Raw genomic sequence first — 144,179 nt, 5'->3', positions numbered from 1 at the left:
AGACACTCCCCCCTGTTCCCAACGCAAACAAATTTAGAAATGTAGAACGGATTCTCATCACACAGCAAATAAGAGCAAGGTGCACACACAAGTTTTTAAACGGTACATCTCCTCAACGCAAACACACAGCGCACAAACTGACCAGCGCCCAAAGTTTGTGAGAAAGCTCACCTTATTTGCCGGCATCTTGAGCGGGAGTCACTTCGTAGCTCATGAATGGAATGCTGGAGAGACGCAACACGTCCCAAAGATCCTCGTCGCCATTCTGTGGTGTCGAGACAATGATGCTGATATGCTGTGATGACAAGAAATCCGCTGACACTGTCCTTGATTATAATGGTTTATTACATCAAAGATTACAGTATCAATTTACAGATTCCTGCAGACATCTGGAGAACAACTGACCCAATCTCTAATATGTTATTCTCTCCGTCCTTTGTTCAAAAACATGGTATTTATATCCTATGTAACATAATATGGGTGGTTTTAGATAGACCAATCCCTGGCCTTTACACATCCGAATCTCCTCTGTCTTAGGGGGCCCCTTTAGTAATGTTTTCCAGATGTTTCCGCAAGCAGAGCCAAATTCCTCTAACACACCATTTGCAAACGTCAGCAAAATCATAAACTGTTTAGATACTACAAAGACAACAGAGAGGAGGTGACAATAAGAGACCATGAAGTGATGTAGGGGAGACTAGACCTTTACAAGTCCAGCCATGCATTGATCCATTGATGTAGTGGAGACCTTTACAAGTCCAGCCATGCATTGATGTATTCTAGACCTGACAATAAGACACCATGAAGTGATGTAGTGGAGACTAGACCTTTAAAAGTCCAGTCATGCATTGATCCATTGATGTAGTGGAGACCTTTACAAGTCCAGCCATGCATTGTTCCATTACCAAAACTTTCATGTGATATGCTCCCCTCTTTCTGTCTGAACTTACTTCTCTCTCACACTTGCATGGAGAAGAGGTGATAACCAAATTCAATGGCAACATTAGTACTTGATACAGTACCTGAGGCTTTACACAGTCCACTGTGTACTTCAGGGTACCCAGACAGACTGCGGTAGTGATGGAATGTCTGGTCACACCCAGGACCTGATCTGAGTTTCTTTCACCTTTAAAGGTCAGCGTGGATCCCTAAACAAAAACACAGAGTTTCTCCTGATCAGTAACAACTTGTTCCCTAATAATGACATATGCACTAGTTTTCTGAAGAGGGTTGGGGTTTAAATCGAATTGAATTCAGTCAATTCAGGAAGTAAACTGAAATTCCAATTCAATCATTTAAAAATGGCATCTATTTTCAATGACTTCTCAATAAGTTGAAAAAGGAGAAGCTATTTATTTCAAACGTTTTTCAATTTTTCGATACAAAATTCAAACCACTTCATGCATTGATTGACTGCCCTGCTTCTGAATGATTGGGTGATTTCTGCTGTCACTCACATTTGGATACGCCCAGTCTGTCTCACAACTGATTGAAGGCGGGGGCTCTGAGAGGTGATAGGTTGTTGTACCGTTGGGATGTTGAGTAACGTTACAGCCTATGGACTGGGCGCTGGCACAGCTAATCAGCAGAAACACTGTGAAAGAAAGGCAACTCAGTTACAACTCTGGACATAGCATGGTTTATATGATCCTGTTCATAGAGTCTCTTTCGCAATAGCATGTCCTTCAGGCTTCTGGGCTTTTCTCCTGTGTACTTCTACTGGGACTTCCCACATTTCTGGTCGGGAATTGCTGATAAAAAAAAGTTATTTCTAACCAAATCCTTTATAGTCTGTAGACTATGTTAGAGGTAGTCCACAGTGGCTCATGAAGAACAACAGGAATTGTACCATTCAGATATCAGTAAATGTTAGGGCTGTTATCTCCTTTTGAACAAAGAAATGTAGACTAGACTACCACGTCCTGTTAGGAGCACAGCTGGTTGATCATTCTTCACAGTCAAATAGGCTGAATGTGGTATTAAAAAGCCAAGCAAAACATGGAAAACTGGCCTCACACACAGAAGCTAGGGATATGTGTTATACTAATGTGAGACCAGTGTGAGAGTTTTATTTTGGCAGTCAATAGGCTACACATGTATTGTGGGAAGTATTTTGACTGGCTCTTGTAGGAAGGTATTTTAGTCTCATTCAGGTTGTAAGGATGTACAGTGCCTTGCAAAAGTATTCATCCCCCTTGGCGTTTTTCCTATTTTGTTGCATTACAACCTGTAATTTAAATGTATTTTTATTTGGATTTCATGTAATGGACATACACAAAATGGTCCAAATTGGTTTAGTGAAATGAAAAAACTAACTTGTTTCAAAACATTCTACAAAATAAATAACAGAAGAGTGGTGCCTGTATATGATATGTATTCACCCCCTTTGCTATGAAGCCACTAAATAAGATCTGGTGCAACCAATTACCTTCAGAAGTCACATAATTAGTTAAATAAAGTCCACCTGTGTGCAATCTAAGTGTCACATGATCTGTCACATGATCTCAGTATATATACACACCTGTTCTGAAAGGCCCCAGAGTCTGCAACACCACTAAGCAAGGGGCACCACCAAGCAAGCGGCACCATGAAGACCAAGGAGCTCTCCAAACAGGTCAGGGACAAAGTTGTGGAGAAGTACAGATCAGGGTTGGGTTATAAAAATATATATTTGAACCTTCCACGGAGCACCATTAAATCCATTATAAAAAAATTGAAAGAATATGGCACCACAACAAACCTGCCAAGAGAGGGCTGCCCACCAAAACCCACAGACCAGGCAAGGAGGGCATTAATCAGAGAAGCAACAAAGAGACCAAAGATAACCCTGAAGGAGCTGCAAAGCTCCACAGCGGAGATTGGAGTATCTGTCCATAGGACCACTTTAAGCCGTACACTCCACAGAGCTGGCCTTTACGGAAGAGTGGCCAGAAAAAAGCCATTGCTTCCCAGAGACTGGGAAACTGGTCAGAATTGAAGGAATGATGGATGGCGCTAAATACAGAGAAATTCTTGAGGGAAACCTGTTCAAGCCTTCCAGAGATTTGAGACTGGGATGGAGGTTCACCTTCCAGCAGGACAATGACCCTAAGCATACTGCTAAAGCAACACTCAAGTGGTTTAAGGGGAAACATTTACATGTCTTGGAATGGCCTAGTCAAAGCCCAGACCTCAATCCAATTGAGAATCTGTGGTATGACTTAAAGATTGCTGTACACCAGCGGAACCCATCCAACTTGAAGGAGCTGGACCAGTTTTGCCTTGAAGAATGGGTAAAAATCCAAGTGGCTAAATGTGCCAAGCTTATAGAGACATACCACAAGAGACTTGCAGCTGTAACTGCAAAAGGCGGCTCTACAAAGTATTGACTTTGGGGGGGTGAATAGTTATGCACGCTCAAGTTTTTCTTGTCTTATTTCTTGTTTGTTTCACCCGAAAAAACATTTTGCATCTTCAAAGTGGTAGGCATGTTGTGTAAATCAAATGATACAAACCCCCCAAAAATCTATTTCAATTCCAGGTTGTAAGGCAACAAAATAGGAAAAATGCCAAGGGGGGTGAATACTTTCGCATATACCACAAACCCCTGAGGTGCCTTATTGTTATTATAAACTGGTTACCAACGTATTTAGAGCACTAAAAATAGAGCACATACCCCTGATATACAACGGCTGTCAGACAATCAGCATTCAGGGCTCGAACCACCCAGTTTATAAAGAGTGTTTATAACCACTGCATAGACTGAACTATGGGCAGCAAGGACTGACAGTCCATGAGATCAGTGAGCTTAGTAGGCTACAAGCTACAATTGTGTAACTCCATAATAGCCCAACATAGGTCAACACTGTCAGTTGTTTAAGGCTAGTTCATTAACACTGTAAATGAACAATGTAGGCATGTAGCTTCAAAATACGGTTTAAAAAAATCATAGATCATCTCATGTCACATATTTATGAATTTGAGTTACATTTATACAGTCCAATTCTTCAGCAAATCAAGTATTGAGGCTGATGTTTGCCTGAATAAAGGAATTTATTTGTCATTATTACAGCATTATGTATCGTTTTTATGCTAGCTGAGCGACATGGCAGAGAATTGCGAACATTGTTCATCTCTAATCAACATTAAAGAACTCTAAACTGAAGAACTGTCTCTCTCACTGTCTCTCTAATAGGAGTACAATCTCCATAACTTCACCTACTCAATCAGTGTATAAATTCCAGCGGCATCACCCTCTAATTCAGCAATGCTCCCATAGTCCAGCACTGAGCGGATCATCAGTCTGTAAATCATTTGCATGGTGCTTCTATCTGCTCCCCATGATATCCCGGACAGGCACCGCATTATATGAGTGACTTTATCGCACCTTTCAACTCTTTTTTCCACATGGGTCATTCTCTCTTCCAACCAAACCCTCAGGAATTTGAACACCTTGACCCGTTCCAGCAGTGAACCGTACATTTCGAGCCCTTGTTTGTTTCATATCCAAAAATTACAAATTTGGTCTTTGCATTACATTACATTTTAGTCATTTAGCAGACGCTCTTATCCAGAGCGACTTACAGGAGCAATTAGGGTTAAGTGCCTTGCTTAAGGGCACATCGACAGATTTTTCACCTAGTCGGCTCGGGGATTAGAATCAGCAACCTTTCGGTTACTGGCACAACGCTCTTAACCACTAAGCTACCTGCTGCCACTTTGCTGCTGAAATTCTAAATCCCCACTTATCCGCCCAATCCACCACCTTTCCCAATGACTCTTGCACCTTTCGGACCACAAACGGGATATTCCTTCCTCTTTTCCAGAGCGCCCCATCATCGGCAAACAGAAAAAGGCCAAAACCAGGCCCAACATCCTGGATCATGTCATAACCCATTAAGGTAAACAAAACTGTACTAATTACACTTCCCTGCGGTGACCCATTCACTATCCCCACTGACTCAGAATCACTATCCCCACTGACCCCACCAACTCTGATCTGGATATTCCGGTTCTTCAAGAAAATCTTGGATCCAATTAAACAGCCGACCCCTCACCCCAGCAGAATAAGGCTCCAGCAGCAGTCCCTTTTTCCAGAGCATGTCGTATGCATTTTCAATGTCCAGAAACACCGCCACCACTCCATGCTTGTTGGCCAGCGCCTTCTTTATATCACAGTCCAGTGCTAGCACTGAGTCCATAGTAGGCTCAGTCACTGGTATACTTTTATTTACAAAGCCATTTTGGGTTTACTACCTTTTTATTTGGGCATTTTTATTGTTCAGAAATGTGGTGGGTACTCTCTTCGTTCACTGGACTTTATCCTGCTAACTGTTCCAAATGTCCGAACTGAATTTGGTAAAAGGTCTTTTATGTACTCTGCGCCATCGTCTTGGAACACCTTACAAAATAATTTTAAACTGGAAGAACTTGTCCCGATTGGTGTTTTTAAATCTCTGATGAAGGATTTTGAGGCTGATTCCCTGACCTGTCAATGTCTTTAATTTGCTGTTTTTGATATTGTTATACTCTTGTGAATTCATGAATGGTTTTTACTAGATTACTTGTAGTTTTTCATGTTGTCTGTCTGTAATTTTTTGTAATGACTTGGTGCTGCCTATCTTGGCCAGGACGCTCTTGAAAAAGAGATTTTAAATCTCAATGAGCCCTTCCTGGTTAAATAAAGGTTAAATAAAAAAAATAAAAAAGTACACCGTCCTAACCTAAATCCGTTCTGGTACGGGGGGAAAATATCTTTACTCTCAAACATATGTACTAAACTGTATGTGACCATTCTTTACATTACTTTATACAGTACAGTGGTCAACGCTATGGATCTGTGATGGTTATTTTCCCGGTTTCACGATTGGCACCACTATGTCATGTTTCCACACTGCTGGTAATGCCCCCTCTTCCCATACTGTATCCATCAATGCCAGTACCTCTTCCAGTACCAAATCATCCAGATGTTTAAGTTGTTCATAACATAGCCCATCCTTGCCGGGGCCGTGTTTCCTACTCCTTGTATCGCCTGGCGCAGCTCATTCATTGTAAAAAACACTTTGCTCGGGTCAATATTGTCATAGTTGGGCTCAAGTTCATCTCTATCTGCCATCATTACTGTCTGTGTCCTAATTCCCTCCTCCCCAACATTATCTACATGTATAGCCTGAAATGTTTTAACACATAAATCAGCTTTTTCTTTGTCATTTATGGCAATCTCTTCTCCATCCTCCAACACTGGCACACCCACCCATCTATACCTTCCCCCGACATTAGCTGAATCACCCTCCACTCTTCTCCCACTGGTGTGTTGGCCCCTACTTTAGCTCCCTTAATGGTCCTCCTTGTTAGCTTTTTATACTCCACCGCTGAACCCTCCATTGGATATCGTCTCAGGGCCCTGTGTGCCAGATTTCTAGCCCGAACCGTCGCATCACAATCCTTGTTCCACCAGGGCACACTGATCCGCAACCTAGGGGGCCTTTTCTGTGGGATAGTAAGCGCAGAAGCTTGAATTATCACTGAACACAGGGATTCATTCCATTCTACAACGGATCCATCACTATTGACCTTACTCACTCCTTCTGGACATTTCTCTGCAAATTCCTCCCATCAAGCTTTTCCAAAGTCCAGGGGTCTAGGTCTTTCATCCACGTCCACCAACAGTTTTCAGCCAAACCATCTAAGAATGGGGAAATGGTCGCTCCCAATTGTATACTGGTCCATTAAATCCCAATTCCCCCCTTCTTGCCAAATCCCCTGATGCCAGCGTCAAGTCAATGCATGACATAGTTGCCCTCCCACATCTGAAATCTCGTTGGGCGTCCATCGTTTAAGCAGACTAATCCATAGTTATCGAGGACTTCTTCAATAACCTCCCCGTTTCGATCCATCTTTGAACTACCCCAAAACAGGTTGTGTACATTAAAATCCCCCACCCATATCACTGGGGCCTTCACCGCAACCATAATTTCATCAAGCGCCCCAATCTCCAGCGTGAGGCATTGGTTGTAAAAATGTATTACTGTAATTCTACTCTGGGCACTACACACTTCCACCGCTATACATTCTAACTAAATTCTCAACATTATCGTCGATACTGTACCCCTAATTTCAGAAACATCACACCCCCCCCCACTTGCTCCTCCCGATCAGCCCTTATGGACATACCCAGGCAAAACAGAATCCAAAAATGGTTTCAACCACATTTCCTGCACACAGACTTAGGCTAATCCTTAAATTCTTGTCCATTACATATTAAACTTCTCGCATTCCACTGAAGAATCATAAATGTAATTCATCCGATACTGACACATTCCCAACCCTACCGTCCTCCTGAGATCCACCTTTTCTACAGCCTGTATGTAGGAGTGCAAACTCACCGCTGATACACTATATATATACAAAAATGTGGACACCCCTTCAAATTAGTGGATTCGGCTATTTCAGCCGCACCCATTGCTGACAAGTGTATAAAATCAAGCACACAGACATGCAATCTCCATAAACAAACATTTGCAGTAGAATGGCCTTACTGAAGAGCTCAGTGACTTTCAAAGGTAACCCCTCTCCTGGTATTAGCTGGAACTGATGTGGTTGAATCTGAATATACTGTGGCTCGTGAGTTCCTGGTGAAGAAAATGACTGACACCCCGGTTCCCCCCGAATATGGAAAATGGACAATAGCCAACATCCTCAGCACATTCAACTGTGCACTCCAGGCTATGCCGACTGTTCTCACAGCCTACACACTTCCCTAACTTTAGGCGCTTCCACAGCAATGTGTGTGAACTCATTTTCCACGCTCAAAAGCGTATTCTCAGAGCATCAGCGCAGTATGCTGCACAGACGCAAGGCCCAGCTGATTCAGCTTGCTTTTGAAAAGGACCTCACTCACAAGTTTAAGTCCGAGTGGAAGGATACTTTGATGAGGAGGTTCTGCTCGGAGAAACGCCGCCTCCCGCAGTACTGACAGGAGGGACTGGAGAGAGGACAGCGCTGCCTCCACTCAAAGTACCGGTAGGTTCAAAGTCTCTGTGTGTGTGTATATATGCGTGCGTGTGTGTGTGTGTGTGTGTGTGTCTCATGGCAATGCATATCCCTCTGTTGACTGCTTTAAAATGCAATGTTTGAGAGATGCTTCTGGTGTTACATCTAATATGTTGTATAGTCAAGTGTTTTATGGATATTCATAACATTGCTTCTATGTAATGTGGTGTAGGCTATAGGCTACCTGGTCATATTGCTGTTGGTTATGTTTAATGTGATGATTATGTGCTGCACAAATAGTATACGATTATTATAAATATACTGTAATGACCCAGCTGGGTCATAAAGTAAAAGAGAGACGGGCACCAGGTGTACAGGCAGAACACAGGTTTACTCCTGAATGGGCTATTGTTCAGGCCACAGCCCACGCCGCTAAACCTCGAACATACACAAATATAACATGTCAAGTCAAGGGTCCCAAAACAGAAGAGAGAGAGATGAGACCGTAAACCCTATTTAAGCATTCCAAAACCCCGCGGGATTACCCATCATACCCCCCCACCCTTTCCATCTGTCCTGGCATATTTAACCCTTGCTAGCACCCATGAGAACGATAACACACCCACGAACACAGAACACAATACCGGGTCGTTACATAGCCCCCCCCTTTCTAAACCCTAGCCCCTAGGGTTACAAAACAAAATCCTTAAAACGACCCGGAGGTCACATCAGTCTCTTGTGCCTCCCCTTGACTCTCACTGGTGGACCCCCAGAACACTCATCTGCCCCAATATCATTTCCATCGCCCTCCGAAGAGGCAGCCCCCGTTCCAGGCTCAGGTTGCGCTAGAGTCTCCTCGCTAGACTGTCCCCGTGTGCTCACATCAGAGTCCTCACTTCCATTCCCTACCGTTTTCCTCCCTCTGTAGGGCGCCAATCGGTCCCGGTGGACCACCACCTTCCTGCTCCCGTGGGGGAACCTCCACCCGGTACGTCACCTCCCCACTCTCTCTATCACCAGGCACGGCCCCACCCAGGCACTGTCCAGCTTTGGGCAACGCCCCTTCTTGCGCGTGGGGTTGTGAAGCTACACGCGTTCTCCCGCTCCAAAGTGCCTCCCCCTAGCGCGTGAGTCATAGTGGCGCTTTTGGCGCATTCCTGCGTTCTCGAGTTGCTCTCTTGCGAAGGTGTGAGCCGCTTCTAACCGGTTCTGCAGACGACGAACATAGTTCGGGCCAGGCAAAACCCCGTCGTTGTTATCAGGAGGGTGGCCAAACGTCAGTTCGGCTGGGGTGCGCAACTCACGACCTAACATTAGTAGCGCTGGGGAGCACGCAGTCGATTCTTGAACAGCCGACCTACATGCCATAAGAATAAACGGTAAGTGGGTGTCCCAATCTCTCTGGTGTTTTGAGGTAACGATAGCCAGCTGTTGTGCTAATGTTCTGTTAAATCTTTCCACCAGCCCATCACTCTGGGGGTGAAGCGGAGTAGTGCGCGTCTTCTCCGCGCCTAACCGTCTACACAACTCTGAGAACACCCGTGACTCAAAGTTTCTCCCCTGGTCGCTGTGTATAGACTGTGGCACCCCAAACCGACTGATTATTCCCCCTACCAACGCATCAGCTACTGTTTCTGCCTCCTGGTCTGGGAGAGCGTAAGCCTCTGGCCACTTGGTGAAGTAGTCCATAGCAGTTAGAATCCACCTGTTACCGCTGTCTGTGGTTGGAAACGGTCCAACTATGTCTACCCCCAGTCTCTCCATGGGCTCCCCTACTGGGAATTGTTGTAGGAGGGCGTGTGACTGACCTGGAGGTCCTTTCTTAGCAGCACACTCGTCGCACTGCCTGCAAAAGTCCTCCACATCCCTCCTGTGCCTGGCCCAATAGAAGCCTTTACGTACGCGCTTTAACGTTTTGGAGACCCCAAAATGCCCTGCGCCTACTCCCCCGTGAAGATGCTGTAACACGCTCCCTTGCAGCCTTTTGGGAACCACTACCTGCCACGTAAATTCTCCAGTAGCTAGGCTTTTTCCACCCCCTCTGGAGCACTCCCTTTGGTGACTGGTGATAGAGGGGCTACTTCCCCCCACGGCGGTCGTCTTCTCTCTTCCACCCACCCCAGCACAGGACGCAGCTCTGCGTCCTCCTCCTGGCGACGCCTCCACTCCCCGACGTCCACAGCCTCAAGCTCCCGGTACTCTGTCACCCTCAGCTGACTCACCGTGGCGGTGACTCCCTCCTCCATGCACAGTTCCCTCTCTCGCTCCACCCGTTTGGCGCAGTACCCACAGCCGTCCTCAGCACACGGGCGGCGGGACAAGGCGTCTGCATTGCTGTGGCGAAGGCCGGCCCTGTGCTCCACCTGGAAGTCGTAGGGATGCAGCTCCTCCAACCAGCGGGCGATCTGACCCTCTGGCTCCTTGAAGGAGAGAAGCCACTGCAGGGCGGAGTGATCCGTCCGCACCACAAACGGCAGGCCACCCAGGTAGTACTTGAAATGGCGTACTGCTGCCACGACAGCCAAAAGCTCCCTACTTGTCACGCAGTAGCGTTTTTCAGCCTTATCAAAAGTTCTGCTGTAATAAGCTACTACGTGCTCCCCGTCAGAACCACGCTGAGCCAGCACAGCCCCCAAGCTGTGCTTGCGTCGGTGTCCAGGATAAACGGACGGTTCGGGTCTGGTGAGGACAGGACAGGGGCCTCCACCAGGGCACGTTTGAGGGCCTCAAACGCCCGCTGGTGCTCTTCGGTCCACTGCAAAACAGTGTCCTTCTTGAGAAGGTGGTTCAAAGGAGCTGCTATCCCCGCAAACCCTTTCACAAACCTACGATAGTAGGATGCCAGACCCAGGAAGCTCTTAACCTCTTTTTTCCCCCTTGGAATTGGCCACCCCCTCACAGCCTCCACTTTGTCTGGCATCGTGCTGATGCCCTCACCACCCAGCTGATGACCCAGGAACGCCACCTCCCTTTGCATGAAATGGCACTTTTCCGGGTATAATTTTAGCCCCGCCCCCGAGATCCTCTCCAGCACTCGCCTAAGTGCCCCCAGTGCCCCCTCAAACGATGTGCCGTGCACCAATATGTCGTCTAGGTACACGACACACTCGTCTCTCGGAACCCCCGCCAGCACTCTGTCCATGAGCCTCTCAAAGGTGGCAGGAGCATTACAAAGCCCGAAGCACAGCACCTTGAACTGCCAATGGCCCCTATCCGTGGAGAAGGCCGTTTTTTCACATGCCCCAGGCGAGAGGGGCACCTGCCAGTAGCCACTGCGCAGATCAAGGGAAGAGAACCACGAGGACCTTCTGACGTGGTCTAGCGACTCATCGATCCTCGGTATGGGGTAAGAGTCTTTAGTGGTGACAGAATTTAGGCCCCTGTAGTCCGCACAAAACCTAAGTTTACCCCCTTTCTTAGGCACCATGACGACCGGGCGCGGACCATGGGCTATCTGATGGCTCAATGAAATCAGCCCGCAACATGTCAGCAATAGCTGTGGCTGCTGCTTCCCTCTTGGCAAGGGGAATGCGACGGGGCCGAATTTTAATGGGTTGGTTGTCCCCAGTGTCAATGTCGTGCTGAACCAGGTGCGTTTGCCCTACCTCATCTTCCCCCCAAGCGAAGCTATCTTTAAAGTCAAACAGCAGCTGCTTTAATTGTCTCTGTTGTCTCTCATCCAGACCTTGACAGTTTTTCAGCCACACAGCCTCAACGGCGTCGATAACTTCCTCCTTCCCCCCGTCGGGCTGATGGGGTGAAGGAGCCAGTGTGTTTTGGGCTACTGGGCTGCCTGTGCTTGCACCATTATGGGGAGTGAAGGTCGTTGCCGCCGGAGACAGCTGCTGGGATGGCACAATGACCAAGGGAGCAGCCGGGACGACCAGTGGAGTTTCGGCAAGCTTGGAGGAAGACGGAGGGACAGCCCTGCCCCCTGCTGGCCCTCCCGAAGGCGACATTCCCACTGTGGGCCCCCCCGACAGCCTCAAAGTGCCCGAAGCTAAGTCCAACTGAGCCCCACAGTTTTTCAAAAAGTCCATTCCCAGTATACAGGGGTCCTGTACCGCTGCTACCCACACCGGACACCCCACAGTTCTCCCCCCCACAGTCACAGACAACTGACACTTCCCTAACATGGGGGCTAGCTCCCCCGTGACAGTCCGTAGCTGGACAAGGGTCGGCTCCACCCGCACCCCAACAGGTAGTATGTCTGGTCTCACCAAGGTTACTGTAGAGCCCGTGTCGACCAGGGCCAAACATTCCACCCCCTCTACCTTGACGATGACATTGCAGAAGTCCCCAATGGTGGTACGTCCCACCACAACTACCGGACTAGGAAACACGGTGGCAGCTACACCCTGAGGAAGCAGGTCCCCACCCTCTTGCCTGCGCTGCTGGGTACCTCTTCTGCTTACTGTGGGTTCGGGGCGGAGGGGTGGGCCGCGCTGCCCCCCTGCGCGAGAACCCGCTGTCGTTTCCCTGGTGACGTGAGAATCTGCCACACTCCCGCTGAATGTGGCCAGGCTGGCCACAACCCCAGCAGACAATGGGAGTTGAGCTGACACTGCGATGCTGTCTGGAGCCCCTCTCAATGACAAGCGAAGCGGTCTTGACTAACCCGCCCAACTCGTCGACCCACTCTGGTTTGGTGACCCCCGGCACCCCGGCCGCCGCTGCTCTCACCTCTGGTTGACTGGCAACCTCCACTCTCACTCCCTCACCCCAGATCAGCTCCCTCTTCCTGGCTATCTCCACTGCAGCCCGCAGAGATGCTGGGTCCGACATCTGAACATGCTTACCCAGTTCGGTGGGGGAGAGCGCTCTAATAAAACTATCCCGTGCCAGCTCGTCTTGCACCCCAATCGGCATAGTTGCATAAGCCCGCCTGGTCAGGCTCAGAATATCACTTGCCAACGCCTTTAATGATTCCCCCTGAAGTCTCTTTTTGTTACTCAGTTCAATCCGCAGCATGTTGGGCTGTGCATCACTGCCGAAACGGCCCCCCAATGCCTCCACTAGCGCACCGTAGTCGCCCCTCTCGTCCGGGGCTAGCGTTAGCAGGCATTCCGACGCCTCCTCTGCCAGGCTCAGGGCAAGCTGTAACCCTTTCGTCTCGTCAGACCACCTCCCGGCTCTAGCCAACAACTCGAATTGAATGAAAAAAACGTCCCATTTACCTTGTCCATTGAACTTTGGAAGTTTAGCCGCTACCGTGGCTAATGGCAATAGGGCGCTGCAATCTCTGTTTACATAAGGAGGCCCAGCAATTTCCGCACGCGGTGACGTCGATATCTCCGTCGCCGTGACGTCTGTTCTGGTCGAGCGGTTTGAAGGAAAACCCGCCCGTTCTGCCATCTTGCTGACTGACAATTTAACTTCCGCCATGTGGCTCTCCAGCTCTTCTACAGCCGTCGTCGCCTGACCCTCCCGACCGGGTACACCCGAGCCCACAACGGACACTTTGTCCGACTCTTCCTTAATTTTCCGCATCGCCCCGATCATCATGACCGTAGATGCGAGTCACGCTAAAGCTAACCACGGCCTATACTGAAACAGCTAACTCGCCTAATCTCGATCTATCCCGTCGTTCGAAAGCACTTCTAACACCAATGTAATGACCCAGCTGGGTCATAAAGTAAAAGAGAGACGGGCACCAGGTGTACAGGCAGAACACAGGTTTATTCCTGAATGGGCTATTGTTCAGGCCACAGCCCACGCCGCTAAACCTCGAACATACACAAATATAACATGTCAAGTCAAGGGTCCCAAAACAGAAGAGAGAGAGATGAGACCGTAAACCCTATTTAAGCATTCCAAAACCCCGCGGGATTACCCATCATCAGTGGCGGCTCCTGAAAAAATTCTCAGGGGGGGCAATTTTTCTGATGATTTAGGTGACCTACACACATTTTTTAAAAGATATGTCCAGCAACAACATGAAGACAGGGGCAGCATATAAGTCAATACCAGAAGCATTTATTGACTGATCTCAAAAGTGTTGGCTTACAAAATCAAAATAAGTTATCATTCCTTTCACATTCCTCAACACTGCATAAACAATATGCATTTCCATAAACAAATGAAATATCAGCTGAAAATACAGCATCTTGGTATTTGTTCAGATTGCAGGATCAACAAGAGCTTTTACCACATTTTTTGCCTCATGGTTGAATTGGAAATATGTGCACCTGAGCATAATTCACAACAAGTAAGCAGGAGCTTTTGATAGAGGCTACTGAAAACATTGATGCAAGTTATTGGTAATAAGACATTTTTATAGACTTCCATATTCTGCCCTCTTGTATAGATTTGTGAAAATGAACAGTGATAGACATTTTGCCTGAAAACAGAATTTGAAAGTAATTTCTAGAAATGGTAAACACAGCTATCTGTATGGCTTTGTAAAAATGAACAACCCTATTCTGGCCAATTGTATAGATTTGTAAATATGAACAACCATATTCTGGCCAATTGTATAGATTTGTAAAAATGAACATGAACAGATTATTTTTTAAAAACTTTTTTTTAAAATGAAAAATAACTATTTTAAACAACATCAACTGTGAACTGATTTGGGCGTGTGTGTGTTAAAGAGACAGACAGGGAGGGACAAAGAGAGAGAGAGGCTACATTACTTGTACTGAAACTGTTCTCTTCTCTGTTTCAATACAGCAAAGCGTTCAATGACTTGTGAAAATGAAAGATCGAATGATATTGTTTAATCTTACCTTATGGCCTGCACACTGCTTGTGAAGCTGTCGAGGGCACGTTTGATAAAGACAGCATCGATGTCCTTCTTCTGTAGCTTCTGGTACAGAATGTCGACGTGGGGCATGATTTTGTGAAAAAGCCGCAGGAAAAAAATTAAATCTTCATCATGTAGCATCCTCACGTAGCCAGATGCCTCTCTCACGGTGGGCTGGTAGCAGAAAACTGCATTAGCTACATCGCAGCCTGCTAGCCAGATTTTTCATTCATACCAATTTTTGGAAAATCCTCGGGTGTAGGACTTTCCCCCTTTAGTAGAAACCTGTTGAATTATTAAATTTGGTCTGGGAGGTCCTAATTGTTTCGTTGCCAATTTATCTTGATTTGTTCGCCGACAAAAAGGAACTTCTTTCAAAGAGACAATCGAGTTGCACTGCCATTTTGACAGTAGTAGTGAATTGATTGATGAGGCTACCCGCTCTTTTTTTAGTTACGTTCATGGTTATGTTACGTATGACGAAAGCGCGTAAGTGCAAGCCCTCAGAAACCCATAGAGATTGTATTGAAAGCTCTGATATTTGAAAAAAATTGATTTTACATTAGAGGCTATGAGAGACTTCTGGGCGATTTTCAACCTGACTGAAATCGCCCCAAAACGGACGGGGACATTTGAAGCACGACTTTAGCCTGATTGGACATTTAGTGGCAGATCAGACGTCTAGATTAGAACACTGATAACTACTGTTGCCGTGATATAATTGATTAGAAAAAAAATCCCTTTATTTTCCCGTTTGGCAGTGCGTCGCCCATATCGCCCTAATGAACACACCGCCCCTGCCCATCATACCCCCCCACCCTTTCCATCTGTCCTGGCATATTTAACCCCTGCTAGCACCCATGAGAACGATAACACACCCACGAACACAGAACACAATACCGGGTCGTTACAATACATACTGTAGGCTAATAATAATTGTGCCCTGCCCTCCCATGCATTTCATATGCCCCCCTTAAGACTGAGGTCTGGCGACGGGTCTGCTGTTAACTATTAAATTACAAACTTACTGCATGCTGCCCAGGTCAGGTTCCACATGCCATAAATCCTCGGAATGGTCATCCAACCCAGATGGAAAATCTAGCCTTTATATCCTGGTAGGCTATGCGTTCATGAAAATAATGTCGGTGTTGTGGAATTTTAAATGTTCGGAAATTGTTCTTATAATTTATAAATCCTACTTTTACATCATCAGGACACCGGAGAAGACACCGTGCAGGGGGCGGTCTGGATCTTGGTGGGGTGACTTCCGCTGGCATACAGTGCCTTCAGAAAGTATTCACACCCCTTGACTTTTTCCACATTTTGTTGTGTTACAGCCTTAATTTAAAATTGATTAAATATATATGTTTTTGTCACTGGTTACACACAATAGCCCATAATGTCAAAATTGAATTATGTTTTTCTAAATTTGTACAAATGAATAAAAAATGAAAAGCTGAAATGTCTTGAGTCAATAAGTATTCAACCCCTTTGTTATGGCAAGCCTAAATAAGTTAAGGAGTAAAATGTGCTTAACAAGTCACATAAGAAGTTGCATGAACTCACTCTGTGTGCAATAATGGTGTTTAACATGATTTTTGAATGATTACCTCATCTCTGTACCCCACACATACAATTATCTGTAAAGTCCCTCAGTCAAGCAGTGCATTTCAAACACAGACTCAACCACAAAGACCAGGGAGTTTTTCCAATGCCTCGCAAAGAAGGACACCTATTGGTAAATTGATGGGTAAAACAAAAAAAAGCCGACATTGAATATCCCTTTGAGCATGGTGAAGTTATTAATTACACTTTGGATGGTGTATCAATACACCCAGTCACTATAAAGATACAGACGTCCTTCCTAACTCAGTTGCCAGAGAGGAAGGAAACCATTCAGGGATTTCACCACGAGGCCAATGGTGACTTTAAAAAAGTTACATAGTTGAATGGCTGTGACAGGAGACAACTAAGGTTGGATCAACAACATTGTAGTTAATCCACAATACTAACCTAATTGATAGAGTGAAAAGAAGGAAGCCAGTAGAGAATAAAATATTCCAAAACATGCATCCTGTTTGTAACAAGGCACTAAAGTAATACTGCAAAAGATGTGGCAAAGCAATTCACTTTTTGTCCTGAATACAAAGTTTTACGTTTGGGGCAAATCCAATACAACACATTACTGAGTACCACTCTCCATATTTTCAAGCATAGTGGTGGCTGCATGATGTTATGGGTATGCTTGTCATTGTTATGGACTGGGGAGTTTTTCAGAATATATATAAAAGAAACAGAATGGAGCTAAGCACAGGCAAAATCGTACTGGAAAACCTGGTTCAGTCTGCTTTCCACCAGACACTGGGAGATGAATTCACCTTTCAGCAGGACAATAACCTAAAACACAAGGCCAAATCTACACTGGAGTTGCTTACCAAGAAGACAGTGAACATTCCTGAGTGGCCGAGTTACATTTTTGACTTAAATCTGCTTGAGAATCTATGGCAAGACATGAAAATGGTTGTCTAGCAATGATCAACAACCAATTTGACAGCGCTGGAAGAATTTTGAATTTGAATTGACTAGAGACACGGTTCTTATTTGTTTATTAGCTAAAGGGAAAAGGGGACCTGTGGCATGTGCTAAATCTGAACAAAAGTCACACAATTCACAAGAACTCTGAGCTGAAGTTTGTTTCCGCTGTGGGCTGCTGTGCTGACTTAGAATCCACTTTCACTTTACTACAGCAGAGAGGTTGGTATGGATGGTAACCATACCAACCTCTCTGTTGCAGTAAAGTGGAAGTGGATTCTGAGTCAGCACAGCAGCCCACAGAGAAAACAAACTTCAGACTCAGTTTTGCAGGCCCTGACAAACATCATGATGTGCACATACCCTCACTAGGTTGGGGATTGGCTTTTCTTTGGTCACATGTTTGTCACACCTCCCCTCCTGTGTAAAGCAGTTACTGTAAACGAACAATGAAGAACATGTGATTGTTGTTACGTCATCCCATGAGTTGGGTGTAGTGACGATGGTGGGCTGTTAGTTTTTGTCCACACCCCTTTCCTATTTATGGATGTCCATAAGAAAGGATCTATCAGATAAACATACGGTGAGGTCTTAACTCTGTAGCCAATAAACAGCAGTAGCATACAAAGCTTTGTGCTTTGGCAGGGTGGTTGGGCTGTGTGCTTTGGCAGGGTGGTTGGGCGGGGTTGTTGCAGTTTGTGACTCCAAGCTACTCACCTGGCCTGCTAATGGAGGCTGGTTTTAAACCCCGACCCCCCAAAAACCCAGTCCCTCAGCTCAGAGACAGAATTCCCCTTTACACTCACAGGCTGTAACCACTCTCAGTAGAATGGCAATTGAATGTACCTTAGACTTGATCCAAGGTCACTATGACCTTCTCCAAGTTCAGTGGAAAATGTAGGGCCTCGATTCAATCAGATCAAGTGTTAAATGGCGATATCTGACACCCACATAGATTATGTTTTGGCGGTGTAACTGTGTTGGAGCTGTCAAACCGGTGAGAAGCTGCTTTTGATCATTGTCAGGAACCACACCCCTCCCACTCGCAATATAATTTCAGAACGAGAAAGTGTAGGCTATGAAAAGAATTACGCTAAAATAAAAGACTATTCAACTAAATAAGGAGGATTTCTATCAGCCTAATCGAGGTGTAGATTACATCTCACATTCCAGTGTTCGAACTTGTAAACAAGGCTGTATGGAATTTATCTTAATGCGACTCCATGCAGCCAATGGCAATGTCCGCATTAGTTATAAGGCCAGGAGCCGCTTGTGGACTTGACAGCTCTAACACAGTTCCACCTCTGACACCGCCAAAACAACCGCTATGCAGATGTCGGCTAAAGCGGATCTGATTGAATAGAGCCCTAGATGTTGCTCATCAGGACTCTAACATAGAGGAGGGGGAGTGGGGCAGGAGAAGGTAGGAAGGTCAGGGCAGTAACTATAGAACAGGTCAAAGGCAGAGAGCTGAACGGGTGTTAACTTACAGCCAGGAAAGGGGTGAGCTTTGACAAACACACTATCACAGTTTACACTTTTTTTGTGTGCCCGTCATGAATTTCCGATAACCAATTAGTGTCTATTTCACAATAATCTGTGATACTGGGTTGGCTTTGACCTGTCTTCATGCCTGTTTCTAATGGTAACTAATGCTTGTGTTTCTGACAACGGAACAATTATATTCCTACACGATGTTAGGGAGAGATACAGTGAGACACCACAGCCCTTAAACAGCTCAATCCTGCCTGCCTTTATGGAACACCACCACTGGTCTCAGAGTGTGACCAGTGGGGCATGTGCCAGGATGTACCCATGCCATGGTTATGCTCATTTCTGACCTAATGTAGCTAGGGAGCAGTTCTTGACCCTAATGTAGCTAGAGGGGAAATGCAGTGGAAGGCTTAGTGGATGGGGCTGGCCAGAAGAAAGGTACAAACAGGAGTAGAACACAGAAGGCAGTAGTCAAGAGAATGGTGAAGGCAGGAGTACACAGGAGGCAGTAGTCTGGAGAATGGTGAAGGCAGGAGTACACAGGAGGCAGTAGTCAAGAGAATGGTGAAGGCAGGAGTACACAGGAGGCAGTAGTCAAGAGAATGGTGAAGGCAGGAGTACACAGGAGGCAGTAGTCAAGAGAATGGTGAAGGCAGGAGTACACAGGAGGCAGTAGTCAAGAGAATGGTGAAGGCAGGAGTACACAGGAGGCAGTAGTCAAGAGAATGGTGAAGGCAGGAGTACACAGGAGGCAGTAGTCAAGAGAATGGTGAAGGCAGGAGTACACAGGAGGCAGTAGTCAAGAGAATGGTGAAGGCAGGAGTATGGAGTATGCAGGTTAACAGGACTTTGTCCCTGAGGTCTGCTGGCATTGAGATGTGTCAACTGTGGCAGAGAGGTTACCAAACTAAAATAATGACTGATTACATTACTGTGTAATTACAGCTACAGTGGGGAAAAAAAGTATTTAGTCAGCCACCAATTGTGCAAGTTCTCCCACTTAAAAAGATGAGAGAGGCCTGTAATTTTCATCATAGGTACACGTCAACTATGACAGACAAATTGAGAAAAGAAAATCCAGAAAATCACATTGTAGGATTTTTTATGAATTTATTTGCAAATTATGGTGGAAAATAAGTATTTGGTCACCTACAAACAAGCAAGATTTCTGGCTCTCACAGACCTGTAATTTCTTCTTTAAGAGGCTCCTCTGTCCTCCACTCGTTACCTGTATTAATGGCACCTGTTTGAACTTGTTATCAGTATAAAAGACACCTGTCCACAACCTCAAACAGTCACACTCCAAACTCCACTATGGCCAAGACCAAAGAGCTGTCAAAGGACACCAGAAACAAAATTGTAGACCTGCACCAGGCTGGGAAGACTGAATCTGCAATAGGTAAGCAGCTCGGTTTGAAGAAATCAACTGTGGGAGCAATTATTAGGAAATGGAAGACATACAAGACCACTGATAATCTCCCTCGATCTGGGGCTCCACGCAAGATCTCACCCCGTGGGGTCAAAATGATCACAAGAACAGTGAGCAAAAATCCCAGAACCACACGGGGGGACCTAGTGAATGACCTGCAGAGAGCTGGGACCAAAGTAACAAAGCCTACCATCAGTAACACACTACGCCGCCAGGGACTCAAATCCTGCAGTGCTAGACGTGTCCCCCTGCTTAAGCCAGTACATGTCCAGGCCCGTCTGAAGTTTGCTAGAGTGCATCCAGAAGAGGATTGGGAGAATGTCATATGGTCAGATGAAACCAAAATATAACTTTTTGGTAAAAACTCAACTCGTCGTGTTTGGAGGACAAAGAATGCTGAGTTGCATCCAAAGAACACCATACCTACTGTGAAGCATGGGAGTGAAAACATCATACTTTGGGGCTGTTTTTTCTGCAAAGGGACCAGGACGACTGATCCGTGTAAAGGAAAGAATGAATGGGGCCATGTATCGTGAGATTTTGAGTGAAAACCTCCTTCCATCAGCAAGGGCATTGAAGATGAAACGTGGCTGGGTCTTTCAGCATGACAATGATCCCAAACACACCGCCCGGGCAATGAAGGAGTGGCTTCGTAAGAAGCATTTCAAGGTCCTGGAGTCTCCAGATCTCAACCCCATAGAAAATCTTTGGAGGGAGTTGAAAGTCTGTGTTGCCCAGCGACAGCCCCAAAACATCACTGCTCTAGAGGAGATCTGCATGGAGGAATGGGCCAAAATACCAGCAACAGTGTGTGAAAACCTTGTGAAGACTTACAGAAAACGTTTGACCTGTGTCATTGCCAACAAAGGGTATATAACAAAGTATTGAGAAACTTTTGTTATTGACCAAATACTTATTTTCCACCATAATTTGCAAATAAATTCATAAAAAATCATACAATGTGATTTTCTGGATTTTTTTTTCTCATTTTGTCTGTCATAGTTGACGTGCACCTATGATGAAAATTACAGGCCTCTCTCATCTTTTTAAGTGGGAGAACTTGCACAATTGGTGGCTGACTAAATACTTTTTTTCCCCACTGTATACATGGGTGTGAAACTGACTGAAGTGAATATGTGCCATCCCTACCACAACATAAATATGAGATTACTAATATCGGTAGACTGTAGTCCTCCCTACTGTTGTGACTTTCACTAACTGAGAGCAGAACCCTGAGTGTATTCTTCATACTCTACTGTACATGGCTCTGCCAGAACCCACAAACTCTTGTTTCTGTGGGTTTGAACTTGTAACTCACAATAAAGGTATAAAACCGCACATTCCCTGTCCTATCATGTACCTGAAGGACAAAAGAAAAACCCTTTCAGATTAGTAAGAACAAGACAATATAAACCCCTATTCAAACAAAAGCCTCTACACACTACTGTCAGTCAGTTGATCCCACTGTGTATCTTTATTGCACATGAGCAACAATTCTGATAGGCTAATCAAATAGCAAAGATAAACAGTCACATATATTGGCCATATCTAGTTTGTGCCCTGTAGTCTGGTGCTGTAGCATTTAGAGTGACAGGAAATCTGAGAAAATGTACAGCATCCCAACCTGCTGTCAGAGGGAGATCACATGAGGTGCTGGTAACACCCCCTGTCCTTCTTGGAGTCTGTCTTGCCATATAAGGAGTCTACACTGGGTGTTGGTACTCATGTCATAAAGCAGCCAAAGAATAGCACAAACAATGGAGACGTTGTCATGGAATTATGGCAATCTTTTTATCTAGCTGGCCCACCTCAAGCAAAATATTGTCTCTGGTTAAACATTACAATAATTTGAAATGAGGGTAAAATAGACCAATCCTAGATTATATGTATAAAGCATTGATAAAGTGTTGTTGTTGTTGTTTTATATTTTGCTCTGTCGCCATTCCCCTGGCCCATGTTCTGGGTAGCTTGTGGTTTTGCATGGGTACAATAATTATAAAATCGATACAGAGTAGAATTACCACACACTCTCTGCTTACATTTGTGATGTATATTAAAAGTGAAGATGATCAAGGGAGAAACTATCAAGGGAGAAACAGCAACCACAAAAAAACAAGAGAACTTAACACAGCATAAATGCTTTAATCCTTAAAAACGACCTCTTGAACAGTAGTAGGGCAAAGTAAAGACTGATATGAAGATGGATAACATGATGAGTTATTAACTGTATATCCTGACCTGTCATGGGTGAGTTCAAACACACACGAGAGAGAGAGAGCCTTCTCGGCACTCCCTCCCTCCCTTCCATCCAGCAGTCGAAATCAGAGGACCTTCCTAACAGGTTTGGCGGTAGGGCTGCTAAAATAATTATTGGGATGATGATTAGATGGGAGTGTTAAGACTGAGATAAGGGGCTCTATTCAATCCGTATCGCAGAAGTTCAGCTTTACAGCGCGATTGAAATTTAAAGGCAATGTTCCCGCGTTAGCAAAGACCGTAATCACTGTAAAAGTTGCATATGTCGGTTCAAACAGAAATTACCTTTAAAATGTATATTGCACAATCTGTAACGCTTCAGCGATACAGGTTGAATAGAGCCCAAGGTCTCTCATAAATGTATTTAACTCACCCAGATTTTTATTTCCACACAGTTGACAATGAATCACAACACATTGTTGATTAAATAAAATGCAACTGACTAAAATAATAAGTGCTTGAAGACAGTGAAAATACAGTGCATTCGGAAAGTATTCAGACCCCTTGACTTTTTCCATATTTTGTTACGTTACAGCCTTATTCTAAAATTGATTAAAGTAATGCTTTTCCTCATCAATCTACACACAATACCCCATAATGACAAAGTGAAAATAGGGTTTTAGAAATGTTTGCAAATGTATAAAATATAAAATATAAAAACATCAATACCTTATTTACATAAGTATTCAGACCCTTGCTATGAGACTCGAAATTTAGCTCAGGTGCATACTGTTTCCATTGATCATCCTTGAGATATTTCTACAACTTGATTGGAGTCCACCTGTGGTCAATTCAATTGATTGGACATGATTTGGAAAGGCACCCACCTGTCTATAAAGGTCCCACAGTTGACTGTGTATGTCAGAGCAAAAACCAAGCCATGAGGTCAAAATAATTGTCCATAGAACTCCGAGACAGGATTGTGTCGAGGCAAAGATCTGGGGAAGGGTACCAAAAAATTCTGCAGCAGATTAAGTCCCCAAGAACACAGTGGCCTCTATGACGTTTCAGGAGAAGACCCAGATGCAGACAGTGTCGAAGTAACAAAAGTTTATTACAAAAACAGGGGGCAGGAAAACGACAGGTCAAGGGCAGGCAGAGGTCAGTAATCCAGATTAGAGTCCAAAAGGTACAGAACGACAGGCAGGTATAAATACACTGGGGATAATGGGGAAGATTGGCGACACCTGGAGGGTGGTGGAGACAATCACAAAGACAGGTGAAACAGATCAGGGTGTGACAGTACCCCCCCTCTAGGGGTGCCACCTGGCGTCCTACCTGGGCGCATACCTGGATGACCGGGGTGCCGGCATTTAAACTCAGCGATGAGGCCTGGGTCCAGGATGTCCCTAGCGGGGACCCAGCACCTCTCCTCCGGGCCATAACCCTCCCAGTCAACCAGGCACTGGAATCCCCTGCCCCGAGGTCGAACCTTCAGGAGACGCCTCACCGTGTACGCCGGTTGGCCGTTGATGAGACGGGGGAAAGGGATGGGCCTGGAAACAGGAGACAAAGGGCTGTGAGACATGGGTTTGATCCTAGACACATGAAAAGTGGGATGTATATGCAGGGTACGGGGCAACAGAACACGAACAGCAGAGGGGCTAATGATCTTGGAGATGGAGAAAGGGCTGATAAACTGGGGGGAAAGTTAACGGGACTCCAACCGGAGGGGCAGATCTCAGGTGGACAGCCATACCTTCTGCCTGAGACGATACCGGGGAGCCGGGGTCTGGTGGCGGGCTTCTTGTCGTCGATACCTGGAAGTGACCTTGAGAAGAGCCAACGGGGATCTCCTCCAGGTACGACGACAGCGGCAGAAAAACATCTGGGCCAAGGGTATAACGACCTCTTCCTCTTGCTCCGGGAAGAGTGGGGGCTGATAACCCAGGGAACACTCAAAGGGCGAAAGACCCGTGGCAGAGCAGGGAAGGATGTTGTGGGCGTATTCGACCCACACTAGTTGCTGGCTCCAGGTGGTGTGGTTGGCGGAGACCAGGCAGCGCAGAGTCATCTCCAGGTCTTGGTTGGCTCGCTCCGACTGGCCGTTGGACTGAGGGTGGAAACCGGAGAACAGTCTGGCCGACGACCCAATGAGTGTGCAGAACGCCTTCCAGAACCGGGACGAGAACTGAGGACCCCGGTCGGAGACCATGTCCAAAGGGAGTCCATGGATCCAGAAGACGTGCTGCACCATCAGCTGGGCCATCTCTTTGGCGGAGGGTAGCTTGGAGAGAGGAATGAAGTGGGCAGCTTTGGAAAATCAGTCCACAACTGTCAGGATGGCGGTGTTGCCATCAGACGGGGCAAGAACCGTGAAAAAGTCCAGGGATATGTGAGACCAGGGACGGTGAGGAACAGGCAGAGGTTGGAGGAGACCAGCCAGAGCTTGCCAAGGAGTCTTGTTCTGCGCACAGATCGTGCAGGCGGCGATGAACGCAGAGATGTCAGGAACCATGGTAGGCTACCAAAAGCGTTGTCGCACAAAGGCCAGGGTCCGACGGGAGCCCGGGTGGCAGGCAAGCCTGAAGGAGTGGACCTGCTTCCCTATTCCTCAACTGAGTGCCGTCGCCAAGCACGAGGTGGGAAGGATGGTCTCGGATTCCGGGTGTGTAGCCGCGGGGCTATAGAGGCATGACCGCTTGACATTCTTGGATCCCAGTCGGTATGAGAGGGAGAAGTTGAACCGGGTGAAAAGCAGGGCCCACCTAGCTTGCCTGGAATTGACGCTTGGTGGTGCGGAGATATTCCAAGGTCTTGTGGTCTGTCCACACAATGAACGGATGTTCCGCTCCCTCCAGCCTGTGCCTCCACTCCTCTAACGCCATCTTCATCGCGAGAAGCTCACATTTCCCCACATCGTAATTCCTCTCCGTGGTGTTGAGGCGATGGGAAAAGAAGGCGCAGGGATGTAACTTGAGGTCCAGGGCCGAACGCTGGGACAGGACCGCCCCCACTCCGAAGCATCGGCCTCCACCATCAACTGGTGGGACGGGTCAGGATTAACCAAGGTGGGAGCAGTGGTGAAACGGTGTTTGAGGTTCCGGAATGCCCGGTCAGCAGCAGGGGACCATGTGAATGGAACCTTGGGAGAGGTGAGTGCAGACAGGGGGGAAGCCAGGGTGCTGTAACCCCAGATAAAGTGGTGATAAACGTTGGCAAATCCCAGGAAACGTTGCAGCTGCACTCTGGACGTAGGCTGGGGCCAATCGACCACCTCTCTCACCTTCCCGGGATCCATCTGTACACTCCCTGCAGCAATGATGTAGCCCAGGAAGGGGATGGTGGAGCGATGGAATTTGCATTTCTCAGTTTTCACAAAAAGCTGGTTCTCCAGGAGGCGTTGGAGGACCTGTCGGAAATGGAGCACGTGTTCTTGGGTGGAGCGGGAGAAAATTAGGATATCGTCGAGGTAGATGAAGACGAACCGGTTCAACATGTCGCGGAGAACATCATTAACAAGGGCCTGGAACACAGCTGGAGCATTGGTAAGGCCAACTGGCATGACCAGATACTCGTAGTGACTGCTGGCCGTGTTGAAGGCAGTCTTCCGCTCGTCTCCCTCCCGTATCCGCACCAGGTGGTAGGTGTTCTGTAGATCCAGCTTGGAGAACACGTTGGCCCCCTGGAGCGGCTCGAAGGCCGAGGAGATGAGTGGTAGCGGGTAGTGGTTCTTCACGCGATGTCGTTGAGGCCCCGGTAGTCGATGCACGGGCGCAGGGTTTTGACCTTCTTCTCCACAAAGAAGAACCCTGCGCCAGCGGGGGAGGCAGAAGGACGGATGAACCCGGCAGGTAGGGAGTCCTCAATGTAGGTCTCCATTGCCTTGGTCTCCGGACCCGACAGCGAGTACAGTCGTCCCCGGGGCAGAGTGGTGCCCGGGCCTTACTGAACACCTCCCAGAGGTCCTGGTACTCCGCGGGAATGGCGGAGAGGTCCGAGGCAACTTCCGAGCCCCCAGGAAGACGTCCCGGGGCAGGCTGCGCTGACTTCAGGCAATGAGCTTGGCAGAACGGGCTCCAGCCCATGATGGCACCAGTTCACCAGTCAATAAAGGGGTTGTGTCGCTGGAGCCAAGAGAAACCCAATAACACGGGAACCTGAGGAGACTTAATTAGCAGGAATTGGATTGTCTCGCTGTGGTTCCCTGATACTCGTAGGTTGATGGGGGTAGTATTGTGGGTGACATGGCCTATAGAGCGCCCGTCCAGCGCTCTAACGGAGATGGGCTGAGTGGGGATGCCCAACTCGGACGCCAGGGTAGCATCCATAAAGCTCTCATCTGCCCCAGAGTCGATGAGTACCTGGAGAGATTTCGACTGGTTCCCCCGCAGCAAGATGGCATGAAAGAGGGTGCGAGTAAGGGGAGAGGAAAAGTTATCCGTATGGTCCACCAGAGTACTCGCTCCTACCGGTGAGCCTGGTCTTTTAGTGGACAGGTGGATACAAGATGACCAGTAGTCCCGCAATACAGGTAACTCTTCGTATGAAGCTTGTATTGCCGTTCAGCTGGAGACAGCCTAGCTCTGCCTAGTTGCATCGGCTCGGGAAGAGGTGAATCGTCAGACTTCGTAGACTCTTGGGGGAACTCGGGTAGCCTCGGGTTATGCACTGTAATGTCCATAGCCTGTCAGTTTAAGTAACTGGATACAACATTGGCTTTTTCATGTTAGCAACATTATGAAGATATACTACAAGCAAAAATGTCTGAGTATATATTTAGCATGTAAGGACAGTAACCCATGGAATGATCACACAAATAAAATAACTCAACCTTTCATAGGTCTCCCTCAAATCCACAATGGTTTAAATCTCAAAACAATGTCTTACTCTATACTTACTCTTAACACATATGGTTAAGTCAGGGTTGGGGTCAATTCAATTTCAATTCAGAAGGTAAACTGAAATTCAAATTTGAGGAAAATTTGGAATTGGAATTTCTGTTTACTTCCTGAATTGACAGAATTGAAAAGGAAGTGACCCCAAACTGGGTGTAAGTTGCATTGTCTTCATCTGGCACAATTATTGTGCATAATATTAATATCACATGGTATATATACACTACCGGTCAAAAGTTTTGGAACACCTACACATTCAAGGGTTTATCATTATTTGGACTATTTTCTACAATGTAGAATAATAGGGAAGACATCTAAACTATGAAATAACACATATGAAATCATGTAGTAGCCAAAAAAGTGTTAAACAAATCAAAATATATTTTATATTTGAGATTCTTCAAACAGCCACCTTTTCTTTAATGACAACTTTGCACACTCTTGGCATTCTCTCAACCAGCTTCACCTGGAATGCTTTTCCAACATTCTTGAAGGAGTTCTGACATATGCTGAGCACCTGTTGGCTGCTTTTCCTTCACTCTGCCGTCCGACTCATCTGAAACCATTTCAATTTGCTTGAGGTCGGAGGATTGTGGAGGCCATGTCATCTGATGCAGCACTCCATCACTCTCCTTCTTGGTAAAATAGCCCTTACACAGCCTGGAGGTGTGTTGGGTCATTGTCCTGTTGAAAAACAAATGATAGTCCCACTAAGCCCAAACCAGATGGGGTGGCGTATCGCTGCAGAATGCTGTGGTAGCAATGCTGGTAAAGTGTGCCTTGAATTCTAAATGAATCACAGACAGTGTCACCAGCAAAGCAGCCCCACACCATAACAGCTCCTCCATGCCTTACGTTGGGAAGTACACATGCGGAGATCATCCATTCACCCACACCGCGTCTCACAAAGACACGGCAGTTGGAACCAAAAATCTCAAATTTGGACTCCAGACCAAAGGGCAAATTTCCACCGGTATAATGTCCATTGCTCGTGTTTCTTGGACCAAGCAAGTCTCTTCTTCTTATTGGTGTCCTTTAGTAGTGGTTTCTTTGCAGCAATTCGACCATGAAGGCCTGATTCACACAGTCTCCACTGAACAGTTCATGTTGAGATGTGTCTGTTACTTGAACTCCGTGAAGCATTTATTTGGGGTGCTATTTCTGAGGCTGGTAACTCTAATGAACTTATCCTCTGCAGCAGAGGTAACTCTGGGTCTTCCATTCCTGTGGGGGTCCTCTTGAGAGCCTGTTTCATCATAGCGCTTGATGGTTTTTGCGACTGCACTTAAAAAAACTTTCAAAGTTCTTGAAATGTTCCATGTTGACTGACCTTCATGTGTTAAAGTACTGATGGACTGTCTTTTCTCTTTGCTTATTTGAGCTATCTTCTGTATACCCCCCCCCCTACAGTGGCTTACGAAAGTATTCACCCCCTTGGCATTTTTCCTATTTTGTTGCCTTACAACCTGGAATTAAAATGGATTTTTGGGGGGTTTGTATCATTTGATTTACACAACATGCCTACCACTTTGAAGATGCAAAATATTTTTTATTTGCGAAACAAGCAAGAAATAAGACAAAAAAACAGAATTTGAGCATGCATGACTATTCACCCCCCCCCCTTCAAAGTCACTCTGTAAAGCCTTTTGCATCAATTACAGCTGCAGGGATGTAGCTCAGTAGATAGAGCATGGCGTTTGCAACGCCTGGGTTGTGGGTTCGTTTCCCACAGGGGGTATGAAAAAATAATAATAATATGTATGCACTAACTGTAAGTCGCTCTGGATAAGAGCGTCTGCTAAAATGACTAAAATGTAAAATGTAAATGTAAGTCACGGTATGTCTCTATAAGCTTGGCACATCTAGCCAATGGGATTTTTTCCCATTCTTCAAGGCAAAACTGCTCCAGCTCCTTCAAGTTGGATAGGTTCTGCTGGTGTGTACAGCAATCTTTAAGTCATACCACAGTTTCTCAATTGGATTGAGGTCTGGGCTTTGACTAGGCCATTCCAAGACATTTAAATGTTTCCCAGTCAACCAATCGAGTGTTGCTTTAGCAGTATGCTTAGGGTCATTGTCCTGCTGGAAGGTGAACATCCATCCCAGTCTCAAATCTCTGGAAGACTGAAACAGGTTTCCCTCAAGAATTTCTCTGTATTTAGCGCCATCCATCATTCTTTCAATTCTGACCAGTTTCCCACTCCCTAACGATGAAAAACAAACTGCAGTACTTAATGCAGCTAGTGGCCACACCAGATACTGACTGTTACTTTAGATTTTGACCCCCCCTTTGTTCAGGGACATTATTCCATTTCTGTTAGTCACATGTCTGTGGAACTTGTTCAATTTATGTCTCAGTTGTTGAATCTTATGTTCATACAAATATTTACACATGTTAAGTTTGCTGAAAATAAACAGTTGACAGCGAAAGGACGTTTCTTTTTTTTGCAGTTTATATATTATGTTACATACAGTGGGGAAAAAAAGTATTTAGTCAGCCACCAATTGTGCAAGTTCTCCCACTTAAAAAGATGAGAGAGGCCTGTAATTTTCATCATAGGTACCCGTCAACTATGACAGACAAAATGAGGGAAAAAAATCCAGAAAATCACATTGTAGGATTTTTAATGAATTTATTTGCAAATTATGGTGGAAAATAAGTATTTGGTCAATAACAAAAGTTTCTCAATACTTTGTTATATACCCTTTGTTGGCAATGACACAGGTCAAACGTTTTCTGTAAGTCTTCACAAGGTTTTCACACACTGTTGCTGGTATTTTGGCCCATTCCTCCATGCAGATCTCCTCTAGAGCAGTGATGTTTTGGGGCTGTCGCTGGGCAACACAGACTTTCAACTCCCTCCAAAGATTTTCTATGGGGTTGAGATCTGGAGACTGGCTAGGTCAATCCAGGACCTTGAAATGATTCTTACGAAGCCACTCCTTCGTTGCCCGGGCGGTGTGTTTGGGATCATTGTCATGCTGAAAGACCCAGCCACGTTTCATCTTCAATGCCCTTGCTGATGGAAGGAGGTTTTCACTCAAAATCTCACGATACATGGCCCCATTCATTCTTTCCTTTACACGGATCAGTCGTCCTGGTCCCTTTGCAGAAAAACAGCCCCAAAGCATGATGTTTCCACCCCCATGCTTCACAGTAGGTATAGTGTTCTTTGGATGCAACTCAGCATTCTTTGTCCTCCAAACACGACGAGTTGAGTTTTTACCAAAAAGTTCTATTTTGGTTTCATCTGACATTCTCCCAATCCTCTTCTGGATCATCAAAATGCACTCTAGCAAACTTCAGATGGGCCTGGACACGTCTGGCACTGCAGGATTTGAGTCCCTGGTGGCGTAGTGTGTTACTGATGGTAGGCTTTGTTACTTTGGTCCCAGCTCTCTGCAGGTCATTCACTAGGTCCCCCTGTGTGGTTCTGGGATTTTTGCTCACCGTTCTTGTAATCATTTTGACCCCACGGGGTGAGATCTTGCATGGAGCCCCAGATTGAGGGAGATTATCAGTGGTCTTGTATGTCTTCCATTTCCTAATAATTGCTCCCACAGTTGATTTCTTCAAACCAAGCTGCTTACCTATTGCAGATTTAGTCTTCCCAGCCTGGTGCAGGTCTACAATTTTGTTTCTGGTGTCCTTTGACAGCTCTTTGGTCTTGGCCATAGTGGAGTTTGGAGTGTGACTGTTTGAGGTTGTGGACAGGTGTCTTTTATACTGATAACAAGTTCAAACAGGTGCCATTAATACAGGTAACGAGTGGAGGACAGAGGAGCCTCTTAAAGAAGAAGTTACAGGTCTGTGAGAGCCAGAAATCTTGCTTGTTTGTAGGTGACCAAATACTTATTTTCCACCATAATTTGCAAATAAATTCATAAAAAATCCTACAATGTGATTTTCTGGATTTCTTTTCCTCAATTTGTCTGTCATAGTTGACGTGTACCTATGATGACAATTACAGGCCTCTCTCATCTTTTTAAGTGGGAGAACTTGCACAATTGGTGGCTGACTAAATACTTTTTCTCCCCACTGTATGATATATTATGACACATTATGCAATTCATTATGTAATGTAAAAAATATGAGTACAGCATTTATAATATTATAACAAATATCACTTTTAAATAGCTACATAAATATTATATTCTGATCAATAAGACAATATATGGTGAACAGAACAGTCATCTTTCAATGTAGTATCCATATATTGTGTATATATTAGGGGTTAGAGGTAGCAGTCTGAAGTATATCCCTGATCATATCATTGAGACAGTAATCATGTAATCCATACATGATTCTTCAAACCACAAGATATACTATTCTGAGTCATTATTTCCCAGAGTAGTACTATATAATAATAGTTTGTATAATTTCTAGTTACTCCTTGTGTACTCGCTGGTGCAGCTGAAGAGACTAGACTTCCACAGTCTAAAGCTGTCCAGAATGTAACATGTGCTATGTCATGCCACAGGGCCATTACAAAGGAGATAGGATAAAACAGAAAAACACCTTAAAAAACACTAAAACAGTTGCATTGCATTAACCCAACCACCAAACCAAAACATTCAGCCAGGCAGCTAGCATTCACACTGAAGAACATTGTTGGGTCGGGATCTTGATCCACGTCTTGCCGAAACATCTATAAAAATAATAGCAAACATATTGAGCAACACATTCACTCAACACATACACAGTCCTATGCATTTATCCAATCAGTATATCCATCCATCCATCCAATCCGTATATACAGCGCATTCGGCAAGAATTCAGACCACTTGACTTCTCCACATTTTGTTATGTTAAAAAACTCAAATATCACATTTACATAAGTATTCAGACCCTTTACTCAGTACTTTGTTGAAGGACCTTTGGCAGCGATTACAGCCTCGAGTCTTCTTGGGTATGACGCTACAAGCTTGGCACACCTGTATTTGGGGAGTTTCTCCCATTCTTCTCTGCAGATCCTCTCAAGCTCTGTCAGGTTGGATGGGGAGCCTTGCTGCACAGCTATTTTCAGGTCTCCCAGAGATGTTCGATTGGGTTAAAGTCCAGGCCCTGGCTGGGCCACTAAAGGACATTCAGAGACTTGTCCCGAAGCCACTCCTGCGTTGTCTTGGCTGTGTGTTTAGGGTCGTTGTCTTGTTGGAAGGTGAACCTTCGCCCCAGTCTGAGGTCCTGAGCAGGTTTTCATCAAGGATCTCTCTGTACTTTGCTCCGTTCATCTTTCCCTCGATCCTGACTAGTCTCCCAGTCCCTGCCCCTGAAAAACATCCCCACAGCATGATGCTGCCACCACCATGCTTCACCGTAGGGATGGTGCCAGGTTTCCTCCAGACGTGACGCTTGGCATTCAGGCCAAAGAGGTCAATCAGGATTTCATCAGACCAGAGAATCTTGTTTCTCATGGTCTGAGAGTCTTTAGGTGCCTTTTGGCAAACTCCAAGCGGGCTGTCATGTGCCTTTTACTGAAGAGTGGCTTCCATCTGGCCACTCTACCATAAAGGCCTGATTGGTGGAGTGCTTCAGAGAGGTTGTCCTTCTGGAAGGTTCTCCCATCTCCACAGAGGAACTCTAGAGCTCTGTCTGAGTGACCATTGGGTTCTTGGTCACCTCCCTGATTAAGGCCCTTCTCCCCCGATTGCTCAGTTTGGCCAGGCGGCCAGCTTTAGCAAGAGTCTTGTCCTTTCCAAACTTCTTCCATTGAAGAATGATGGAGGCCACTGTGTTCTTGAGGACCTTCAATGCTGCAGAAATGATTTGGTACCCTTCCCTAGATCTGTGCCTCGACACAATCCTGTCTCGGAGCTCTACGGACACTTCCTTCGACCTCATGGCTTGGTTTTTGCTCTGACATGCACTGTCGACTGTGGGACCTTATATAGACAGGTGTGTGCCTTTCCAAATCATGTCCAATCAATTGAATTTACCACAGGTGGACTCCAATCAAGTTGTAGAAACATCTCAAGGATGATAAATGGAAACAGAATGCACCTGTGCTCAATTTCGAGTCTCATAGCAAAGGGTTTGAATACTTACGTAAATAATGTATTCGTTTTTTTTATACATTTGCAAAAAAATCTAAAAACCTGTTTTCGCTTTGTCATTATGGGGTATTGTGTGTAGATTGCTGAGGATATTTTTTTTTTCATCCATTTTAGAATAAGGCTGTAACCTAACAAAATGTGAAAAAATTCAAGGGGTCTGAATACTTTCTGATGGCATCCATCCATTAACCCATCCATCCGAGCCATATATCCATCCAATCCATATATACATCCATCCAATCCGTATATACATCCACCCAATCCATATATACATCCATCCATCCTTTAAATCTATCCATCCAATCCATATCCATCTATCCGTCCATCCATACAATCCATGTATCCATACAATCCGTATATCCATCCATCCATTAATCCATACCTCTTCTTTAATACATATGCTGCCAGCACAGCCAGCAGTATCACAGTGATGACTCCAGCCACACCCATCAGAACCCAGGTACCTGTGTTGTTCCTAGCATCTGTGTATGTGAGAGGAGAGAGAGACTGAGCACACAGAAAACCTCCCCATATGTCTCAATCCAGCTACAGATCAGAGCCAGAGATCTGACTAACACTCAATCTGTGTTTGTTTAGCCTGAGTGCCTCTGCTCTGTCATTGCCCCACTCCATAGGCCGGGCAGCAGTGGAGTGTTTTTCATGTGTTTAATTGCAAGATAAAGATGTATTGAATTGAGTCAACTCATAGAGCTGATAATCTCTGGTTATCTCAGCTGTAACACTCCTTCTGAGCCTAGCTGAGCCTCTGAGGTTAAATAAGATCCTGTTAGAGTAGATAAACACACCTGAGGATAAGCTAATGTAAGATAATAAACAGTTGATCCATATCAAAGTGAACCTGGGTGTAAACACAGGGAGAGAAGGGAGAGTGGTAAAGTGACAACACACCAAGTTCTTGATGAGTCAGGTCAACTGTTATATCTTCCAGTTTTTCCCCAGGATAGTCAGGTCTTTTCTTTGAACCGGGTTCAATGTGCGCAGTCAGATTGGCTACAGTAAAGCAAGCAGTGTCAGATTGAAAAGGTGAAACGGTATTACTCTAACCTTGATTGATGGGGACATGGTCATTACTGAGGAGATTGGTGGCAGGTTTGTAAGGTCCATTACTGCAGTTAGCTGGAGAACACAAAATAAAAGAGATGAATCAGTCATTTGTCTGCCACACCACAGTAAAAGTATTGCTGCTATGCTGTCTGTCAACTGTGACAAACTTCCCCTGTCACTCATTCATACAACAGCCTCTAGCAGCATTGTTCTTAGTGTGTGTGTGTGTGTGTGTGTTTACTCACTGAGGCACTGCACCTCCCAAAATTGTGCCTGTAAGAGAGAGAAAAAACGGGTTGAAGAGGACAGAGAGAGAGAGAGAGAACATGCTAGTAGATATCCTGAACATGTCAGGACTTATACCATCACTCACATGACATACCCCTCCCACCCCTGTCCATCCTGATAAAGTAGGTAACAAGTTAAATACTGGAAGTGTAGACACACACTAAGACATAGACAGACACATGATCTTATTGGTGTATCTTAAACCATGTCCTTGCTTCATCAGATCCAACAGAAACACTAGAGTAACCACTACCTGTAACAGCAACATACCACAGGCTGTGTGCAGTCCACTGAGTAGGTCAGTCTGTCCAGGCAGCCTAAGATAGTGATGGAGTGACTGGTCTGAGCCAAAGTACGGTTTTCATCCATCTCTTTGTCATTGGCAAGAACAGTGCTCTAAATAAAGTAAAATAGACAACATAAGTAAGAGGTCTAACATAAAGTACTGTAGTTCAGTGTTTCCCAACTCCTGGTCCTAAACAACTCCTGGGTGCGCAGGCTTTTGTTCAAGCTCAGCACTAACACACTGCATTGCTCATCAAGACCATGATTAGTTGAACCATGTGGGCTATGTTTGTGCTGGGCTGGAGCAGAAGGCTGAAGCTCTTTAGAACCAGGCTTACAATTACTTGAACATTTTACCAACAGATGTAACTCCTTAATGAGTCGTCATATTGTTGGTATCTTCTGCTGTCACTCACGTTTTCATCCAACCACTGGGTCTCGCAATTGGCCAAAGGCAGAATTTCAGGGAGGTCATAGGTCGTTGTATGGTTAGGATGTTGGGTCACCTTACAGTTAATGTTGTGAGTGCCTACAACAGGCAGCAGACACCCCACTAGAACTGTGTGAAAAAGAGAGAACTCAGTTACAACTTTACTCCATGAATCACATTTCCTTTTGTCACTGTTGCATCAGTTAGGCTATTGCAGAAGCTAAATCAACCCAGTAAATCTCACCACACACAAGCACAATGTATCTATGCATTGTTGGAGAGATGTAGCATGTAAAAAAACTAAACAGCAGACTAAATTGTTTGTGGAATGCGAGTGTTATTGTGTTGGGAGAAGATTGGGGAAAGTGATCAAACATAACATCAATATGCTTGAACTGTGTCTGAGAGTTACTCTCATACGCTCCACTAGGCCTATATACTGTAACGGTCTCCACCCATAAAGGCGCACGCTGGCTTTTAAACCCGCTTATGCTTGACTGGACTGGCTGATGGGGATTCCCCCCATAGACTTGGATTCGCTTGCTTGGCACTAGCATGGTATCTGCTACTGTAATGTACAAATCAACCTACATGGAGAAGCCTATTTCGGCCCATTCAATGGCTCGGCGATCGGGTCTAGTATGCATGCGTTATCTATTGGTAGCTTTGTTTTGTATGTTTTTATTGGAATTAAAATGGAGTGAATGATCAGTTACAAAGTAAGCACGTTCCTCCTAATTTATGAAATACCGGTAGTCCTGAAAACACATTTTAAAACAAATGTACGGTGGTCTTAACAGACTTTAAAATCCATCTCATCACGTTTATACAAATACGTTGATAAAATCTGATACAATTAAATGTGTGTAATATACGCAGTTTAAAATGCGCACACACAATAACCTACAGATGCGGAGACAGCTGAGAAAGAAAACGCACTATTTTTTACAGTGACCGAGGTCACATTGTAACAAGTGTAAAAGTTGCATGCAAAAATGTATCGCCATGCTGTAAAATTACCACTTACTGTACGCGCAAGTCAGTTTCCACAACATGCCAGAACCAGAAGTTGTAGGAATAATCATTTTAAATAACCGAGACGGCGATACAGTTTAGGTATGTGGCGTCAGCCGTGAGAAATCTAGCCTAATAGCCCTTTGGTAGGCGGTGACGCATGGTGACAACGATATCATACGACTTCTCAGTATGGTCTGCCGCATGACGGAAATACAACTCATAGTAGGGTTGCATGCTCGTTGAGTCCACGAAAATTGGGATACTTTGAAAACAATGTCGCAGGTGAAAATGTATTGGTTGCAGATTGCGGGTTTTTGGGTTACTTCTAAATTGCACCGAGAACGCCATGGCATTTCTCTTAAAAATAAATAAAAAATAATAATTATATATCATTTATATATCACTGTGACCTGCTACTGCTGACTATCAGGCAGTGAGGCAGGCTGTTGCTCAGTGTTGGGGAGGGCCGGAGGGTGAGTGTTGATAGAGCACTGCAGCACGCAGCTTAGCCCACTATTGGCTGACATTAAATGTGGAGAATGATATATTTGCATCTGTTGGCCATCAAGTAGCCTATTAATTTACACTATATGCAAAATGATCTGGACAACGCTTCAAATTAGTGGATTCGGCTATTTCAGCCACACCCATTGATGACAGGTGTATAAAATTGAGCACACGGGTCATGCAATCTCCATAGACAGACATTGGCAGTAGAATGGCATTACTGAAGAGCTCAGTGACTTTACATTTGGCACCTTCATAGGATGCTACCTTTCCAACAAGTCAGTTTGTAAAAATGTCTGCCCTGCTAGAGCTGCCCCGGTCAAGTGCTATTATTGTGATGTAGAAACGTCTAGGACAGGACTGCCCAACCCTGTTCCTGGAGAGCTACTGTCCTGTAGGTTTTTGCTCCAACCCTAATCTAGCACACCTGATTCTAATAATTAGCAGGTTGATAAGATGAATCAGGTTAGTAATACCTGGGGTTGGAGCAAAAGCCTACAGGAGGGTAGCTCTCCGGGAACAGGGTTGGGCAACCCTGGTCTAGGAGCAACAATGCTGTGAAGTGGTAGGCCACACAAGCTCACAGAACGGGACCACCAAGGGCTGAAGTGTGTAGTGCGTTAAAATCGTCTGTCCTCGGTTGCAACACTCACTACAGAGTTCCAAACTGCCTCTGGAAGCAACATCAGCACAATAACTGTTCGTAGGAAGCTTCATGAAATGGGTTTCCATGGCCGAGCAGCCACACACAAGCCTAAGATCCCCATGCGCAATGCCAAGCATCGGCTGGAGTGGTGTAAAGCTTGCCGCCATTGAACTCTGGAGCAGTGGAACGTGTTTTCTGGAGTGATGACGCATCGTCATCTGGCAGTCCGGTGGACAAATCTGGGTTTGGCGGATGCCAGGAGAACGCTACTTGCCCCAATGCACAGTGCCAACTGTAAAGTTTGGTGGAGTAGGAATAATGGTCTGGGGCTATTTTTCATGGTTTGGGCTAGGCCCCTTAGTTCCAGTGAAGGGAAATCTTAACGATACAGCATACAATGACATTCTAGACGATTTTGTGCTTCCAACTTTGTGGCAACAGTTTGGGGAAGGCCCTTTCTTGTTTCAGCATGACAATGCCTCCGTGCACAAAGCGAGGTCCATACAGAAATGGTTTGTCGAGATCGGTGTGGAAGAACTTGACTGGCCTGTGCAGAGCCCTGACCTCAACCCCAACAAACACCTTTGGGATGAATTGGAACGCAGACTGTGAGACAGGCCTAAATGCCCAACATCAGTGCCTGACCTCACTAATGCTCTTGTGGCAAGTCCCTGCAGCAATGTTCCAACATCTAGTGGAAAGCCTTCCCAGAAGAGTGTAGGCTGTTGTATCAGCAAAGGAGGGACCAACTCCATATTAATGCCCATGATTTTGGACTGAAATGTTTGATGAGCAGGTGTCCACATAATTTTGGTCAGGTAGTGTTTATGCCATTGTAGGCTACTGTAGGCTGCCATTTGATACAATAAATATGTTGAAATGACTATATCACTGGAGTCATTGCAACTCAATTCATGCCACATGTGTATCATACCTGGAGCTGGCAAATTGATTTAATAAATAGCCTATAACTTCAGTGTATTGTTTTTGTAGCCTTGTGTTACTATGCAATTATTAATGGCCATGTTTAGTTCAATATATTGGAAGTTATCAAAATCAAAGCTTAGTCTGTTAATTTGAACTAAGCAAGCTGCTAAATCGTTCACTTTCCTACATTTTGCCTAGGCTACTGTAGACGATCTGAAGATGTAGGCCTATCAGGGGCGATAGGCTACCTGCTATAAGCTACCTGCATCTAAGCAAGCCATGGCAACATTTTCCTACAGTATGTCAGGACTATGGAACACCACCCAGAGTGTCAGAGCCCCAGACATCCTATTAAACATGTAACTCTATACTGAGAGCAGTGTTTTATATGGAAAGTTGTGCCCATGCCATGTCAATGCTCACTCCTTGACCCTAGTGTAGTAAGGCAGGGAAGACAGGAGAATGGTACTGGCAGGAGTAGGCCTGGAGCACAGCAGGCAGGAGTCAGGTGTCAAAGACTAGAGACAGTTGTTATATTTGTTTATTAGCTAAAGAAAACTGGAACCTGATGCATGTGATAAATCTGATACACAATGCACAATAAATATCTGAGCTGAAGTTAGCTTTTGTAAGTCCACATTCTCCTTACACAGCAGATGTATGGAGCAGTGATTAAAGTCACTGTTGCCTAGCAATGTGTATTTTTCTTTGGTTTCACATGTTCTTCATAAACAACACCTCCTTCCTGTGTAGAACAGTTACTGTGAACTAACAAAGAAGAACGTGATCAGTCTTACGTCATCCCAGGGCTGCCAACTCTCACGCATTCCATATGAGGATGTGGCTGCAGTGAGGATGGTTGGCTGTTTGTCATGTTCTGGCCAGAACCGATGAAGAATTCACAGAGTCCACACCCCTTCCTGTTCTTGGATGTCTTTAAGCAGGGGTCTTGCAGATAAATGTACGGTGAGGTCATAACTCTGTAGCAATCAAACAGCAGTACGAAGCTGAGTGGTTGGGCCTATAGACTGAGTGGTTGGGCCTATAGACTGAGTGGTTGGGTCTATAGACTGAGTGGTTGAGCCTATAGACTGAGTGGTTGAGCCTATAGACTGAGTGGTTGAGCCTATAGACTGAGTGGTTGAGCCTATAGACTGAGTGGTTGAGCCTATAGACTGAGTGGTTGAGCCTATAGACTGAGTGGTTGAGCCTATAGACTGAGTGGTTGGGCCTATAGACTGAGTGGTTGAGCCTATAGACTGAGTGATTGAGCCCAGGCATAAGCAACATAAACGGTCGCTTAGGGCACCAGGCTGCTAGGGGGCCCATTGATTTTGTTAGTCACTCTCACCCAGATATCATTAACATGGTATACATCATGGCAAAATGTGACTCTTGTAAATAGCTACTCATTTTTACATTTTAGTCATTTAGCAGACACTCTTATCCAGAGCGACTTACAGTTAGTGAGTGCATTCATTTTCATACTGCCCCCCGCGGGAAAACAAACCCACAACCCTGGCGTTGCAAGCGCCATGCTCTACCAACTGAGCTACAGGGGACTACTCCCCTGCCCAGCTACCGGGGATTGGTTCTAAACACCCAACCCCCAAAAAACAGTGCCTCAGCTCAGAGACAAAGTTCCCCTTCACTCACACACAGACATAATTCCCCTTCATTCATAACAACAGGCAGAGCAGGAGGAGTGCAAAAAGAGAAAAGGTCAAGCAGCTATGTACTCTGTCTCTGGGGCTTCCCGTGGTGCTAGCTGGCCCAGGCCATTCCTCTGCTCTCTGACACCACATGCCCCTGCAAGAATATACTTTATAGACATTTTTGTTGTGTTTAATAGCCAAATGGAAAATTAAACCATTTTAACAGAATAGAGGCCCAACTTATTTCACATATTTTCTTAGTGTAAAGACAGCCATAAGGACACATTCCAAATACCTAACATTGACTGTCATATTAACATTGACTCCATAATAGCCTTGACTGTCACACTGAGATTGACTGTCACACTGAGATTGACTGTTATGCTGACATTTACTGAACACGTAGACATTTCTTTCTATTAATGATTGTAACAAATGTAATGTCTTGAGTTTGATTGTGGATCTATCTTCCTCTGCCAGAAATGAAGTATTTCAGGTGTGTGTGTTTTAAATGAAATGGGCAACAATGAGTATCTCAAACATTCTTAAGAGGTACCATTGTTAGTCTACGACCATGTGAATCTTACACAGTTTGGACTACTCTACGTCTATGAGGATCAGTGCTACACATGCTGGCAATAAAGGGTATGTCATTCTCTGGGACTAATGTTGGTCTACCTACCATGATATGATATATTGGAGTGTACAAAACATTAGGAACACCTTCCTCATATTGAGCTGCACCCCCTCCTTTTGCCCTCAGAACAGCCTCAATTCATCGGGGCATGGAAAGCGTTCCACAGGGATGCTTGCCCATGTTGACTCCAATGCTTCCCACAGTTGTGTCAAGTTGGCTGGATGTTCTTTGGGTGGTGGACCATTCTAGATACACATGGGAAACTGTTGAGCGTGAAAAACTCAGCAGCGTGGCAGTTCTTGACACACTCAAACCGGTGCGCCTGGCACCTACTACCATACTCTGTTCAAAGGCACTTAAATCACCCTCTGAATGGCACACATACACAATCCATATCTCAATTAGCATACCTAGCCATGTCTCAATTAGCCTACCTAGCCATATCTCAATTAGCTTACCTAGCCATGTCTCAATTAGCCTACCTAGCCATGTCTCAATTAGCCTACCTAGCCATGTCTCAATTGTCTCAATACTTAAAAATCCTTCTTTAACCTGTCTCCTCCCCTTCATCTACCCTGATTGAAGTGGATTTAACAAGTGACATCAATAAGGGATCATAGCTTTCACCTGGATTCACATGGTCAGTCTATGTCATGGAAAGAGCAGGTGTGTTCCTAATGTTTTGTACATTTATTTTATATATTTTATTTTATTTCACCTTTATTTAACCAGGTAAGCCAGTTGAGAACAAGTTCTCATTTACAACTGCGACCTGGCCAAGATAAAGAAAAGCAGTGCGGAAAAAACAACAACGACACAGAGTTACATATGGAATAAACAAAACGTACAGTCAATAACACAATAGAAAATCTATATACAGTGTGTGCAAATGTAGTAAGTTATGGAGGTAAGGCAATAAATAGGCCATAGTGCAAAATAATTACATTTATAATTTAGTATTAACACTGGAGTGATAGATGTGCAGAAGATGATGTGCAAATAGAGATACTGGGGTGCAAATGAGCAACATAAATAACAATGTAAATAACAATATGGGGATGAGGTAGTTGGGTGGACTAATTACAGATGGGCTGTGTACAGGTGCAGTGATCGGTAAGCTGCTCTGACAACTGATGCTTAAAGATAGTGAGGGAGATAAGTGTCTCCAGCTTCAGAGGTTTTTGCAGTTCGTTCCAGTCATTTGCAGCAGAGAACTGGAAGGAATTGCGACCAAAGGAGGTGTTGGCTTTGGGGATGACCAGTGAGATATACCTGCTGGAACGCATACTACGGGTGGGTGTTGCTATGGTGACCAATGAGCTAAGATAAGGTGGGGATTTGCCTAGAAGGGATTTATAGATGACCTGGAGCCAGTGGGTTTGGCGACGAATATGTAGTGAGGGCCAGCCAACGAGAGCGTACAGGTCACAATGGTGGGTAGTATATGGGGCTTTGGTGACAAAATGGATGGCACTGTGAAAGACTACATCCAATTGGCTGAGTAGAGTGTTGGAAGCTATTTTGTAAATGACATCGCCGAAGTCAAGGATCGGTAGGGTAGTCCGTTTTATGAGGGTATGTTTAGCAGCATGAGTGAAGGAGGCTTTGTTGCGAAATAGGAAGCCGATTCTAGATTTAACTTTGGATTGGAGATGCTTAATGTGAGTCTGGAAGGAGAGTTTATAGTCTAACCAGACACCTACGTATTTGTAGTTGTCCACATATTCTAAGTCAGAGCCGCCGAGAGTAGTGATTCTAGTCGGGCAGGCGGGTGCAAGCAGCGTTCGATTGAAGAGCATGCATTTAGTTTTACTAGCATTTAAGGGCAGTTGGAGGCCACGGAAGGAGTGTTGTATGGCATTTAAGCTCGTTTGGAGGTTTGTTAACACAGTATCCAATGAAGGGCCAGATGTATACAAAATGGTGTCGTCTGTGTAGAGGTGGATCTGAGAGTCACCAGCAGCAAGAGCGACATCATTGATATACACAGTGAATAGAGTCGGCCCGAGAATTGAACCCTGTGGCACCCCCATAGAGACTGCCAGAGGTCCAGACAACAGGCCCTCTGATTTGACACATTGAACTCTATCTGAGAAGTAGTTGGTGAACCAGGCGAGGCAGTCATTTGAGAAACCAAGGCTATTTAGTCTGCCAATAAGAATGCGGTGATTGATAGAGTCAAAAGCCTTGGCCAGGTCAATGAAGACGGGGGCATGGGCAAGTTGCAGCGGAGGGTGCAGAGCTGGTGGCCGGGGTAGGGGTAGCCAGGTGGAAGGCATGGCCAGCCATAGCAAAATGCTTGTTGAAATGTTCGATTATCGTAGATTTATTGGTAGTGACAGTGTTTCCTAGCCTCAGTGCAGTTGGCAGCTGGGAGGAGGTGCGCTTATTCTCCATGGACTTTACAGTGTCCCAATTTTTTTTGGAGTTAGTGCTACAGGATGCACATTTCTGTTTGAAAAAGTTAGCCTTTGCTTTCCTAAATGATTGTGTATATTGGTTCCTGACTTCCCTGAAAAGTTGCATATCGCGGGGGCTGTTCGATGCTAATGCCGTACGCCACAGGATGTTTTTGTGCTGGTCAAGGGCATTCAAGTCTGAGGAGAACCAGGGGCTATGTCTATTCTTAGTTCTGAATTTTTTGAATGGGGCATGCTTATTTAAGATGGAGAGGAAAGCACTTTTAAAGAACAACCAGGCATCCTCTACTGACGGAATGAGGTCAATATTCATCCAGGATACCCGGGCCAGGTCAATTAGAAAGGCCTGGACCCATTAGGGACGCAGGCAATGAGGCAGTGATCGCTGAGATCCTGGTTGAAGACAGCGGAGGTGTATTTAGAGGGTAAATTAGTCAGGATGATATCTATGAGGGTGCCCATGTTAACGGATTTAGGGTTGTACCTGGTAGGTTCCTTGATAATTTGTGTGAGATTGAGGGCATCTAGTTTAGATTGTAGGATGGCCGGGGTGTTAAGCATATCCCAGTTTAGGTCACCAAGCAATACGAACTCTGAGGATAGATGGGGGCAATCAATTCACATATAGTGTTCAGGGCACAGCTGGGGGCTGAGGGGGGTCTGTAGCAAGCGGCAACAGTGAGAGACTTATTTCTGGACAGGTGGATTTTTAGAAGTAGAAGCTCAAACTGTTTGGGCACAGACCTGGATAGTATGATAGAGCTCTGCAGGCTATAATAATAATAATAATATGCCATTTAGCAGACGCTTTTATCCAAAGCGACTTAAAGTCATGCGTGCATACATGTTTTTTTTTTTTTGTGTATGGGTGGTCCCGGGGATCGAACCCACTACCTTGGCGTTACAAGCGCCGTGCTCTACCAGCTGAGCTACAGAGGACCACAGAGGACCACCACTATCTCTACAGTAGATTGCAACTCCGCCCCCTTTGGCAGTTCTATCTAGACGGAAAATGTTGTCGTTGGGAATGGAAATGTCAGAATCTTTGGTGGCCTTCCTAAGCCAGGATTCAGACACTGCTAGAACATCAGGGTTGGCTGAGTGTACTAACGCAGTAAATAACTCAAACTTAGGGAGGAGGCTTCTGATGTTAACATGCAAGAAACCAAGGCTTTTGCGATTACAGAAGTCAACAAATGATAGCGCCTGGGGAGCAGGAGTGATACTGGGGGCTACAGGGCCTGGGTTTACTTCTACATCACCAGAGGAACAGAGGAGGAGTAGAATAAGGATATGGCTAAAGGCTTTAAGAACTGGTCTTGGGTACAGAGAAAAAAAGGGGCCTATTTCCGGGCGTTGTAGAATAGATTCAGGGAATTATGTACAGACAAGGATATGTAAGGATATGAGTGCAGTGGAGGTAAACCTAAGCGTTGGGTAAAGATAAAAGAGATAGCATCACTGGAGGCACCGATTGAGCCAGTCTCCGTGTGTGTGGGGGGTGGGACAAAGGATCAATCTGAGACAGGTTGAGCAGGACTGGGGGCTCTACATTGAAAAAGTACAGTTAGAACTAACCGAAACAGCAATAGGCAAGGCATATTGACATGGGAGATAGGCATAAAGCAGTCACAGGTGTTATTCGAGAGATCTAAGGCAACAGCTGGTAATGGCGACGAAAGTTTGAGCTGAGGTTAAAAAGATCAACAGGATGGGGTACCGTAAAAAGGAACAGTCCAGCAGGCATCAGCTGTGTAGCTGAGTGATCATAAGGTCCAGTGAACAGCAGTAAGTAAGTCCGGGAGCAGTTCAGTGGCTGCTACGCTACAGTAGGAGGTCCCGCCCGGTTGACAGAGGTAGATAGCCGGGAGATGGGCCTGGCTCGAGGCTAGCTCAAGGCTAACTGGGGTTAGCTTCATGACAGTGGTGATTAGCCAACAACGACAACAGCCATTCGGTTGCAGCTAGTTAGTTGCGATGATCCGGTGTAAAGGTCCAGTGATTCAGTGATTCCGGCAGAAAATCCGATATGATCTGGCTCGATAGCGCGATGTGCAGACTGGCCGATAATTGTCAAAGGCTAGAGCTGGCTGGTAGGTAGTGCAGGCCACGGCCACGGACAATGGTGAAGACCGCTAACGGTGGCTATTAGCAAGTAGCTAGTTAGCTGGCTAGCTGGCTAGTTTCAGCCAGAGGTTCTGGATAAAAATGTATGAAGAAATAATAGAATCCGTTCCACATTGGGTGAGGCGGGTTGCAGGAAAGTATATTTAGTTAAAGGATGGAAAGTGAGATTGAGAAATATATACGAAAAATACAAAAAAACAAAAAATAGGCTATTTACATAAGGACACTACAGAAAACACAACCGCACTGCTATGCCATCTTGGAACACTCAGTATATATACCCGCTGATACATGAAACCAAAACTATCTTATGCCTGAAAAACATAGAGTAATATCATTAATAACCAACTACAAATAACGAGCTAACCAGGAGATTATTGATGCCCCATGTACCCAAATGACCTGTGCCAGTAACATACTACTCAGCAGAACTCACTGTAATAATGAATCTTTACCGCCACCTAGTGGAACGGTGAGATATTTTCATGCTGTGGTTCTCAACCTTTTTCGGTTACACTACTACCAACTACATTCTGCTCTGCTCGGAGTACCCCTGAAGTACCCCCTCATATGCATTTAGGCAGTAAGCCTATGGTCTCATGAGTCTTCTTAAGAACCCCCTGTGGATAGGCAATCACCCCTAGGGATCCTAGTACCCCTGGTTGAGAACCCCTGTTTTAGTGTGTATTGTGAACAACAAAACTATACACTGAGTGTACAAAACATTAGTCAAGTTACTTTGGTGTAGGTGTGTGTGATGTATGACGTGACTGACTCAAGTGAAAACATAACAAGCCTGAAGTTGTTAAGTAGGCTACTAAAGTTTAAAGCTACATATACTTTCCCCGCTCTCTGGAGGCATGATATTGTTTAGTCAGTGAAGCAGCTAGTGCGGGCGTGTGCCTCATGACAGTAAAAGCAGCCAAAACAAACATGTCTGGTTGTGGACCGCAGCTTAGAGAAATACTTCCCCTTCACACTCACACACAGGCTGTTTCTATATAAACAAACATCAGTAGAAATGGTTACTAAATGACCCTAAAATAAGACATGATCCAAGGTTAGTGTCCTCCTACAGTATGTCAGGACTATGGAACACCACCCAGAGTGTCAGAGCCCCAGACATCCTATTAACTCTATACTGAGAGCAGTGTTTTATATGGAAAGTTGTGCCCATGCCATGTCAATGCTCACTCCTTGACCCTAGTGTAGTAAGGCAGGGAAGACAGGAGAATGGTACTGGCAGGAGTAGGCCTGGAGCACAGCAGGCAGGAGTCAGGTGTCAAAGACTAGAGACAGTTGTTATATTTGTTTATTAGCTAAAGAAAACTGGAACCTGTTGCATGTGATAAATCTGATACACAATGCACAATAAATATCTGAGCTGAAGTTAGCTTTTGTAAGTCCACATTCTCCTTACACAGCAGATGTATGGAGCAGTGATTAAAGTCACTGTTGCCTAGCAATGTGTATTTTTCTTTGGTTTCACATGTTCTTCATAAACAACACCTCCTTCCTGTGTAGAACAGTTACTGTGAACTAACAAAGAAGAACGTGATCAGTCTTACGTCATCCCAGGGCTGCCAACTCTCACGCATTCTATATGAGGATGTGGCTGCAGTGAGGATGGTTGGCTGTTTGTCATGTTCTGGCCAGAACTGATGAAGAATTCACAGAGTCCACACCCCTTCCTGTTCTTGGATGTCTTTAAGCAGGGGTCTTGCAGATAAATGTACGGTGAGGTCATAACTCTGTAGCAATCAAACAGCAGTACGAAGCTGTGTGGTTGAGCCTATTGGCTGAGTGGTTGGGCCCAGGGTCGGCTCCAGGCATAAGTGACAAAAAACGTCGCTAGTCCCCCCCATTCACCCTCTGAATGGCACACATACACAATCCATGTCTCAATTGATTTGTTTAACACTTTTTTGGTTACTACATGATTCCATATGTGTTATTTAATAGTTGTGATGTCTTCACCATAATTCTACAATGTAGAAAATAGTAAAAATAAAGAAAATCCCTTGGATGAGTAGATGTGTCCAAACTTTGGACTGGTACTGTATGTATACCCCGATATAAGTTTCATAGTTGTTGTGTACTAACCAAATTATACCACAGCTGAGCTCATTTATAGACCACTACCATCACCTGCTGGTCACAAATACATTTCCTGCACTACAAATGTGAATATACACTCAGACCAGCATTTTCAAAATATAGTGTCTTTACACAAGTTTGTATAAAAAAATATTTATTTAATTCTGACAAAATTATTTACAAAAACCCAATACTTTTTATAGACACACAGCTGAAAATGAGAACAAAATACTGCACACATCCAAATAACAGTAAAATAACAGTCCAGGCTTCTCCAGCCTGACTAGGGGAACAGGGGGCTAGCAGTAAGGCCCTGGGGTAGTGGGTAAGAGATTTGTTTTAGGAGCAGGCATATCAGTTGCTCTGGACCAGAAAATAGCTTGTGTTGTTAAAGCGAATAACTTCCTCCTTCTCCTCCTCCTTCTCCTCTTCTTCCTCCTCTTCATCCTCCTCCTTCCTCTCTTCTTCCTGTGGGACAGGTTCCCCGTAGATTGGGTGGTCAAAGTTCACGAGGGCATGTCCTTCCTGGGTAGGCGGGGCTGTGACTGGGGGGGAGGGGCCAGAAGGAGAGGAGGAGATGGGTCTCAACCTCCACAGTTTAGACATGAACTTCTCCCTGTGTCTGAGAGCGAGAGAGAGAGAGAGAGAGAGGGCGGGTGGAGGATGGGGGGAGAGAGAGAGAGAGAGAGAGAGAGAGAGAGAGGGTGGAAAGAGAGAGGGAGAAAGTAGGGAGGAAAGGCGGAGCATAGAAAGGGAGCAAGAGAGAGGGGAAAGTATTTAGATTTATGTTGTGCTTGTTGTTTCTGTAGATGACAAAATGAACAGCTAGTTAATAAACTAATGGTTAATCATGATAACCATAGACATGTACAGGACAGGGTTTAACATAGTTGGACATATAGATAAAGACAACCAGGATTGTTCAGACTGAATATAGTAGTTATTAGCGTAGTGAGGATGGGAGGATCAGAGTGGGGGTGAAGAACAGAGGGGAGTTGTTTACCTGTAGAGGTAGGCAGAAAGCAGAGTGATTGACAGCAGCACACAGGAAACAACCACCCACAGGACATGAGGCCACACCTCCTCTACATCACCCTGAGACTCAGAGACTGGGAGTGAGAGGGGGAGGGAGGGAGTGAGCGAGAGAGAGGAGAAAGGAGGGGGGGAGGGAGGTAGAGAGAGAGGGGGAGGGAGGGGGAGAGAGAGTGGGGGTGAAAGGCCATGATATTAATAAACTGTTACACTATTATACTGACTTGTGTGTGTGTGTGTGTGTGTGTGTGTGTGTGTGTGTGTGTGTGTGTGTGTGTGTGTGTGTGTACAGTATTTGTGTGAAACTTAAAGAATGGGTTGAGATGAGTTGGCCCAGGTTCTGTGTTTCCTGAAGCACGTTCAGTTGATGAGGTTATGACATTAGCTTCCTGTTATGACCTTCTGTAAGGTAGGGGGATTTCTGACATTGAAATATCAGACTTAACTCTAACACACACAGACACACACAGACACACACACACAAACTGTAGCTTCAACCAATCAACATACAGTAGCTCTCTGTCCCACTGACCTGTTCTCTCTTCTGTCATACCAGAGCCAGAGTCTGTGTAGTCTGTGTAGTCCTGCTGGAGGGACAGAATGAAACAATGTGAGAAAGAAAGATGAAGTCAAACAGAGAGATTAAACAAAAAGGACAACTGTGAGTGTGTATGTGTGTGTGTGTGTGTGTGTGTGTGTGTGTGTGTATCTTACCATAACAGTAGAAAGATCGCTCAGCGCAGTTGGCACAGGGGCTGTAATAAAGGACATTCACCATGAACCACACAACTGTTCACATGCACACAGCTAACTGGCTAATACTTACATTAGATTAGAGGAGTCTGTGTGTGTGTGTGTGTGTGTGTGTGTGTGTGTATTTGGATAGGCTGGGGTACATCAACAGGATCAGTTGAAGGGCAAGGGAGCTTAACAGGTAAGTTGTAAAGCTCTGTAGAAAGTATCTGTTAAGACCAGAGAACATAGCAGAAAGGAAGGAAGGAGTTGTCATGGCTACCTTTGTCTATGGGCAGGATGGTTCTAGTTAGCCTGGTCCTGGATGATAGTATGGAAGAGTTGAATTAAGCACGTACAGATCTTGTGTGTGTGTGTGTATGTGTTACCTGTCCAGGTGTTGGCGTAGACAGGCGTGCTCCATACACTCCAGTGGCCATCAAACTCTTCCTTAGCTCTGAGTTGGATCAGGTACGGTACTCCTGGCAACGCATCTGTTATAGTGTAGGACCAGGCTGTGGTGATCCCTTTTATCTACACATACACGAACACACACACCCACACACCAACACGCACACACACGCACACACACCCACACGCACACACACACGCACACACACCCACACGCGCACACACACACACACACACACACACACACACACACACACCCATGCACACACACACGTTTGTTTTAATATCATTATTCACATTCTACATCCTATTTTCCCTAACCCCTAACCCTAAACCTAACCTTAACCCCAAACCCCCAACCCCTAACCCTAATTCTAACCCTAACCCTAATTCTAACCCAAACCCTAAAGCTAAACCCTCAGCCTAAAATAGCCTTTTTCTTGAATTGCCATTGTTTTACTAACCTTGTGAGGACTTCTGGTCACCACAAGGATAGTAAAACCAAAAACACACACACACAGATTATAAAATAGAAAAAGTAATGTCTGTTTGTATAGAGAGCCAGAACAGAGCAGGCCAGGTGAACAACATGGGCCATTACACAAACACACAGACGCACACACGAACACACGCACGCATGTGAACACACACACCTGTGTTCCGTGTGGCATGGTGTGGTATCTGAGCTCATAGAGCAGCTCGTGGTAGCGGTCTCTCTCTTTCCAGGAGTGAGGGACAGCCCAGCCCACCCTCAGTCTCCTCTCCTGCCCCTCCACACCCCTCACCACCACTGAGCTGGGGGGGTCCGGCTTAACTGGAGACAGGGAGACAGGGAGGGAGGGAGGGAGGGAGGGAGGGAGGGAGGGGAGAGAGAGAGAGAGAGAGAGAGATGAGGAGGTGAGATAGGGGGAGAAAGAGAGGGAGAGAGTGGGAGAGGAGGAGGAGAATGTCAGTAAGGTGTCTCATTGAATGGTCTGTTATACTTCAGTCAAAGCAACTGTGCAGAAAGACAAACATGCACACACACCTATTCTCACATACATACACACACACACAAACACACAGGGATGGAGGGAGAATGGGGAGGGAGGGGGTTCAGGAGTCTGAGCGTCTGCTATGAGAGAGAGAGAGAGAGAGAGAGAGAGCGAGAGAGAGAGAGAGAGCGAGAGAGAGAGAGAGAGAGAGAGAGAGAGAGAGAGAGAGAGAGAGAGAGAGAGAGAGAGAGAGAGAGAGAGAGAGAGAGAGAGAGAGAGAGAGAGAGAGAGAGAGAGAGAGAGAGAGAGAGAGAGATTACTCATTTTGGGGGATGAGTAATCCCTCAAAGGGTAGGTCTATTCAGTGAAGTACTGTGTTAAAAAACAACAGCTGACTGACTCAAACTACAGCTTTCAAAATAAAGGTCTGATACTCATTAATGTTACTATAACATTCACACACACACACTCACCAATGTCCAGAGGTGTGAAGTCTAGGAGAGGGCTGGTGGTGTTGCCAGCATTGTTGGTGACACACAGGTAGGCCAGGTGTGGCTCTCTATTCTCTTTCTCTTGGTGACCTATAACACACCAACACCGAGACAGCAGGGGGGAGTAGGAACAGTTGACACGAGAGAATGACCCTGAGAGACTGAGAGAGAGAGAGCGAGAGAGAGAGTTAGTGTTCCACCCACACTGCTCTGTCGGAATCATCTGTATGACAAAGTAAGTAATTTAAGACAAATGAATGAGAAAGAAGAGGGTGATGAGGAAGAGGAGGGTGATGAGGGAAGAGGAGGAAGAAGAGGGTGATGAGGAAGAGGAGGAAGAGGAGGGTGATGAGGAAGAAGATGGAGAAGAGGGTGATGAGGAAGAGGAGGAAGAAGAGGGTGATGAGGAAGAGGAGGAAGAAGGAAAATAAGATGTGTGCTCTCACCCTTTCCGTAGGAGGAGGTAGCACTGAGGGACAGGAGTCACCGGTTGACTGGCTGTCCAATCACAGCGGATCTTACTGCTGGGTGACCTCTTATAGCAGGACAGTTTAGGCCTCTCTGGAGGAACTGAAAGAAATTTCAGGGGAAAATCCATAATGTTTGTCCGTTGTTCTTATGTGACCATGAATGTCTGCTACTGATACACACGTCACAGAATACATACAGTACGGTTGTCAGCTTCAATGACCAGAGGTGATGAGGTTAGACAGAGTGATGCCATCAGTATGACTCACCTGCCACGCTCACCCTCAGAGAGGAGACCAGTTTTCCCCCGCGGTGGCAGCTGTAGTTCCCAGAGTCACCCACAGCCAGGGAGGACAGGGTCAGAGTGGCGCCTCTCCTCCCCAACACCACCACTCCTCCTCTTTCCTCTCCTCCTCTCAGCAGCCTCCCGTTCAGTCTCCACTGAGACCTCCCTCTCAGCCCCCTCACCTTCCTCCCCCCATCCTCCTCTTCCTCATAGTCATCCTCACCATCCATCGCATCAGTCCACCGATCAGAGGGCAGCTCAGTGTCAGCACCTCCCACTCCGCTGTCTCTGGTTGGCTGGAGTGATGCCCCAGTAGAAGGAACCTGTTTCTGTGTAGCTGTATGTCCTGGTTGATTGACAGTGTAAAGACTCAGCCCTGTATCCCTCTGATCTCCTCCTCCTTTGTACTCCTCCTCTGTTACATTTTCCACATTCTTTCCATTCCCATTGTTAACTTCTCTCACAGTAAGAGGAGTGTGGTCTCCTGCACGAGTGTTCCTGATGACGGTTTTCTCCATACTGTCTGTCCTGGTATCATCAGGAGTGTCTGTAACGGTAAGGACAATGATGTCCTTTCCGGTAGAAACAGTGTATTTTCCCTTATCACTGCTATCTTTTATAGCACTGACTGTAGTTCCGTTAGCGCTGGTGTCTGTTGTGGTGCTGACAGTGGTGGTGTGTACTCCGGTGATGGCACTGGTGTATTTTCCATTTCCAGTGGTGGTGGTATAGCTGCTGCTGGTGTGTTCGGCCCTGTTAACCGTCACCTCCAGCCCGTTCACCTCCACCTGCCCACTGCAGCCCAAGACCAGAGCGCTGCCTGGGGACAACACCAGCACCCTGGGAGGGGGGTCTGGAGGGAGAGAGAAAGACAACGTGTCAATACTATACATGGACACACCCAGGCATGCAGGCACGCATGTTCCCTTATACACACACACACGTTGAGGATATAGGTTGTGGTTGACTGGGCAGTACAGATAAACTAAGAGAACACATTGCATAACTGTTCACCAACCCCTCTCTCACTTCCTCTTTCAACACATCCCTTCTTCCTACCTCTTTCCCTTTCTCTAAGTCTCTCTCTCTTCCATCTCCTCTCAGTATTTATCTTTTCTCAGCCTGTCTCTTCTTTAACAAACTCTCTTTCTCTCCCAACCTGTCTGTTATTCTGTTTTTCACTCCTCCTCCTATCCCTCCACCCTCTGTCTGTTATTCTGTTTTTCACTCCTCCTCCTATCCCTCCACCCTCTGTCTGTTATTCTGTTTTTCACTCCTCCTCCTATCCCTCCACCCTCTGTCTGTTATTCTGTTTTTCACTCCTCCTCCTATCCCTCCACCCTCTGTCTGTTATTCTGTTTTTCACTCCTCCTCCTATCCCTCCACCCTCTGTCTGTTATTCTGTTTTTCACTCCTCCTCCTATCCCTCCACCCTCTGTCTGTTATTCTGTTTTTCACTCCTCCTCCTATCCCTCCACCCTCTGTCTGTTATTCTGTTTTTCACTCCTCCTCCTATCCCTCCACCCTCTGTCTGTTATTCTGTTTTTCACTCCTCCTCCTATCCCTCCACCTCTCCCACCAGTAAAGCTCAGTCACAGAGCTACAAAACATCGGTCTAAATGTTTACTGATGAACATTCTTTACTTAAAATAAAAAAAGAATATAACAATCTCTCTGTCGCTGGACCCAATCTCTATAAAGCTGCTGTCACTAGAGTCTGGATATTCTCTATAAAGACCGGCAAAAGCCAAACTGATGACACCAGCTGATCATGTGAAAGAAACCCTGTAGATACATCATTATTTAGGGGTTTTGACAGATCTTTGGCTTGTTTGTTTACCCATGGGTCTGAGTAAACATGATAGGCTCCAGCCTTGAACATGTTGGCCTAATGCCAATACTGTTCCCAGGACCCTGGACTTTCGTACTTATAGTCTCATGTTTAGAATGTAATATATATATTTTTCATTTACAAGTGATATACAGTGCATTCTGAAAATAATCAGACCCCTTCACTTTTTCCACATTTTACTACATTACAGCCTCATCAATCTACACACAATACCCCATAATGACAAAGCAAATTTGCTAATTAATTTCAAATAAAAAACGGAAATATGACATTTACATAAGTATTCAGACCCTTTACGCAGTCCTTTGTTGAAGCACCTTTGGCAGCGATTACAACCGAGAGTCTTCTTGTATTTGGGGAGTTTCTCCCATTCTTCTCTGCAGATCCTCTCGAGCTCTGTCAGGTTGGATGCACAGCTATTTTCAAGTCTCTCCAGAGATGTTAGATCGGGTTCAAGTCCGGGCTCTGGCTGGGCCACTCAAGGTCATTCAGAGACTTGTCCCGAAGCCACTCCTGCGTTGTCTTGGCTGTGTGCTTAGGGTCATTGTCCTGTTGGAAGGTGAACCTTCGCCCCAGTCTGAGGTCAAATCAAATCAAATCAAATGTGATTTGTCACATGCGCCGAATACAACAGGTGTAGACCTTACAGTGAAATGCTTACTTACAAGCCTTTAACCAACAATGCAGTTTTAAGAAAGAATACCTACAAAAAAATAAGAAATAAAAGTAACAAATAATTAAAGAGCAGCAGTAAAATAAAGATAGCGAGGCTATATACATGGGGTACCGGTACCGAGTCAATGTGCGGGGGCACCGGTTAGTTGAGGTAATTTAGGTATTATGTACATGTAGGTAGAGTTATTAAAGAGGATATGAGGACCCATGCAAAATCTTTTCAGTCTCCTTAGGGGGGATAGGTTTTGTCATGCCCTCTTCACGATTGTCTTGGTGTGCTTGAACCATGTTAGTTTGTTGGTGATATGGACACCAAGGAACTTGAAGCTCTCAACCTGCTCCACTACAGCCCCTCGATGAGAATGGGGGCGTGCTCAGTCCTCTTATTTTTCCTGTAGTCCACAATCATCTCCTTTGTCTTGATCACGTTGGGGGAGAGGTTGTTGTCCTGGCACCACACGGCCAGGTCTCTGACCTCCTCCCTATAGGCTGTCTCGTCGTTGTCGGTGATCAGGGCCACCACTGTTGTGTCATCGGCAAACTTAATGATGGTGTTGGAGTCGTGCCTGGCCATGCAGTCATGAGTGAACAGGGAGTACAGGACATTGTTCTTAGGTGGGGCTAGTTACCCCCTAGTATCCTATCTCTGTGAAATGTCAACAGAGCACTGAGCTTACCAAAAGCTTTTTATTTTCAAAGCCTTTTACATTTAATTCAGTTCATGTCATGTTAATTTAGCTTTTTGCGACCCGCGGAAACAACTTTGCAGATGACCACCACAACATGTCAAATCCTCATTAGTCGCTATGAGAAAGCAGCACCGCTCTGTCAACAAAGTTCTGTATTTATGTTACGAAATCCGACTTTTTGATTATAATGCTAATGATACACTATCAGTGGTGGGAAAAGTACCCAATGGTCATACTTGAGTAAAAGTAAAGATACCTTAATAGAAAATGACTCAAGTAAAAGTGAAAGTCACCCAGAAAAATACTACTTGAGTAAAAGTCTAAAATTATTTGGTTTTAAATATACTTAAGTATCAAAAGTAAATGGAATTGTTAAATATACTTAAGTATCAAAAGTAAAAGTAAAAGTATAAATAATTTCAAATTCCTTATATTAAGCAAACCAGATGGCAAAATTGTATTTTAGTTTTGTTAAATTTACGGATAGCCAGGGGCACACTCCAACACTCAGACATAATTTACTCAGACATAATTTTCAAACGAAGCATTTGTGTTTAGTGAATCTACCAGATCAGAGGCAGTAGGGATGACCAGGGATGTTATCTTGATAAGTGTGTGAATTGGACAATTTTCCTGTCAACATGTAACGAGTACTTTTGGGTGTCAGGGAAAATGTATGGAGTAAAAAGTACATTATTTTATTTTGGAATGTAGTGAAGTAAAAGTAAAAGTTGGCAAAAAATATAAATAGTAAAGTAAAGTACAGATACCAAAAAAACCTTCTTAAGTAGTACTTTAAAGTATTTTTACTTAAGTACTTTACACCACTGTACACAATATATACAGAAGTATGTGGACACCCTTTCAAATTAGTGGATTCAGCTAATTCAGCCACACCCATTACTGACAGGTGTTTAAAATTGAGCACACAGCCATGCAATCTCCATAGACAGACATTATCAGTAGAATGGCCTTACTGAAGAGCTCAGTGACTTTCAACGTGGCACAGTCATAGGATTCCACCTTTCCAACAAGTCAGTTCATCAAATTTCTGCCCTGCTAGAGCTGCCCTGGTCAACTGTAAGTGCTGTTATTGTGAAGTGAAAACCCCTTTTCCATCGGTTTATCCAGAAATAAAAGCCTTTACTTATGCCAAAATGTTAAGAATGAAAATAAAATAAAAATGCATCTATGCCTTCATTTCCCCAAAAAATATAAACTCTTAGCTTTCATTTGACACCCAATTTGATATGCTCCTATGAACTTCATTGGGACTTTTTGATGGAAATGCCCCTTGGTAACATTTATTTTATAACATAAGGAAAGTGACATTTCATCACCAAAGCGAGTTTTCACCCGCTCTGGGCAGAGTGGGTGGACATCCTAAAAATAACTGAAATTAAAAGAATTAGCCCACAAGCATGAAACAAAATCTATTAAATATTTGATTGATATAATCCAATAATAAAATAAGCCTACCTCTCCTTGGACAGGTCCCGTCCAGAAAGCAGTGGACTGGCAGCGCAGACAGGAGAAGCGTCAGCCTGATCCACGATGGCATCTTTACGCTTCTTTAATACGAGTCATCTCTCTGTGTCGGTAAATCCAATCACACCGTATCAGTTGAGTAGATTATAAAGCTGCTCCCTTTGAGACATAATTTAACACTCAATTGAAACGCAGACAAAAAAAAAAAGCCTACTTTATACAAGTTGGTCCTGTTCCCGTACAGGCTCTCCAAGCTAACTCTCCACTGGACTGAGTCTGGATTGCCGTTATGAGCAGCTGTTGATTTACATAACTCCAATAGATCAGACCAACTTCTGTGTTTTAATAAAATAACAGAAGCGGAAGACATCACCAGGGGCGTATTCATTACGGCGACGGTGTTGCAGAAACGTTGCAAACGACGAAACGGGGAGGGACCTAATTACTCCCCAGGCACCAGCTAAATGGACCATTCCCAAAGTAATGTTCCCGCTTTAGCGGAGAGTGCATTCACGGTAAACGCTGCATGTCGGCTCAATCGGAAATTACCTTTACATTTTTATCCCGCAATCTGTAACGATTCAGCGATACAGATTGAATAGAGCCCTAAATCTCAGTTTCTTCTGCTCAGACAACATGGACTCTCAGAAATCTGACATTGCGAAAGTACAGATAGTGTCGTGTCCCTGTGTCAAACTCCTTTCCAGATAAAACTGTCCATGTTTGAAGGGCGAAAGGTAAGAGGCACTTTTGCGCACCCTGCGCGCTGGGAAGAGTATGTGCCAAAACAAACACTAGGCTTACGGGAGAGTCTGAGCAAATATTTTGTTGTAATCTTGACATGTCCTAATGACAGATGGTCAGTAATAATAATCTGCTTCTCTGAAGGCCACGTCTGCCTTGTTTTGCTCTTTTGGTTACGGAGATAAAGCCCGGGTTGCGGTTAAGAACATTGAGACAAACGTCTGTAAAAAGTGCTATATATGTCGATTAGATTGATTGTTTCCCTTATTATAAACATTATTCCCCTTACAGTCACACTACAAATGAAATCATACTTTGTCAACTGTTATAATTATATTTCAGTTGACACTGACACTTCCTCTTTGGAGTGACAAAGACTTGAGAAACTTTCTTAACTTAAACGTTCTCACTGAAACCCAAGGTCAACCTCCTGTATCTATCTATAACACCAGTGCTTGAAGCAGACTGAAATAGGTGACAGTACTTATTTTGGGTGCCGCTACTGTTTATAATTAGGTGACACTGGCAGAATGCCACAATATTTTAGCCAAAACTCAAGCAGTAATTCATTTGAGGTGCGAAACTCAGTACTAGAGTGTTCTGGCCCAATTCAAGCACTTTATAACACTGACCAACACAATCTCACACTCAATTCGTGCAAATATGTACAAAAAGTATTTCAGCAGATTTCGTGCATTTTTGTGCATTTTGTGTGGCTTAATTCGTGTGAAAAGACACACATTTTTGTGCGACTTCATTCATAGGAAAATACATTTTTGGCGGTCAAACTTCGGAACAATATTTTGAGTTACTAGACCAAAAACAAAAGTGTATTTTCACAAAAATTAAGCCACACAAAAACGCACAAAATCTGCTGAAATACTTGATATATTTGCCCAAATTGAGTGTGAGATTGTGTTGCACTGACTTACAGGTGGAGGTTTGCGCCCTGTACAGCAGGGAGAGACAGGTCCTGCAGAGACACAGTGTGCTGCTTTCACCCTATGATTTTTCTAACCAGAGGCTGTATGCTGTATACAGTGGTATTCAATCCTTTTCAGCGGGGACCCAATTTTTTCCGCCACAATTTCTGGAGAACCCATATTTTTCACAATCATTTCTCGCCACCCTACCCCACACCAAATCTAATAACATAACCTTAAAATCTGTAAATTCCGATTTTTACATCAACAAATAACCTTCAATTCATTACATTTTCATCTCTTATCAAAATGAAAATAAATCAATAAATACATTTACTCAATAACATTTTATTTTTCAAATGATCTTTCTCCAAAACGTTTTTATATTGTCCCATACAATAATCTGTACTGTTTTGTTCCAAAAATATATATACTTTTTTTTTTTTTTTGCTGCGACCCAACTGCAGTTCACTTGAGACCCGGACTTTGAATACCACTGCTGTAGAGTATAACAGCTGTCTCACCTGGTTTCACCCTATATCTTTCTAACCAGAAGCTGTATGCTGTAGAGTACAACAGTGAAACCATCATTACAGTGGCCCTAGAGGACTGGATTTGTTCCCCCCTGCTCTATAGAAAGAATACGTTACATGATGACATGCCTAGTAGAGGGACGAATTGGGTTGATCATCATTACTCTGGATTTATTAAGGCTTAATAATAATATCCCCAGATCCCTCCCTCCCAAGCCTCCATTCATTAACACATTCTCCTGTTCCTAGACCAGCTCAGTCTCTAGGTAACTACAGGTTACTGTGTGACTGTATAAGCCTATATTAGCACACTTTTTCCACACACTCAGTCCTCCCCAAAGTAACATAGAGGCCATAAAGACCTTATTGTCCATTGTCTCTCACAACGCCTCAGAGTCAGTCCGCCCCAAAGCAACATGGAGGTCCAGGTTTTTGTTAGAAGTCCATCTCCCCTCTCTTAAGAGAGGAGATGGTGGGGTTCAGAGTCTGAGATATAACTGTAGTTCTGTCTGTGGGCCCAGCAGCAGGTCACCAATATGGTGCAGTGGAGGAGGATGAAGAAGAACATGATGAGGAGAGTCTTGCTGTGTCCTGTAAGGTTAAAATGGTGTTCTCACTGAGAACTATAGTGAACACAGAAACTCTGCCCATGAACTTATGATGACATATACTACAACATTCTAGCATCCTGCATTCTTCACAGTCATTGGTTGGCTGACTGAACCCCTCAGTCTCCTGCCAAGTTATTGGCTGATTCTCTCATCGTCCTAAAACAACAGACGGACTATGTATGTGAATATTTCAGTCAGACAGACAGACAGTTAGAGAATGCACATTAGTATGTACCCATAAGAGTGTAGGATCGTGCAGACCAAAAGGTAAATACTGTTTGGTTTGACTAAGTCTTTGGGCATGGTGACACAGCAATATGTAATCATGAATACAAAGACCATGACCACTGATAAGGTTCTAGAGACATTCCTCATCCAGAAATACTGCACAGGTTAGAGGGACATCTCTACACTACTGCATCGGTTTACACCGCATTGGTTTACACTGTGTGATACATTTTTAGTGAAGATAGATAGCGTAACTTGCCCTATTTAAGAGATGTTTTATATGATTGGTTAACAGCTGGATACATACAGGTTTATTGGAGAACCATGTCTAACAACAGATGACAACAGTTGATCATAAAAACCTCTCATTCTGCTATTTCATCTCAATTCACCAGTAACCTTTTTGATTATCATATACTGTACTGCACTTGATTATCACATGAACCTCTCTTCTGTCATAAAGACTCAATTCAATACTTTGTTTTGAACCCATCTGATATCATGTTATGACATATGATCTATTTTATACATAGTATAGTCATGTCTGAACCACAGTGGTGCTGATGGAGTCTGGTTTCTCTCCAGGTCCCTGTGGGACCAAGGTCTTTAGCAGATGGTTACATCATTTGCATGAAGAAGTGCTTCTTTCAGTCTGCCTCATTAGTTGAGAAAGACAGAGAAGTTGGTTCTCTTCCTAACCCAGGGCGTGTGCCATTCCAAACATTCCAAGTTCAGTATTCCAAACATTCCATGTTCAGTATTCCAAATATTCCAAGTTCAGTATTCTTCAAGTATTCCTAGAGAATCCAGTGGAATATGACAGCCGTCCGTCCGTCCTTCTGTCCTTCTTCTTTCTATCATCTGTCCATCTGTCTGTGTCTCACACGGCATGGTTAGTTTCCTTGGGAACGGGGGGAGGTCCCGGGCTGCTGGTTCCGCTGATGCGAGCGGCGGCACCCCTCCAACCAAACAGAGCATCCTACAGGACAGGTGGAAGAGACGGTTACTGATGTGTGTGTTAGGTTGTGTGTGTGTGAGAAACAGATTAAAGAAGATGACAGTATCTCACCTGTACAGCTCCCAGACTAAGGTTCCAGCCACCAACCGAGTCTCCCCCAGGACTCCTCACCGAGGTGGGGGTGAGAGAGTCGGCAGAGGGGACCTGGGCTGGAGCTAACGCTGGAGGTGTGTTTGTGGAAGGGACACAAGCCGGCTGTGGGAGTATGACAGGCGGCGTGTGTGTTCCCTCCTCCAGGGGCGTATCCTGCAACCCCCCCAGGAGCGAGGATGAATTCGACAAGGGGGGAGCCGATCCCGACACATAGCTAGGTGCCGGGCTGCTCTCTCCCGAGGCGCTCTGCGGGGGGTGTGTGTTTGAGTGTTTCTTCTTGCGCAGGGTGTCTATCCAGCTGGAGCTGTGTCTGGAGGCGAAGTTGGCCAGGGCCAGGGAGGACAGTCTCATGTTCTTCCCAGAGGTGATGAGCTCCCCAAAGCCCTCCTGGTGGGCAAAGGCATAACCCGACCTCCTGGACCCGCCCCTCGCCCCCAGACGACCCTCAGGCACGCCCCCGACCCCGCCCCTGACTCCTCCCATGCATCGACCCGCCGGCTTCCTCGTCTTCTGACGCACCAGCTGGGTGTAACGCACCTGGAGGGGGGAGAGGGGTGATGAGGAGGGAGGAGGGAGGTAGAGGGGGAGGGAGAGGGTAGCGAGGACAGAGAGGAGTGTTATTTCTTAGTATAAGGTGACCTTTAGGGTTTAATACCGGTGACCTTTATGGTTTAATACCAGTGACCTTTAATACCGGTGACCGGTATCCCAGGACTTCCCGTCCAAGCTCCTTCCTGTTTTACGATAAAAATATTGATGGGTCCTGTGGACCAATAATATAAAAAATGTATGCGCACTAATGCAAAAATACTAAATATGCACGTGCGAATAGCTGCATGCATGAACAAATCAACTCCCTGGCTTCATTCATAACCTACATTAGACCAGTCATCACAACGCTAGCAGACTACCATATTTAGCCTATTGGCCTACTCAACATAAAGTCCTCAATAGAAAACTTCACTTACATGCATGACTTCTATAAATTGCATTGCTGACTATCATGTGTAGGCTACACACGACCTGTCGACGCAGTTACTGAAGGCAATCTCCATCTCACGTTCACAAATCTACAGCGATACTCACTGTTAACAAATGGCTGGTACATTGTGTCCACAAACGCACTTGAGGAAATAGACATTTGCAACATTGTTCCATGATGTCACAATAACAAAAGCGAGTTCATGGGCTGGACTAGTCTGATTGGTAGGGATTTGATCAACCTCTGTGCTGTTCTCCATGGTGCTGAATATCCACTACTAGGCCTATTTGCTTGTCTGTTCAGCGGAGAATCGGATATGTTCCCTGTGACAGTCACCACAATAAGCAGGTTATCATAAAGTAAAAACAGCCACAACCTTCCGAAATCCCCCTGATAGCCAGGTGCAAGGGGAGGGAAAAGGGCCAACAAGATGGCTGACATCTTTCAGTCAAAGGTATGGGTAAGCTAAAACAAACCCAATTTTCACTAGGCTGTAGGCTAATAACCTCATCATATTGTAGCCCTACATTTAGGCTACATCAACACATTGTGTGGTGACTTTGACAGAACTTTGAGTTGAGTAAATTGTGACAAATACAACAAGAAACCATTTGATTATTGTCTGTATTTCTCAATTTACAGTGGTATAATCATGTTAGATTTATTTAGCTGGTGTTATATGCTTTTAAATAGCATTTCCGGTTTGAACAGGAATACCGGGATATTACCGGGATGGTTGCAATTTTCTCGGGAAGGAAAACGTGTAGAATGTTTCAGGAGAACATTAAACCCTAGTAATAATGACGTATTATAAGGTGATAGGGACAGCTGTTCTAGAGGGTATTAAGGTATATTAATATCTGTAGGTTAGACACAGACTCGTTCTGAGTCAATATTTACATAGAAGAGATGTTACGGGATACAGAGAGCGGTGGCATACGCACAAACAGTTAATCATTGGTAGAGTTAGGGGACATTGGTCTGATTTCAGTCACAGCAATGAAGAGACAAACAGACAGAATCACAATAGTATAGAGAGAAGACAGGAGGCATGGCTGACAGACTGATGGACAGACTGATAGACAGACTGAAGATCAGACTGATGGACAAACTGATGGACAGACTGAAGTTCAGACTGAAGGTCAGATTGAAGCTCAGACTGAAGGTCAGCTTGAAGGTCAGGCTGAAGGTCAGGCTGAAGGTCAGACTGAATAACATATTGAAGGTCAGATTGAAGATCAGACTGAAGAACAGACTGAAGGTCAGATTGAAGATCAGACTGAAGGTCAGATTGAAAGTCAGATTGAAGATCATACTGAAGGTCAGATTGAAAGTCAGACTGAAGGTCAGACTGAAAATAGACTGAAGGTCAGACTGAAGGTCAGGTTGAAAGTCAGATTGAAGGTCAGGGTGAAAGTCAGATTGAAGGTCATACTGAAGGTTGTACTGAAGGTCATACTGAAGGTCAGACTGAAGTACAGACTGAAGTTCAGATTGAAGAACATATTGAAGGTCAGACTGAAAGTCAGACTGATGTAGATGAGCCCTGAAAGACTTTGAGATAGGAACAGTGTATCATAAAGAAGTGGTCATGAGCCAGCATCCTTTCTTCATCCCTTCCACTGATTTCACGACTGAATTTAATTTAATTTAATATTTATTTTACCAGGCAGGTCAATTAAGAACAAATTCTTATTTACAATGACGGCCTATATGGAGTTCATCTCCTGTTTTCACCTATCCAATGTGTTGGATCAGTGGTTAGTGATTAGGATCAGTGGTTAGTGATTAGGATCAGTGGTTAGTGATTAGGATCAGTGGTTAGTGATTAGGATCAGTGGTTAGTGATTAGGATCAGTGATTAGGATGTGTTGGATCAAGGAGGGAGGAGGAATGTACAGTGTGTGTGAAATGTGTGAGTGTGACCAGAAGCTTAGTGTTGTCACCGTGTCAGAGAGCTGTGTGAGTGTGACCAGAAGCTTAGTGTTGTCACCGTGTCAGAGAGCTGTGTGAGTGTGACCAGAAGCTTAGTGTTGTCACCGTGTCAGAGAGCTGTGGTTTCAGGTCCAGTTTGAGGAAGCGGAAGGCCAGAACTGGAACGATGCAGATCACTGTGGCCAAGGCGATGGTCAGCCACACCAGCGGCTGGACCAGTGTGCTCTGGGCACTGCCTATGAAGTGGAACTGGTTGGGGAAGATGCTGAACAGAGTCTGGCTGTGCATGGCCAACATGATGGTGAAGAAGGAGCCCACAGAGCCCCACACAAAGAAATGGTTGATGGCCGTCCAGTAGCCTGTGTCAAGAGCAATCTACACACACACACACACACACACACACACACACACACACACACACACACACACACACACACACACACACACACACACACACACACACACACACACACACAGAAACACAAGCAGAGGTAGAGAGAGATTTAAGCAATAAGGCTTGAGGGGATGTGGTATTGTATATGGGCTGTATACAACGCAGAGTAATTAGAAGAGTAAAAATACATGTTTTGTCATACCCATGGTATACGGTCTGATATACCACGGCTTTCAGCCAAACAGCATTCAGGGCTCGAACAACCCAGTTTATAATCGGGTGGTTCGAGCCCTGAATGCTGATTGGCTGAAAGCCGTGGTATATCAGACCGTATACCATGGGTATAACCGAACATTTTAAACAGCCGCGTGTATATCAGACAATATACCACAGGTATTACGCTAAAGTACTTGTTTACTGTTCTAATTACGTTGGTAACCAGTTTATAATAGCAATAAGGCACCTCAGGGGTTTGTGGTATATGGCCAATATACCACGACTAACGGCTGTATCCAGGTTGTACTCTGAGTTGTGTCGTGCGTAAGAACAGCCCTTAGCCGTTGTATATTGGCCATATACCACAAACTCCAGAGGTGCCTTATTGCTATTATAAACTGGTTACCAATGTAAATAGAAAAGTAAACAAGTACTTTAGCGTAATACCCGTGGTATATTGTCTGATATACACACGGCTGAAATGCTGTTTCATCCAGGACCCAAACTACCCGGTTTATCATATGTAATAAACCTTCAAACACACATGTTGCCTACAGGAAGTGAATACTACAGTCCTTCCCCCCCGCTCACCTGCACACTGACGACAATGACGAGGGCGGTGGCCGTGGTAACAGCAAAGGTCTGGTAGTCGGCGAGGGGTTCCCCGGTGCCCTGGGTGCCGTGGGACAGGATGGCATAGGGTACGAAGAACAACACAACACTAGTGTAGATACCCTGGGTTATACAGATGAAGAACTCTCTCTTGTTGAACAGCAGGTTGAGCTGACCTGGCTCATACAGCTTAGGATACTCCAGACTACGCTGCTCTGGGACGTCCTACAGACAGGGGGAAAGAGGAACAACCAGGGGTCAAGGGTCAGGGGTCAAAGGGTACAGAGTGTGTGTGCGTGGGAGACTCACCTGGTCAAATATTCCCATGGCCAGCACAGGGAGAGAGGTGTAGACGATGTTATAGAGAGTGATGAAGTACTGATCATATACCGTCTGGAAGAGAGAGAGCGAGAGAGAGAGAGGGAGAGGGAGAGGGAGAGAGGGAGAGGGAGAGGGAGAGAGAGAGAGCGAGAGAGAGAGAGAGAGGGAGAGGGAGAGAGGGAGAGGGAGAGAGAGAGAGAGGGAGAGGGAGAGGGAGAGGGAGAGGGAGAGAGAGAGAGAGAGTGGGAGGAAGGGAGAGAGAGACACAGTAAGAACGACAACCTCTCGTGATATCCAATTGGTAGTTACAGTCTTGTCCCATCGCTCCAACTCCTGTACGGTCTCGGGAGAGGCGAAGGTCGAGAGCCATGCGTCCTCCGAAACACGACCCTGCCAAGCCGCACTGCTTCTTGACACACTGCTCGCTTAACCCCGAAGCCAGCCGCACCAATGTGTCGGAGGAAACACCGTACAACTGGCGACCGTGTCAGCGTGCATGCGCCCAGCACGCCACAGGAGTCGCTAGAGCGCGATGGGACAAGGACATCCCGGCCGGCCAAACCCTCCCCTAACCCGGACGACGCTGGGCCAATTGTGCGTCGCCTCATGGGTCTCCCGGTCGCGGCCCCGGGATCGAACCCAGATCTGTAGTGACGCCTCAAGTACTGCAGTGCCTTAGACCGCTGCACCACTCGGGAGATAACCTCACCCCATTTAAGCCCCAATCTAACATCATGCCCCATGAGTCTTCAGTTCAATCCTTATAGTTCCTAACGCGGTCTTTCGACAGTGAAGGCAAAGTTATTTATCTCAACCCAACCTATAAAACCCTTACCCCTCACCTCTAAACCACTGTTCCTGATCCCTCACCCCTGACCTCTCACCTGGGCAGAGAAGCCACAGAAGAAGCCAAACCAGAAGTGCACCATGGTGAAGGCAAAGTTCTTGTAGAAGAAGTAGCAGAGGAAGCGACACATGCGGAGGTAGGACCAGCGCCCATGGACCAGCAGCAGGCGCTGGAGGAAGCGGAACTGGGAGAAGGAGTAGTCAGACGCCAGCACTGCCTGGATGCCCTCCTGACCACTGATACCCACTCCTATATGAGCCGCTGGGAGGGGGAGGGGGTTGAGAGAGAGCGAGAGAGGGGGGGAGAGGGGGGGAGAGCGAGAAACAGTTAATATAGGATATAGGAGACGAGCCAAGGACAGGGAGCAACTGTAGACAATTGAAAAGTGTAATCATCAGGTGTGTTAGTGCTGGGCTGGCACAGAAGCCTGCTATGCTCTGTCCTCAGATTCAGGTTTGGTAACCAGTCAACAAGTTGAGTAATCGCTCACAGGTTGAGTAATGTCTCCAAGGACATGGTGTCGAGCCCAGAAAACAGGATGTGAAACCACAAGGACCTCTCTTTCCTCAGAGGCCTCCTCTCTTCTGCTTTTCATACACACACACACACACACACACACACGTACACACGTGCATGCATGCAGGCACACATACATACACACAATTGTGAAAGACATGGTGAGGCGTGAGAAAAGAGGACCTAGGGAGAGAGAACTACACATAAACAGATAAAGTGGGGATTCTGGGGACTTTCCATTAACTTCCAAATAGACTGTGCTGCCAGAGCACTTTTACTTCAATATATCTCCTCGTTCCCCTTCTCTCTCTCCCACTCAATTCTTCCCATCTCTACCTCTCTGTCATCATCTCTGCCAAGCACCTCTGTCACTCTCCCTTCCTCCATCCATCATCTGACATCCTCTCCTCTCCTCTCATCTCCCTTCCTCCATCCATCATCTGACATCCTCTCCTCTCATCTCCCTTCCTCCATCCATCATCTGACATCCTCTCCTCTCCTCTCATCTCCCTTCCTCCATCCATCCTCTGACATCCTCTCCTCTCATCTCCCTTCCTCCATCCCTCCTCCTCCATCCTCTCCTCCATCCCTCTAACTTACTCTTGATCATGCTAACATCGTTAGCCCCGTCTCCTATGGCCAGTGTGACAGCCTTCTTGTGTTTCTTGATGAGCTCCACCACCAGGGCTTTCTGTAGGGGAGTCACCCTGCAGCAGATCACTGCTCTACAGGCACACGCTGTCGACACAAACTCCCCCTCCATATCAGCCTCCAACGCATGGGCCTGACACAGGCAGAGAGAGAAGGAGAGGGAGGGGGAGAGAGAGAGAAAGAAAGAAAGAAAAAAGAAAGAAAGAAAGAAAGAAAGAAAGAAAGAAAGAAAGAAAGAAAGAAAGAAAGAAAGAAAGAAAGAAAGATAACTTTTCATGTTGACATTTTTTATATTGCACAGGTAGTGTAGAAGTGTTTGTATACCTTGTGTTTGAGTCAATTATTTATATATCCACTAGATTACTAAGGCAGTTGTTTTGAAGCCACCGCGTCTCCATCTTGGCACTCCCTCACCAGTGTAAAAAATATTTTGGAAGCTATAGAAATGCATTTACTAATGTCTACATTTGTTTTTGCCATGTTTATTATATTACAGACACCTTAATGCATACTTTTAAATTATATTATCTGAGCTAAACATTTAAAATATATATATAAAACATTTTACTTAAAGTATAATTTTACTGTCCCCACTACAACAACAAAAATACTTAAATACTTACATGTAATTTTATCCTCGAAATAATGTACAACTTTAATTTTGTCCATTTAATTGAAATACTGTAGAATTTCATTAATTCCAATGGAGGACTGCTCCTTCTGGGGAGTGCCAATATGGCCGACCAGTGGCTTCAAAGCCTCTCATTGGCCATTACATAATAACAGCAATCCAGGGTTTACATATATCATTGGTGTCAGTGTGTGTGTTGTCTCACCAGGCTATGTCCGTTGATGACGAGGGCGAACTCTCCAGATATGGAGTCTAGCGTGGTGGAGGAGGGGGGTCGAGGGGGAGGAGGGCCAGGGGGAGGGGGACACGGCTGCTGTTTCTCCCCCACGGAGGGCCACTCTCTCCCCCCCACTCCCCCGTCCCCCCCTCCTCCCCAAAAGCCATTCCCCAGAGAACAGGCTTCGCCCCATCCCTCCATCCTCTCCTCCTTTCCTCCCTCTCTTGTACGGGCAAACTCTATCATCCTCTCCCTCGCTCTCCTGGAGAGAAAGAGAAGAAATAATAACGAGGAGAAATGACAGGAAAGGAAAGAGAGATGAGTGTGAATGGTTGATTAAAAGATGGATGAGGGAGGAATAGAGAGATATATGGATAGAGGGAGGAATAGAGAGATAGATGGATAGAGGGAGGAATAGAGGATAGATGGATAGAGGGAGGAATAGAGGATAGATGGATAGAGGGAGGAATAGAGGATAGATGGATAGAGGGAGGAATAGAGAGATAGATGGATAGAGGGAGGAATAGAGAGATAGATGGATAGAGGGAGGAATAGAGGATAGATGGATAGAGGGAGGAATAGAGAGATAGATGGATAGAGGGAGGAATAGAGAGATAGATGGATAGAGGGAGGAATAGAGGATAGATGGATAGAGGGAGGAATAGAGGATAGATGGATAGAGGGAGGAATAGAGAGATAGATGGATAGAGGGAGGAATAGAGAGATAGATAGATAGAGGGAGGAATAGAGGATAGATGGATAGAGGGAGGAATAGAGAGATAGATGGATAGAGGGAGGAATAGAGAGATAGATAGATAGAGGGAGGAATAGAGAGATAGATGGATAGAGGGAGGAATAGAGAGATAGATGGATAGAGGGAGGAATAGAGGATAGATGGATAGAGGGAGGAATAGAGAGATAGATGGATAGAGGGAGGAATAGAGAGATAGATGGATAGAGGGAGGAATAGAGAGATAGATGGATAGAGGGAGGAATAGAGAGATAGATGGATAGAGGGAGGAATAGAGAGATAGATGGATAGAGGGAGGAATAGAGAGATAGATGGATAGAGGGAGGAATAGAGGATAGATGGATAGAGGGAGGAATAGAGAGATAGAGGGAGGAATAGAGAGATAGATAGATAGAGGGAGGAATAGAGAGATAGATGGATAGAGGGAGGAATAGAGAGATATATGGATAGAGGGAGGAATAGAGAGATAGATGGATAGAGGGAGGAATAGAGAGATAGATGGATAGAGGGAGGAATAGAGAGATAGATGGATAGAGGGAGGAATAGAGAGATAGATGGATAGAGGTAGGAATAGAGAGATAGATGGATAGAGGGAGGAATAGAGAGATAGTTAGAGAACCTGAGTTCCTCTCTAACACTCAGCACTGTCTGTCCACTGATGATGAACACCTCAGTCATATCACCAGTCAGCATCTTACAGGAGTAACCTATATTAACTGCTGTCTCTGAGTGAGAGTGAGATAGAGAGAGAGATAGAAAGAGAGAGAGACAGAGAGAGAGAGAGAGAGAGAGAGAGAGAGAGAGAGAGAGAGAGAGAGGAGTGAAAAGGGAAAGGAAAGGTTTAGTTTTTTCTAGTTTGAAATAGCCAGCTCTATTTTCCATAAAACCCTCCAGTGTGTGTCTGTGTGTTTGTGTGTGTCTCACCCTGTTTGTCTCCCGTGAGGACCCAGATCTTGATGTTAGCGAGAGAGAGGATAGCGATGGTCTCTGGAACTCCCTCCTGTAGCTTATCCTCTATGGCTGTGGCACCCAGGAGCTAGAGTAGAATAGAGCAGAGTAAAATATAACTTTATTGCCAATTACAGAAGTTGATAGGAATTTATTTAGGTGCCAGTGATGTTACAGAGAGGACACACATGCTCACGCACACACACACACACGCTGAACCCCCCCCCACCCCACCGTGCACACACACACTCACACATGCAGACACCACCCCCACACACACACAGACAAACACAAACACACACACACATACAAACACACACAGCGTGGTACCATCATGTCCTGTTCTATGTGTTCGTATGTGTCAGCCAGTCTGTCCTCTCTACAGTCTGTAGATCTGTCTGCTTGGCGGTGTCTCTCTGACCACTCCTCCCACTGCTCCTCTGACAGGTCTCTGTAGGCCAGGGCCAGGGTCCTCAGACCATCCCCAGCATACTCCTACACACACAAGGGAATTTAAGAATTGAAAAACATTCATCTACTGTAGGCTAGTGTAGTGTGCAGGAAAACATTTAACCACCAGAGGGCAGTGGTGCTACTTGTATAAAAGAGAGCTGTGATAGGCTGACTAGGAACTCTGATCGATATTGTGTACAGTGAGGGAAAAAAGTATTTGATCCCCTGCTGATTTTGTACGTTTGCCCACTGACAAAGACATGATCAGTCTATAATTTTAATGGTAGGTTTATTTGAACAGTGAGAGACAGAATAACAACAAAAAAATCCAGAAAAATGCATGTCAAAAATGTTATAAATTGATTTGCATTTTAATGAGGGAAATAAGTATTTGACCCCACTGACAAAGGCATGATCAGTCTATAATTTTAATGGTAGGTTTATTTGAACAGTGAGAGACAGAATATCAACAAAAAAATCCAGAAAAACACATGTCAAAAATGTTATAAATTGATTTGCATTTTAATGAGGGAAATAAGTATTTGACCCCTCTGCAAAACATGATTTAGTACTTGGTGGCAAAACCCTTGTTGGCAATCACAGAGGTCAGACGTTTCTTGTAGTTGGCCACCAGGTTTGCACACATCTCAGGAGGGATTTTGTTCCACTCCTCTTTGCAGATCTTCTCCAAGTCATTAAGGTTTCGAGGCTGACGTTTGGCAACTCGAACTTTCAGCTCCCTCCACAGATTTTCTATGGGATTAAGGTCTGGAGACTGGCTAGGCCACTCCAGGACCTTAATGTGCTTCTTCTTGAGCCACTCCTTTGTTGCCTTGGCCGTGTGTTTTGGGTCATTGTCATGCTGGAATACCCATCCACGACCCATTTTCAATGCCCTGGCTGAGGGAAGGAGGTTCTCACCCAAGATTTTACGGTACATGGCCCTGTCCATCGTCCCTTTGATGCGGTGAAGTTGTCCTGTCCCCTTAGCAGAAAAACACCCCCAAAGCATAATGTTTCCACCTCCATGTTTGACGGTGGGGATGGTGTTCCTGGGGTCATAGGCAGCATTCCTCCTCCTCCAAACACGGCGAGTTGAGTTGATGCCAAAGAGCTCCATTTTGGTCTCATCTGACAACAACACTTTCACCCAGTTCTCCTCTGAATCATTCAGATGTTCATTGGTAAACTTCAGACGGCCCTGTATATGTGCTTTCTTGAGCAGGGGGACCTTGCGGGCGTTGCAGGATTTCAGTCCTTCACGGCGTAGTGTTACCAATTGTTTTCTTGGTGACTATGGTCCCAGCTGCCTTGAGATCATTGACAAGATCCTCCCGTGTAGTTCTGGGCTGATTCCTCACCGTTCTCATGATCATTGCAACTCCACGAGGTGAGATCTTGCATGGAGCCCCAGGCCGAGGGAGATTGACAGTTCTTTTGTGTTTCTTCCATTTGCGAATAATCGCACCAACTGTTGTCACCTTCTCACCAAGCTGCTTGGCGATGGTCTTGTAGCCCATTCCAGCCTAGGTCTACAATCTTGTCCCTGACATCCTTGGAGAGCTCTTTGGTCTTGGCCATGGTGGAGAGTTTGGAATCTGATTGATTGATTGCTTCTGTGGACAGGTGTCTTTTATACAGGTAACAAGCTGAGATTAGGAGCACTCCCTTTAAGAGTGTGCTCCTAATCTCAGCTCGTTACCTGTATAAAAGACACCTGGGAGCTATAAATCTTTCTGATTGAGAGGGGGTCAAATACTTATTTCCCTCATTAAAATGCAAATCAATTTATAACATTTTTGACATGCGTTTTTCTGGATTGTTTTGTTGTTATTCTGTCTCTCTGTTCAAATAAACCTACCATTCAAATTATAGACTGATCACTTCTTTGTCAGTGGGCAAACGTACAAAATCAGCAGGGGATCAAATACTTTTTTCCCTCACTGTATATGACTGCACGTGTGTGTGTCTCTATTTGTGTGTGTGTGTGTGTCTCTGTGTGTATGTGTGTGTCTCTGTGTGTGTGTGTGTGTGTGTGTGTGTGTGTGTGTCTGTATGTGTTAGTGTGTGTGTCTGTGTGTGTGTGTTTCAGTGTGTGTTTGTAACTCACATTAAGGTGATCTGTTGTGATGTTCATCAGGTGATGGTTGGAGGGGTGGAGCCTCTCAAACAGCAGAGTATCAGCTCCTTTACAGTATAGACGGATCCTCCCCTCGGGGTTACGCACTGCAGACAGAGACATACTTTAATATGATCTGGGTTATGCACTGCAGACAGAGACATACTTTAATATGATCTGGGTTATGTACTGCAGACAGAGACATACTTTAATATGATCTGGGTTACACACTGCAGACAGAGACATACTTTAATATGATCTGGGTTATGCACTGCAGACAGAGACATACTTTAATATGATCTGGGTTACGCACTGCAGACAGAGACACAGAGACATAATTTAATGTGATCTGGGTTACGCACTGCAGACAGGAGACACAGAGACATACTTTAATGTGATCTGGGTTACGCACTGCAGACAGGAGACACAGAGACATACTTTAATATGACCTGTATCCATAGCAAATACCTATTTCACTGTCCTTCAATTTACTGCAAAGACTCTAGTCTAGAAACAACAAGCACTCCTCACTGCATGTATGGGAGTGGATGTGAGTGAGAATGTGTGTTTCGTAGGCTATAACAAATCCTCCTGTATATTATTGTACAGTATGTAAAGATGTGTGAGAGTGTACCTATAACAGATTTCCCCTGTGTTTAATTTTGTATTTGTTTTATTTTGCTCTTGCGTAAGTTGTTGAACTGCCGTACGTCAAGGTGTGTGTGCGTGTGTGTGTCTATGTCAAGTGTGTGTGTGCGCCAAGGTGTGTGCATGCTTGTGTGAGTGCGTATGCATGCTTGTGTGTACCTATAACGGACATCCTCTTGCGGATGTTGTTGAAGTCGAGGATGGCCAGCAGTGTGTATGTGACGGGTCGGCCCAGTTCTGTCACAGTGATAGTACCAGGGGTTCTAGACCGGAACACAAAACCAAAGTTCCTGGCTGCTGTCACCAACGCACCCTCATCTGGAGACTGGGCCTTATACACCAACTCTCCTAGAGAGAGAGAGAGAGAGAGAGAGAGGAGAGAGAGAGAGAGAGAGAGAGAGAGAGAGAGAGAGAGAGAGAGAGAGAGAGAGAGAGAATACAGTATATATTAAACACAAAACGATGCACTATGTAAAAATCACTCCATTTCCTGGTTGATAAAATTCTAATAGTTCGCCTAATATCAGTTTATGTGACAAAACAAGCAAGTGTAGTGTGGAGAATCATTGTACCGTCTAAACCGCTGTGAAATATATTTTCCATAACCAAAAATATACACTGAACAAAAATATAAATGCAACATGTAACTGAAATAAAATATCCCAGAAATGTTCCATACGCACAAAAAGCTTATTTCTCTAAAATGTTGTGCACCAATTTGTTTACAGTGGCTTGCGAAAATATTCACCCCCCTTGGCAACTTTGGAGGTTTGTATCATTTGATTTACACAACATGCCTACCACTTTGAAGATGCAAAATATTTTTTTATTGTGAAACAAACAAGAAATCAGACAAAAAAACAGAAAACTTGAACGTGCATAACTATTCACCCCCCCCAAAGTCAACACTTTGTAGAGGCACCTTTTGCAGCAATTACAGCTGCAAGTCTCTTGGGGTATGTCTCTATAAGCTTGGCACATCTAGCCACTGGGATTTTTGCCCATTCTTCAAGTCAAAACTGCTCCAGCTTCTTCAAGTTGGATGGGTTCTGCTGGTGTACAGCAATCTTTAAGTCATTCCACAGATTCTCAATTGGATTGATGTCTGGGCTTTGACTAGGCCATTCCAAGACATTTAAATGTTTCCCCTTAAACCACTCAAGTGTTGCTTTAGCAGTATGCTTAGGGTCATTGTCCTGCTGGAAGGTGAACCTCCTTCCCAGTCTCAAATCTCTGGAAGACTGAAACAGGTTTCCCTCAGGAATTTCCCTGTATTTAGCGCCATCCATCATTCCTTCAATTCTGACCAGTTTCCCAGTCCCTGCCGATGAAAAACATCCCCACAGCATGATGCTGCCACCACCATGCTTCACTGTGGGGATGGTGTTCTCGGGGTGATGAGAGGTGTTGGGTTTGCGCCAGACATAGCGTTTTCCTTGATGGCCAAAAAGCTCAATTTTAGTCTCATCTGACCAGAGTACCTTCTTCCATATGTTTGGGGAGTCTTCCACATGCCATTTGGCGAACACCAAACATGTTTGCTTATTTTTTTCTTTAAGCAATGGCTTTTTTCTGGCCACTCTTCCATAAAGCCCAGCTCTGTGGAGTGTACGGCTTAAAGTGGTCCTATGTACAGATACTCTAATCTCTGCTGTGGAGCTTTGCAGCTCCTTCAGGGTTATCTTTGGTCTCTTTGTTGCCTCTCTGATTAATACCCTCCTTGCCTGGTCCATGAGTTTTGGTGGGCGGCCCTCTCTTGGCAGGTTTGTTGTGGTGCTATTCTTTCCATTTTTTAAAATAATGGATTTAATGGTGCTCCGTGGGATGTTCAAAGTTTCTGATATTTTTTTATAACCCAACCCTGATCTGCACTTCTCCACAACATGGTGCCGCTTCATGGTGCCGCTTGCTTGGTGGTGCCCCTTGCTTAGTGGTGTTACAGACTCTAGGGCCTTTCAGAACAGGTGTATATATACTAAGATCATGTGACAGATCATGTGACACTTAAATAAAGTCCACCTGTGTGCAATCTAACTAATTATGTGACTTCTGAAGATAATTGGTTGAACCAGATCTTATTTAGGGGCTTCATAGCAAAGGGGGTGAATACATATGCACGCACCACTTTTTCATTATTTATTTTTTAGAATTGGTTTCATTTCACTTCACCAATTTTGACTATTTTGTGTATGTCCATTACATGAAATCCAAATAAAAATCAATTTAAATTACAGGTTGTAATGCAACAAAATAGGAAAAACGCCAAGGGAGATGAATACTTTTGCAAGGCACTGCATGTCACATCCCTGTTAGTGAGGATTTCTCCTTTGCCAAGATAATCCATCCACCTGACAGGTGTGACATATCAAGCAGCTGATTAAACAGCATGATCATTACACAGGTGCACCTTGTGCTGTGGAAATTAAAAGGCCACTCTAAAATGTGCAGTGTTGTCACACAACACAATGCCATAGATGTCTCAAGTTTTGAGGGAGCGTGCAATTGGCATGCTGACTGCAGGAATGTCCACCAGAGCTGTTGCCAGAGAATTGAATGTTCATTTTTCTACCATAAACAGCCTCCAACGTCGTTTTAGAGAATTTGGAAGTACGTCCAACCGGCCTCATAACCACAGACCACGTGTAACCACGCCAGCCTAGGACCTCTACATCCGGCTTCTTCACCTGCGGGATCGTCTGAGACCAGCCACCCTGACAGCTGATGAAACTAAGGAGTATTTCTGTCTGTAATAAAGCCCTTTTGTGGGGAAAAACTCATTCTGATTGGCTGGGCCTGGCTCCCCAGTGGGTGGGCCTGGCTCCCAAGTACACCCATGGCTGCGCCCCTCCTCAGTCATGTGAAATCCATAGATTAGTGCCTAATGAATTTATTTCAATTGACTGATTTCCTTATATAAACTGTAACTCAGTAAAATCGTTTAAATTGTTGCATGTTGCGTTTATATTTTTGTTCAGTATTTTCAGCTGTTTGAAGCTGGTGTACAAAACTGAAAGCAAAAGACGCCAAAACAAAACTTAAGAACGGGAAGCATAAATATTGCGCACATAGAATAGATTTCTTTCAATGAGAAGATTTATAAAATAATATAATAATAATATGCCATTTAGCAGACGCTTTTATCCAAAGCGACTTACAGTCATGCGTGCATACATTTTTGTGTATGGGTGGTCCCGGGGATCGAACCCACTACCTTGGCGTTACAAGCGCCGTGCTCTACCAGCTGAGCTACAGAGGACCACAGACCACAGACTCAGATTTCTATGTGAATTTGGTTGGGTTGCTCAAATAAATACATATTGCAGCTTTAAAAACATGGACTATAATTAGAAGTTCAACTTAATAAAGCAAATGATTTATCCTCATCCCCCATCTCTCCCTCCCTCTCTTTCCCTCTATCCCTCTCTCACCCACCTTCTCCTTCCATCCCTCCCTCTATCCCTCTCTAACCCTCCCTCCCATCCATCTCTCTCTCTCTCTCACCCTCCTTCTCCCTCCATCTCTCCATCTCTCCCACTCTCTCTCACCCTCCTTCTATCCCTCCCTCTATCTCTCTCACCCTCCCTCTCCTTCCTTCCCTCCCTCCCTCTCTCTCTCACCCTCCTTCTTCTCCTCACTCATGACGGTGTGACAGAGGGAAAGCAGCCGGAAGAACTCGTGGCTGTGAAGGTCTCCCAGCTTCACCGACTTCAGCAGACCGTTGTCATAGTAACAGAAGTCAGGGTCCGCCAGGGGGTTGAAGGAGGAGAAGTCCAACCTCTGGAGAGAGAGAAGGGGAGAGAGAGAAGGGGGAAGAGAGGAAGGAGGACAGTTGTAGTACTCATTGTTAGAAACTATGCTTTGTATTCACCTATGGTCAAAGAGCAAAGTGCAGAGTGCCAGAGTGATGTCATTGACACAGAGAGCAAGCTGAACAGTATGTTGGGTTGTTAGTCATACTGTTAGTCTTACGTTCGCCTGCTCACCTTTGGCTGTGCTCCCAACGGGTCGATCACCTCACCTGACAATAGAACACACTCACACTTAGACTCAGAGTTAACCAGCACCACAAGGAGGACTAGAACATTGAATGGGTGAACCAGGACAGTGTGTTGATTTGATTTGTATGTGTGTGTGTGTAATTTTTGTATTTGTATTTATTATGGATCCCCATTAGTTCCTGCCAAGGCAGCAGCTACTCTTTCCTGGGGTCCAGCAAATATTAAGGCAGTAATATACATTATAATAAAAAAAATGTAACATTAAAATACATTTTACAACAGATTTCACAATACATGAAGTATGTGTATAGCGTGTATGTTGTGTGTGTTTGTATGTGTGTGTTTGTACCTCTGTGTGTGTGACTTCACAATCCTCTCTGTTCCATAAGGTGTATTTTTATCAGTTCAAAAAAAAAATATCTGATAGACGTGTACAGTGCATTCAGAAAGTATTCAGACCCCTTCCCTTTTTCCACATTTTGTTACGTTACAGCCTTATTATAAAATGAATTCAATATTTTTTCCCCCTCATCAATCTAAATACAATAGCCCATAATGACAAAGTGAAAAAAAAATGTATGCACTCACTAACTGTAAGTCGCTCTGGATAAGAGCGTCTGCTAAATGACTCAAATGTAAATGTAAATGTAAAACAGAAATAGCTTATTTACATTAGTATTCAGACCCTTTGCTATGAGACTCGAAATTGAGCTCAGGTGCATCCTGTTTCCATTGATCATCCTTGAGATGTTTCTACAACTTGATTGGAGTCCACCTGTGGTAAATTCAATTGATTGGACATGATTTGGAAAGGCACACACCTGTCTATATAAGGTCCCACAGTTGACAGTGCATGTCAGAGCAAAAACCAAGCCATGAGGTCGAAGGAATTGTCCGTAGAGCTCCGAGACAGTATTGTGTGGAGGCAGAGATCTGGGGAAGGGTACCAAAACATTTCTGCAGCATTGAAGGTTCCCAAGAACACAGTGGCCTCCATCATTCTTAAATGGAAGAAGTTTGGAACCACCAAGACTCTTCCTAGAGCTGGCCGACCGGCCTAACTGAGCAATCGGGGGAGAAGGCCCTTGGTCAGGGAGGTGACCAAGAACCCGATGGTCACTCTGACAGAGCTCCAGAGTTCCTCTGTGGCGATGGGAGAACCTTCCAGAAGGACAACCATCTCTGCAGCACTCCACCAATCAGGCCTTTATGTTAGGGTGGCCAGACGGAAGCCACTCCTCAGTAAAAGGCACATGACAGCCCGCTTGGAGTTTGCCAAAAGGCACCTAAAGGACTCTCAGACCATGATAAACAATATTCTCTGTCCTGAATGCCAAGTGTCACATCTGGAGGAAACCTGGCACCATCCCTACGGTGAAGCATGGTGGTGGCAGAATCATGCTGTGGGGATGTTTTTCAGTGGCAGGGACTGGGAGACTAGTCAGGTTCGAGGCAAAGATGAATGGAGCAAAGTACAGAGAGAGCCTTGATGAAAACCTGCTCCAGAGCGCTGAGGACCTCAGACTGGGGCGAAGGTTCACCTTCCAACAGGACAATGACCCTAAGCAAACAGCCAAGACAACGCAGGAGTGGCTTCGGGACAAGTCTCTGAATGTCCTTGAGTGGCCCAGCCAGAGCCCGAACTTAAACCCAATCGAACATCTCTGGAGAGACCTGAAAATAGCTGTGCAGCGACGCTCCCCATCCAACCTGACAGAGCTTGAGAGGATCTGCAGAGATGAATGGGAGAAACTCCCCAAATACAGGTGTGCCAAGCTTGTAGTGTCATACCCAAAAAGACTAGAGGCTGTAATCACTGCCAAAGGTGCTTCAACAAAGTACTGAGTAAAGGGTCTGAATACTTACGTGTGATATTTCAGTTTTTTTTTCATTTATAAATTTGCAAACATTTCTAAAAACAATTTTTTGCTTTGTTTATTTTTTAAATCCATTTTAGAAGAAGGCTGTAATGTAACAAAATGTGGAAAAAGTCAAGGGGTCTGAATACTTTCCGAATGCACTGTATATACTGTAGTATACCCACCATAGGCTTGTCCATTGATAGAGCACTTGTTGAAGCTCATGATGTTCTGAGTGAGAGTTCCTGTCTTGTCACTGAAGATGTACTCCACCTGTTTCAATGGGGAAGGGGGGGTTATCAAGATACCACAGACGTGCTGGACCTACATCCACAGGCTTTTAGGCTAACACTCCCCAACACAGAGATACAAGGATCTAGTATAGATGAACGACAGTATGGTGTAGGATGTTCCTCACCTGTCCAAGTTCCTCGTTGAGCGTGGTGGTCCTGGCTTCGGCTGCTGTGTTACACCGTGGACAGAACATCTTCCTGTCCCAGTTGATAAAGTAACTATGACCCAGCCTTATCACCTCCACACTGGAGATAGCCAAAGGGAGGGAGGGAGGGAGGGAGGGAGAGAGGGGGGAGAGAGAGAGAAATACAAAATTAGTGATAATTCAACAGCAAGCCCTCTTGAACTTCTTTGGGATTGCAGATAGATTGCAGCCCACACAACACATACAAAAACAAAAACACACTAACACAAAAACACACACAAAGAAACTAACAAACAACAGCCCTTAGTTTGTCAGTTATCAGTCCGGGTGGGTCAGTACCACTCACTAACATCATTAGTCACCACAGTGTTACACTCCAAACAGTGGATGAGTTTAGGGTTTATGGGGAAGTAACCAGAGGAATGATGATGTTTCAATAAAAAGGGAACACAGCTGCAACTCTCTGTCTTACCTGCAGAGGAGGCTCTGAGGACAACATTAACAAAAAAACAAACAAAAAAGTTACAATCAACTAATTAACAAAGCTACTAAATAAAGGGAAAACAAAACAAGCGCAAAAATAAAGAATAAATGACAAAATATTGTCATCGAACTAAAAATAATGGGATGAGTTGTGGATTGAAATATCAACTTGTTCCAGAATCCATAGAAAGTAAAGTACTGATGAAGCATCTTGACTGTCACTGTCACTAATCTCCCTTGACTAAAAGGGTCATAGAGGATTTATTACCTGACATAGAAGTCTTATTACCTGACATAGAGGTGTTATTACCTGACATAGAAGTATTATTACCTGACATAGAGGTGTTATTACCTGACATAGATGGCTTATTACCTGACATAGAGGTGTTATTACCTGACATAGAGGTGTTATTACCTGACATAGAAGTCTTATTACCTGACATAGAGGTGTTATTACCTGACATAGATGGCTTATTACCTGACATAGAGGTGTTATTACCTGACATATAAGTCTTATTACCTGACATAGAGGTGTTATTACCTGACATAGATGGCTTATTACCTGACATAGAGTTGTTATTACCTGACATAGATGGCTTATTACCTGACATAGAGGTGTTATTACCTGACATAGATGGCTTATTACCTGACATAGAGGTGTTATTACCCGACATAGATGGCGTATTACCTGACATAGAGGTGTTATTACCTGACATAGAAGTCTTATTACCTGACACAGAGATGTTATTACCTGACATAGAGGGCTTATAACCTGACATAAATTATTCCTTACCTGACGTAGAGTGAGATGGGCACCACGGTGTTGAGGATGATGACGTAGGACCAGAAGGAGAGGAAGGCAGAGAAGAGGAAGTTGTCTACAGGCAGGTCCCAGGCCAGGTAACTCTGGAATAGAGAACCCACCTCTCTCTCCCACACAGCGTTCCCCACAGCCAGGATCACACCCATACACACCAGGAAGCCAAAGATCTGGGACGGGGGGAGAGAGAGGGGAGAGAGAGGGGGGAGAGAGGGGAGGAGAGAGAGGGGGGAGAGAGGGGAGAGGGAGGGGGGAAAGAGGGGAGGAGAGAGAGGGGAGAGAGAGGGGGAGAGAGGGGAGAGAGAGGGGGGAGAGAGAGGGGGAAGAGAGGGGAGGAGAGAGAGGGGAGGAGAGAGAGGGGAGAGAGAGGGAGAGAAGAGAGAGAGGGGGAGAGAGGGGGAGAGAGGGGAGAGAGAGAGGGGAGAGAGGGTAAAGATTAGGCTTATGTCTAAATGTATGTACCTTATTGTTTTTCTAAATGTCAAGCTCAACTAGAAATGTACAGTTTCTGGAGAAACTAGAAGGCCATAATAGTCTTGTTTTATATAAGAAATACATGTTAAACAAGTATGGCCAAACAGAAGGGGAGATGTGGGGTCTCCTACCCAGAGCACCAGTGTGTTCATGAGGCGGTCGATGCTTGTGCGTTTGAACTTGGTGCGACCACTATTCTGCATCAGCTTGGTGTCTGGGCCTGGTCAGAGAGATATAGAAAGAGGAATTGGTTAGGCACACACACACACACACACACACACACACACACACACACACACACACACACACACACAAACATACACACACACACAGAAGGACCAACCTGCAAAGATGACCAGTCCATAGCAGGTCTCTGTGTTGCGGAGGACACAGCCTCGTAGCAACATGTTCTGGTTGCTCAGGGGGTATTTACAATCTCTCCAGTACAGAAGACCACAGAACCTGTCCAGCTTGTTGTTGGGAGGCTCACACACCACCTCACCTGCACCGGCAACACACACACACACTCTTTGACTTTGACATACGCTTTTATCACACACTTTACTGCTAATACAGGTCTTCAGCCACACAATCACCTCACCTGGTCAGCTACGATACAGTACAGTGTTCTCTCCAACATCATCTTACCATCCCACCTCAGTACCTTAACAAACAGCTTTTATAAACCACCTCACCAGCACAACACACTGTATACTACATCAGCCTCAGAAAAGGAATGACTACAGATTCAACATCACCACAGAGGGCAGTGTTCAGCTGTGTGTCAGACAGTGTGTCAGCCACACTCCATCTTAGGACTATTGAATTAAACTGACTTATTATGGGTGCTGTGCTAGCAAACACACAGACACACACACACAGACACACACACACACACAGACACGCAGACACACACACACACACGCAGACTCACACACACACAGACACAAACACACACACACACACAAAGACCAACCTGCTTGCAGTAATGTTTTCTGCTGAGCAGTTGAGGAGAAGTGCGTGGGTGATCCATGCTGATGAGGAAACCCAGTGTGTGTGTGTGTGTGGGGGGAATAGAGAGACTGTGGGTGTTAAGTGCTGACAACGGAGGGCGTGTGGGTGAGATGCTGGGCGGTGTGGGCGTTAAGTGCTTGGCTGCAGATTGGACCTGCTGACCTCTGGTGTGTGAAAACAAAGAGACCAATAGAAAGACACTTCCTACCGTCAAAAGAGGCCAGGTTGTTGGGGTCTCCCAGCTCTGCAGTCACAGACAGAGACTGACGCACCTTCATATTGGTCTCCCTGCACAAACACAACACAACACACACACACACTGTTTATGAACTCACAAACCATGAGGATCACTGTGTTGTGCTTTATTGAAATGTGCTGTCTGTTATGGTGTATTCTTACCCGTCTAGCTCTGCAGTCTCGATGTAACAGAGGCTATGAGGTTCACTACTGGACAGTAGGAGAAGGTCAGCCTGAAGAGAAATATCAGCTAGCATTAGCATCCGCTAACATACTGTAGCATTTCTGATAATGCCACTTTTGTTCTTTCTAGCATGGCCATCTAGCGTAGGCTGGATAGCATTAGCTAACAAGGCTAACACATTCCCGAACATTCGCTAACACGCTACTAGTACAGTACACTGAAAGTTAGCCTTAGCGTAGAGATGTTTGGCTGAAATATGAGAGTGCTGTGTGTTACATCGCCTTTATGGGAGCCTTTAAAACCAGCATGAATGAATCTCAATACCTGTAAGTGCTTGTATATACACTGCTCAAAATAATTAAGGGAACACTAAAATAACACATCCTAGATCTGAATGAATGAAATAATCTTATTAAATACTTTTTTCTTTACATAGTTGAATGTGCTGACAACAAAATCACACAAAAATTATCAATGGAAATCAAATGTATCAACCCATGGAGGTCTGGATTTGGAGTCACCCTCAAAATTAAAGTGGAAAACCACACTACAGGCTGATCCAACTTTGATGTAATGTCCTTAAAACAAGTCAAAATGAGGCTCAGTAGTGTGTGTGGCCTCCACGTGCCTGTATGACCTCCCTACAACGCCTGGGCATGCTCCTGATGAGGTGGCGGATGGTCTCCTGAGGGATCTCCTCCCAGACCTGGACTAAAGCATCCGCCAACTCCTGGACAGTCTGTGGTGCAACTTGGCGTTGGTGGATGGAGCGAGACATGATGTCCCAGATGTGTTCAATTGGATTCAGGTCTGGGGAATGGGCGGGCCTGACACACTCCAGCCACATGAGGTCTAGCATTGTCTTGCATTAGGAGGAACCCAGGGCCAACCGCACCAGCATATGGTCTCACAAGGGGTCTGAGGATCTCATCTCGGTACCTAATGGCAGTCAGGCTACCTCTGGCGAGCACATGGAGGGCTGTGCGGCCCCCCAAAGAAATGCCACCCCACACCATGACTGACCCACCGCCAAACCAGTCATGCTGGAGGATGTTGCAGGCAGCAGAACGTTCTCCACGGCGTCTCCAGACTCTGTCACGTCTGTCACATGTGCTCAGTGTGAACCTGCTTTCATCTGTGAAGAGCACAGTGGCGAATTTGCCAATCTTGGTGTTCTCTGGCAAATGCCAAACGTCCTGCACGGTGTTGGGCTGTAAGCACAACCCCCACCTGTGGACGTCGGGCCCTCATACCACCCTCATGGAGTCTGTTTCTGACCGTTTGAGCACACACATGCACATTTGTGGCCTGCTGGAGGTCATTTTGCAGGGCTCTGGCAGTGCTCCTCCTACTCCTCCTTGCACAAAGGCGGAGGTAGCAGTCCTGCTGCTGGGTTGTTGCCCTCCTACGGCCTCCTCCACGTCTCCTGATGTACTGGCCTGTCTCCTGGTAGCGCCTCCATGCTCTGGACACTACGCTGACAGACACAGCAAACCTTCTTCCCACAGCTCGCATTGATGTGCCTTCCTGGATGAGCTGCACTACCTGAGCCACTTGTGTGGGTTGTAGACTCCGTCTCATGCTATCACTAGAGTGAAAGCACCGCCAGCATTCAAAAGTGACCAAAACATCAGCCAGGAAGCATAGGAACTGAGAAGTGGTCTGTGGTCACCAACTGCAAAACCAGTCCTTTATTGGGGGTGTCTTGCTAATTGCCTATAACTTCCACCTGTTGTCTATTCCATTTGCACAACAGCATGCGAAATGTATTGTCAATCAGTGTTGCTTCCTAAGTGGACAGTTTGATTTCACAGAAGTGTGATTGACTTGGAGTTACATTGTGTTGTTTAAGTGTTCCCTTTATTTTTTTGAGCAGTGTATATCAAACCATTGCACTGCACCATAAAAACTGTGTTATGACAGAGTACATTACAACAGTTGCAAATTAATCATAACCAGTGTGTGTGTGTGTGTGTGTGTGTGTGTGTTTGTGTGGGCACGTGTGATACATTATGTTGATGATTGAACGACACACACTTACTGCCACAAACTGGTTATTCTCCAGTTTAATGATATCACCCACTCTCACATTCATCCACTTCTCCTTCTGAAGACTGAGAGAGAGAAACGAGGGAGGGAGGGAGAGAGAGAGAGAGAGAGAGAGAAAGCGAGGGAGAGAGGTAGAGAGAGAGAGGTAGAGAGGTAGAGAGAGAGAGTTGAGAATGGAGTAAGAGAAAGAGAGGGAGTATACTAAATTATAAATATCAACAGCTTACAATGTGTGATGAGAACAGCATGAGCATTGATCAGTAGCAGTAGTGACTGATGCCTGTCTGTACTGCTGAGTGTAGACTGGACTAGATGACTGTCTGTATTGCTGAGTGTAGACTGGACTAGATGACTGTCTGTATTGCTGAGTGTAGACTGGACTAGATGCCTGTCTGTACTGCTGAGTGTAGACTGGACTAGATGACTGTCTATATTGCTGAGTGTAGACTGGACTAGATGACTGTCTGTATTGCTGAGTGTAGACTGGACTAGATGACTGTCTGTACTGCTGAGTGTAGACTGGACTAGATGCCTGTCTGTACTGCTGAGTGTAGACTGGACTAGATGACTGTCTATATTGCTGAGTGTAGACTTGACTAGATACCTGTCTGTATTGCTAAGTGTAGACTGGACTAGATGACTGTCTGTACTGCTGAGTGTAGACTGGACCAGATGACTGTCTGTATTGCTGAGTGTAGACTGGACTCGATGACTGTCTGTACTGCTGAGTGTAGACTGGACCAGATGACTATCTGTATTGCTGAGTGTAGACTGGACTAGATACCTGTCTGTATTGCTGAGTGTAGACTGGACTAGATGACTGTCTTTACTGCTGAGTGTAGACTGGACCAGATGACTGTCTGTATTGCTGAGTGTAGACTGGACTAGATGCCTGTCTGTATTGCTGAGTGTAGACTGGACTAGATGCCTGTCTGTATTGCTGAGTGTAGACTGGACTAGATGCCTGTCTGTATTGCTGAGTATAGACTGGACTAGATGCTGGTCTGTATTGCTGAGTGTAGACTGGACTAGATGACTGTCTGTATTGCTGAGTGTAGACTGGACTAGATGCCTGTCTGTATTGCTGAGTGTAGACTGGACTAGATGACTGTCTGTATTGCTGAGTGTAGACTGGACTAGATGACTGTCTGTATTGCTGAGTGTAGACTGGACTAGATGCCTGTCTGTATTGCTGAGTGTAGACTGGACTAGATGCTGGTCTGTATTGCTGAGTGTAGACTGGACTAGATGCTGGTCTGTATTGCCGAGTGTAGACTGGACTACATGCCTGTCTGTATTGCCAAGTGTAGACTGGACTAGATGACTGTCTGTATTGCTGAGTGTAGACTGGACTAGATGACTGTCTGTACTGCTGAGTGTAGACTGGACTAGATACCTGTCTGTACTGCTGAGTGTAGACTGGACTAGATACATGTCTGTACTGCTGAGTGTAGACTGGACTACATGCCTGTCTGTATTGCTGAGTGTAGACTGGACTAGATACCTGTCTGTATTGCTGAGTGTAGACTGGACTAGATGACTGTCTGTATTGCTGAGTGTAGACTGGACTAGATGCCTGTCTGTATTGCTGAGTGTAGACTGAACTAGATGACTGTCTGTATTGCTGAGTGTAGACTGGACTAGATGCCTGTCTGTACTGCTGAGTGTAGACTGGACTACATGCCTGTCTGTATTGCTGAGTGTAGACTGGACTAGATGACTGTCTGTATTGCTGAGTGTAGACTGGACTAGATGCTGGTCTGTATTGCTGAGTGTAGACTGGACTACATGCCTGTCTGTATTGCTGAGTGTAGACTGGACTAGATACCTGTCTGTATTGCTGAGTGTAGACTGGACTAGATGACTGTCTGTATTGCTGAGTGTAGACTGGACTAGATGCCTGTCTGTATTGCTGAGTGTAGACTGAACTAGATGACTGTCTGTATTGCTGAGTGTAGACTGGACTAGATGCCTGTCTGTACTGCTGAGTGTAGACTGGACTACATGCCTGTCTGTATTGCTGAGTGTAGACTGGACTAGATGACTGTCTGTATTGCTGAGTGTAGACTGGACTAGATGCTGGTCTGTATTGCTGAGTGTAGACTGGACTAGATGACTGTCTGTATTGCTGAGTGTAGACTGGACTAGATGCCTGTCTGTATTGCTGAGTGTAGACTGGACTAGATGCTGGTCTGTATTGCTGAGTGTAGACTGGACTAGATGCCTGTCTGTATTGCTGAGTGTAGACTGGACTAGATGCCTGTCTGTACTGCTGAGTGTAGACTGGACTAGATGCATGTCTGTATTGCTGAGTGTAGACTGGACTAGATGACTGTCTATATTGCTGAGTGTAGACTGGACTAGATGACTGTCTGTATTGCTGAGTGTAGACTGGACTAGATGCCTGTCTGTATTGCTGAGTGTAGACTGGACTAGATGCTGGTCTGTATTGCTGAGTGTAGACTGGACTAGATGCCTGTCTGTATTGCTGAGTGTAGACTGGACTAGATGCCTGTCTGTATTGCTGAGTGTAGACTGGACTAGATGCCTGTCTGTATTGCTGAGTGTAGACTGGACTAGATTACTGTCTGTATTGCTGAGTGTAGACTGGACTAGATTCCTGTCTGTATTGCTGAGTGTAGACTGGACTAGATGCCTGTCTGTATTGCTGAGTGTAGACTGGACTAGATGCCTGTCTGTATTGCTGAGTGTAGACTGGACTAGATGCCTGTCTGTATTGCTGAGTGTAGACTGGACTAGATGCTGGTCTGTATTGCTGAGTGTAGACTGGACTAGATGACTGTCTGTATTGCTGAGTGTAGACTGGACTAGATGCCTGTCTGTATTGCTGAGTGTAGACTGGACTAGATGACTGTCTGTATTGCTGAGTGTAGACTGGACTAGATGACTGTCTGTATTGCTGAGTGTAGACTGGACTAGATGCCTGTCTGTATTGCTGAGTGTAGACTGGACTAGATGCTGGTCTGTATTGCTGAGTGTAGACTGGACTAGATGCTGGTCTGTATTGCCGAGTGTAGACTGGACTACATGCCTGTCTGTATTGCCAAGTGTAGACTGGACTAGATGACTGTCTGTATTGCTGAGTGTAGACTGGACTAGATGACTGTCTGTACTGCTGAGTGTAGACTGGACTAGATACCTGTCTGTACTGCTGAGTGTAGACTGGACTAGATACATGTCTGTACTGCTGAGTGTAGACTGGACTAAGATACCTGTCTGTATTGCTGAGTGTAGACTGAACTAGATGACTGTCTGTACTGCTGAGTGTAGACTGGACTAGATGCCTGTCTGTATTGCTGAGTGTAGACTGGACTAGATGACTGTCTGTACTGCTGAGTGTAGACTGGACTAGATATCTGTCTGTACTGCTGAGTGTAGACTGGACTAGATACCTCTGTATTGCTGAGTGTAGACTGGACTAGATGACTGTCTGTACTGCTGAGTGTAGACTGGAATACATGCCTGTCTGTATTGCTGAGTGTAGACTGGACTAGATACCTGTCTGTATTGCTGAGTGTAGACTGGACTAGATGACTGTCTGTATTGCTGAGTGTAGACTGGACTAGATGCCTGTCTGTATTGCTGAGTGTAGACTGAACTAGATGACTGTCTGTATTGCTGAGTGTAGACTGGACTAGATGCCTGTCTGTACTGCTGAGTGTAGACTGGACTACATGCCTGTCTGTATTGCTGAGTGTAGACTGGACTAGATGACTGTCTGTATTGCTGAGTGTAGACTGGACTAGATGCCTGTCTGTATTGCTGAGTGTAGACTGGACTAGATGCTGGTCTGTATTGCTGAGTGTAGACTGGACTAGATGCCTGTCTGTATTGCTGAGTGTAGACTGGACTAGATGCCTGTCTGTACTGCTGAGTGTAGACTGGACTAGATGCCTGTCTGTATTGCTGAGTGTAGACTGAACTAGATGACTGTCTGTATTGCTGAGTGTAGACTGGACTAGATGCCTGTCTGTACTGCTGAGTGTAGACTGGACTACATGCCTGTCTGTATTGCTGAGTGTAGACTGGACTAGATGACTGTCTGTATTGCTGAGTGTAGACTGGACTAGATGCCTGTCTGTATTGCTGAGTGTAGACTGGACTAGATGCTGGTCTGTATTGCTGAGTGTAGACTGGACTAGATGCCTGTCTGTATTGCTGAGTGTAGACTGGACTAGATGCCTGTCTGTACTGCTGAGTGTAGACTGGACTAGATGCATGTCTGTATTGCTGAGTGTAGACTGGACTAGATGACTGTCTATATTGCTGAGTGTAGACTGGACTAGATGACTGTCTGTATTGCTGAGTGTAGACTGGACTAGATGCCTGTCTGTATTGCTGAGTGTAGACTGGACTAGATGCTGGTCTGTATTGCTGAGTGTAGACTGGACTAGATGCCTGTCTGTATTGCTGAGTGTAGACTGGACTAGATGCCTGTCTGTATTGCTGAGTGTAGACTGGACTAGATGCCTGTCTGTATTGCTGAGTGTAGACTGGACCAGATGACTGTCTGTATTGCTGAGTGTAGACTGGACTAGATGACTGTCTGTATTGCTGAGTGTAGACTGGACTAGATGACTGTCTGTATTGCTGAGTGTAGACTGGACTACATGCCTGTCTGTATTGCCGAGTGTAGACTGGACTACATGCCTGTCTGTATTGCTGAGTGTAGACTGGACTACATGCCTGTCTGTATTGCTGAGTGTAGACTGGACTACATGCCTGTCTGTATTGCCGAGTGTAGACTGGACTAGACGAGACTTACGAGCCATGGATGACGACCTGAGACTGGCGGTTGTTCACCTGGTTGTCACTCTTGTGACGGAACTGAAGGAGACAAGAATTTACATTGTTGTTTTTTTCTCAAATATGGTGTGTTTTGAATAGTGTGTTAGGGCTGGCACAATTATCTTATAATCGACCGACAATTATGGACAATAATTTAATTTTAAAAAATGTCATAATCTGCATATCTTAATACATTCATTTTAGGAGAAGGCATTCAACTTGATATTCAAGTAGATATAGTTCACTCAATAGCAGAATGTCATTTTTACATGAAGTGGGTAAAGTTGGTCATCATTTTAGGAGCAGAAAGGTACAGTCGGGAGGTTTTCAAAAGTTCCAAACGGTCAGAACCATTTGTGTTTGAGACAGGGGTTTCACCAAAGCTGTGTTGTAATCATTAGGTGAGTCATATAATTTGTTTTACAGATGCATTATGATGCATTACAAGCTCAAAAGATTTTCAACAAAAATTACAATTATGACAATACCCGTGGCCATTTGCATGACAATTAATTGTTACCCAAAATGCCATAATCGTGTGTGTGTTTGTTTCTGACAGACACTCACGTAGTCGTCGGTGGCATCCTTTACTGCAGTGATGCTGAGCACCAGGACTAAAGGCACTATGGTGGTGAACCAGGAGAGAGACGAGATCTGAGGAATCAACTGGAGAGAGAGAGAGAGAGGGGGGGGAGAGAAAGAGAGAGAGAGAGAGAGAGAGAGAGAGAGAGAGAGAGAGAGAGAGAGAGAGAGAGAGAGAGAGAGAGAGAGAGAGAGAGAGAGAGAGTGAGAGAGAGAGAGAGAGAGAGAGAGAGAGAGAGAGAGAGAGAGAGAGAGAGAGAGGAGAGGAGAGGAGAGGAGAGAGAGAGAGAGAGAGAGAGAGAGAGAGAGAGAGAGAGAGAGAGGAGAGGAGAGAGAGAGGGAGAGGAGAGAGAGGAGAGGAGAGGGAGAGGAGAGAGAGAGAGAGAGGGAGAGAGAGAGAGAGAGAGAGAGAGAGAGAGAGAGAGAGAGAGAGAGAGAGAGAGAGAGAGAGAGAGATGGGATGTAAGAGAATAAAGCAGTCTCTATAATGTACCTGCTGTGTCATTCAATGTGGTGGAAACTGATAGCCCCTCTCTCTCCCCTCCCCACTCCTCTCCACCCCATCCCCCTTTTCAGCATCCCTGTCTTCATTTCATCTCCCTCCATTCCTTTATCCCCATCTCTCTCTCTCTCTCTGCCCTCCCCATACCTCCACAATTTCCTTCTTCTCCTCCTCTTCTCCCTGCTTCCGTCCTGCACCCAATTTTACTGGCATCGATTCTGAATATGGAAACACACACTCTCTTACCTGCAGTATGAGCAGAAAGAGGAAGTAGGTGTTGGCCACTTCCTGGAACTGTTCAAACAGGTTGACGGGCAGAAAGGTGATGATGTTGTACTTAGACGTCATAATACAGTTACTCTGAGAGAGAGAGAGAGAGAGAGAGAGAGAGAGAGAGAGAGAGAGAGAGAGAGAGAGAGAGAGAGAGAGAGAGAGAGAGAGCGAGATGAGAGAGAGAGAGAGAGAGAAAGAAAGAAAGAAAGAAAGAAAGAAAGAAAGAAAGAAAGAAAGAGATAGAGAGAGAGAGAGATAGATAGAGAGAAGGGGGAAGATAGGAAGTGATGTTCTTAATGTGAAATACTAATATAAAAATAGAAAATGTTGGTCTATGATTAGTCATGTAACGTACTTAAACATAAATACACATATACAAGCATGTACGCACACAAACACACAAACTATCTCTCTTACGGCATACTGAAACTTCTCGTTGTATTCTCTGTCATTGGCCCGGACCCTCCTCTCCTCCTCTGGTGAAACACACACAACTGTGAGACAGGCAACACATAACTTCAATAACATAACTCTGAAACATCTTAACCAAAAGTATCTCTGGGATAAACCACGGATTCCCTACCAGGGACCTTGCCTTTGTGTGTGTGTGTGTGTTTTTTCGGGGTGTGTGAAACTGGGCAATTAGTCTATTATCCCAGGCCGAGTCAATATCACTAATTCATCAATACAGACGTTCTATCTTAATTTGATCACTCTGTTGTCACAGAACATGTTCCTGTGCAGCAGGAAAGGCAAATTTGCAGTATATTCAAGGTTTAAAAAGGCTTCTAAATGTTGTAATTTCCACTTTAAAATGTCAGACTTGATTTGCCCTAACAAATAAATAATCAACCCCTACAAACATTTCCATTAATTATAATCCACATAATAATTCACATTTCCTGTTGCTGCAGGATTATTTTCCTGCTGTGAGAAACTGTTCAGATTAAGATAGAATATCTGTAACTACAGTCTGTGTTGGACAGAAAAATAGAGATGGAGAGAGGTTGATTTAGCCTATCTAATTTACATATACTCCCAAATCAATGTAGCCCTTAGAGCTAGACACGCACGCACACACACACACACACACACACATACACACACACACACACACACACACACACACACACACACACACACACACACACACACACACTAACACACACACACACACACACACTAACACACACACACGCACTAACACACACACACACACACACACACACATACACACACACACACACACATCACACACACACACACACACACACACACACACACACACACACACACACACACACACACACACACACACACACACACACACACACCTAACACACACACACACACACATACACACACACACTCACACACACACACACACACACACACACACACACACACACACACACACACACACACACACACACACACACACACACACACACACACACACACACACACACACACTAACACACACACACACACACACACACACACACACACACACTAACACACACACACACACACACACACTAACACACACACACACACACACACACACACACACTCACACACACACACACTCACACACACACACACACACATACTGACTGGCAGGTCAATTATGTTGTAACAGGAATTAGCTCTGTTTGCCTGGTGCCTCTGAACATTAACATCCCAACAGGCTCAGGCCTGACACAGTTAACCCACCGCTGGAGGGTGTGTGTGTGTGTGTGTGTGTGTGTGTGTGTGTGACCCCTGGGTCACTAAGGGAATAAACAGGTCATGACTGTAGAGTTGAGGTGAGGTGAATGTGTACGTTGAGTTGAGGGCTTTTTGTGCTGATGCAGTGAATGTTTAGGAGTAATCCTCCCTGCCTCCATCTCTCCTCTAATATTGATGAGAGCTTTTAAAATTAAATGACTGCTCTGTTTACCCAGAGTAGAGCACGCATACACACATACACACACACATACACACACACTGTCACGATCGTCGTAATAAGTGGACCAAGGCGCAGCGTGATATGCGTACATCTTTTAATGCGTACTTTGCACAATACAACAAAACAACAAAACGAAACGTGAAGTCCTCGGTCATACAACACAAACCTAAACGGAACAAGATCCCACAAATGACAAGTGCACAACAGGCTGCCTAAGTATGGTTCCCAATCAGAGACAACAAGACACAGCTGCCTCCGATTGGGAACCACCCCGGCCAACACAGAAATACACGATCTAGAAAAGAACACATAGAAAACAAAACATAGACACTACACATAGAAACTAACACCCTGGCTCAACATATAAGAGTCCCCAGAGCCAGGGCGTGACACACACATACACACATGCACACACACACATGCACACAGAGGTCTGTGCTCTGACCAATGAAGTGTGAAAAAGAGGTATGAAAGATATGAAACCCCCCGCACACATACACACACCTCTACAGCGTACAAAACACACATACACACACCTCTACAGCGTACAAAACACACATACACACACCTCTACAGCGTACAAAACACACATACACACACCTCTACAGCGTACAAAACACACATACACACACCTCTACAGCGTACAAAACACACATACACACACCTCTACAGCGTACAAAACACACATACACACACCTCTACAGCGTACAAAACACACATACACACACCTCTGCAGCGTACAAAACACACATACACACACATCTGCAGCGTACAAAACACACATACACACAGCTGCAATCAGGTAGGTCAGCCAAACCCTGCCCCTGTCCTGTTTCAGAGGAATCGAAAGAAAAAAAGCATACAGTACACACCTGCTAACTTCCTTCCTGTTTGTCTCTGTCAGCAGACCAGTCTATAACCAGCCCCCCAACCACACACACACCAGTGGTTTCCTGTGCAGCAGCATGCATGTCAGTCCCTCTAGTCTCATCCTGCTGAGGAATAGCCTTGTTCAGTCCTGTCTGACCTACCAAAACACAAAGTCTGACCTACCAAAACACACAGTCCTGTCTGACCTACCAAAACACAGTCTGACCCACCAAAACACACAGTCCTGTCTGACCTACCAAAACACAGTCTGACCCACCAAAACACAGTCCTGTCTGACCTACCAAAACACAAAGTCTGACCTACCAAAACACACAGTCCTGTCTGACCTACCAAAACACAAAGTCTGACCCACCAAAACACACAGTCCTGTCTGACCTACCAAAACACACAGTCCTGTCTGACCTACCAAAACACACAGTCCTGCCTGACCTACCAAAACACACAGTCCTGTCTGACCTACCAAAACACACAGCCCTGTCTGACCTACCAAAACACACAGTCCTATCTGACCTACCAAAACACACAGCCCTGTCTGACCTACCAAAACACACAGCCCTGTCTGACCTACCAAAACACACAGCCCTGTCTGACCTCCCAAAACACACAGCCCTGTCTGACCTACCAAAACACACAGCCCTGTCTGACCTACCAAAACACACAGCCCTGTCTGACCTACCAAAACATAGTCCTGTCTGACCTACCAAAACACACAGCCCTGTCTGACTTACCAAAACACACAGTCCTGTCTGCTCTACCAAAACACACAGCCCTCACACTCACTAACAGAGTGTGGTTTATTCACACATACACACATACACATCCAGTTCACATACATTATACTGTAGACACAATACACATATTACAGTAATACACAACATGCTGGAGCAGACATGAACCATAAGAAGATATTAGCCTAGGCCCTGTATAAACAGTTGATGAACCATAAGAAGATATTAGCCTAGGCCCTGTATAAACAGTTGATTAACCATAAGAATATATTAGCCTAGGCCCTGTACAAACAGTTGATGAACCATAAGAAGATATTAGCCTAGGTCCTATATAAACAGTTGATGAACCATAAGAAGATATTAGCCTAGGCCCTGTATAAACAGTTGTGTCAATAACATGCACACATCTGCTCAGAAGCCCACACCAGGCTTGATGTTTGAGCTGTACCACAACACTCCTGGCAGTCAGTGTGAGAGATAGGATCTTAATTTGACCCATTTCTCACAGCAGCAAAATAATGCTGCAGCAACAGGAAATGTGATTTATTATGTGGATTATAATTAATGGACATTTTTGTAGGGGTTGATACATTTTTCGTTAGGGCAAATCAAGCCTGACATATTTAAGTGGAAATTACAAACTTTAGAAGCCTTTTAAAACCTTGAATACACTACAGGTTTGCATTTCCTGCTGTGATCAAATTACGATCCTACATATCTTTAGATCAGATGAGAGCTGTAGGCTACTATACGACTTCACAATGTGTCAACTCCCATACTGTCAGATCTGTGAGTGTTAAGAGGAGGGTGTTACAGCCAGTTAGACGACTGTTCCAGGTTTTAGAGCATGTTAGGGTTAGGGCAGCAAGCTTCAGGACATGGACACAACAGTTAACATTCACCAGCTGAGGGCTTGGAACTGTTCATAATATCTGAACTGGTTTAGAGAGAGAGAAAGAGGGGGGGGGTGTTAGCCATGGTTGATGCTGTATGATATCTACTCAGCATTGGGCTGTCTCCATCCCTCTCTCTATCTACATCCTTCTCTTCCTCTCTCCACTCCTCCCTCCCTCCCTCCTTCCCTCCTTCCCTCCTTCCTCCACTTCTCTCTCTCTCTGAAGGTCATTCTGTTGTTTTCTTTGGCCAGCATCTGGTATAAATCTATAGCCAGGCTGCATTAACCCCCCTATTGCCCATATAACAGCCCCATGCCCGCTGGCAGGCAGGTAGGTAGAGATATACAGGCCTGCCAACCACAGCATCTCTTCCAAACCCATTTCGTCCCAGCCAAGCCTGTCCCGGTCCAACCCATTTTGTGTCTTTAGCCCGGCCCATTAAGCATTTATACAGCTCCCTGCCTGACAGCCTCAAGGGACCGGCAGCCTCACGCAGCAGCACGCTCCAGCCACAGTGCCTCAGAGCTACGCAGCACCACAATAAAGCAGCACGCTCCAGCCACCGTGCCTCAGAGCTACGCAGCACCACAATAAAGCAGCACGCTCCAGCCACAGTGCCTCAGAGCTACGCAGCACCACAATAAAGCAGCACGCTCCAGCCACAGTGCCTCAGAGCTACGCAGCACCACAATAAAGCAGCACGCTCCAGCCACAGTGCCTCAGAGCTACGCAGCACCACAATACAGCAGCCCATTATACAGCCTTTAAACCTCTATTACTGGGGCACAGGGACATCTACAGCATAGGGACTAGATTAGACTTATCATAGATCATCCTGTTGAGAGGATAGTGTGTGTGAGTGAGTGGAGGCGTGATGCATGGATCTGTGTTACTATGAGAGAGGCAGATCCACAGGGGAGCTCTCTCTCCTTCTCTCTCCTTCTCTCACTCTTGTCCCCTTCTCCCAGAGAAACAATGTCATGAATTTCTATTAACTATCATACATTATGGGCCTAACGAGCAACATACAATTGACATTCTCACTCCACAGCAGTAGTTATTTCTCTCAAGAACAGGGTACAGAATTCAGTCAAGCATTCTATAATGACAGATGAGGTTGTTAAAAGCTCCATCAGCCTGTGTGTGTGTGTGTGTGTCACTGACAGTGTTGAGAGATAGAGTGATCATCTGTGAAATTACAGGCACTGAGAGTCAGTGAAGCACACACACACGTATGTACGTGTGTATGTGCATACGAGCATGTACTGTATACATAGAAGGTTAGACAGAGGAGTGGACTGGTGACTGAGTGACAGGGATATGTGGATGAGTATGTACACAGACAGGCAGTAGCGCATTAAGTGCTGGTTTTGGTGAAAGTAACTGAGGTAATAATAATTATGAAAATAATTTGGTGTCGTACACACACACTCACACACACACACACACACACACAGACACACACACACACACAGACACACACACGTGATGGAGCTGGGGGACACTGCAGAGATGTGAGAGATCATGGGATGAGAGGGACTGAATACTGACAAACAGATGAGAAGAGATGTAGAATGGTTTATTCACATAGCAAGGAGATCCTGTCTGTCATCAGACATAACACAATAAATAATATAGATGGCAGCTAAAGCGCATTTCCCCATCCAATGAACAAACACGCACAGTCTGCATATAAGACAGATGAATGATGTGACAGTGGAACACAGAACAGATGAATGATGTGACAGTGGAACACAGAACAGATGAATGACGTGACAGTGGAACACAGAAGTACCTGTCCACTTCTTCTTGGTTTTAGCAGCATCTAGTCCTTGTTGTTTCTTCTGTTGCAGTGGAAGAACGATGGGAAACCACTTTTCGGGAATATCTTTCGGGATAGTCATTTTGACTCCCTTTTTTAACCTAACGGCACTCTAACGGAGTTATTCGCCCGATTGGTTTTCCCCGGTTCCGCTGAGCATCTTGCGCAGAGACGGACATATGCTCCGGGAGCTGCACCGAACACTCTCGGTCCGGTCCTGTCCCGTCTGCGTCTCCGGTTATAGATTAGGAGCGTCTCATACCATTACCGCTTCTCTCCCCCTCCCCCTCTCACTCTCTCTCTCACTTCTCTCTCTCTCTCTGCTGCAGAACCGCTGAGGTCATTGGCTGTGATGTTGTGCTGCCAGCTCCACTCTCTCTGTGATGCTGTAAGCGGTGCCTTCATGTCACTATTACTGAGACGCTGACGGTGCCGCTGACGGTGCCGTAACCGCACTGTAAATGACTGGAACCTGAAGTAGCATCATCTTCATCGGAGCCTATCGCCAAGTCTAATGATGGAAAGTTGTATTTATTTTCAACATAGGCTAAAAACCAATGATTTGAATGTAGGGGGCATCAGAATGTTATGCGATAGATCCCTTAAGCTACACAACTCTGATTCCGCTGATTAACTTTATTAATGTTAAATAACATTAGACTACACTGTAATAAAGTGATTAATATGATGATTTCTGGAATTTTATACAGTATATCTTCAAGGCACTATTGCATTATTGTGTAGCCTAATCAATTCCTTGGACGTGCCTTCCCTGGCACCAATAACATAAACATTGTCCTCCTCACAATAACACAGAGAAGCTGTCTCTGCATTACATAATCACCAAGGCTGTCCATTTGCAGAGGGTTTGAACCAATAGCAGGCTGTCGTTGATGTTGTCAGGGCAACTGCCTCTGCAGGGGTGTGAGAGAAGCAGGTCACTGCAGGGAGAAACTGGGCGCCATCTTGGATCTAGCCATGAGGAGGGAGATGCAGCTGTGCTGGCATATGGAGCCAAGGTGGTTCCCACAGCAGCCCAGTTGCCTGAGTGTTGGTAAGGAATGGGAGGGGAGAGGAGACACTGCAGCGGGGATAAAGGTTTCTGGGCACGTGCAGTGTGAGGGGAGTCTCGTGGCATTAGAGGACACGTCCAAACTGCTAAACAGACACTTCTTTCTGATTTATACACACATTCACACAAACACACACACACACACACACACGTGCTGCCATAGATCCATAAAAAAGCTTTTAACATTCCCTCGCTGTTGAACTGCGTCATAAAGTAAACACACACACACACACATTCTGCACTTGACCTTGGCTTGGGCATGTACTTACAGTAACAACTTGAATGTGCTTAGAGCCTCTCCAGTACCTACTCTACTGTCTGCCTCTCTCACCTACTGTCCTGAATACAGCATCTACCAGACTATCACTACTCCAGTCTCTACATGACAGAGACATGAGGCTGCTGCAATGCACTGTCCAGGAAGTCCAGTCTGTTTGTCAGAGACAACAACAACATGAAAGGGGCAATCTGCAGTTGCTACATTCATTTTTGGACTCACAAATGAATTATATTTACCCATTGATCTTGCAGAATATAACTTATAAATGCCTCACGAGCTTAGTTCAACCGTCGTACCTCATCAGAACCCAAAAAATAGGCTTGTTTTATCCCAATGTTTGTAAACAATATAAATGTAAACAAACACAGCTATAATGTTGATATCACGGGGCCTCCCGAGTGGTGCAGCGGTCTAAGGCACTGCAGTACTTGAGGCGTCACTACAGATCTGGGTTCGATCCCGGGGGCCGCGACCGGGAGACCCATGAGGCGACGCACAATTGGCCCAGCGTCGTCCGGGTTAGGGGAGGGTTTGGCCGGCCGGGATGTCCTTGTCCCATCGCGCTCTAGCGACTCCTGTGGCGTGCTGGGCGCATGCACGCTGACACGGTCGCCAGTTGTACGGTGTTTCCTCCGACACATTGGTGCGGCTGGCTTCGGGGTTAAGCGAGCAGTGTGTCAAGAAGCAGTGCGGCTTGGCAGGGTCGTGTTTCGGAGGACGCATGCTTCTCGACCTTCGCCTCTCCCGAGTCCGTACGGGAGTTGCAGCGATGGGACAAGACTGTAACAACTAATTGGGGAGAAAAAATAGTAAAAAGTATATATTTTTAAAAAAGATTACAAAAAATATATATTTTCCATGGATGGTCAGTCCTTGCGTCCAAACCTCTTTCTATGAATTTGTGAGTGGTTACATTTCCATCAATTTTCAAAAGGCAGACCATCAAAAAATCTGTGTTTTAAACCATTTCACCTGCGTTTTATATTGAAAGTCAACAGTGTTTTTCTGCTTCAATAGAGTGATCAGGGGCGTGCAACTATAGTTTTCCTTCACAGAAAATACAGTATCAGTCAAAAGTTTGGACACACCTACTCATTCCAGGGTTTTTACTATTTTCTATCATGTAGTAAACAAAAAAGTGTTAAACAAATCAAAATATATGTTATATTTGAGATTCTTCAAATAGCCACCATTTGCCTTGATGACAGCTTTGCACACTCTTGGCATTAACTCAACCAGCTTCATGAGGTAGTCACCTGGAATGCATTTCAATTAACAGGTGTGCCTTCTTAAAAGTGAATTTGTGGAATTTCTTCCCTCCTTAATTCGTTTGAGCCAATCAGTTGTGTTGTGACAAGGTAGGTGGGGTATAGCACTATTTGGTAAAAGACCAAGTCCATATTATGGCAAGAACAGCTCAAATAAGCAAAGAGAAACGACAGTCCATCATTACTTTAAGACATGAAGGTCAGTCAATACGGAACATTTCAAGAACTTTGAAGTGCAATCGCAAAAACCATCAAGCGCTATGATGAAACTGGCTCTCATGAGGACCGCCACAGGAATGGAAGACCCAGAGTTACCTCTGCTGCAGAGGATAAGTTCATTAGAGTTACCAGCCTCAGAAATTGCAGCCCAAATAAAAGCTTCACATAGTTCAAGTCACAGACACATCTCAACATCAACTGTTCAGAGGGGACTGTGTGAATCAGGCCTTCATGGTCGAATTGCTGCAAAGAAACTATTGACATTAGACCGGTGGAAATCTGTCCTTTGGTCTGGAGTCCAAATTGGAGATTTTTGGTTCCAACCGCTGTGTCTTTGTGAGACGCGGTGTGGGTGAACGGATGATCTCCGCATGTGTAGTTCCCACCGTAAAGCATGGAGGAGGAGGTGTTATGGTGTGGGAGTGCTTTGCTGGTGACACTGTCTGTGATTTATTTGGAATTCAAGGCACACTTAACCAGCATGGCTACCACAGCATTCTGCAGCGATACGCCATCCCATCTGGAGTGGGACTATCATCTGTTTTTCAACAGGACCATGACCTAACACACCTCCAGGCTGTGTAAGGGCTATTTTACCAAGAAGGAGAGTGACAGAGTGCTGCATCAGATGACCTGGCTTCCACAATCTCCCGACCTCAACCAAATTGAGATGGTTTTGGATGAGTCGGACAGCAGAGTGAAGGAAAAGCAGCCAACAAGTGCTAAGCATATGTGGGAACTCCTTCAAGACTGTTAGAAAAGCATTCCAGATTAAGCTGGTTGAGAGAATGACAAGAGTGTGCAAAGCTGTCATCAAGGCAAAGGGTGGCTATTTGAAGAATCTCAAATATAAAATATATTTTGATTTGTTTAACACTTGTTTGGTTACTACATGATTCCGTATGTGTTATTTCATAATTTTGATGTCATTATTCTACAATGTAGAAAATAGTAAAAAATAAAGAAAAACCCTTGAATGAGTAGGTGTGTCCAAACTTTTGACTGGTACTGTACATTAGTGCAACACATTCGACAGAAAATAGGTTCATTTTCATCAGATGACAACAGAAGTGCAACACTATTTGGCAAGCAGCCACACAAGTAAATGAGCTTACAATGAAAAAGCAAGGTATTTTTTGCATGGCCATCATATTTCTAATGTTTATCATAGAAAGAATGTAGCCAGGTACATTTCCTAATGTTTTGCTTGAAGTTTTTTTGCTCTTGCATTTTACAGGAGAAAAGTAGGCTACACTGAGAAAAGTACCAGAGAAAAGTTACTACATATCAGTCAGAGTGCTGTCTGCTGATAGAATGCCTGTTTGTGAATTCTCTTCCGAGTGGAGAAGTTCAACTGAAGCTCAAAATGAGTCTGATTCAGAGCAGAATTTACAATAAGAAGCATTTTAGATCTGCGTTTACAAAACGCAACAAGATATTTCTTATGCATTTCATCTATTTTTTCTGTGTGAAAAATTCAGAATTCTGCGTTAAAGCAACCCCTAAAGATTGACCCCTTAAAGGAAATGATCATCAGATACTACAAGAACTACACTTTAGTGATAAGCAACCCTGACTGACTCTCTAATGTCTTTTGGCTTTAGCTCCGTAGCTTGCGGTTGTTGTGGAGAGGAGGTCAAAGGAGGGTGAAGTGTAGCTGAGGTGGTTTGGTGAACTACTCTAGCTGAGTGTCCTTGTCTGACACCTGAAGACACGTAGCCTTATCTTTAGCTTGGTGGGCTAACACGGCACATCAACTACAGCAGAGCAGGGTGGGATTAGAGGGTTGGAAAAGGCCACTGACCTGGAGGAGGCCTCTCTTTGAACATTTCCACTCTGTTGATGACCCTCCACTATGGCCCATGGGACTGTCTACAGGAGGAGTGGAGGGGGGAGAGGAGAGGAGGAGGGGGCAGGGAGAGGAGGAGAGGAAGAGGAGGAGGGGGAGGGAGAGGAGGGGGAGGGGGAGAAGAGGAAGAGGAGGGAGAGGGGGGAAGGAAAGAAGGGGAGAGGGAGAGTAGAGAGGAGCGGGAGAGGAGAAAACCCAAAGAAACACAATGTCAACATACAGGGTATTCAGGGTCAGACATGAGCTAATACACTTAGTGAGGGACCTGAATGATATCCCAGGATTTTGACCCAGTCAATGTGAAGTATGTTGTTCAGACCCCATATCTGAATACTAAGGCTGAACGATTTTGGAAAATAATCTAATTGCGATTTTTTGCCCCCAATATTGCGATTGCGATTTAATATGCGATTTAATTTATTTATCCTTTTTCCCCTACAAAACATAATGAATGATTTAAATATGACCAACACAATAGTATATACATTTAGTGTGAAATGTTCTTTCCCATAGGCTGGGTCTATTTGTTAGAATTAAATTCAAACATGTATGACTTGAAATAAATGACATTTTTATTGAACTGCTCATTACAGAAACATCTGTGGCTTTGCCACTGTGCATTTAAATAATTTAAACAAAGGCATGAACTTTGTAAACACTGTGTGCAAAAGGTACAGTCTTAAGAAAAAAATAATTTTAAATTGTATGTATCTTACTGCTCCCAAGTCAGTAACATTTCACACAACTGAAACAAGGAATTTGCTTTGAAAATATTTTGTAAAATCAAAGTAAATAAAGTTATAAATAAAAAATGAGAAATGCACTTTTAATTTAGACAAACTATTTTTTATAAACGATTTGAATATTATAATATAAAATAGATGAGCCTCACTTATCTCAAGTACACAACAATAACACACCACACAGACTAAAGTTCACTACGAGTATGGCACTGCCAGCCATACTTATCCAACAGTTCTGATCAATAAAATGGACTGTAAGACTCTGGTACGGCTCAGCTGTGCGGCTTGACCACATATCAGTAGTGCTAGCAAAAAACTCCACCGTTTTAAGTTCCGCGGCGACTTTCTCTTTGCACTTTTTGTACAGCTCCGGTATGGCAGTCTGACTGAAGTATGTGCGGGAGGGTATACTGTAACGTTTATCAAGCGTATGTATTAATGCCATGAACCCAGGCTTGGTCACCGTGCTGAGAGGCATCATATCTTTGGCTATGAACTCGGTTATTGTCCGAGTGATTTCTCCGTGCCGTTTTGAATTACGTTCATACGGAGTGACACTTTCGAACATTTCTGTCAGTGATCCCTGTCTCGAGGTATTTGGCTTGTCTCGCGCACTGATGCTCGGCATTTTGGTCATACAACTGTCATGCATTGATTTGTGGTATTTTTTTAAGTGCTGAAACAGGTTTGTAGTGTTACCCCGTGAAGTAGCAATCGGAGCACGGCATGCTCTGCACAACACCTGACGCTGCTCAGCATCTTCTTTTTTAAAACCAAAATAGTTCCACACCACCGACGTGCTGTTCCTCTTCGATATTAAAGTATCAGCTGTGTCAGTTTCTGACTGTTCCGTCGAGCAAGAGGCCATTGCGCTGGACAGCATGAAAAGTCGCGTCACGTGACCACCTCAAATCGCGCACGTTGCGATTAGAAAATCGCGTTCAGTCAAATCGCGATATTATCGCGAATGCAATTAATCGTTCAGCCCTACTGAATACACTTACTGTGATGTGCATGCAAAGAGAGCATCCTTGTGTTTCAAAAGGAATACTTTGTCGATTTTGAAACGCAAGGACACTATTCCTTAAGGACACTATTTTTCAAGGATACTATTCCTCAAGGAAACTATTTCTCAAGGACACTATTTCTCAAGGACACTTTATTATATTGGCCTAAGTGGCTCTGAATAAGAACATGTTAAATGACTATCATGTAAATGTGACTGCTGAGCTGCAGGTGTGAAGGTTAGGGTTAGGCATTGAGAGAAACTGAGAGAGGAACTGATCTCTACTCCAAACCAGAGAAACCCTCATACTCATAGAGAGTAGAGACACATGGGATATGTTTAGAAAAGGGGATCTGACAGCCAGCCAGCCAGCCAGCCAGTCAGTCGGCCAGTCAGCCAGCCAGTGTGAGGTCACTATCCCCCGACATCAGACTCCAGGACTATAGCAAGACAGGACTCATAATTCACTGAGCCACACACAAACACACACACACACACACACACACACACGCACTGACGTATGCACAACACACACACACACAGAAAGAGAAAGAGAGAACAGAACCTGCCCCATGTAGCTCAGTTTGTAGAGCATGGCACTTGCAACGCCAGGGTTGTGGGTTTGCTTTCCATGGGGGGCCAGTATGATATATATATTTTTTTATCTGCTGTAATGAGGTACTGAGACAATTAGCATTAGCAGTAGACGTCTGTCTGGCGCTCTGGCTGATAGGTCTGGTACGTCTTCATATACAGTGGTTGGTGTTACACCACTGGCATAGAGACATGTTTGGAACTGTTGTTTGGAACTGTTTTGTGTCAAAACTTCAATACTGTTAAGTGGTCTTCTCGTCTCCTTTCCTTCATGTGTACTGATAGGAAAACAAAAGGGTGGACAAAATGTTTGTTGCATTTTGACCCCTATGGTTGGAGTTAGGATTAGGGGAGGGTAAACTAATCCTAGATCTGTACCTACAGGCAACGTCTAGGGTTCAGAGCTGGTAGACTGAGGGAGATGGTGGTGGGGCCTAAATCAATAGTCCACAGAAATAACTGCTCTCTGAGTGGGAGAGATCAGCTTTCAGATACATACACCAGGCTCCATCTCTCTCTCCATCACTCTCTACTCTCTCTCTCTCTCTCTCTGTACATTCTGTTCCTCTCTCCCCCATCTCCTATGCCTCTCCGTTCATCTCACCTATTCTCTCCATACCTACCTCTCTTTCACCAATCCCCTGTCTCTGTCTGCTTTCTTCTCTCCACTCACAACCTTCCTCCTTTTTCTCTCTCTGTATATTTAAAGATCAGAACAGGACAAGAGAATGGTTTGGGCTGAGTGCCAGAGTAAGCAACAATTGAATATATAATATGAAATGAAAAGAAACTACCTGCCCTCCCTCACGCTTTCCCTCCCTCCCTTTTCTACTGACTACCCGGGCAGGTAGGGCCGGAATGAGGCAGGCAGGGCTGGAATGAGGCAGGCTGGGGGTAGGGCCGAAATGAGGCAGGCAGGTAGGGGAGTGTTTAACACCAGGGACATGCTGAATATCTAATCACCTTTCTTGGCTGCTAATCAGAAATTCCTGACAACTCTCACTGGAGGCTGACTGAAGAATTTGAGGATATTAAAGCAACCAATCCCTGCTGAAACGTTCAACACTGCTTTACCATGAATCACCTACTGACCCAATATATTTAAAAAACACTGCCTAAATAACCATATTAGATACATAACGTGATATTATTAGCATGTAATAACATAGTTATTACAGTTCAAATAGTTAACAGTATCAATAGCAAAAAATAGTAAAGGGGGGTTAATAAATCAGATGTAGGCTAGCTAGTTACTATAGCCCTTATAGCCTAGCATATGCAAAGTTTATTCAGGGAGAGATTGATACTTGCACAGGCAGTGTTAAGCACAAGAACTCAAATAAGTTACCCATATATATTCACACGTTATCGAACAACAGTAGGGCCTATACAGGTAAACGTTTATACACAGATGTAGCAAGAACATTTGAAGTGCAGGCGTACAATTACAATGCATTATTAATGGCTAGCTAAATTAGCTCAATCAAAATCTCCGCGAAATAAACAAAGAACATGACATGAAATTGTTTAACGTTAGCTGGCCAGCCTACATTTATCGACCAGCTGGCTATGGAACCTACCTTTTCAAGTCCACGCTATGAGCACATTTCTGACAGCGACATCCAAGTCATCTCTCTCGCTGGGATCATGCTGCTGTTTGGGGCGTGTTGAGGACACGTCTGCCCTTGTTTGTAAGGCCACGGAGGTACAGTAGAGGATACATACAGGCAGGCACTGTGGATGCGCGGTGCTGCTACACAAGCATGCTGGCGTGGTGAAAGGGTTTTTTTTTTCAGCCAGGGAGAGAGGGGAAGGAGGAGCGACGTTTACTTCGACCACCCTCCTACGCATATTCGAGCAATTTCTATAATTGAAATAGACGATCCCCTTTGTAATCTTATTTAAATTATTAAACAATGTCGACACCTAGTTATTACAGTTTGGGGAACTTTTGAGTGTTCCTTTTTTGTCACCATAATTTCCCTCAACCTCCCGCCTCAATATTGAATTTAAAGGTTATTCTTGAACAGCAGCCTTTCAGCCATGTGCTTTGTATTGTGTATCTCATAGCGCCCCCTTCTGTCGCTGGTCGGCAACAGCAACCGCCTATATTTTGGGGGCGCAACATCAGCACCAAGACGCCGCGTTGCGCAGTGTTTCTTTTTTTTTTTTAGCTTTTGATATTCAGAGCTTCAAATCAAATATTTTATGTTGAATTTATTCTGAACTCACAAAACACAGCCCAAAACAATCTCAACACATACACTATCAACTTTGACTACAATGGCCAAAACTGTACAAAGAAGCACTCTCATATAACCATATTCCTCAAACACACACACCTTGTCACATCAGTACAAGTTTAGGAGAAAGAGAGGACAGAGAGAGAGAGAGAGAGAGAGAGAGAGAGAGAGAGAGAGAGAGAGAGAGAGAGAGAGAGAGAGAGAGAGAGAGAGAGAGAGAGAGAGAGAACAGAGAGAACAGAGAGAACAGAGAGAACAGAGGAGGACAGAGAAGAAGGGGAAGGGAAGTCATGGTTACAGATGGCTGACTTTCTCCTCCAGATGGGCAGCCTTCTCTATGTCCAGCTGAATAACAGCTAGAGATTGAGATCGTATGTCCTTGGGGAATGACTTCAGGCCCAGTTCCATTGCTTCCAGACTGGGCGCCATCTTGTTCTCCAGACAGAGCCCATTGGACTCCAGTTGCAGCGGTGGGTGGTGCAGCTCAATGAAGAGCTGGTACAGAGCCACACCTACCATAGCCCCCAGGAACGGGGCCACCAGGGGCACCCAGAACCACCCCCCGCCAGCATTGACAGAGAGAGAGAGAGAGAGAGAGAGAGAGAGAGAGAGAGAGAGAGAGAGAGAGAGAGAGAGAGAGAGAGAGAGAGAGAGAGAGAGAGAGAGAGAGAGAGAGATCAGCATATTTCTCCTCAGTAATCATTTGGTCCATTATAGTCAAGTATGTCAGGAGTAGTGTATTTTCATGGAGATCAATGCCAAAAGCTGGTGGGTGTTGTCTCACCTGAACACCTCTCCTTCCCAGCCAGCCAGGTAGGTAAAGACCCTGGGGCCCAGGTCTCTGGCTGGGTTCAGGGGGTAGCCACAGTTACCCCCCATGGACAGGCCGATGACAAACACAGCCAGCCCCGCCATCAGGGGCTCCAGGTGGGCAGGGGATGCACTGTTCCTCTGTTATTCTATTCTATTACAGTTGATTCTATTCACCTGGTCTACGAAACCGTTCCAGATGCTGAGGTAGTCAGCAGGGTATGTGGCAAAGATCTGGGCTGTGGCAGTGGGACCTGTCACTGTGAGGTTGCCCTGGCAGTAGTTCATAATGGCATCTACACACAGAGAGGGGGGGTGCGTGGGAGAGAGAGAGGGAGAGAGAGAGGAGGAGAGAGAGAGCGCGAGCAAGAGAGGGGGGGAGAGAGAGGGAGACAGATGATATTAAAACAGAATATCTACCGTATGTTTAGAAACCTGCTTCACTGTAACATCAGTGCTGTTATTGCAGACTCATTACTGTAAAGAGCATATTCATAATGATATGCATATAAATGTAACAGTTCCTTACCATAGTAGAGAGTGTAGATGGTGACAGCCCCCATGAATGAGCCTATCAGCTGGAACACAGTGTAGAAGGGAAACTTCCTCCAGTGGTGTCTGCCCAACACACACATGCTGAAGGACACCGCGGGATTTAACTGGGCCCCTAGCAGAGAGAGGACACACATACATCACTATCACATACAACACCACCAGCCAACATATCCACAATGGTGTCACTCTGTGATGATTGCCGTTGTAAAAAGGGCTTTATAAAATATACATTTTGTTCAACAATCTACAAAATGGGTTTGATTTTGTAGCGGAAAAATACTTTAGAATCTATGAAACAATTAAAGCTGCACTGTTATTTAAACATGATTTCAGACAGACTAGGTTTCAGTCCTTACCCGATACTCATTTACATTTACATTTACGTCATTTAGCAGACGCTCTTATCCAGAGCGACTTACAAATTGGTGCATTCACCTTATAGCCAGTGGGATAACCACTTTACAATGTTTTTTTTTTTTTTTTTTGGGGGTGGTGGGTTGGGGTAAGGGGGGGGTAGAAGGATTCCTTTATCCTATCCCAGGTATTCCTTACTCCTCGTGTGATGTACATGCCAAAGGTGGTGGCGAAGGCGAAGGCAAAGTTAGTGGACAGATATTCCCCCTTCACGTTCCTACTGGTGAAGGTTTGGGCCATGGAGCCTACGCCAAACAACTGGACAGACACAACACAACATCCCAGGACCATAAAGCATGAAAAATAAACAAAAATGGTTACGGTCGATGGTTACGGTCAGGTTGCATATAGCAACCTGACCGTAGACTCCCATACACTCTGCTAGACATTATCTGAAGAGGGGCTTCATGTTAGAACTCAACCAGCTTCGAGCCTTCTCCATCTCTCTCTCACACACCAATACACACTGCCTGGGATACTTAATACTGAGACCACAACAATGACCCTGCACTCACTTACACACACTAAGACCGCAGCACTGACTCCACGCTGAAATGTCCCAGACAAGCTTAAACACAATGCTAATGCAACACTGATGCTGCACACACTTCCAGCAGGACTGACTGAAACGTGCAGACACTGATACTTTAACGCTGACACTACTGCACTGAGACACAAGCAGGTGCAACTACCACTACCAAACATGAACAAAAAACTAGACGGTTTAGAACTGCTACAGCTCTCTACCTGAACAGATTAAGGCTAGAGAGAACAAATAAAATCATAAAATGAATAGATAAAACGCAGACCAACACGGCTGTAATTCGTGGCTCCAGCACGTTCTCTGATGTGGTTAGTGGGCGACGTCAACATCTAAAATACACAAAAAGATGGATGCTCCACACACACTCACACACCCAGACAAACACACGCACACACACACACTGGTCCTTCTCACACTTTCTACAGGCAATGCCAAAATTGTCAACTTTTCAGTATGGATGTGTGAGGGGAAATCTCCTTTTGAAGGCCAGAGAGATCTAATGATACAATGTGTTACTTGCCCTGGAGAGAGGGAAAGATGGGGGGGGGGGAAGGGAGAGAGAGAAAGAAGGAGAGAGACAAGTTGGAAGGAAACACAACCTTTCATGAACAATGAAGCGAGAGTTGTGTGAGTGAAGAGAGAGAGGAGTGAAGATTGCAACAATTGATGTCATTGCCAGTGTGAGTAGGTCATGATGGAGACAGTAAACACTTCCACTGTAGGTCACATGTCACCACATCCCTGGTTGATATGCTGCAGCTCCACATGTCACCTGCCCATGTTTTAGCTTGGATAGAATCCTGTGGGCTCTATTTTAACAAACCTAATGCAATGGTGCATTTTGGGCTGGCGGTAGCGTTATACACTGAGTGTACAAAACATTAAGAACACCTTCCTAATTAGGGTTAAGTGCCTTGCTCAAGGGCACATTGACAGATATATCACCTAGTTGGCTCAGGGATTCGAACGTTCTCAAACGCTAGGCTACATGCAGCACCAAAATCATATTTGCACTCCTCCAGAAATAGCAGACGAAATTGTATTGCATTCGAGCAATGTAGGCCTATCTTTTCACCATAAACCCATGGATGGTGAATCGTTTAAATTAAACGAAAAACAATCTATCTGTTTTTTTAACCACATACGACATTTATAAAAATGATCTCAAGCAGCACAAACACACAGACACATGGACACATGCAGAAGCAGATGCCCGAAATGTGCTAATAAAAAAGGCGTGAACTGAAAACGTATACATACATTTATAATTGGTCATTCATATTTATTCAACAGATTAACTTCATGCTTTATGCTGCAATATAAGGAGTTTATGAAATAATATGAACACATTTTACTCAGGAGTTATTGACATAAGTGCAACCATAAGATTTTCACATCATAATTAAATAATATTAAAATAATCATAATTAGGGCCAGCCGTTTTTTAAATGTAATTGCATTTTTCGCATTTCGATCATCTGACCTCAAGAGGCGGATATAGCACCTTCTCACACCACATGTTAATTAATTGTCACACGTGCATACCATGATCATCTAACATAATTATCCAATTTGTGCAAAATAAATTCCCAACCATGACGTGAAATTAAATGTTTGCTGACAATTATTCTCATCAGCAGCCTAAACATTAGCCTAATGAACCAACTGATTAGCCTATCTTAAGGACAATGTTAAAATACATATTTAACTTATTCATTGTCTGTTATCAACATTATATGGGAATAATAGGCATTTTATCAACAACCAAAAATGTAGCCTATTTCCAAACTAAGTAGCCATTTCATGTAAAATCGTAAATGCTGAGGATATGGCTTTTGCAAGCGCCAACATCCCTCTCGAAAAAGCTGACAATCCCAAAATGTGCCATTCATTAACACACATGTAATGAACAGAGGCGCAGTCTGGTTAAAAAAACTGAAACCATCTCCATAAACCACAGACAAATACACTGACACGCAAGACCAATATGTTCTTCATATTTTGTAGGAGAGCTGGGTGAACACGTTAACGTTGTTCTGGCTAATACAGTGTATTTACAGAGAGTGAAGTATTCAACAGTGTCAGCATATCATTCCGAGTACCGGCGCTTTTACGCGCACTTTGTGGCTGCGGGCTGCAGGCTGGGAGATGGCGAAGCGTATCTCTCCAAATACTGCGGTATTAACAGAGTTGGAGAAGTTGTTGGATTTTTATTTCTGTAGCGAATGAAAATAGGCTAGCCATTTATGCTCAGAAAATAGTCAACATTTCCCCTTCTCAATTTTATGATATAAAAATTCCTATCAAACTCATATGTTAAGAAGAGATTGATGTCTTGTTGTGCAAGGATGAGACTATTTCACTATATCCACCACGATCTGCCACCTATCTAAACTGTCTTGGGTACAAGCATTCTTCTAAGACAGTGTAATGTGTTTATTTTATTGCAGATGGATGTGTATCCTGTCTTTCCGTGTTTGCTAAATTGCAGGTTTTTCCAGAATTGCTGTCATCTGCAAAGAGCTTCTTATCATTATTATTGGCACACTCTTATTTCAAGAGATATTCTGATTTAGAGTTTTTTATATTTTCTAGTTGGATTCATAGCTTCTCCCCTTTAACTGTCCTAATTGCCCCCATTTGTATAACCTCCGATGATCAGGGATTGAGTCTGGGAGAGGATCAGCTTGAGCAAAATGAGGTGTATAATCACTGATCTATAATGAACAAAATTATAAACGCAATGTTCAACATTTTCAACGATTTTACTGAGTTACAGTTCATAAGGAAATCAGTCAATTGAAATAAATTCATTAGGCCCTAAATCTATGGATTTCACATGACTGGGCAGTGGCACAGCCATGGGTGGGCCTGGAAGGGCATAGCTCCACCCACTTGGGAGACTAGCCCACCCACTGGGGAGCCAGGCCCAGCCAATCAGAATTCGTTTTTCCCCACAAAAGGGCTTTATAACAGACATAAATACTCCTCAGTTTCATCAGCTGTCTGGTTGGCTGGTCTCAGACAATCCCCAAGGTGAAGAAGCCAGATGTGGAGGTCCTGGGCTGGTGTGGTTAAACATGGTCTGCGGTTGTAAAGCTGGTCGGACGTACTGCCAAATTCTCTAAAACGACATTGGAGGCTTATGGTACAGAAATTAACATTCAATTATCTGGCAACAGCTCTGGTGGACATTCCTGTAGTCAGCATGCCAATTGCATGCTCCCTCAAAACATGAGACATCTGTGGCATTGTGTTGTGACAAAACTGCACATTTTAGAGTGGCCTTTTATTGTCCCCAGCACAAGGTGCACCTGTGTAATTATCAAGCTGTTTAATCAGCTTCTTGATATGCCACACCTGTCAGGTGGATGGATTATCTTGGCAAAGGAGAAATGCTCACTAACAGGGATGTAAACAAATTTGTGCACAACATTTGAGAGAAATACGCTTTTTGTGCATATGGAAAATGTCTGGGATCTTTTATTTCAGCTCATAAACCACGGGACCAACACTTTACATGTTGCATTTAACATTTTGTTCAGTGTACAAATATTATTCCCTGCCAAATAATAGGCTTTGTGCAATTACATTTTGTAGAGATACGCCTCACCTTACCCCCCCATAACAGTCACTCACTCACATCCAGACATTGAATGATTGATTGGAGACAGCTTGTGTCAATTAAAGAGCATTTCCTTGGACTTTCTGCCTGCAGCAAACCCAGTGGCTAATGCTGGAAATACCTGTCAAAGATAAAACCCACAAAAAAACAATCAGAAGGATCTAATCATAATATCACTTTCTCCTTTCATAGTTGTGTGTCATAGAAGCTCTCTACTAATATATACACATGATCTTCAATCAGCAGCAGCATCTCAATAGAACAATATGATAGGAGGGGAGTTTTGGACAGATGTTCTCCCATCAGTCTGTTAGCATGTCCCTTCTCATATAGGAAACAGCCAGCCAGAGAAAAATGTCTCCCCACTGGGCAAAGAAGTCAGTTCAACGTCTAGTTTTGATTTACATTTGGTTGAGTTGTCAACTAATGTGAATTCAACAACATTGGATTTAGGTGAAAAGTTGGTAGAAAAAAAGATACATGCCCTTATGTTGATGACTTGTTGCAAATCCAATCAGTTTTTCACGTTGATTCAATGTCATCCCTTTGATTTTTTGAAATGACATGGAAACAACGTTGATTCAACCAGTTTTTGCCCAGTGGGTCACATCTAATAGGAGTCTCTTGGAAGTCAGTTGGAATTCAGTGATTAAAATGAAAAGATTCCCGCTCACTGCGCACATTCTCACTTCAACAGTAGGCCTGAATGTCTCTACCCTATTTTCAACTCCACCCCTTCCTTCTCTGGTGCGGGGGGCTGCTTCCACACCTCCGCGGTAGGTTTAGTAGAGGGGCTATCTATGGGGGGGTTCGTTGGAAGGTCGGGCAGGTGCCATGCGATGAAGACCAGATACATCCCAGAGCCCACCATCCCTCCCAGCAGAGGAGCCGTCAGGGGAACCCAGAACCAGTAGTTATAACACCTAGAGAGAAGAGAAGGAGGGAGGGAGGATTCGTTACCACATCTGCAAGTCAATCAACTACACTCCAACAGCTCGTGCCCAGTTCCAAATTGAAATATGGTATCTGTGCCATGTGCTATATCAGGTACATGATGGACACACATTAGTATCCGCTGGTAGATGTTCCTATAGACATAAAGTGCCTTACGGGCACACTTGGCACCACAGGCGGCCGGTGGCACCTTAATTGGGGAGGACCGGCTCATAGTAATGGCCGGAATGGAATTAATGGAATGGTATCGAACACATCAAACACATGGTTTCCATGTGTTTGATGCCATTCCATTCACTCCATTCCAGCCATTATTATGAGCCATCCTCCCCTCAGCAGCCTCCTGTGCTTGGCACACTTGGCACACTTGGCACCAACACATTCACAAACACACAAACCAGATCCACCTCTAGTTCAGGAGTAGGCCACTCCTTTTATATGGTTCACTCTTCTCTCCCCTGCATTTAACTGACCCACTGACCAATTCATGTAATGTCTCACATGTTGCACACCTGCTTTCACAGATCAAAATGTGTGTGTGTGGCGTGTGTGCTAGAAGACGTACGTGAAAACTTCAGTGCCCCAGCCGGCGGTCAGTGTCAAGAGGCGTGGCCCCAAGTCACGAGCGGGGTTTATCGCTCCTCCGCAATTGGACGACATCGACATGCTGATCCCCAGGACTACCACGGCAACGATGGGCGGGATCAGAGCGTCGGGGGCAGGACTATTCTTCTGGTCATCCAATGGGAGGATGCAGAGCATCAACATGGCAGTGCCCACCACCTATAGAATACGATAAATGTGTGAAACCAGGAAATACAGGACGAGAGCTTGGGACTATAAGGTTCTATCTACAAAAAAATCATTCTGAGATAATTGGCTTCATTAAAGTTCCAAACCCTCATTGGTTTGAATGATGTCAACAATTTTATCTTGTATTCTTTTGAACTTAACAACATGAATTGGGGGTATTTACAGTACTATATAAGTAGAGAACATTGAATAGAACAAGGCTATGTCAATAACAACATTTTGACAAAAATGCAGATAGAACCTTATAGTCCCAAGCTCTCGGGGAGTCAATTGTTAACAAAACAATCACCCAGTTCCATTTAGCTTTCTTATATTTCAGAATCTTCACATTTATAACACCGTTATGGTTTCCACTAGATAGCACAGCCACAAAGTCTATAATTGTCTACATTGTAACAATGAATGATAATGTAATCTTAATTTAAGGTTAGGATTAAGCATAAGGTTAGCAGTGTGGTTAAGGTTAGGTTTATTTTTTAAATCAGATTGTAAGAAGAGAAATTGAAGAAAATAGGCATGGTTTATGACTCTGTGGCTGTGGTAGTTAGTGACGACCCACCATCATCTGTTCCTGCTTCATACTGTATCATATTGATCTGACCTGGTCTAGGATGCTGCTGCTGAGAGATAGGTGCTCTACGGGATAGGTGGCAAAGATGGATGCCGTCTCATTTGCCCCGTACACTGTCAAATTCCCTCCACTGAAGTCCATGATAGCATCTGACAGAGAGAGTGAACTGGTTGTTCAGTGACAGTCATCATGGCACACTATATCCTAATGTCTTACCACTCTATACTGCTGCATCTGCATGTAACAAGCTGACATTACACCAATGATTGGTGGGACTGGTGTGAGAGTGTGTGTGACTGACCATAGTAGACCAGGAAGACCAGGCCAGAGGCCAGGTAAGCTCCCAGCACCTGACACAGAGAGTATGGGAGCAGCTTCACCCAGGGCACCCTGCCCAACGAACAGAAACTCAGAGTGACCGCTGGGTTCAGATGGGCTCCTACAGGAGAGAGAGAGCGAGAGAGAGAGAGAGAGAGAGAGAGAGAGAGAGAGAGAGAGAGAGAGAGAGAGAGAGAGAGAGAGAGAGAGAGAGAGAGAGAGAGAGATAGAGAGGTAGAGAGAGAGAGTAGGAGGGGGAGAGAATCTGTCAACCTGTTTATGATCTCACCCACTAAATCTGTGAACATCACAAGCACACGCACACACACACACACACAGATTAAAAGAGTGAGAGTGTGTGTGGAAGTGAGACCATGGAAAGTTGTGGCCACTGCAGAAACAGCCTAATGCAGAATGAATCACCAGGGCACGACAGACAGCTAGCACTGTGTGACCACAGTAATGTTACACTCATAACTCACATAGAAGTCTGGGCGCTTGTGTGACCATTTCACACCACCCCTACGTCCATTACTGTTGCCAGACTGCCGTTGACAGTATGGTATAAATACGTAGAATGGGAGGGTACAGACATATGAGAACCGCTATTGAAATCAAGCTTACTAATGGTGCACAGCAAATTGGCCAGTGTTACCTAGTGTTGATTTTTCAGTGTAACATTCCTAGTGTTGATTCAGGTGTTCAATTAACAATCTAAGTGTTACATTAACACTCATTGGTGTAAAAAGAACCCAAGGTTTGGTGTTAATAACCAGTGTTAAACCAAAACCATGCCCATCATTATCATATTTCCCAGCATGCTCTATTGCAGGTTGATTTTTGGAATTGTTTATTGAAATATCTATGTTTTTTGCATGTACTGTTGATTCATTAATCTTATGCTACTTAAATATAAATAACATAACATTTTGAAAAACGATTCCAATCTGTTCCATGGATTTATTGCACCCGTTACTGAAATGGTTGTTCCAGTTTAGATGGTTTAGGTTGTCTCATGGCTTTGTCTGCTCAACCTGGCAGTCATTCTGAATGCAGGTTGCAGGTGAATAAAAATTCCAAAATGTTGGATATCCCCACTCTGGCTGTATTCCAATAGGAATTACACATCACTTTACAAGCCATCGCAATGTGACTTGCAGGCCTGAAGAACATGAGTTTCAGGCTACTGTATTAGGATAAAACTAGGCCCTCAAAATAAGGCCTTATTAAATACTTGTATTGTGTTGAATAATAACATTTTCATGATAACATATTTGTCTGTCAGTGTTGATTTAACACTGGAGAATTTGCTGTGTGTATTCATTTTAGGATTAGGGTTGTCAGTTGAAGGGGAAATATACTGTACCAGTGGAGGCTGGTGGGAGGAACTATAGAAGGACGGGCTCATTGTAATGGCTGGAATGGAGTAAATGGAACGGTATCAAACACATCAAACATATGGAAACCACATGTTTGACTCCATTCCATTAGTTCCATGTCAGCCATTACAATGAGCCCGTCCTCCTATAGCTCCTCCCACCAGCCTCCTCTGTACTGTACCTACTATATGAGTTGTTGTTTCAAGTGGAGAAAATGAGAGTATCTAGTCTAATCCCAGGATTGGGATGGGAGTTGGTTTGGGATTAAAGGTGTAGTAGGGTTTACCTGAGACCCCCTTGCAGAGGTACATGGCAGACATGACCCCTACAGAGAAGGCCATGTTGGCTGAGAGGTACTGTCCTTTAGTCTCTCTACTGGTCTTCACCTGGGCTGATGCACTACAGCCAAACATCTAGAGGAAGACAGAGGGGGAGAGAGGGGAGTCAGAATTTAAGTCAAGTTAGATTAAAGAGTCAATCTGGTCTCATAAACTAGACCTAACATAGTAAATATAAATCCAGGACACTCAAATTAGTTTGATATTCAACTTTTAGTGCTGAGCGATTAGTGCTTTTTGAGGTCGGTTCATTTTCGGTACAATATTTTTTGTTGTTGACATTAATGCACTATGCATTGTGTGGGATGAATGCTGTAACAACACAGAATAAAACAATTAATACAAGTCCCATGATGGTAGTGACTGCCCATTACTGCTTATTAGCCATCATTTATTCACATTACTTTAATGAAATGTTGTGTATATTACATTTGTTTTATTTGATGACTTTATTATTTAATTCCATGTCATCATCTCATCTCTATAGAGCTGCTGCCTAGCATATTGTACGAATTGCAATTCGTAACATATTATACAAATTGTAACTCATAATATACAGTATCATATGAAATGGATGATGGACATCCACAAATGAATACATACCATACTAAATGGAGGGAGACAGACTTAAGTGTACTATGTTACGTCTACCCCTGACTCCAGGTTGAAAGAATACAGTGAGGGAGGAGATGAGAGAGTGGTGGGGAGAAGGAAGGAGGGAGAAGGAGTGAGAGAAGCAAAGCACAAGTACACTCTAAAACATTAGGGGTTCAACAAGGGTTCTTCTAAGATCCTCAAAGTCCTTCGAAGAACCTTAGGGTTCTTGGCACTGACAATTGTCCCCAAAAGGTTCTTCCAAGAACCCCATAGGAGGTGGGGGTCCTTGCAGGAACATAAACTGCCCAACTGAAACATTTCAATTTGAAAGGACAGCAGGTGCAGGCACTTAACTGAAACATCTAAAGATCTCTTCAATTTAAGGTAAGGTTTGTCCCTTGTATGATCTAAATTGATATTGTTTTATGATGATACCATCTATCTTTTCATATTTGTGCAAATCTTTCTAAAACAGAAAATGGACAATTCAATGGATATCAATCAACAAAGAGGTAAGAATATGTGGGCTATAAGAATATGTTGAAGGCTAGCTGTATTGGGTGCAGATGACTGAACTGCTCACTTTTGTGTCTGTGTCTGCAGGTTTACAGACAAGGAGGCATACAAAGATATGTCAATTGGTATTGGTATGTTATGCAGATCACATGTACCATCCTCCTCCCTTACCTCTTCAATGAATATCCCATAGGCCTCTACATTATGGACAAGGTATGTGTATGAAAACCATTATCAAAACAGTTTTTTTCAAAAACCAAGGTATGAATACTGTCGTGTGCATGCTTTGTTAAACATCTGTATAATTAATTTTTTTTGTGATTCACAGACTTCACCCTCCCTACACCTCTGATGAATATAACAGGAAACATCTTCGATCACCATGCACTGCAAAATCATTCTGGCTATGGATCCAGAGGATATACCCATTGGACTAGGGCCTCTGCTGGGAGTTGACCTCATGTTTGGATTTTTTTATTCTGCTTTGCCACTAAAATCATAATAAACACTGACAACTAAAATATTGTGTAATTGTTGTTATTATCATGTGTATTATTATTATTATTATTATTATCAATAATAATAATAATAATAATAATATTAATAATAATAATAGGGGAGGGGGGGTGTAGTTAATTTTTACCCCAAAAGGTTATTCAAAAGGTTATTCGAGAATCCATTAAAAGGGGTTCCCCCACAGTTTCAATTTGAAGAACCCCTGAAGGATACTCCAGGAACCTTTTCTTTTTAGAGTGTAGAGTAGAGGTAAAGGTGGTGAGAGGGAATGTGATAGAGGGGAAGAAAGGAGGAGAGGGGAAAGAGAGGAGCTCAACAGAGATACTGTAAAAGAAAGAGGGAAAATGAACACACAGGTCCAGTACACTGCAGACGTGGCTAGGAGGACTGACAGGTCCAGTACACTGCAGACGTGGCTAGGAGAACTGACAGGTCCAGTACACTGCAGACGTGGCTAGGAGGACTGACAGGTCCAGTACACTGCAGACGTGGCTAGGAGGACTGACAGGTCCAGTACACTGCAGACGTGGCTAGGAGGACTGACAGGTCCAGTACACTGCAGACGTGGCTAGGAGGACTGACAGGTCCAGTACACTGCAGACGTGGCTAGGAGGACTGACAGGTCCAGTACACTGCAGACGTGGCTAGGAGGACTGACAGGTCCAGTACACTGCAGACGTGGCTAGGAGGACTGACAGGTCCAGTACACTGCAGACGTGGCTAGGAGGACTGACAGTCACACAGCAACAACAAGCACTTGAAGCACTCATACACCTATTTCTTCTCTCTGTCTGGGTCGTTCCACCAATTCAATGTCTTTTGAGAAGTGTAACTTGGTCCAAAAAAACTTTAGATTTCACAAAATTTTTACATTCTGTAATAAAGAGCACATGTTCAACTGAATAAAAAAACACGTTTTCCTATCTCTAGAGGGTAGCCCTTTCCTGCAGTCAATGACCAAAAGCACCCTCAACTCTATATCTGACATGGCACATGTGTCTTCTTTTTTTTAAGCGCATAACCATGTGTGTGAGATGTATACTTTTGTTTCAAAGTAGATTTGTTTAAGACTACCAAGAATCAATATGTGTGACCCTGATTTAGCCCACTGCAGTAAAAGGTTAAGTACAAAAATTACTTTAGTAAGTGCCAAATAAAGTAACAGGGTTGACCGTAACAGTGTTGACGATTTCATCTTAAATTAGCCATAAATCCCCTTGTGAGATGGGGAATGGAAGCTTGCTGTGTGCAAGAAGGAGTAGCAATTGAATGCAAGCTTCACAAACAAATGTAAATTGTAAAAAAAAAATCAATTCAATATCTATGGGTAACAGGGTTGACGTGTTCTGCTCGACCCGCTCAGTTTTCCACCACAAAATTGCATTTTGTTGTAGAACCAGCTCACCTGCTTTTACACTATGATTTGACTATCAGATGTTAAATGTTTCTTTGGAAAATAAAATATTTAAAAAGGAATAGTTTCACCATATTAAAACGAGAGTTCAGTTCATGTAACAGGGTTGACCTTAAAATTTGGGACAGATGTAAATGATTCACTAAATCACATGAAATAAATGATAATCTTCAGAAATGACTTTGTCAAAGCAACAAAATAACTAGGGTTTTACAATGATGGTGAAACGTTGGGGTTAAGTGGGTTAAAATCTTCCTAGAAGTCACAGAGGGTGCACGGAGGGACTTAATAACACGTCTTTATTACATTTACATGTTAAAATATCGGATGTATTGAATTCTCCATGTGGCCTGTATTAAAGGGCACATCATTTAATATAACAGGCTTTTAAAATTCAATATTGGTGCACAATTTCAACTTGAAATATCAAAGGGACGCAAAAGGCACTCTTTTCGTGGAACGACCCATCTACTTCTAGGAAACTACTTATCCTTATCTATTTGTTAGATAGCCTTAAATAAGCTACAATACGCAGACTTGTAAGACTGGTTATCTGAGCTGGTCTCTGTTAAGATAAGTCATTGTCCTGTAAAACTTTACAGGTCTATAAAGTGAAGTAGCAGTAAAGAGTGTTAACGAGATTATTATATAACTTCAATATCAATCAAGACACATTTACTACAGCTCCTACAGCCAGGGCATCAGTTATATTATCATGATAAATCAGAAGAGATGATTAACCTCTTAAACTCTGACTTCCTCTGGTGGCATTTTCTAAATGACATATAATATTGTATACTACCCTCATAAAGTACATTTTGGTTTCAAAACTATAAGGTTCACCTTCCAACAGGACAATGACCCTACGCACACAGCCAAGACAACACAGGAGTGACTTCGGGACAAGTCTCTGAATGTCCTTGAGTGGCCCAGCCAGAGCCCGGTCTTGAACCTGATCGAACAGGAGACCTGAAAATACCTGTGCAGCAACGCTCCCTTTCCAACCTGACAGAGCTTGAGAGGATCTGCAGAGAAGAATGGGAGAAACTCCCCAAATACAGGTGTGCCAAGTTTGTAGCATCATACCCAAGAAAACTCAAGGCTGTAATCGCTGCCAAAGCTGCTTCAACAAAGTACTGAGGAAACCCCTTGAATACTTATGTAAATGTGATATTTCCGTTTTTTATTTGTAGTAAATTTGCTACAATTTCTAAAAACCAGTTTTTGCTTTGTCATTATGGAGTATTGTGTGTAGATTGATGAGGGGGAAAAAACAATTTAATCAATTTTAGAATAAGGCTGTAACGTAACAAAATGTGGAAAAAGTCAAGGGGTCTGAATACTTTCTGAATGCACTGTAAATAAATCAAATCAAATCAAATGTTATTGGCCACATGCGCAGAATACAACAGGTGTAGACATTACAATGAAATGCTTACTTATATACCAAACATTATGAGCACCTTCCTAATATTTAGTTGCACCCAGACCCTTTGGCCCTCAGAACAGCCTCAATTTGTCAGGGCATGGACTCTATAAGGTGTCGAAAGCATTCCACAGGGATGCTGGCCCATATTGACTCCAATGCCTCCCACAGTTGTGTCAAGTTGGCTGGATGTCGTTTGGGTGGTTAACCATTCTTGATACACACAGGAAACTGTTGAGCGTGAACAACCCAGCAGTGTTGCCGTTCTTGACACAAACTGGTGCGCCTGGCACCTACTACCATACCCCGTTCAAAGGCTCTTAATGTGTTCTTAATGTTTTGTATATTTTGTATATTCCCTGTCTGATTCCCAGTCCATCCACTAGATAGCAGTAGGAGATCACATGATGTCTCTTGGCAACTTGAAACCAGTTGCATCTGGTTTGGGTAGTGAGTCACTGTGCCAAAATGGCTGAATGGATTTTAACATGCCTGACATCTTAAAATTACCCTAGAAATCAGGCCTTTCAAGTTATCAATGTTTGATTCTTATGACATTGCCAGCAATAAGATTTGAGTTCAATTTCCAAAAAGACAAGGGCTAACTTGCCTGGCCCAAAACAACTGCTCAGAGTTGAACAAAGATGGAAACATTTTTTAGAGTCAGGTGCTAGTAACCCTAAGAAATCTCCCTAGTAAATTATCAAATCATGCCATACAGCTAAAACCGCTCTGGTTATAGTTTCAAGTTATCAACTTAATAATGTACCAAATAACTTTTTCATAAACTACTGTAAATAGGCTACTGATAAAGAGATGTTCACATTTCCACATAGGCAGTGGTGGAAGAAGTACCCAATTGTCATACTTGAGTAAAAGTAAAGATGTTATAATAGAAAATGACTCAAGTAAAAGTGAAAGTCCCCAGTAAAATACTACTTGAGTAACAGTCTAAAAGTATTTGGTTTTAAATATACTTAAGTATCAAAAGTATATGTCATTTCTAAAAGTATAAATTATTTCAAATTCCTTATATAAAGCAAAACAGACGGCACCATTTTCTAGTGTAATTTTTTAACGGATATAATTTACAAATGAAGCATGTGTGTTTAGTGAGTCCGCCAGATCAGAGGCAGTAGGGATGACCAGGGATGTTCTCTTGATACGTGCATGAATTGGACAATTTTCCTGTCCTGCTAAGAATGCAAAATGTAATGAGTACTTTTGGGTGTCAGGGAAAATTGATGGAGTAAAAAGTACATTATTTTCTTTAGGGATGTAGTGGAGTAAAAGTAAAAGTGGTCAAAAATAGTAAAATACAGATCCCAAAAAAACAACTTAAGTAGCACTTTAAAGTATTTTTACTTAAGTATTTACACTACTGCATGAAGGAACATGGTTGCAATAAGTGGAGTTGACTGGTGGGCATTTGTCTACACAGGTTTTATCTCCATTCTTATTAGTGGTTGCAATGTCGAGAGGAAACCTGCAAGTATGCACATTATTGTACTGTTTATATGACACATATCTGTATATATATATATATTTAGTTTTTTTGTTTTTTTATCTTCAAAAATCTTCCGTCTATAAAAATACTGCGCTTTATGTTTTCAAATCAAATCAAATTTTATTTGTCACATACACGTGTTTATCAGATGTTATAGCGGGTTTAGCGAAATGCTTGTGCTTCTAGCTCCGACAGTGCAGTAATATCTAACAAGTAATATCTAACAATTTCACAACATATACCCAAACCACACAAATCTAGTAAGGAATGGGAGTTAAGAATTTATACATATATGGACAAGCAATGACAGAGCGGCATGGGCTAAGAAACAGTAGAATATTATAGAATAGAACACAGTATATACATATGAGATGAGTAGTGCAAGATATGTAAACATTATTAAAGTAACTACTGTTACATTTCTTAAAGTGGCCAGTAATTTCAATAGGCAGCAGCAGCCTCTAATGTGCTAGTGATGGCTATTTAACAATCTGATGGCCTTGAGATAGAAGGTAGGCTACTCACCAGCAGAACAAAGGTTCCCATCAGCTCTCCCAAACACTCCCGAACCAGGGGGTTCGTCACCCTCAGTGTCTGCTTCACCCCCTCCACTTGGGGCTTAAAGCTGGGTCCCTTAACCCCCATCTCTCTGACCTCAGGGGCCACTGGCCAGGGGTCTCTGTCTGATACCTGCCCTCTCTCCTCCATCACCAATACCTGTTTGTTAGCCTGGACCTGTCCCTCTGTCCGTCTGTCCCCTGTCACATCTGAGACATCTATACGCATCTGTGTCTAAACCTGTAGCTTACACCTGGCCGGCCTACAGATTATGTGAGTGTATGATGCTCTGTGCAGATCAGATTCCCACGCAGATCAACTGGTTTCTGCAGAATCTTGGAGTCAATGTGGTATTCACACTCTGTCAAAGGCTAAAATGAAAAGTGTCATTTAATCAATAACAGCTGTCATCTTCACCTATCCATTGCCTGATGTCCATCATCGTCTTTCCCTGTGCAGTCCTTTACTAGCTAGTTACCGTCTTTATCAGTGCCCGACCTGTCCTCTGATCAAATCCATGTCAACCACACACACACACACACACACACACACACGGCTGACTGTCCATTAACTAAAGTGTTGGATCTAATCTCATCAATCAGACTTTGGCCTCCATAACCATGAACTCTAAACTGCACTAAACCTAGTTTTAAATCCTAGTTAAATGTCATCCTTCTTCTAAACAAACAGTATCTGCTGTGTTTTTGGGGTGATTAAACATTTGAGCTGCTTTGTCTTTTCATGCTTGAGGAAGTCAATTAGCCAGCTAAGTTATTTGAGAAAAAAGTTGGATCTCAGATTCATATTGCTAGCTTGCAAGCTAACTAGCTAGCAATATCCATTTAGCTGTTTTGTTCCGATATAAATATAATTAGAACATCATAATAGTTTTAACCCGAGATGTACTTATCTGGGTTTAAAATTAAGTATTGCAGCACATCTCTGCCTGTCTTTCCTTGTTTCTCTAGTATTCTTTGTATTGATTATAATACATAGGCCTAGTTCCATAGTGAGTGAGCGTTGTGTAATAGAGTGGTGGCCTATAAAATATCTGTATGTTGTGTGTACAAACCCCACCCGATACTATAGATACCACAGGAAATTAGATAAGGACCATGTGACCTTCCGGAGGGGTTTGCATCTGTTAAAACATGATATCCTAAGGTGCTGTGTGTGTGTGTGTGTGTGTGCATGTTTGTGTGTGTGTGTGTGTGTGTGTGTGTACATGCCCATTTGTGTGTTCTGATTCTTCAGTATTAGTACATTTCAAAAGGACTTCACAATCGTGCAACACTGCCCTTTGGTTCTTTGGGCAAACCTAATGTAGGCATGTGCCAACTAAGCAACTAATCATTAATTAAGCCTTTGTTGACAACGCCACCGGAGTGATAAGATAGGTCGATATATAACATCACTGACCACTCTTGTAACAGCGTTGAGTAATCTACTGTAATTAATAAACCACAGAGAGAAAAAAAAGAGGGAACGTACACATAACTGAGGAAGGCAAGTGAACTGCCCTTCAATTTCAGGTAAAGCAAAGAAGTAAAAATGTGCTTAGAGCTGGCACAACTCTGTATTCTACATGACAGAGACCCATGTGTCTGCTCTAGAAAATAAATGTCTATCTGAACGTTATGAAATGTCACATCTCCTGAACAGGCCCTGATGAAACCCTCAGCAAAATAAAAAGACACTACCGATAATGAGGAGATAATGACGCAGGGAAGGCAACAAACACACAGACGGATACTAAGGAAATGCAGCATGGTTGAAATGTTATGAAGTATCACTAGCTCACTAAAGATTGCATTGGGGAGCAGTAAACAATGGCTTGGCATTATTCTCTTGTCAATGGCAGAACAAGCGAACCTTGAAATAATATTACATCGGCGATTGCCTAATGCTATCTTATCACATGGTCAGGCGTCAGGGACTGAGACCCATCCAATGAGAACCCATCCCACCAAGAGCAGTGTCTTCTGACAGGTTGCGTCATTCTGACTTGACCTGTCGCTAATCAGTGTCAATCAAACGCGATGTGTCGCTGAGACATGAGACATTGCATAAACACATATAGGCCTATAAACTACACCTAAGAGCCTCATTGCATGTGCACACATGCACTCACACTATCCCTGAGAACCGAGTATATTTGTGGGCAGCGTAGGCGGGCAGATAATATGTGATCCTCTAGCGCCCCCTGTAAGTAAAACAATGTACATTTACATTTTAGTAATTTAGCAGATGCTCTTATCCAGAGCGAGTTACAGGAGCAATTAGGGTTAAGTGCCTTGCTCAAGGGCACATCAACATATTTTTTACCTAGTCGATTACTGGCCCAATGCTCTTAACCGCTAGGCTACCTGCCGCCATGTACTGTGTTTAAACAGGGACCGTTTTCAACCATGGGGTTATTGTAGGATTTATTAACAGCAAGTAGACGGGAGGATGGTTATTAACTTTCTAGTCACAATATATATTACAACAGCCATACACAAAACTCCTTACATTTCATCATATAAAACAATGAGCAGACTAGGTATTAAAGAAACATACAACATATTTCTACAAAATTAAATAAATGACCTCTGTATTGATCTCTCTCTCCCTCTTCATATCCCGGGTTGACCCTATTTACAGGTCCTCTCCTCAATGTGTACTGATCTCTTCAGTGCTTTGATATCGTATGACTGGTGCGATAGATATCGTCCCTCTCACTTGAGGTAGAAGTTGACCTGAACCACCGACCCAAAATCAGATTGGCAACCCTCACTTCAACCTCATAGGAGTACAATTATTCAGTGCTTTGTTATAAGCATATTGAGGGTGCATATCAATGTTCATTCCTGTCACTGTGGTTTGTGAGGACGGTGTAGTACCACATCCACAGGCCCAGGGGGCAGTGTTCTGATCAAGGTCCAGGCCTCCAGCCTCCTCAGGCCCACCAAGCTCACACCCTCAATCTCCAACACCTCGTCCCCTGGAGACACCTGGTTCACTGGACCACCTGAAAGAGAAGAGGGGCTTATTGTTAGTTGATGTTTACCTTGATATCTTTATCCAGACAGCTCATAACCAATGGTCTGAGCTTGGAGTTTGACCTGTGTTTTGGCTGACAAAATAGACGTTAATTTGAATGTACCCAATACAAAGGTCAGCTCCTCTACCATGTGGTGATGTACAGTAAATGTATTTGATGTCATTTATTTGACCATTAAAAAAAACACAATACAACCACACGTGGACACAATGCATTATTGCATTTTTTAAATCATCAAGGATGAAAAAAAAAGTTTAACTTATTTCCATTGTGGTCCACTGGAAAATACATGAAAACTAAATATATACACAAGATTATAACATGAAAACCGAATACATCATCTCATCAATACGTGGAAACAGTAAAAGGAATAAAATAGATGACCAAGTAACGTTCATGTCACGTTCGTTTATAGACGGGTCAGACCAAGGCGCAGCGTGATATGCATACATGTTTATTTATACTGAATAAACAAGCAACAAAACAACAAATGAAACGTGAAGTCCAAGGTAGACAAACAACATACCTCACACGGAACAAGATCCCACAACCCACTAGTGCCAATAGGCTGCCTAAGTATGGTCCCCAATCAGAGACAACGAGCTACAGCTGCCTCTGATTGGGAACCACACCGGCCAACATAGATCTACACCTAATAGATCTAAACATAGAAAATGCAACATAGAACATACCACACAGAAAATATACACCCTGACTCAACAAATACGAGTCCCCAGAGTCAGGGCGTGACAGTTCATTAATACTATTATATTTTGTAGGTAGGTTGACCTCTCACCCAGGAAGAGTTTCTGTACGGTGAGGGGTTTGTCTCCCAGGCTGGAACCCACTCCTCCCTCCAGACTGAAGCCCAGGTCTCTGCTGCGCTTCTCCAGCCTCACACACACCCTCTGACCTGACATACAGGACACACACACGGTCAAAATGACTCCCACACACACATTTGTCTAAGTTCTCTGTCAAAACAACAGGTTCAGGGTGATAAGAGAGAAGCTGTGGAAATGACTTTGGAACATTGATCAATGTTGCTCTGCTTTAGATAAACTTTTTAGAACTGTGGTAACAGTTAAGTGCTACTACAATGCTCCAACCAACTGATCCATCTCACCTGTGTTAGTAGGCTCTGTCTGTGTCCCTCCCCGACTGTCTGTCACTGTTCCTCCCTTACAGGGGTCTGTTACCCCACCTCTCCTCAAGACAACCACACCCATCCCCTGAGTCCGCGCCCTTCTTAGTGTCCTCAGCACCTCCCAGTGGGAAGAGCCACACAGCGCTGTGCCATTGATTGACAGGACCTTGTCTCCCTCCTGGATGGATCCCTCCTCAGCCGCCACCCCCGCCGGGAACACCTTATGGACCTGGAAGACAAACACCAGAGGTCAGAGGTCAGAATGGACCAGGAAGTGAAAAACCATGATGCCTAGGCTTTAGATCAGTGGGCTAATGTGGTCTTGAAATATGTGGGCGAACTGAGTCGGTCACAGAAACACGGAAGCATTGGTACTGGTTGAGTAGTACTCACAATGACAGGTTTGTTCTGGTCCACTCCTCCTGCCATGGTGAAGCCTAGTCCCACACCAACTTCCTTATGGAGAACCACCACCTGGACATCCTCATAATTCTATAGAGCGGGGAGAGATAGCGAAGGGGGATAGAACAGCAACAGCACAAGATGGCAGTTGAGCATTGACAAATACTGATGCTATTATTAATGCTAATTAGAATGTAATAACACTCTAATGTAATGTTTTAGCTGGTTGTTTAGTCTGGTGTAGTGAATATAGTTGTAGTACCTGCAGGGTTGTGTCCCCCAGGCCCTTTACGTCGTCCAGCAGGCGGTCCAGCTCATCACTGCCCAGGACAGACACACAGGATAGGGCCGACACGTCAGACGACAGGCTGGCTGACCGGCTGGACAGCCACTCCTCACTGTCAGAGGAAGACTGGGGATCATAGTCCACCTCTCCGAAGTTACACAGCTCTGCCAGACTGAGGGAGAGAGACATAGTGGGGGAATAAACACAAAGTTGAATGATTAGATAAAAACAAGTACATTATACAGAATCATGTCACAGGTAGCCTGACAATAACCACAATTTAATTGACTTTTAAACATTGTGCTTGTTGTGTTTAGTGTAGTATTTTCATCATAAGTTGAAAACAGAAGTGACCCACCTGAGAGAAAAGCTCCTGCGATGTGATTGGCTCATGGTACTGGTGATGGTCACTGAGGATTCAGCAGAGTCTGAGTCGTAGTTGGAGTCCTCGTCCTTCTCCGTACCTTCATCATCAGTATCCTCCTCATCACTCCATCCTCCCTCCTCTGAGTTCCATCGAGCCAGAGTGGGGAGGAGGGGAAGGGACAAGGGGAGAGACAGGGAATCCCTCCCCAGGCCAGAATGTGAGACTGGGATATCAGGGTCAGTAGTGACCCTACCCTGGGCTGTGTGTGTAGAGACTGGAGGCTGCTTTAGGGCAGCCAGGCCTGAATCTACACCCTGTTGGTGTTTCGGCTGCAGTGAAGTAGTTGGGAGGTGTGGGGAGGTGTTCTGGGGGTGGAAGGGGGAGTTCTGGGGGGTGTTGGTGGGTGTCTTGTCGTCATCGCTCACTGGAGATGGCAGGTTAGGTGAGTCTCTACTGTGAAGCCTCCTAGACCGGTCAGGGGCCCCTAGAACCTCATTGGAGTTGTTATTACAGTTAGACAGCTGGGAGGATGAAGTATCCTTGGCAGTGACTGTAGTAGTCTTTGTGTTGGTGCCTCTCCTACTCCAGTCCTGGGGTGTGACTGTGTGTTTGGGGAGGTCTGGCTCATCAATTGAAAAGTCTCTCAGAGTGTCTCTGGTGGTTTTGCCATTCAGAGGGATGTCTAGTTTACCCTTGAGGTTGGAAAATGTCCCAGAGCCAACAGCATTCTCCCCCACTCCCCCTCTCTCCCCCACTCCTCCTATCTCCCCCACTCCCCCCCTCTCCCCTACTCCCCCCTCCACTCCACCTCTCTCCCCTACTCCCCCTCTATAGCCCACTCCTCCTCTCTCCCCTACTCCCCCTCTATAGCCCACTCCTCCTATCTCCCCCCACTCCCCCCCTCTCCCCTACTCCCCTCTCCACTCCCCCTCTCTCCCCCTACTCCCCCCTCTATAGCCCACTCCTCCTCTCTCCCCCTACTCCCCCCTCTATAGCCCACTCCTCCTATTTCCCCCCTCCCCCCTCTCCCCTACTCCCCCTCTCTCCTCCACTCCCCCCTCTCTCCCCTACTCCCCCTCTATAGCCCACTCCTCCTATCTCCCCCCACTCCCCCTCTCTCCCCCCACTCCCCCTCTCTCCCCCCACTCCCCCTCTCTCCCCCCATACCCCCTCTATAACCCACTCCTCCTCTCTCCCCCCACTCCCCCTCTCTCCCTGCTCCCCAGCCTCACCCCCACCTCATCCACTGACTTAGACCTCAACGCCCACCCTCTATCTGCCTTCCTCTCTTCCCCCTCTTCTCTCACTACCTCCCCTCCTCTCCCTCCACCAAGTGCTTTATCTGGCACACTCTTCCTTACCCCTTCTCCTTGTCCTCTCACCCCATCCATTATTACAATCCCTCCCTCTCCTCCTCCTCTCACTCTCTCCCATACTCCCCTCACCCCCCCTACCTGTCTATCCGACCCACTCTTCCTGACCGCCTCTCTAGCCTCACTGAGCTGCTCCGGGACAGAGAAAGCCCGTCTGGGCTTCAGGTAGTTGGGCACTGGGACCTGAGATGTCTGTGTCAGAGCTTCAAACTGGTGGATCTTATTCCTCACACTGGCTGTAGAGGGCGCTACCAGTTTCCCAGGTAACTTGGTATTTTCAGTGTTCTGTAAATTTATCCTCTCTGGGGTGTTGGCTTCAAACACATCTTCTGACAGGCTCCCTTCCCTGGTCACGTCTCTAGCAGGGGTCTTGCTCCTGTCATATGTGTCAGTTTTCCCATTAAGCTGATTGGTCAGGCGGGAGTTTGACCCCGTGGTGACCCCTACTCCGGGCGTTGTGATAGGCTGAGAATCCCTGGTGCGTGTCACTGATTGGCTGTGCTGGGGGAGAGAGACTTCAGCGTTTTCCCTCCCTCGCTTCTCCGCCTCCTTTTTCTCGTGTCTTTTTCCTTCAACATCAGTCCGTTTCTCTTTTTCCTGAGCCGTGTTCCCCATCCTTACTGTCTCCTTTTCACTGTCTTCACGACTTCCACTCTTTTTGTCCACAGTGTTTGTCAACACCATATTTCCTCTCTCCTTTTTTCCTCCTAATGGAGGGGATAGAGAGGGGTCCCTCATGAACACTGATGATCCCTCCACTAAGGGTGTGTGTGAGGGTATGGGGGTGGTCCACCCTGACACTGGAGACACTGAGGGACTCAAACCAGACACCTTGACTGCACTACTCTGATCTCTCTGCCGTGTGTGTGTGGTGAGTGTGGTATTATGTTCAACCAGGGGTGTGTGTGTTGTGTGTGTGGTGTTCTGTTCAACCAGGGGTGTGTGTGTGAGCAGGCCGTTCCTCTCCCCCCTGGATAATCCACTGAGGGGGGAGGAAAGCGGGGAGGGGAAGGGGGAGGCAGAATCTGTGGTAGACTTCCTGCGATTGGTTGCTGTATCTCCCCAATCCCCCTCCAACAGAGACCAGTCTCCTACCGGTGCTGAGAGACGCTTGGTTCTGTTTGAGTCCTTCACACCCTTATCTCTGTTAGCAGCTTCATCAGGTCCAGTAGTCCCATAGAGCTTCTGTATCCGGTCCCAGATACTCTGACCCCTGGAGGATCCAACAGATCCACTGGCTGGTTCTCTGATTCCAGACCCAGGACTAGACCTCAGCCTGGTGGGGAGGGACTGGCCCCCACTGGCCCTCTCCAAAGCCAGAACCACACACCCTAGACCCACAGGGGACACCCTTTCACCAGGGGAACACCCTGACCCTGACCCCCCAACGGGGCTCATCATCTCCCCTGGTCCAGCTGAGTTAAAGGCCTTAACCCTGGACAACACTTTGCTCTCTCCTGCCCCCCTACTCTCCAAACTCTCTGCTCGTTTAAGTGTGGACCCCCCTAGGTTCCCAGAAAACCTCAGCACCCCAGTTCTGCGCCACTCGCCAGGGCTAGCCTCCCCTCCTCTCCAGTCTAAACTCTTACTCCTTTTAGGCAGGTTTAGTCTTCTCCACTCTGTCCTGCCCCGGGCTCCAGCCAACTTCCCCGCATCGCCATAGTTTCTTCCCCTGTCACTGCCATCCTCTGGGATCACGTCCCTCGCACCACCATTCTGGCTCAACTGTTCGGTGGCCATTGTGGAGCCTGTTGTGTGTTTCTCCTCACTGGGGAATGGGTCCAGCGCGAGTTTAATTATTCCAAGTGTAGTATGTGGTAAAAAGTGATAGTTTAAGAATACCAGTAATCCTTTTTGGAGAGTTCAACCACTGGTCAAAATCGTTACAAAAGCCTTCGACAGCAGCACAGGCCTGGTAGGAAAGGTGTTTGTCTGCCCCAGTAGAAACGTCAAGAGTGGTTGAACTGCAATCTTTTCATGTTTGGGTCTCCAGATACCAACAGCCTCTCACTTGTATATCTACAGGTTTGAGATTCCATCCATGAAGATTCTCTGCATTTCTGTCTCCCACACACTCAGAGATGATTGTTAGTTCTACTTCCCTCCCTCTCTGTCCATTCTTCTCTATGTCTCTGTGGTGTTGGCTCCAGTAGTCAAACAGAGGCCCTCAGCAGTGAAGTTTTCCTGGGTGAGAGGTCACGCACAAGCCTCAGAACCCTGCAAACATAAAGAAACATATCATATGTCAAATGTTATGTTATATTTACATATAAAAAACATAAAATCTTACATTTACTGAGAAAATTCCATCTTTGAAATGGTTAGGAATGCTGAGGTAACAGTATTCTGGACACTATGGTCAAATGTAATGATACAGTACAGTTAGTAGCACACAGTAGCCAGATTACAGTCATCAGAGAGAGAGAGAGACTAAGAGAGACAGGAAAGGAGATGACAGAAAGAGACAGAGAGACAGGAAAGGAGATGACAGAAAGAGACAGAGAGACAGGAAAGGAGATGACAGAAAGAGACAGAGAGACAGAAATAGAGAGAAAGAGAGACAGAGAGACAGAAATAGAGAGAAAGGGAGACAGAAAAATGAGATAACAGAAAGAGACGGAGACAGAGATAGAAAGAGAGAGAAAAGGAGAGAGATATATAAAGAAACGAAAGTGTCATAAAAAAAACATTTAAAAACAATCAAGTTGAAAATAAAATATCCTAAACTCTATAGTAAGTCTCCATCCAACCACCATCTCAGTGAAGTGAGGTTACCTCATCAGTGAAACTCCTCTGCCTTCCATACATTCCCCTCATACTGACTCAATGAGTCCATTCACATAGAAGTCTGCCTCTGCACACCACACACACACACACACACCACCTAAACACGGCACTTAAACGCGTATGTCCTTTCACCTGGGTCGACTGGACTGGCGCACTCAGCTCAACCTAAAAACAAACTGGAAAAACCCATCAGACAACAATCCACACTGACACTAGGAAACAATGTATTACACAGATACAACCTAATCTCTCTCTTTCCTTCTTTCAATTCAATTTCAATTTAAGGGCTTTATCTTTCTCTCTCTCTCTTTCCTTCTTTCTCTCTCTTTATCTTTTTCTCTCTCTGTCTCTCTCGCATACACACACACACACACGCATGCATGCACTCTCTCGCCAACTAAAACAATCAAACACAGACAGAGATTCAAAGTGCTCCACAAAGCGCTCAGTCAAACAGAGTTGAATGTGATCAGATAAGATTGTCACAGAAGCGGAACTGAGTGAAACTGTTTTACATGCAGTTTGTATGGGCACTGCTTTCAGATGGAGCTACTGATATCTACACGGTCACTACCGTAGGCTACTGTTGATCTGCTGTTAGAACAATAGCATGGTCATGGGCTTCTATACAAAGCCACTCAGTATATGGTGGCCCGTGTGGGAATCAAACCCTCAACTCTGGTGTTGCAAACAGCATGTTCCAACCTACTGAACCACCAGTTTATTTACTAATCTCTTAGATTTTGATCTCATTCTATTTCATATCTACGGTCAGTACAAGATACTCTACTATCAGTACAAGATACTCTACTGTCAGTACAAGATACTCTACTCAGTACAAGATACTCTACTCAGTACAATATACTCTACTCAGTACAATATACTCTACTGTCAGTACAATATACTCTACTGTCAGTACAAGATACTCTACTGTCAGTACAATATACTCTACTGTCAGTACAAGATACTCTACTGTCAGTACAAGATACTCTACTGTCAGTACAAGATACTCTACTCAGTACAATATACTCTACTGTCAGTGCAAGATACTCTACTCAGTACAATATACTCTACTCAGTACAATATACTCTACTGTCAGTACAAGATACTCTACTGTCAGTACAAGATACTCTACTGTCAGTACAAGATACTCTACTCAGTACAAGATACTCTACTCAGTACAATATACTCTACTGTCAGTGCAAGATACTCTACTCAGTACAATATACTCTACTCAGTACAATATACTCTACTGTCAGTGCAAGATACTCTACTGTCAGTACAAGATACTCTACTGTCAGTACAAGATACTCTACTGTCAGTACAAGATACTCTACTCAGTACAATATACTCTACTGTCAGTACAATATACTCTACTCAGTACAATATACTCTACTCAGTACAATATACTCTACTGTCAGTGCAAGATACTCTACTCAGTACACTCTTAGAAAAAAGGGTTCCAAAAGGATTATTCAGCTATCCCCATAGGATAACCCTTTTTTGTTCCAGGTAGAACCCTTTTTGGTTCCAGGTATTAACCTTTTGGGTTCCATGTAGAACCCTCTGTGGAAAGGGTTACAGAGGGTTCTACATGGAACCCAAAAGGGTTCTACCTGGAACGAAAAGGGTTCTACCTAGAACCAAAAAAGGTTATTCAAAGTGTTATCCTATGGGGACAGCTGAAGAACCCTTTTAGGTTCTAGATAGCAACTTTTTTAAAGAGTGTACAAGATATTCTACTCAGTGCAAGATACTCTACTCACTATCTACTACAGTACTCACAACCAGTTCCAAGTGGAAGTTAGAGTGAAGCATCCCTTCAGTTATGGGTTCTTGACTTGTCATTCACCTATGGATTGACATATAACCTCCCACTGTCAAATATCTAATCTCTGGGGCGTTATGCAAAGCTAAGTGTCTAATGGGTACAGACTGCTGTCATATCGGTGAACAGAATAACTGTCACCCAACTGTCACCACCACAGCCAAAAGCAAACAGCTGCAAACGTCACAGTACAACTAGGCTACATGATATATCATAATAGAATAAAAAAAGAATACCTATCAACAAGAAGACAAAATCCATGACAGTGAATTAATTCCTTACGTATGGCATGTGTGTACCAGTTCTTTTTTGAATCGGCTAAGTCCCAGTGTCAGTTTACAGAAACACCTGTTCTCCCAGGTCACAAAGCCTCCCACCTGCGTATCCGTTGGCAACAACATGGCCCCATTCACTATAAAGCCAAATTAAACAAAGACACACAAACACACCTTACCTTCAGAGAAACTAAGGAGTCCAAGCTGATCCAATCAGACACTGTGTTTTGGGGTAGTAGTGGAAGAGAGTACAGTTACCCTCATCCTCGCTCCCTCTCTCTCTGTCATCTTTGCATTATGTATCTATACAGTCACACAAACCTGCCCCACTGGTTGGTTGGTCTCTCTCTCTCTCTTTCTCTCTCTCTCTCTCTCTCTCTCTCTCTCTCTCTCTCTCTCGTTACTCCCTCCTTCCTTCTTGCACACAGGACAGCATTCCAGACTTGCTCAGTGTGTCACCTTCTGACCACACACACCCACATACAGTATTTACACATGCACAAGTATATGTATCATCCCACTCCACACACACACATACAGTATAAACACATGCTGCCATATTGTACTGATCAGTTGACCCTGAAGTCAGTCAGTAGATTTACAACTACACTACATGAGATGTGACGCCGTACAACATGTACAACACACACACACACAACCACCAAACAGCCATATCAAAATCAATCTCTCTGTCTCCTACTGTGACATCACACCAGCCAGAGGAAGAAGGGATAGGGTTCTGATAATTATGTGAAACTGAGAGAAGAAAGGAGAGAAAGAGAGAGAGAAAGAGAGAGCGCCTAACACTTCTCAGCCCACCCTAGGTAACCTTTCCAGGTGAAACAACACTAGGATGTACAGTATAACTCTAACTGTACAGAGTGCGAGTGTTAGATTACATGAGCTGAGACCAAGCTGAGTCAGGTTACCTGTGTAATGGGGAATCAACAAAGGCTTGCATTAGGAGACCTCCACACAACTCATATGAGCCTATACTTTCAACACTCCTTTTCCCCAGGGAAATTCCTTTTTGGAGATGTCTAAAAGATAGGTAAGACAGAGGGAGTCTTTGGGCAACGTAAGGGTTGGCCAGTTCAGGGCTCTGACTGAGATAAATAACATAAACTTATCAATAGCACAGATCAGTAGGTCAAAAGGTACTCCCACATAATTATTATATATCTTTAAGTGTGTTCAGTGTCATGTTGATGCCCTGGAACAGGGCAGATCTAGATAGGACAATATCTGCATTATAAGAAATACATGAAAATGTTGAAAATGACGTTAAAATTAGGTTTGAAAAACATTTACCTCAGTGTTAGTTTTCTGTGACTTGTAGCTGTTCCGCTCTGTCATCTGAAGCATGAGCTGAGAGACTTCCTTCCTGAGGGAACAAAGAAGTGTCACACCACCACCATCACCACCGGTAGAGACATCAGTATCACACTTTCATTTACATATACAGTGTGCTGTGTCCCTAACAGCATCCTTTCCTTGTCTGCTTTCCTTCATGACCACTGTCTTGTTAGCAGTATTCCTCCTTTATGACCACTTCTCGTTAGCAGTATTTCTCCTTTATGACCACTTCTCGTTAGCAGTATTTCTCCTTCATGACCACTGTCTCGTTAGCAGTATTCCTCCTTTATGACCACTGTCTCATTAGCAGTATTTCTCCTTCATGACCACTGTCTCATTAGCAGTATTTCTCCTTTATGACCACTGTCTCGTTAGCAGTATTTCTCCTTTATGACCACTGTCTCATTAGCAGTATTCCTCCTTTATGACCACTGTCTCATTAGCAGTATTCCTCCTTCATGATCACTGTCTCATTAGCAGTATTTCTCCTTCATGACCACTGTCTCAATAGCCAGGGGTGCACATAACTGGTACGCAGATACGCAAGCGCGACAAAAATCAGGAATGCGTAATGCCACTTGTGTTACTACGCGCCTTTGCGTACTTGACCGATCTTCTCATCTAACCTTACACATGACATGTTGCTTGTCAACTACTGTCAGGGATGTCCAAAAAGCAACAGACATTAAGCAGCTTCTTTGGCGTTTCGCCACCTACAAAGAAACGCCAACTGGAGCCAGAGCCGAAGAAAATACTTTTTTCGGAAAAGTGGCTCCAAGATGTGCAGTGGCTTGAAGCTAACGATGAGCGCACTGAAATGTGGTGCAAGATTTGCCGCTCAAATCCACATCTAGCAGACAAAACAGGTGCATTTTATAAAGGCTCAAAGAATTTCAACCATCCTTTATTTGACAAACATGAAAAGAGCAAGGAGCACACGAATGTGGCGCAAGCCATTGCTAAAAGATAGCCGAGAATAAATGTCCAGTCGCCCACTTGCCAGATGGCGAGACAAGCTGAATGAAGAACAGCGGCAAGCTCTGTTTAATATTTTTCTCTTTCCATAAAGCTAAACACGCACGTCCCATGTCTTCCTATTCTGAGGATGTTCCTTTACTGAAGCGGCTGGGAGTAAATGTCGGAGGTGCATATCATTCACGTGAAGGGGGCACACGGATCACGCAGAGCATCGCTCACACCATCAGCGGGGAGTTACGAGCCAAGTTGCAGTCTGCTGAATTTTGGGGGCTGCTTTTTGATGGATCTGAGGACATCACAAAAACTGAGCAGGAAATAGTTTACATTGTGTCTGTGTCCAGCAACGGAGAGTTTACTTCGGACTTTATTGGACTGATTGAATTGGGTGCTGACCGAACCGCGCAGGCCATAACAGACGGACTTGTGAGACTTTTCCAGGACACAGGCTTGGATGACTGGACAACAAAGTTGGTCGCTGTGTGCACAGACGGGCTGCTGTCAACGTAGGTATCTACAACGGCGTTGTGCCAAAACTCCGGCAACTTGCTGCGGTTGGAGACTCCCTTGTGCACATTCTGTGCACCGCACACACACACTGGAGAATTGCGCGAAATCAGCTGATCGCAACGTTCCTTACTGTGAGACATTTCATCGCTCTGTGGTCAAGCTGCTGCAGTTTTATTTACAAAAAGGTGGAGCAAAAAAAACTGCTGCACTGAATAAAGCTATGTGAAGAAAATGGGATCTCCTTTGTGGAACTGGGTAAGTTTCATAATACCAGATGGTCTGCATGGAGGCATGAAACACTGTTAAAAATATCAAGACTATTGCCAGCCATTAAAATGCAACTGGTTACGAGTGATAAGTGACTTGCAGCATATCTGCACAGAGCGTTTTCAGTGCTTTCTGTCAAACATGCTTGACATTTGCAACATTTTGAAGACCACATCCATTAGGTTTCAGAAGGAAAAGCTGACCATTGGAGAATGTAAGGATGAACTCATGGTGGCCATTGGACAGTTCACACTTCTGCTTGATGGTGAAAGCCACAGGGCACACACTGTTTCCAATGCTGATGCTGACAGATACAAGACACACTTACTCAGGGGGTTAATTGAAGAGTTTGAAATCAGATATGACTCCCTCAAGTCATGTGATCATTTCTTAATATTTGATCCTTCAACATGGCCTCAGGAAATGCAAGACCTCTGTTGATAAAACAAGTTTACTGGAGAACGGAGACCAAGTAGAGACTTTTGGACAAGGTGGATAATTGTATAATATAAGGCAGTTTATTCAGAGGTAAAGATATCTGTAAATCGCGTGCACGGACCCGTTCGTCAACCTCGTAGGGAGATATCTAAGAGCGAGCCCCTAAACATTGTGTGCTGACATTTTATACAATAAAATAAAGTAGGTTGATTCTAGTAGTTCTGATCTTCTGATTGGTCCTGATGAGTTGGTCGAGGTCACCTCCATTGCATTGGCTCTGAGTCGGGTTCTCTGTCTTCAGATGTTCAGCCTAAGAGAAGGGGGTTTTTGTGTGTGTGTGTGCTTAACAATGATGATGTGTGTGTGTGTGTGTATGCGTGTGTGTGTGTGTGTGTGTGTATGTGTGTGTATGTTTAACAATGATGATGTGTGTGTGTGTGTGCGTGGTTGTGTGTGTGTGTGTGTGTGTGTATGTGTGTGTATGTTTAACAATGATGATGTGTGTGTGTGTGTGTGTGTATATGTGTGTGTGTGTGTGGGTGTGTGTGTGTATGTCCTCAGAGCAAGAAGTCGTGAGTTGGGAGAACTGAGAGACCTATGGCGTGGGTGTTGTCCATAGCCACCTGCTGATAAGGCCGACAAGATAGAAGTCTTTGTGCATTGTATTAAATACAAAGGCCCAACACAAGATGGGTCATGCACAAGATTTTAGTCAGACCAAGCTATAACATTATATATATTTACTACGACAAATCCCTCTCTTCACGTCTCCCCAGAGACGTGACCAAGTAACAGTAAAGAAGGAAAACTTAAGACGTGACACAAGCTAACAGTGTAATTGGCAAAATAGGGAAAACTTTATCAGAAGATAAAGTTTTACATTCCCCCTCTTCACGTCTCACAAGAGACGTGACAAAAAGCTTAAATGCTGCAATTGGCAAAATAGGGAAAACTTTATCAGAAGATAAAGTTTTAATTCCCCCTCTTCACGTCTCACAAGAGACGTGACAAAAAGCTTAAATGCTGCAATTGGCAAAATAGGGAAAACTTTATCAGAAGATAAAGTTTTACATTCCCCCTCTTCACGTCTCACAAGAGACGTGACAAAAAGCTTAAATGCTATTCATCATCCAGATATCCTTGGTCAGCATCGTCAATAGCAAGCAAAGGAAACATCTGACCGTTATCTGCAGGATGTGGATCAATAGCGGTGGTTATAATCCTGGTTGTCAGCGTCCGTATGCATGGAATGCATCAGCATCCACAAAGCACTAGAATTGCAGCAAAATTGAGATGGATACAAGTATAGAAGAAACAAGCGTTTTATATTTACCAAACGCATCCATCCAAGAGTCCCACATTGAAGTGTCCACCCCTGAGTGGCTCTTCATCTTACCATTAAGAGTTCGTAACCCTTCCAGGGCAATTATCAAACTGCCATCTGTGGCTGTATTGTTGGGAATAAAGGTACAACATTGTTCACCAAACATAGCACATACTCCTCCTTTTTCAGCCAGGAGCATGTCGACAGCAATACGATTTTGGAAAGCCATGAGAGAGGTTGCAGCCAACTGGCCATGCACCGCCTCAAAACCTTGTTGTGTCCAATTGCCTAATTTTAACATTAATGTATGCAGTTAATTCTATCGACGTTTTTATTAATAGTACAACAGTCAGCACCCAAAAGGACGAGCCCCCAAAAACTGTACTCCATGTACCCATGTTCAAGGACAGTTTCACAGACAACAAAGAGAGAGTGTTCTTATCAGCCTGTTATGTGAAACAATCCATATCAGTATAGTGCTCCTCATTAATGCATTCCTTCCAAGCTATTCATCACATACAGATCCAAAAAATAAAACCCAACAATTTTATGGTGTCACTCTAAACAGAGTATAATCACCCTTAAGAATAACAGGATATGGAAATTAAATCACAACATTTAATGTTAATAGAAAATAAAAATAATAATTTTAACCCTCTATTCCTCCCCTACACCTAACATGTACTGAGTTGGCTACCAGCCACCCAGGAATCCTTTACCTTCACATCAGGAAGAATAAACAATCACAGTGGTTAGTAAAAACGTAAGGTAATAAATGAGCAAGAACTGAAAATAAATGCGTGTATGTATTTTACTAGGCAAAACATGGATCATCCAGCTTGGTCTCAGAGTCAGTAGCAGAGTCACCTGCATCATCCTGGGCCGGTAACAACAGCATCATACCTGACGCCTGCACCACTCCTACCACTGACCTCCTGAGACAGGGGACGATGCAAGCAGCACAACACATTAACAGCAAAAACACAATTACTAGGGTCAGAAATCCAGTAACCACCATAGAAGAGTACTCACCAAACCAGTCACTCAGCCAGGAAATAAGGCAACATCCACAAAGAACAAGTATACCCATAGAGGCCATAACTTCACCCAGAATAGTCACAACAATAGTTTTCCATTTACCAAATACGTTATCAAACCAACCGTTTATGGAGCTATCAATACCAGAGTTCTCAACCAGTTCGTTCGCCAGCGTGGTGATGGTCACTCAAGCGCTTTGGTCACGGGCCCGTCCGGTGCTATATTGTTGGAGATGAAAGTACAGCACATATATCCAAACAGAACACAAACCCCGTCCCGCTCAGCCAAAAGCATATCTAAAGCTATTCTATTCTGCCATGTCATTAAGCTAGTTGCCGCTGTCTGCTCAGCTAATCCCTTTATTGCATCACGAGTGTGGTTAATAAATCTTTTGCTGGTTATATTAAATATAATTTATCCAATCTACATTTTTATTAATTGTTTGACCACCAGAAAATACTTGATTCAAACCCAGCTGCGATCTGATTGTGGATCCCATCAATATATATCCTTTCATCAAAGGATCCCGGGAGGAGGTCCTACTTTCTATGTGACAACTCACCAATCTCTGACACGTTTGATTGTTTGCGTATGTAGGTGAGTTCACAATCAGTTATCACCACACATCCATCAGATGTCAGCACGGGCCTGGTTTTGGCTCCTATAATCCTCTTGCTGCAACAAAGAGGAGAGATTTAGTCATGGTCTCTTTAGGTGTGACATTCTCTGTGTGGGAGCAGGAGCTAAGATGCCCTACCCTGTATCCTATCCTTACTAGTCCTAGAAAAACAATAATAAGAATCCCCTGTGACTTCAAACTGAGGCAACCCAGGTCGGGATGACTTTGTTATCGGGGGAAACAGATAGTGCAAGTTACCATAAGACTCTTTCACCACATTCCCAGGTGGCTTGCATGGAGGAAAAACCTGACAGAGAGTTAAAGCCTGTCAAGGGGAACGGAGTAGTTGTTATCCCTGGTTTGGCTGTCCTACAGGCAAAACAGTCCTCTTTAGACATAGTTTTTTTTTTTCCGTATACTGAATCCATTCCAACCACAGGTTAAGATTTCTATACCCCGTTTCCACCTGTACTACTTCCTCCAGGTCCATAGTTTTGCACTATCTTTATCACAGCCCCGGTCTCACTACCTCCCTCAGAGAGGTTTACTCTAGAATTTCCCCTTTCCCTACGTCTAGCTGTCTCCTATGCCTTTTCAACTTGTGTTAGGTTAACTACCACTTCTGGCTGAAACAGGAGGGTCCGTGTGTGTTAGGAATATGGCCCCCACAATCAGACAGCTACCTACCGTCGGGAGACCTGTGAATCCCCACCCTTGCCCTGAGAACATGTCAGATGCCAGAGGCCAACCCATTGCTTTACCTTCTATCGAACTCACACAGGGATGATCAGACAGGGTAAGGGAATCTTCGTTAAGGAGGCAACCCCCAACCATAGTGGTGATCGGATCTTTCTCCTAACTCTGTGTTTGTTCGTCAGGTGTAGCTGGTTTTGTACAGTGTGTGACATGCACCCAGATGGATCTCTCAGCTATTCTGCTGGCAAAGGCAGTACTTGGTAGGGCCCTTCCCGCCAGGCCTGATTCAGTCTCCTGGTTAGATAGAGTGGGTCACCTTCTCCTTTAGTTCACCTGTGGGGCACAAAACCTCTGACATACAGGTGTGGTTAATAAACTATCATACATGTGTTTTTTTTAAAAGTATTTTGTCCTCTCCTTCGTATATATTTAATAAAGTATTTTGTCCTCTCCTTCGTATATATTTAATATTTAATCCAACCATCCCCCTCTTTGACACATGATTTGGCCATGTGTCAATATTACCACCTACCTAAACAATCACTTTAGTTAATATTGGTATTTCATTATCCAATTGCCATTCCTCCACTCTCTCTTCTGTTATTTATGGTTCAAATCAAATATATTATTACCAAATTATAATCTTCTTCACAATTTTCACAGTACTATAAATTACCCTCAACTTAGTAAAATAAACTATCTTAAAGTCTTCCTCTCATGCCTTTAGAATGTACTAGTGTGGATGATTAATTAACACCAGAATGTTAAAACAGAGTTCAGAAGCCATTGAAATCATTTAACGAACTGTTTAATCCCATAGTATACTAAACAATTACCATTATTCTAAATATTTCATAAATGTTAGTTATCCCAAGTGTTCATTAAGTCCTCATGACATTCATTCTCATAAGAAATCATATATACCCCAAACTCAGCCAAAACCTAAAAAATCCATAAAATTCACTGTGTGCACCTTTAAGACCTATAACCCTTGACCTGCTGAAAACCCCCCAAAAATTGAAACAAGGCTTTATAAACATCATACTAGGTGTGTTGTTTTTTATTTGAAAACCCAATTTGAAAAACAACCACAAATAGCCAGGCCTTAATTTGGTAGCTCACTTTCATGACCTAAATACGGCCTAACTTCACTACTGCTCCCCTAGCCCTTGGCAACATTCCAACGAGATGAGCTAATCTCTTTCTCCTGGTTATCCCCAGTCTTAACCCATCAATAATTGTTTGTATCAATCTAATTCCTCATAACTAATCTATAAAACCACTCAAAATTCCTCGCGTATACAATTATTATTTAATTGATTACCCTAACTCTGCTACATGTACCAAACATTTATATTTTCCCGCTAAACCATTTCAGTTCGCTATTCAATTTATTTAACTGTTCTCTCTGATTATGCCCTAATTAATAAAACAAATACTTGCTATCGTTGATTAGCATACATTTAATAATGTTCCTACCATCTGAACTGTACTGTCTCTCACCCTCCCCTTGCTCCTTCGGGGAGAGCGCATGGTAACCTTATAACATATTTTCATAGACTTTTCTAGAATACTTCTATTTAAGCTATCTAATTCAACCTTTCACATCCACATAGTAATCTAGGTATATAGCCCCACTGCGAAAGCTTTGTCTACTGTCCCTACCTGTGTTCGAACCAGGGACATCGCCAGTCACTCCACACCATCTACGATTCTCACAAAGTAAATACTTTCACGTCGCACATCCAGCCACGTCATCACCCCCGTCTAGCCAGCCCTTCCGTCTCAAACACCCTAGTAGCCTAAATAAAACACACTCTAACAGCGTTCTGCATTTTCCTCTATCATCGGGTTTAAGAACTAACGTAACAACATTAACTATTCTCTATTGCTGTAGTAACGTCTTGTTTGGTTCAGTTTATTTATTACGGAGTGTCCATAATACTATAATAATACATAATCGAATTCCCCTCATGCATACAGATTTCACCTTATGCCATTGAAATGCCAAATAAACCATAATAGTTCAATGGAGCCCCCTATTGGCTCTCCCCTACCTATACATTACTTCTACAACCACTTTAGTTATGGTCCGATTACAAATTAAACCTTATCACATGATCAAACAACGCCACAACCTTAAACTCATATGGGGCGGCAGGCAGCTTAGTGATCAGTAGCGCCGCGCCAAGAACCGAGAGGTCGCCGGTTCCAATCCCCGAGCCGACCAGGCGAAAAATCTGCCGATGTGCCCTCGAGCAAGGCACTCAACCCCAATCGCTCCTGCAAGTCGCTCTGGACAAGAGCGTCTGCCAAATCACCAAAAATGCAAATGTAAATATTCTCTACTTTCTCACCCATCTCATCCCTCGTCAGAAACCCACAGGCACCTCTCAAAT

General features: G+C 44.5%; 4 protein-coding genes and 1 pseudogene across 10 annotated transcripts; all 5 read right to left on the bottom strand.

The window, feature by feature from the left end:
• Positions 1-47,557: 47,557 nt before the first annotated feature.
• Positions 47,558-56,938, bottom strand: LOC121543211 (interleukin-6 receptor subunit alpha). 5 transcript variants are annotated; one of them, XM_041852941.2, is made up of 11 exons: positions 56,733-56,877; positions 56,510-56,621; positions 51,798-52,667; positions 51,507-51,630; positions 51,043-51,221; positions 50,249-50,409; positions 49,574-49,718; positions 49,167-49,207; positions 48,985-49,039; positions 48,424-48,529; positions 47,558-48,042 (listed from the first exon to the last, which is right to left on the bottom strand). In XM_041852941.2, the coding sequence occupies exons 2-11, from the start codon at positions 56,589-56,591 to the stop codon at positions 47,775-47,777; spliced, it is 2,031 nt and encodes a 676-aa protein (XP_041708875.1). In that variant the 5' UTR covers positions 56,592-56,621; positions 56,733-56,877; the 3' UTR covers positions 47,558-47,774. The 5 variants fall into 5 exon arrangements, with proteins under 5 accessions (XP_041708875.1, XP_041708874.1, XP_041708876.1 ...); XM_041852940.2 differs by having other exon boundaries at positions 56,510-56,877; XM_041852942.2 differs by having other exon boundaries at positions 48,985-49,036; positions 56,510-56,877.
• Positions 56,939-58,517: 1,579 nt separating this feature from the next.
• LOC121543886 (phospholipid-transporting ATPase ID) lies at positions 58,518-98,566 on the bottom strand. Its single transcript, XM_041854021.2, has 28 exons — positions 96,894-98,566; positions 91,050-91,108; positions 90,606-90,719; positions 89,843-89,941; positions 89,253-89,314; positions 84,459-84,531; positions 82,396-82,466; positions 82,205-82,284; positions 81,326-81,484; positions 81,114-81,202; positions 80,482-80,678; positions 79,185-79,305; positions 78,952-79,039; positions 76,893-76,927; positions 76,527-76,686; positions 73,069-73,257; positions 72,253-72,368; positions 70,020-70,184; positions 69,666-69,777; positions 69,361-69,466; positions 67,979-68,252; positions 67,092-67,275; positions 66,013-66,236; positions 65,117-65,200; positions 64,787-65,032; positions 63,691-63,960; positions 60,627-61,205; positions 58,518-60,536 (listed from the first exon to the last, which is right to left on the bottom strand). Exons 1-28 carry the CDS (start codon positions 97,000-97,002, stop codon positions 60,438-60,440), a joined length of 4,164 nt encoding a protein of 1,387 aa, XP_041709955.2. The 5' UTR covers positions 97,003-98,566; the 3' UTR covers positions 58,518-60,437.
• Positions 98,567-106,410: 7,844 nt separating this feature from the next.
• On the bottom strand, positions 106,411-107,979 carry LOC121543209 (annotated as a pseudogene).
• Positions 107,980-111,985: 4,006 nt separating this feature from the next.
• On the bottom strand, positions 111,986-123,607 carry LOC121543208 (aquaporin-10). Of its 3 annotated transcripts, none has more exons than XM_041852938.2 (7): positions 123,017-123,607; positions 116,464-116,590; positions 114,782-114,919; positions 114,511-114,629; positions 113,662-113,879; positions 112,832-113,065; positions 111,986-112,263 (listed from the first exon to the last, which is right to left on the bottom strand). In XM_041852938.2, the coding sequence occupies exons 1-6, from the start codon at positions 123,275-123,277 to the stop codon at positions 112,855-112,857; spliced, it is 1,074 nt and encodes a 357-aa protein (XP_041708872.1). In that variant the 5' UTR covers positions 123,278-123,607; the 3' UTR covers positions 111,986-112,263; positions 112,832-112,854. The 3 variants fall into 3 exon arrangements, with proteins under 3 accessions (XP_041708872.1, XP_041708871.1, XP_041708870.1); XM_041852937.2 differs by having other exon boundaries at positions 112,824-113,065; positions 123,017-123,606; XM_041852936.2 differs by having other exon boundaries at positions 112,859-113,065; positions 123,017-123,606.
• Positions 123,608-125,467: 1,860 nt separating this feature from the next.
• LOC121543885 lies at positions 125,468-134,820 on the bottom strand. The gene is made up of 8 exons (XM_045226698.1): positions 134,737-134,820; positions 129,749-131,884; positions 128,286-129,034; positions 127,904-128,099; positions 127,633-127,731; positions 127,219-127,468; positions 126,889-127,005; positions 125,468-126,059 (listed from the first exon to the last, which is right to left on the bottom strand). The coding sequence occupies exons 2-8, from the start codon at positions 131,405-131,407 to the stop codon at positions 125,902-125,904; spliced, it is 3,228 nt and encodes a 1,075-aa protein (XP_045082633.1). The 5' UTR covers positions 131,408-131,884; positions 134,737-134,820; the 3' UTR covers positions 125,468-125,901.
• Positions 134,821-144,179: the final 9,359 nt, after the last annotated feature.

The sequence above is a fragment of the Coregonus clupeaformis genome, chromosome 17 (genome assembly GCF_020615455.1).
Source record: "Coregonus clupeaformis isolate EN_2021a chromosome 17, ASM2061545v1, whole genome shotgun sequence".
NCBI lineage: Eukaryota > Metazoa > Chordata > Actinopteri > Salmoniformes > Salmonidae > Coregonus > Coregonus clupeaformis.
This window is presented reverse-complemented; position numbering and strand designations above follow the sequence as displayed.

Excerpts from the sequence above, each read along its gene's own strand:
- LOC121543211 (XM_041852940.2), bottom strand. The coding sequence starts at position 56,591 with ATGCCATCGTGGATCAGGCTGACGCTTCTCCTGTCTGCGCTGCCAGTC. Across the intron at positions 48,530-48,984 it reads TATGACAGAAGAGAGAACAG|TCTCTGAGTCTCAGGGTGAT; the intron begins GTCAGTGGGACA and ends TCTCACTCCCAG. Across the intron at positions 48,043-48,423 it reads CTTTCTGCCTACCTCTACAG|ACACAGGGAGAAGTTCATGT; the intron begins GTAAACAACTCC and ends TCTCGCTCTCAG.
- LOC121543885 (XM_045226698.1), bottom strand. The coding sequence starts at position 131,407 with ATGGCCACCGAACAGTTGAGCCAGAATGGTGGTGCGAGGGACGTGATC. Across the intron at positions 129,035-129,748 it reads AGAGTGGGTCGGATAGACAG|GGAGTGGGGGAGAATGCTGT; the intron begins GTAGGGGGGGTG and ends GGGGAGAGAGGG. Across the intron at positions 126,060-126,888 it reads CGTACAGAAACTCTTCCTGG|GTGGTCCAGTGAACCAGGTG; the intron begins GTGAGAGGTCAA and ends CTTCTCTTTCAG.
- LOC121543208 (XM_041852936.2), bottom strand. The coding sequence starts at position 123,277 with ATGCGTATAGATGTCTCAGATGTGACAGGGGACAGACGGACAGAGGGA. Across the intron at positions 114,920-116,463 it reads CCTCTGCAAGGGGGTCTCAG|GAGCCCATCTGAACCCAGCG; the intron begins GTAAACCCTACT and ends TCTCTCCTGTAG. Across the intron at positions 113,880-114,510 it reads GCAGCAGCATCCTAGACCAG|GTGGTGGGCACTGCCATGTT; the intron begins GTCAGATCAATA and ends CGTATTCTATAG.
- LOC121543886 (XM_041854021.2), bottom strand. The coding sequence starts at position 97,002 with ATGACTATCCCGAAAGATATTCCCGAAAAGTGGTTTCCCATCGTTCTT. Across the intron at positions 79,040-79,184 it reads TCAACGAGGAACTTGGACAG|GTGGAGTACATCTTCAGTGA; the intron begins GTGAGGAACATC and ends CCATTGAAACAG. Across the intron at positions 69,778-70,019 it reads ACATAGAACAGGACATGATG|CTCCTGGGTGCCACAGCCAT; the intron begins GTACCACGCTGT and ends ATTCTACTCTAG.